The sequence below is a fragment of the Xenopus laevis genome, chromosome 2L (assembly GCF_017654675.1).
Source record: "Xenopus laevis strain J_2021 chromosome 2L, Xenopus_laevis_v10.1, whole genome shotgun sequence".
Taxonomy (NCBI): domain Eukaryota; kingdom Metazoa; phylum Chordata; class Amphibia; order Anura; family Pipidae; genus Xenopus; species Xenopus laevis.
The window spans coordinates 25918734-26062912 of record NC_054373.1 but is presented as its reverse complement, the minus strand read 5'-3'; the positions used below and the strand labels follow the sequence as shown (position 1 = coordinate 26062912).

Here is a 144179-nt window from a genome sequence, read left to right as displayed (position 1 = left end):
TGTTTGTCTTTTTTTATTCCATGCATCTTTTCAAACCCAGAGCCTTCTCCTGACAGACAGGACTGAAAGCAAGAAGTGATTGGGTCACCTCAAGGCACTCATGTCTGAAAGGCAAAGAGTCAAATTGATGTATCAAGTTTCAAAGCCCCATATGAAAAACAATCAATCAACACATTCCCCTGGTCCAACATATTCCATCTGAGCGTTAATATTTATAGTGTTCAACGGCCAAGTCAATAACAAGAGTTTGGAATGGAGTTTCTCTGTTATTTCACGTAGTAACTGGTGAGGCTGGTGTTGCAGTGGTAATCTGGGCATTGTAGATGGGAAGAGAATTCTTTATGCAGAGCAGTTGCTGCTGGAATCTGCAGTGCCCAGGCAATAATCTACAGATGGAGAAGACGCTATATAAAGTGAATGGAGCTGTAGGTTTGCTGAATTGTGCCAGATGCCTCAATCAAGGCTGTTCCTTAAGTGTTGCTCAAAGTGCTGCAATAATTGTACGTACAAGCGCTGTCCGTAGGGCACACTAAAACAATGAAGTACACATAAGGACAGTAGGCGACCTGATTCTTGGTTTATGGCTTCTTTTAAACTTCAGCTAATTGTAAAGGTGTCATTCAACTATCCACAGTGTTCTCTCTTCTGGCTTATTCTACTGCCCTCATATGAGCGAGGGTCCAACAGGGCCTGGCTTTGTTGTCTTCATGCACACGACTATAGGAGACTATGGGGTGCAGCTTGTTGAGAGATAGGGTTCCAGTATCAGTGCTAACTGTCCAACTTGTGTAGCCGCTACCTCTTCCCTCAAAGGCATCCATAGGCATGATGATCCCCCTTGGAGTTTTCCACAGATGAAGAATAAATACCCAAGGTCATCATCATGCTGATTCTGTGTCTCTCTTCTGAAAACAGCTCTCTGAACCTGATACTCCTTACTAGTAATGTGCTGGTTGACTTTGACCCCTTCTCTGACCTGTACCCAGCCCAACCCAACAAGCTTCCATTCTTTATATACCCAGCCCTGACGTATCTGTGAAGTTGTGTCCACTGTTTTAGATATTAAATACAAGTGATACTGGTATCTCGCAGAGACTCACTGGGGCTCATTTATAAACAGTGGGCAAATTTGCACCTGGGCAGTAACCCATAGCAACCATCCAGTGATTAACATTTTTCAGCCAGTTGCAGGTTGAGCACTGAAAGCAATGTTCTGATTGGTTACGGGACAGTGCACATTTGCCCATTGTTTATAAATGCACTTGTACTTTTTCTACAGGGGCCATAACAGCTTTCGATACCCAAGATCCATTGTTTTACATTGAAATTGAACTATTTCCTGCATCCAAAGTGAATGGACTCTGTATTTATTTGTTTCTCTTCGGACTGAAAATGCCGATGGAAAGTTCTGCGAGTTTTTCCCCATGAGTACTATTATGGCTAGGCAGGGGCACAGAGACACAGATAAAATTAGAAAAAATTCCAAATTCCTGGGCCCCTATAAATACCTGGACTGGGGCATAAGGATCAAACCTTTCTTCCCAAATTATGTCCTCTAATATTGGGTTATCTATAGTGCAATACACCATCTACTAAACCTGCCCCCTAATTACACAGCTGTGAGTGAGTTTCTGGACTTTGCCAATAAACAAATTTCCTACAAACTTGGCATTACCTTAACCCCTGTATACAGGCTTAGTCTACAAAAACATATTGTGTTTGGTTGATGACTTTATCCCCCTTTGAAAAATTTACATCTGAATCCTTTAAGTTCAGTATAAGAATGGTAGTCTTTTTTAAATGTTTAAATGATTTTTTGGTAGACTTAATGGATGAATATCCTAATTACAGAAACACTGGAAACCCTGGCCCTGATCATTCTGGATAACAGGTCTGTATATAAAACAGGAAACCAAATGAACATTCTCCCAATCTCTTAAATTGAGTAAGGCCAGTGTGGCATAATAGCCTCAGTGATAGTCTATCCATTCCTATATGTAAGACAGAGACACACACAGAATGTGATCAGGTGTACGCCACTGTGACATTGAGATGACATTATGAGAAATGTGAAAAATAATTCTGTGTTTCTATTCATATCTGCAAATGAGAGACAATCTATTCTTGGACTCTGGGCAATTATTCCAGATCCAAATGCTCTGACATATAGACTGATATTGCCTCTCTGGGCAAATGAAGGAAAAACTCATTTCCAACTTCTATCTGAAACCTCATTAGATATCCCACAAATCTGTCTCTGCAGTATAATAGATGATTTTAGGAACTGGGTCATTTACTTGTGTTTAGACTTTTTCCTGGGTTTCGTCTGGTGCCGCTGAATGGCTATAAAGAGATGTCACCGGCTTTCAGCATTCATGCCGAGACACAAATATGTCTGCCGCGTGATTTAGGAAGCCTCACTACACTGGATTAATCACAAAATAGATTTGCATAATTGCTTTCCTTGGCTGCCAGGAACGCCGTGCGAAGATTGTTCCGTGTAAGAGTGATTCTTGGAATTCCAGAAAACAAATGGATAGGCATGTGCCAATGTCCTCCTGGCATTATGGAGAGGAACTTTTTTAGAAAAAACATTGTTAAATAGGCATCTATTGTAGCGGAGAATAATAGTCGAGTTTGGAGAAATCTGTTCCGGTTCAGTCGTATGATTTGCAGCCGCTGATCAAACTAGAACCGGAGTCTGTTTTTATGGCTTGAGTCCTGCTTGGGTTAGTCAATGAATCAAGATCAGCAGGACACAAGCATACTACTCTCCTTGTTACTGCTTAGAATTTTAGAATTTAGAATTTTAGAATTGTGCATTGACACAGGGGGACCCTGGAGCCACTGTCACCTCCAGACTAGGCAGCAGATTCAGGGTTCCCTCAGGTCTGCGTCAATTGCAGCAGTTGAGTTGTGCCGAAAGAATACGGCTCATACCAATCACTAGAAATGATGCCATCCAACACCGGAAATAACGTCAGGCAGACTTTGAAAATGTTTGGCACAATTGCATCTGACTTGCAACTTAGTACCTGCAGCAGCAAGCACATCACCCTCTGAAGACTGAAATTCAGAGACAAACACTGGATTGTGGGAAAAAAACATGACAACTTCACTTGTCGATTTATACGTGTTCTAAGGATTTACAGATATTTTTCTTCATTCACATCAGGCCCTTCTCTAGACGAGCTTACAATGTAAGGTCCCCATCAAATTTACACAATGCACACATTTTCATTATAAATTCCTGAACATATTTCTGAGCCACTGAGGGGCAAACTTACTAAAGGGCGAAGTGACTAACGCTAGCGAAAATTCGCCAGTGTGACGTCATTTCGTTACTTCCCTGATTTACTGATGGGTGCTGGCGTAAATTCGCTAATGAAGTGGACCTACTCTAGCGCTACTTCACACTCTTACGCCAGGCGACGTTGCGCTATGGCGAAGGGACGTAACTATGCTAATTTCCAAACTTGTGCATTTTACTGAACGTTACTTCTTGTGCCAGACTTGCCTTCGCCACCTCAGACCAGGCGAAGTGCAATAGAGTAGATAGGGCTTGCTTCAAAAAACATCGCAAAAAACGCTGGTGTCTTTTACTTTTTTAAGGGTGATAGGCTGAAAAGGACTGTAACATTTTTTTGGGGTACCCTCCTTCCCCCCTACATTTCCTAACATATGGCACCTAAACTATACAATGGGCACATGTATAGGGCAAAATATCAACTCTATTTTATTTCATGAAGCTTTCCCAGGCTTGTGTAGTGTAATGTATTTGCTGCTACATATACGTCCATTGTACTTTAACTTGGCGCCATATACAAATTAGGCATCGCTAGTGTAACTTCGCTTTGCTTGATGAATTAACGCTAGCGCAACTTCGCTACCTTTTGCCTCCCTGAGCGCTACTTCGGATTTTAGTGAATTAGTAGCGCCCTGGTGAAATTTCGCCTGGCAAGGTCAACGCTGGCGCAACTTTGAAGGTAAGTAAATTTGCCCCTGACTGTGCCACTCTTACCTTTTAAACTTTTACATGGTCGGAAGCTAAAATGTACTGAGCCTGTTTATTTATTTAAATTGGAAGCCAAGTGATCTTATAAAAGGGAGACTATTGTGAAAAGTAAAATTTAATATAAGCTTCATCATATTGGAATAAGAAACTTTCTAAATATAAGCAATTAAAATGTCTGTACTGTCTTTAAAATAATCACGTTTATCTTAACTCTCCCACCTCTGAGCATCTTTTTCTCTCTTCATGCAGGAGTTGGGTGTCAGATTTTCAATGACAGTTAGATCCAATATGTCTTTTAGGGGGGAGCTTCCTTTCCTAGCAGATGCATTAGACTGAGCTCACTCAAATAACCGATTCTAGTACAAACAACATTTAAATAAACAACTGATTTTGGCACAAATTCTGCATTTAGAGAGACAGGATTTTTAGTAATTTTAATATAATGAGCTCTAATACATCTTCTACTCAAAAAGACCCCACTAAAACATATATTGGATCAAAATTAGACTTCTACTCCTATATGAAGAAAGAATGAAGAGAGACAGATGCTGAGAGTGGGAAAGTGAAGTCTAACTTAATTATTTCAGAAACTGGTGAGAATTTTTAATTGATTGTATGGTCTGGTATCAATCGGGAAGGTTTGATTTTCCTGTCCAGCAAGGACTAAATTGTCATTTTGATGTGGTCTCATGTGATAGGCCTGTGGGTCCATCCGTATGATTCAATTGTTGGCCCCCGTCAACCACAGTCAGCCCAGATCCACTTGTTTGCAACCAAGCCAAATAAACTGGCAGTTTAGACATGCAATATTGGTGGGAGGTTCACTTTTCTCTTCTGTTGTAATAACAATAAGCTTCTAAATAATGGCCCAAGGACCAGGATGATGGCTCCTTAACACTTGACAATATTTCTGCAATACATGATGACATTGTATTGCCTTGATCAATAGAAGTACAAGCTAAATATTCTTTCAAGAGATGTTTTCATTTAAGGTCTCATTTTAGTAATTTTTTTCTGTAATATTGTTATTGTTCCTTTGTTATGAGGTCAGCATGGTACATTATGTTTGATAGCGTTGTCATTAAACGTTGGAGGTTGCACTTGGAGGATTCCTTTTATCCAGCTCTATAATTGAACAAATGATGTCACCCAGCACTTCATTCAGTAATGACATGGGGCTATTCTGCAGAAAGTCAAGAAGGTCCATCTATTAGCACAGAGGGCATCAGCAGTCCTTCTTGAGTGTTGATTAATCTATTGTGAGATTTAGCAAAGCAGCACCAGATATAGACTTAAGCTCTTCTTTTTATCAACCTTGACATTGAATACATTGAGAACTCAATCACTGTTGCTTTCGTGTCCTTATTGTATAATCATTAAAGTCCATAAAAATGCTGAAAATATCATTTTAGCTCAGTTTGCTTTGAACAGGTATTGTTCAAGTATTTACTTTTCCGTTACTCATATACTGTAGGGTAGTTTCTGCTGGTTACAAAAGGCTATTGATTTTATCTTTTGCGCGTATTTGCAGTACTTTTGATCAGCTTGTAGGGGAATACCTATGCAGACAGAGGTTCTAATTCATTCCAGAATTTATTTAAGAATGCTGAGAAGAATTGCCCTTTGATAAACATGACCCCTGAACCCAATACTCTTCAAGGGTTGTATTTATGAAAGGGTGAAAACACAATCCACTTTAAGATTAGCTGGATGGAGCTCCGAACTCCTACTCAATATACCCGTGGTGTCTCTTCTGGCTAATTTTAAATGTTTTTGCCACAATTAATTCTAAATTGTGACCATATTGGCACATTATTATACTGGAATGCTGGGAATTTCTGCATTGCACTGTATTTTCCCCCGCCTCCCCTAGGGAGATGAAGATCTCTAGGGTTGCCACCCGGCCGGTATTTTACCGGCCTAGCCGGGAAAACACCTGCCAAGGCAGGGGCCGGTATTACAAATTTACAACTACATTGCAAATTTTTAATACCCTAAACAAAACCCCTTGGCCTGTCCCCAAATTTGAAATTGGAAATTGAACTTTTTCTCCTCCTTCTGGCCATTGCTGGTATGTGGCTCCACCCCCTTGGCATCATGGACCACTCCTTTTTCATCACGGTCCACCACTTTTGTTCCCGCCCCCACCACCAGCCGGTACAAATTTTATGAAAAGGTGGCAATCCTATCTCCACTATCAGTTATTTGGGCCCCCAATAAGACTTAGCCATATGTACTGGGCTCCTATACCTATCACATTAAATACTGCACATTCATTCGGATCCTGATTATAACCTTTGAGTACACCAAACAGAGTCAAAGTCTTCTCTTAATTGTCTTCTTTTTAAACTAGTCCTAGCTTTATGTAAAAGATTGCAGCAAAAATGACTTTTTTTCACATGACAATGGCTTGTGTGATTGATGGAACTAGAAATACACACCGCAAGGGACCTTTGGCCACTGTTGTCTGGTTTGTCATGTCCATTTCATTTAACGGAACATATGCACTTTCCTTGAAATCATATCTTCCAATGGTGAGCCTCAGACAGAGCAAAAGTGCAATTTGCAGGTGGCTCCTGACTTGACACTTGCTCAGGTCAAGCTTCGAGCTATTTTAGAATATTAGCGACCCAGGACATGAGTGACCCAGTGTTTGACAAGGATCTTGAGCAAAGGGTATCTCAAGTGATGATTGCTTTGGAAAAGTGCCCATAAATATTATTCTTCAGCTGCACTCGTTAAATGATGAATATATACATTGACATATTTGGCCCCTCCTTAATCTGCCTCATAGTAAATTATTGTGAAAAACCACTTCCATCAAGTTAAATCTCTTAACTCTGTTTTAACCTGCCTAACTGCTTGCCTCAATCTACAATAGCTAACCAATATATAATACCTTCACCATGCATTGGTAGACATGGTGCATCAGCAGAAGAAATTTAAAACCTGCCAAATCCCTAGACCAACAGACGCACAGATAATGTCATGGCCAGCTTTATTTAACTCACTTGTTTTTAGTCTTGCCACTTTGTGACCTGACATTGTGACCCGTCCGTTTGCAAAAATATCTGCTAATTAGTCTCAAAGGGTCAAGATCATTCATCTTCGTGGCTTCATGCTTTTTGACATGGATATTCTTAGAACAGAAGTTCTACTAAACACGGGGAAAAGCCAAGGCTGCTCTTATCTTCTCTAAACTGGTTTGACCAAAACCAAATTAATATCACACAATTGTAATATATAATCGCTCTATTAAGATTTAGGGACCTTTTTATTAAACCTGGATTTTTTCTGGGTGAATTCTTTTAGGGGGAAAACTCATATTAAAATTAAAAACTCAAATTTTTAGAGATTTATCATACCCCAAAGCTGCTAAAATCCGAATCTGAAAATACTCCAACACAAACCTGTCGAGGTCATGTAGAAGTCAATGAAGTTATTTCTTGACATCGTGTTCTGCACTGGATGATCCAATAAAGTCAGGGTTTTAGCAATTTGATAAAATCGAGCGTCAATCATACTTATGAATTGATGTTCGATTTTGTTACAATGTTTTGTCACTCTTTTTTTTCGAGAAAAATTATTGATAAATGAGTTCAATTCATGGAAGGGAGTTTGGCTGATTTTGCTTTCATAAAAAACTGAGATTAATTTGAGTTTAAGTAAATCAGCCGCTGAGTCTACTCAACAATCATTTACATAAACCCAATAATTTGGTCTCTAATTTTTATTATTACAGTGAAAAAGGAAATCATTTTAAAAAATTTGGATTATTTGGATAAAATGGAGTCTATGGAGTCTATGGAATTTTCTTCAAAACTCTCTAGTGAAAATCTGATAATTTATCAATGTGTGAATGCTACCCTTTCTGCTAAAGTGGATTTCGCCAGGTTCAGGCTGGCAAACTCCCATTATAAAGATAGAGCATCCGTTTTTAAATCACAATCAACATTGCCCTTTCCATGCCTTGTCTTCATGGCGAAAATTCTCTAGCGAAAATTCGTCAGAGAAAATTCTCTAAAGAATTTTCCCTATTACTATTGTATGCGGAAATATACTGGTGAATTTTCGCAGAGAATTTGCCAGGAGAACATTCTCCACGATTCTCTCGAAAAAGTGAAATTACGATTTTTAGTAAATATGGAGATATGTTGTGGCGAAGTGAGGGAACTGTGGTGAATTTAGGTGAAGAGAAAATTCACGCGGCTATGAGAGATGGTCATTCCATAATTCTTAGCTTTCTGGATAACGGGTTTCTGGATAATACACCCCGTACCTCTCTATCTATACCAATATTAAACTATTAAACCATCCAAACCAAAATATCTGCAATTCCAAGTTGTTAGTAATTTTTAAACCTCCATTGGTTTTCATACTTTAGTCTTTCTTTATAGTAGTTTTTTAATTCTCTAAAACTATAAAAATTCAAGATTTATTGAGTGTAAAAACCACGAAAACTCTAAAGCAAAAATGTAGCAAGTTAAAGGAGAAGGAAAGGTTAAAACTAAGTAAGCCTTATCAGAAAGATCCTATTCTAAACAAACAGAGAGTTTCTAGAGCTTTTTACTCAGGTATGGTAAAATATTCTACAGAATAAATATAGCATTCTAGCTTGCGCTATTGCAGCTAATCTATTGGCAATAAAATGCCTCCGTAGCTTTCCTTCTCCTTTAAACCAGTTGAGGTCCCATAGAAGTCAATGGGAGCTGCGTTGAGCCTATTGGACCTTTTTTTAGCCATTCAGGCTTTTAGAAGTTTTTGGATTTTTTTTCGCTAGTAATTGTCTGAAAAAGCAGTTTTCATATTTTTTTAGTGCATTGTTCAGCTTTTTTTGTTCGTGCTTTTCATATTTGGATCTTTTAATATATTACATAGCATTCATGGTTTTAGAGAAAATTAGCTTATTCATGGTTTCTAAAACCTCTAAAACCACTAACATGAAAATGTTGATAGAAGGCCTATTTATCAAAGTCAGAATTTAGAGGTTTTAGAGGTTTTTGAAACAATGACTAAACTCACAAACTCTAAAGTTATGAATGTCATAGAATTTATTAAAATATCCGAATAAAAAAAGTATGAATGGAAAATAATGGGCTAAAAATACCAATACCTCTAAAAATTCTAGTTTTTCTAAAAATTCTAGTTTTTCTGAAAATTCTGAGCGGGGAAAAAAATCTGAAAATATCTAACAGTCCAAATTGATTTAAAACGGTCCAATAGGATCAGCTCAGCCCCCAAATGGCACAGTTTTGCATTAGCTGTTTTCGTGGTTTTTACACTAATGGGTTTATTTACTAAATTTTGAATTTATATGCTCATGCTTTTTGAGGCTAACACGAAAATTTTGAGCGATTCGGGTGGAAAAGTCCTAAAAAATCAGGCATTTTGGATCTTCGCTCAATTTTATATGGTTTTAACCCGATCCGATTAATTTGAGTTTTTTAATTAATAAATTAGTTCAAATCCAGCATAGGAGTTTGGTCACGGTTTTTTAAATAAAATAACGAGGGGGTTTAGTAAATAAATAAATCTCACATTTTTAGATCTATTTAAAAAAAATGGGAAAACAACAAATTTTTTGAGATTTGTGGAAAAAAATCGAAGTAAATGGTCCTCTAACAGTCATATTTAACAAAAACTTAAAAGATAATAAAAACATGAAGGGGCAGATTTATCAAGGGTTGAATTGAAAATTCAACTTGTGTTTTCGGGTCGATTTAATTAATCAGATTAGATTTTCTAAATAAATTTAGATTGATCGAATTTTGAGTTTATGGAAGTTTTTTAAAACTCACATGAATTCGAAATTCGACCTTTGATAAATGGGCCTCCCCATATCACAGTGATATCACAAGGGTGTATGGAAATACACTTAGTGAAATTGAATCTAAGAGGACTATGGCCATTTGTCACACAAGGTTGTAACCTGGGATCTTCAAGTTCCTATAAACAGACATGGGTTATACTGCAGGAATAGATCTCTCCAGGCAAAATCAGTTTTGGCTCCAAAGTAACTATGTTAGCTATGCTACAGCAGTAATTCGAAGATAACATGGATACTAATACTAAAATAAAATATGCAGGACATTCTATGACTGTATATAAAGGGCAACATTAGCTAAATGTATCTTAAAACTACAGTGAAGAGTTGCTGAGTCCAAGCCTTGTGGGGCAAGAAGGACTAGGAGAGTGTCTTTATCTGGAGGTAATGATGTCTAAAGTAATGAAGATAATGAATGAATCACTACGATTTTGTGATATTATAGAGGTAAAACATCTGGTATGAATACAGCTTTCAGCTTGATCGTGACTATGATCTTTAAAAAAGCCTTATGCTGAAAGTACAGTCGGCGCTGCAAATAGTTTTTCTGTGGGGCAGGCAGATTGGGAGAGGGGGTGGAATTGAAATTCGATTTGATTTGATTTTTGAGATTTTTCATACTCTGACCATTTAAGAACTCAAATTCGACTATTTGTCACCTAAAACCTGCCAAATTTCTGTTTAAGTCAATGGGAGACGTCCAGGGATCAATTCTGAGTTTTTAGAATCAAATTCAAGTCGTGTTTACGGGTCGATTTAAGTCATTCGAATTGTCATCACAGTGATATCACAAGGGTGTATGGAAATACCCTTATCAAGGGTTGAATTTCGAAGTAATGGGAGTTTTTTGTTTTTTTAACTCCCATAACTTCAAAATTTGAATAAAAATAGACCAACCGAAATTTATTTTAAAAAAAAAAAATCTAATTTTTCCAGCTCGGATTATTTAAATCGACCCGAAAACACTAGTTGAATTTGCGGGTTAATAGGCTGTATTCGATCATTCGAATTGAAGTAAGATCAAATTCGATCAAATTTGATTCTAAGTATTTTCAAAAAATTGGTTCTAGGAGGTCCCCCATAGGCTAAAACAGCAATTCAGCAGGTTTTAGATGGTGAATGTGTGAAAAAAAGTGTGAAAAATTTCAAATTCGAATTCAAAAAGACCAACTAAAATTAAGTCGAAGTTTTTTTTTATCCGAATAGGTCCGTTTTCGATCAAATAGGTGCTTATTCGGGTGAATTCGAATCGAAGTAATAGCGCATTCGATCAAATTCGATTCAAAGTTTTTCCCAAACAAAATTAGATTTTTCAAAGTCCACCAAATGACTCCAATTAAGTTCTTGGAGGTCTCCCGTAGGCTAAAACAGCAATTCGGCAGGTTTTAGATGGCGAATGGTTGAAGTTGAATTTTTAAAGAGACAGTACATGATAAATTTCGAATTTTCTAATTTTTTTCAAATTCGAATCGAATTTGGACTATTCCTTAGTCGAGGTACACAAAAATAGCTCGAAATTTTAATTTTTTAATACAAAAATTCACCTCGACCTTTGATAAATCTGTCCCCAATGAAAGAATGTTAGGAAAATTCCATTAAACCACAAGTATATTAGTGAGGTTGGATATTGATGTTATGGATAAGGCATGAGGGGTCATTTACGACTGCAAGAGCAGTGAGTGCAATCGCCATGTTTTTTTCCCATAATGCAGTATTTGCCCCAGAATTCCAGCTTCGCTACAGTCACCAGGGCAACTGTGCTTGCAATTGTGCCGAAAGTTTTCTAAGTCTGGTTGGAGTAATTTCCAGTGTTCTATGCTAGAGTGGCGCATTTGCCCAATTCTTCAGACACAAGTGCACTACTCCTATTGACAAAGGGTGCTGAGGGAACCATGGCCCTACCACCTGGCCTGGAGGTGGCAGCTACAGGGTTCCTCTGTGTCAGTAGGTGCAACTGCCAGTAATTTGGAATGGGAGGCAGCAAGGACACGGTGGTGCAGAGCACAAAAATTGTGCAAAGAGCATATGTTGAGTACCTTTAAAGAATGAGTTTTTACAGGTAAATTACTGTAGGGAAATTTGCACAAATACAACTGAGCTTGCAGTCTTCATTCCAATTCATTCCATAGATGGTCAGCTGGGTTTGTTCAGGGCTCTGTGCAAGTTAAGCTCTTCTATGCCCATTTCAATGAATTTGAAAAAATTAATGTACTGTCTCCTTAAAAATTCGAAATTCTAAAACCTGCCGAATCGCTGTTTTTGCCTATGGGTCAATTGGTGAAAAATCTAAATTTTTTTGGGAAAAACTTTGATTCGAATTCGATCGAATGCGCTATTACTTTGATTCATACGATTCGAATTCGGTTGAATATGGACCTATTTGATCGAAAATGGACCTATTCGGCCAAAAAAAATTTAATTTTAGTTAACTTAAAAGACTTAATTTTAGTTGGTCTTTTTGAATTTCGAAGTTTATCCTAGGGGCAAATTTACCAAGGGTCAAATTTCGTGTTTATAGGAGTTTCTAAAAACTCCCATAAACTCGAAATTCCAAAAAAATTTATTAAAAATATTTTAAAAAATCTATTTTTTTAAAAACAGGTAAATAGGATCGAGCTGCAAATTCGAATCCAATTCGATTGGATTAGATTCGAGGTTTTTCACCCCCCAAAAAAAATCAAAAAAAGGGAAATCATTTTTAAAAAATTTGGATTATTTGGATAAAAGGGAGTCTGCCTTTCCGTAATTCAGAGCTTTCTGGATAACAGGTTTCCTGATAATGGATCCAACACCTGTATTCCTTATGGTGAAAAGATTTTTGTTTGCCTCTGATTGCCGATCAAAAACCACAGACTCTCAACTAATAGTTACGCTGACGTTGCTTCTGACAGTTTTGAACTTAGCGACGAGGGCTCCAACTGAGGACATGTCATTGTAGAAGGAGGCTCCAGACACTTTGGCTAAAAAATGTGTCTGGATGCCTTTGGCTATATATTGTATAACAGACATTTATAGGATCAAGCAAGAACACTGGTGTAGGCATACGAAAATATGATTGAATATATATCCCATGAATACATGTAAACACTTTCTCAAATAAATCTACTCTGTGTAAATATATGTTCCCATGCCAAACAGGACAATTAACCACTGCATCTTCTGATATTATGGAAGCAATACAAACAGAGGATCTGCTCATCAGGCCGATCATTCAGAAAGCCCTTCACAAGCCTACACTGAAAGGATATTTATAATGTTAAAGTGACACGATAAATATGACTTGAAAATAAGGTCATCGCACCTTGTGGAATTCTGCTTCCTCTGCATATGATATCTTTATTCTCTGCTCTCTACAGACTTGGCATCAGAAGGGAAATGCGGTTACAGTGAATTTGAAGGAATGACTTGAGCGTCTCCAAGAACGTACTGTACCAGCTGTTCGTGTTCCGGAGTAACTGGAATTAATGCAATTAAGGACGGAATAGCACTGGGAAGGCAAAAGCATAATAAATGATCATGAGAATACCTTCATCGTTATAAATATACTGTTATTTGGCAGTAAATAAAGCCGAGACAATTACTTTTGCTATTATTTTGGAAATGAAACCCTTAGGATCACTTGAAAGGGAAAGGTTTCTGAAAGTAACCACATTTTAACGTTATGTTTAATGGACAGCAGGGAAAGAATGGAAAGGTATGGGATCCGTTATCTGGAAACCCACTATCCAGCAAGCTATGAATTACAGCATTGGCCCCCAGCCAGGAGCTCGTGAGCAACATGTTTCTCACCAACCCATTGGATGTTGCTCCCAGTGGCCTCAAAGCAGGAGCTTATTTTTGAATTCCAGGCTTGTAGGCAAGTTTCAGTTGCATAAAAACCAGATGTACTGCCAAACAGAGTCTCTTGTAGACTGCCAGTCCATATAGAGGCTACTGAATAGTCAATCACAGCTCTTATTTTACATCCCCGTAGAATTTTTCATGCTTGTGTTGCTCTCCAAGTCTTTTTACATTTAAATGTGGCTCACAAGTAAAAAAGGTTGGGGACCACCTGAATTACAGTCTCCCATAGACTCCCTTTTAATCAAATAATTCCATTTTTTTAAAAAATCTTTTATTTTTTCTTTGTAATAATAAAACACTAATTAATACTTATTGGAGGCAAAACCAGTCTATTGGGTTTATTTAAGATCTAAATATTTTTTTTCACCGATTTAGGATCTAGATTTCCAGTCCACATAGGGACTACCACATTTTATGCAACTAAAACTTGTCTACAAGCCTGGAATTCAAAAATTAGCAACTGCTTTAAGGACACTGGGAGCAACAGACAAGGTGTTGGAGCATTAGGGTAGGGGCACACGGCGCGATTTCGCCGCGATTCTGCGCTGGGCGAGTTGTCGCTGCGTTTTTTAAGCCGAAATAGCTTTGCTAACTTTGGCGCTGGCGTCAATGCAAATCGCGGCGAAATCGCTGCGCTAATTCACACGCGGCGATTCTTTTTCTACTGTCGCCCGGAAACGCCCAGCGAGGCAACTTCGGGCGACAATAGAAAAAGAATCGCCGCGTGTGAATTAGCGCAGCGATTTCGCCGCGATTTGCATTGACGCCAGCGCCAAAGTTAACAAAGCTATTTCGGCTTAAAAAACGCTTAAAACCGCAGCGACAACTCGCGCAGCGCAGAATCGCGGCGAAATCGCGCCGTGTGTCCCTACCCTTATGTTGCCCACAAGCTACTGGTTGGGGATCACTAATGTAGAGTGTGCAATTGGTTTTCATTTTTTATTTTTTTATAGTTTTCCCGTTATTAGCTTTTTGTCCAGCAGCTCTCCAGATTGGGATTTCAGCAGCAATGTGGTTGCTAGGGTCTTTTTTAAGCAACTAGGTAGTGGTTTGAATAAGACATTAAAACGATTATAGGAGGGGGACTGAATAGGAAGATAAGTAATAAAAAGTAATAATAACAATAAAAGCTTTGCCTCACAGAGCATAGGAGGGACGGCCAAAAGTCAGGACAGCAGAGTTCATACAAGGTCAAAAACAGGCTGAGGTCAATACCAGGAGATCCAACAATCAGGAGTAACAAGGAGAAGAGAAGAAACAGAGCAGGGAAACAAGGCAGGAACAAGACAAGATTTACCAGATGATTTCAGGAACAGGATAACCGGATCAAGAACAAGATCAGGATATCATGGGGCTTGGAGTCAGCAGTAGGGCCAATAATCCAGCACAGGGTGTTGGGGAATCAGGCTTAAATAGCCCTGGATCGAGGACGTGTACTAAGAAAGGCTGACCTGGAGGAAGCAAAGCAACAGGCATCTTATCAGAGCCAGCCCACACCGCCTCCTGTGGCTCAAGCAGGATGAGCAGTGCCTGGAACATAACAGGTCCCTGGTTTGAAATCACAGGAATAAGGCATTCTAGAAGATACAAAAAGTTAATTCAAAGGTGAAACTCCCTTTAACGCATGGTCAAAGACAGGCTCAAAATACAATGCACAATTAGTTTTGTTGCACTGAGATACTAAATGATGCTAAATCCTAGGCAGCATGGCCCAAATATTTTCTTCTTTGTGTTATTCGGGTGCAAAATGATGCCATTTTTATCAGATTATATCTCTCGTGTTAAAAGCAGTAGTCATCATATGTAAAATAAAGGTGTAACAAGGTGGGATACAGCTAAACTGCACCCTTAATATTTTGTGGAACATCTGGCAAAATGTACCCTTTAATGTGTCTGGCATGACCCCATCTACATGCTTACAAAGGTGGTTTCTGATTAGAAACATAACACAAAGGAGCGTTAGTGAGTTCATACTAAACCAGTCTCCTGCTGGTAATGAGATAGAGCAATGCATCTGAATGTCAATAGCTTGCTGCAGGCTTGGGTAGCCCAGCTGAGCTTTCTGTCTGCCAGATCTATAGGAGGCATTCATTCTGACCTCAATGACCTTCCTAGGGATGTTCTGATCTAGTACGTGCAAGAAGAAATCAGTGTTCAGCTTCTTAAGTCTCTTTAGAGGTACAATACTAGGTTGGGAGCTGAGAACTGGAGATTGCAACATTTAAAGTTAATACATAAGGGTTATAGTTTCTGTTATAAAAAAGTTGATGATCTTAAGAATAGCTCTTATTGCCCAAAATGTGAGGCTGAGAATGTGGACATGTTTCATTACTTCTGGTCCTGCCCTTTAATCTCTCAATTATGGGAGAAATTGGAAAGGTTTCTCTCTCTTAACATAGAGAGAAAAATCAAACTATATCCAACTTTTGCTTTATTAGATTTAATTGAGGGTGATAGTTTTTTTCGACAACTCAGCCTTGAAATTAGAGAAGGAGATTTTGAATTTATCACACCGTTTCATGAATGCTACGAGGAAATTTAAATCTTTTTATTGGATACAGAAAAACAAGGAAGTTCTCGTTTCTCTAAGTCAGTTCTACTTGCGAGAAGCTTTTAGATATAATTTTGAAAGAGAAAAGTCCTCCTATTCTTTGTATTGTCTATGGTCCAGATATCGAGATTCATTTGACAAACCCAAGAAGGAATTGTTGACTAAATTGGGATTCGTAAGGTCATCTGAACAGGAGGATTCAAAGTCAAAATATTTCATGGAAATAACCAAATATTTGCCAATTTTATGTTCTAATGTAATTTTTATTTTGTTCAGATTTATTTTATGATTTAAGTTGGATCTTTATTGTTCATGAAGATCATTATTTGTTATTATATTTGTATACATCTACATTCAATATTTTGGAATTTTGTTTATGTACTGATCCATTATTGACTCGTTTATGAAAAATAAACACATTGTAAAAATGAAATGAAGAAGAAATAAGTGGTATGTTGGGCAATTAACTTATGAAGAAGACACTTTGTTTTTTTGTGTCATTGTAATAAAAGTGAGTTTATATCATTACCAACAGTGATTACAATTAATGGCAATAGCACAAGAGACACAATGATATTACATTACCATTTAGAGCTTGTTTCAGAAATGTAATTAGTGGTTGAGCAGAAATGTCCACTCAGTTCCCATTTAAGTGACTTAAGAGACCTGGATTGTACAGGTATGGGACCTGTTATCAGAATGCTTGGGACCTGGGGTTATCTGGATAACGAATAATAATAATAATTTGGATCTTCATGCCCTAAGTCTACTAGAAAATCATGAAAACATTAAGGGGCAGATTTATCAAGGGTCGAAGTGAAAATTAGAATTTTCGAATTAGAATTTTCGAGTTTTCTTAAGGCCAAAACTGTCAAATTCGAACTGTCAAATTCGAATTGTTAAAATTCAATTTGAGTTGTTTTTAAAATTCAAATTAGATTTTTAAAATGTATTATACACTGGCACTTTAAGAACTCAAATTTGACTATTCGCCACCTTTAACCTGCCAAATTGCACTTTTAGCCTATAGGGGACATCCTGGGATTAATTTGGAGTTGTTTGCTGCCTTCCTGAAAATCAAGTTTTTCTCGGAGAAAAAACAGATCAAATTCAATTTGAATCGAATTAGATTCTAATTTGATTCTATTCGAGTTTGTGGGGCGATCCTATTCACCCGAATACAAAAAAACAAATTTCTTTTAATAAATTGCAATTGGTTGAATTTTGAGTTCATGGGAGTTCATGGGTGTTTAAAATAACTCACATGAACTCAAAATTTGACCCTTGATAAATCTGCCCCTAAGGGGCAGATTTATTAAGGGTCGAATTGAAAATTCTAATTTCTAATTTTTTTTACGGTCAAAACTGTCAAATTTGACTGGGGAATTATTGAAACTCAATTAGAGTTTTTTTTTTGTTTTTTTTTAAATTGAGATTTATCATACTCTGGCACTTTAAGGATCCAAATTACTGCATAAGTTAATAGGGAAAGGTCAGGGATCATTCTTATAAAATACTATTCGAGTTTTCAGGACGTTTAAATTCGTCGACCCTTGATAAATGTACCTCTAAATAAACCCAATAGGCTGGTTTTGCTTCCAATAAGGATTAATTATATCTAAGTTGGGATCAAGTACAATATACTGTTTTATTATTACAGAGAAAAAGGAAATCATTTTTAAAAATTTGGATTATTTGGAGAAAATGAAGTCTATGGAAGACAACCTTTCTGTAATTTGGAAAGGCGTCCTTTTTTCCCCACAATTGCATTTTTTTCACAATTGCATATTTTAAAGAAAACCCAAATGGGTTAATTGCGATTATGCTTATTTGCGGGGAAAAGGTTGATTGCAAACTAAAATCTCATTGTTCCAATCATTTTCAATCAAAATTCTAAATCTCAACTTTTTTAGTAAACACGATTAAAAAATAAAGTTTCCTGAATGTTGCCAAAAAAGTATTATTTGAATTTTGGAGATTTTTGCATTTGATGAACATTCGAGTTTCAAAAATATATATGTCTGGGACATTGCGGTAAAATTGCTTTCCACGAATAATGCTTTTGGCAAAAACAAATTGGGCCCTCCTTCTGAGAGAGGTCACACGGGGTGGCACAATGCAGATGTGCACTAGTAGAGCTCGGACCCCGGTCTGAGTTAAAAGGATCTTGCAGAAAGCATTTTTGCACATGGCTTTAGTAACATACAGTATATATATAATTCTAAGGCAAGGAAGGTTAAATAAAGCCATAACTCAAAAAAATCAAATTCAGCCATTAGAACAACCAAGTACACAAAGGTCCAGAGGAAGAGAAAACAAAACCCCCCACCAGGTCATCTAATGAATCTGAGCCTCAATCATATAGGCCATAAAGAGTCAAGAAGAAATCAAATCTATAACAAGATATATAACACAAACCTTAGGGGGCAAATAAGGACAAGCTGCAGAATGTGTTAATGGACTTTATTTCAGCCATCTATTCATTGGCTTTCAACTCACCACTTACAATTCAACAGCCAACAAACTTAGATTGAGCTAGATAAAGCTACTTAAACTAGGTTTCTTGACCTATGGGTCAGGACCTACATATTTATGAAAAGTTGAGTTTGATACAAGAGGGGAAAACTGAGCACAGAACTCCTCATGACACAGGAGAACCATAAAGCTACTGCCAGGTTAGGCAACATTCAATATAAATAGAGAGAGATTCTGAAAGTGGAAGAAACGTTTTCATAACTAAATAGATTTTCCTACGATTGCCATAAAAATGAAAGAACAGAATATATTTTCATGCATTGTCTGCGTGGGGAAAAATGTTCAGAAATATTACTAAAGTGGCATCTGAAATAAGTAAAGGCTTCCAGGTAGGGATGAGGGGGCTAAATTAGTCTTGTAGTTATGTCACTAATCCAAGTGATGTGTTTAATGCTTGCTTCTCAGGAATATTTGAATGCAGAGACACTAGACAATGAGGTGCAAAAAAACTGGCTGCCTATGTCCTGCAGAACCTGCAAATGTCCATTCTTGTGCTAACAACTGTTTACATGGTTTAAGCTTTGCCTGAATATTCAATTACACTGCCTGACTCCTGCCCTGAACATTGGCCTGGACTCTTGATACGTAAATTTTGTCTTCTGTTAAGCTGGCCATAGACGCAAAGATCCGATCGTAAGAATCCTCGATTCGTACAATTTTCGGACCGTGTGTCGAGAGTCCCGACATTTTTCGTCCCACGGAGATCAGTCGTTTGGTCGATCGGACAGGTTAAAAGATTTCTGTCGGCTGTCAATAATTTCTCACCGATTTTCAGTGGGAGACTGTCACCAGCTTTGTCAGACATAACTATCGTACCATTGCTGTCAGGGGCAGAACATTGTCTGATCTGTTCTTTTACTACTTTATTTGATCGGAATGGTTAGTGGCAGGTCGGGAGATAGGGAAGTCCGATCGTAAAATCGGATCTTTGCATCTATGGCCAGATTTACGCTTATCTGGTGTCCCATGTGGGGTTAGAGGTGCTTCAACAGAATGCCCCATAAAGTTAATGGTAAACACCAGTGATGTTGAGTTGCAAAGTTGTATTACAGGAATACTGCACTGAGTGAAATCAACAAAGTCTTCACTGTTATACTTCTCAATTTGGATATTATTCTATTTCTTTTTCAAGTACCGTTGAACTGTCTGCCACAATATGAAGAAGAAGTGATTCTTTATCCTTTTTGTGCAGCTGTGTAAGTCCATAAGAAATTGTTGCGAGAAAGATAAAATATGCGTCCTTCTGTTCCGATGCTGATATACAGTATCTCCTTGGCTTTTTTGTATTTTCTTTGAAATCTTCCTATTGTACATTTTGTAATCTTTATTTCCAGATTTATGTAACTTACCTGAACCGGACCAATGACCAACATTTATTTACCCCTTTGTATAATAAGATTATGATGGAACTAAAAACGATATAAATTTGTTTTATATCTTTATATTCTCTATATAATACAGACCCATACAGGGAGAGATACATTTCTATTTCAGTCAAACTGCCCAGACATATCACTCTCACTACTTAGTAACTAACATGCTCAAGTAGGTTGTCTTAAATGGCATGGGGCAACAGAGTAGAATATAAGGCAATCCTTCAGCTGTAGATGCACCAAGATGCAATTTCCTTATCCATAATATATTATGGGTAGGTTGTAGACAATGATATCGAAAAAGTTTCAAGGCAGAGTGTTCCATAAGCAATATGGTCACAATAGTGATGTCATTAGGGGCATCAAGTTGATTCTTCATTATAATGATCTGCATGGGAATTCCCATTCTGGCATGTTATGCAAAAAAACAACATCTCTGCACAATTATTGCATTTTCTTTTTTTCTGTTATGCCCATTTGTAAACTTTATTCTGGTTCTACTACATTTTAATCAAATAATTCACATTTGTTTTTCCTTTTTTCTCTGTAATACAGGTATGGGACCTGTTATCCAGAATGCACAGTACCTGGGGTTTTCCCAATAAGGGGTCTTCCCTTAATTTTGGATGACCATGTGTTATGTCTACTAAAAAATCATTTAAACCTATAGGAGGTTATTTACTAAAATTCAAATGAAACTAATTTGTTTTATTAAAACAAAATCAAACAAACTCCCATCCACAAATCTAACTCTTTTATCAATAATTTTTAACGAAAAAGTTGGAGCGAAAAAAAGTTGCAGGAAATTTCTGCAACAGGTCGACTCGACTTTATATAATAGTCACAGTGAAAACTCGACTTTTTTTGATTATCCAGAGCAGATCACAATTTCAAGAAACAACTTCAGGGACATCTGCAATTGACTTCTACATGACCTTGGCAGGTTTGAGCCCAAAAAATTCTGATGTATAAGCTCAGTGATGAAGTATTTTCGGATTCAAATCTTACGCAGCTTTGAGGTAAAATAAATCTGTAAAAATTTGAGTTTTTTTCTTCCTCTAAAAATTAGAGGTTTCCCCTTTAAAAACTCGATCAGAGAAATTTGTGGTTTATTAAATGGGCCCCTAAATAAACTGAATAGGATTGTTTGCCTCCAATAAGGATTAATTATATCTTAGTTTGGATCAAGTAAGGCTACTGTTTTATTATTACTACAGAGAAAAAGGAAATCATTTTAAAAATTTGGAATTATTTGATAAAATGGAGTCTGCAGGAGATGGCCTTCTCCCACAGACTCCATTTTAATTAAACAATTCAAAGTTTTAAAAATGATTTCCTTTTTCTCTATAATGAAAAATATATTGTTAACAGACTTAAGAGAAATCACCCTAGCACCTCTTTCTCCTCATTAATTAGGGAGATGTAAATCAGAAATGATGGGGAATTTGGGTGAACAATGAGATGCTCAGATGTTAATTCCAGACCCCGTGGAAATTTGATAATAAGAGTGAAATGCTATCGTTAGGACCTTTTCATTGTATTGACTTTCATTTCTAATCCAGATCCTTAGGGGCAGATTTACTAACCGGCCAGCGTCCACTTTGCACCCAACACTTCGATCAGACTGAGCTAATTCACTAACATACAGAGTTTCGTCGTGGGCGCCAAACATTGGCGAATATTCCTCTACCATTTCTTTGGCAATGCGAGCATTTGATAGTAAAGATGCGCTAGTGTTCATTTCTGCCTAGTGAAACTTCGCTCAGGTCAATTTGCATAGGGTGGGAAATTTAAAGTTGTACGGACGCCTTTATTATAAATGTTGGTGCATATACTTACAAATTACACTTTTTAAAACACATGTCCAGGGAACCTTAAGAAAGACAATAGAGTTATTCTAATGCTCTACACATGAGCCCACTGTAAAATTAATGTTCCATATATTTTGCAAATATATGGAGAAAACAGGTTACCCAAAAAAGTTTAAGTTAAGTCTTTTGCAGCCAATCAGGCTGAAAAAAGGAAAAGACGTCAGCGTTTTTTTGACTTTGATGCATTTTCGGCTCACAGAATATAATGTAAGTGACAGAAGATTGAGGAAGATCTAGGTACTTTAATGCACTTTGCCAGGTCTGAGGTGGCGAAGGCAACTCTGGCGAAAGAGGTAACATTCAGTAAAATGTGCATTTTAGTGAATTTGCGGAGTGAGGTCCATTCTTGTCTGGCAAAAGAGTGCGAATAACCGCTAGCACCTGTCTCTTTCGATAGGGAATTGGCGTCTGCGCCCGTTAGTAAATTTCCCTGTGGGTTGAATTGACACTAGCTTTAGCCACTTTGCCCTTTCGTAAATGTGCCTCTTAGTACAGTAGAGTTCCCTATCCACAATTACCAGGATTATGGAAGTTATCTGGGGTAGCCAATTCATGAGCTTATTTAGAAGTAGAACCGCATCCTTGAAAAGTCACCAATGGCCCGTATGGACTGAATTTGTAGGCTTTGGACAAAGTTTTATCATTTAAACCATCAACTCCCCAACTAATATTTTGGATCAGGGCTCATTCAAATAGCACTAAATTTTCTCTTTGGCAAAAGATTGCATTGAGCCATAAATATGTTCTGGAGCAGATATGATAAAACCCCAAAGAGATGCCGTTGCTGATTCTAGAACCAAACATTGGGATCAGCCTCATGTGGTCCAACAGTTAGCTTGCCTCCTGGCCAGATGAGCAGATCTTTGATTCTATTTCTAGCTTTAGTTTGCATGGCATTTCTGCATCCGTATCTTGAACATCTTACTCAAGTCATGAATATTTATAGTCTAAAGCTCCATTCAATGTGACTCACTGGGGGGTTGTTGGTTTATGTAACAGATATATACAATGCCTGTCATCAGGAAGGAGATAATCCAGGGCAATAAAACTAGGACTTCATTAATACCAATATCTGGTATGTCACTCATAGGAATGATTTTTTATTTTTGTTACTGATCCTTTATGTCCAGATTTGGATTGTAACAGATCCCTGATAGAAGAAGTTGCACAACAGGCAAGAAGACCATATTAGCTTGAAATTCCGAGCAGGACGCTCTTCTTTAGTTGTTTGAGGAGATCTAAATCGTGAAATGCAAACTCTTTTCCAAATAGCCAGATTCCTTTTTGCTATGGTAAGTTTATTAATCAGCCCCGTATTATATTTACATCTGTGATGTAAATATAATTCAGACAGGCATCACTGGAAACCCAGTCTTTTTCTATTTTCTCTCCTAACAGAAGCGTACGAGAAAAGAGGTCAAATGGCAACGCATTTGTATTGTTCATGTATACATGCACTGACGGCTCCATTTCTAAAAACTGCCTGAGCGCATATTTCAGGGTTCGGTGTTCTGTTTCTTTCCGCCTTTGAAGATAAGGCCATCGATTTATGAATATTAAGATTAGTGTAAAACAACAGATGGTAAAGATTACTCAGGAAAAGTCCCCGTTGTTAAATTATGACAGCGTATTGAGCACTGTAGCTGCAGGAGCACCGTAGTCATCTCCACATAAATCTGCTGCTGACAATGCTATGTGCCATGGTTTATAATGCACTCAAACACTGCTCGGAGGCTTTTGGAAAAACAAAACAAAACAGAGATTCCACTGATTATGGAACTGTACCTGATTCTGTTATCGTTATTAGCAAAGGTATTGGCTAGTATAGATAAGCATAGTACAGGTATGGGACCTGTTATCTGGAATGCTCAGGGGTTTCCAGATACCAGATCTTCCTGTAATTTGGATCTTCATACTAGAAAATCATGTAAACATCAAGGGGCTGATTCACTAAGGGTCGAATATCGAGGGTTAATTAACCCTCGATATTCGACAGGGAATTGAAATCCTTCGACTTCGAATATCGAAGTCGAAGGATTTAGCGCAGATAGTTCGATCGAACGATCAAAGGATTATTCATTCGATCGAACGAATAAATCCTTCGAATCGAACGATTCGAAGGATTTAAATCCAACGATCGAAGGAATATCCTTCGATCAAAAAAAGTTAGGCAAGCCTATGGGGACCTTCCCCATAGGCTAACATTGACTTTGGTAGCTTTTAGATGGCGAACTAGGGGGTCGAAGTTTTTTTTAAAGAGACAGTACTTCGACTATCAAATGGTCGAATGGTCGAATAGTCGAACGATTTTTACTTCGAATCCTTTGATTCGAAGTCGAAGTAGCCCATTCGATGGTCGAAGTAGCCCAAAAAAAACTTCGAAATTCGAAGTTTTTTTACTTCGAATCCTTCACTTGAAGTTAGTGAATCGGCCCCCAAATAAACCCAATAGGCTGGTCTTGCTTACAATAAGGATTAATTACTGTTTTATTATTACAGAGAAAAACGGAAATCCTTTTTTAAAATTTGGATTATATGAATAAAATGAAATCCATTCCTTAATTTGGAGCTTTCCGGATAACGGATCCCATTACTTTAATGTCACTATACTACATCGCTATCTTAAGTAATAAGAAATATTTTGTCCATTTGTCCATGCGTACACAAACATAACAATTACTTTGAATGATTTCTCTTTCTGCCACCTTCATCTTCACGCAGTGTATTCAGTGTTAAAGGAACAGTAACATCAATTTAAAAAAAAAAAAAATAGACAAATTAAATGTTGAAATCACTAAGGGGCAAATTCACTCAGATGCGAAGTTTCGCCAGCGCTCCGCAAATTCACTAAAATCCGAAGTTTCGCTCAGGGGTAGCGTAAGGTTGCGAAGTTGCGCTAGCGTTGATTCGCTATGTAAAGCGAAGTTACGCTAGCGATGGCTAATTTGCATACGGCGCCAAATTCAAATTTCAATGGAGGAATATGTATCAGCACTACAAATGCCAAGAAAACCTTCAAATCATCAAATAAAAATGTTATTTTGCCCTACACATGTGCCCACTGTCTAGGTAAGTTGCCATGAGTCAGGAAATGTAGGGGGGAAGGAGGGGATCCCCAAAAGATTTTAGATATTTTTCAGCCTATCACCCATAATGTAGAAAACACGCCAGCGTTTTTTGGGACTTAGAAAAAATTTTGACTTTTTTTGAAACAATCCCTATCTACTCTATTGCGCTTCGCCAGGTCTGAGGTGGCGAAGGAAATCTAGCGTAAAAGGTAGTGTTCAGTACACTGCGCAAGTTAGTGAATTTGCGTAGTTACGTCGCTAGCGAAAATTCGCCTGGTGTAAGGGTGCGAAGTAACACTAGCAAAACTACGCCAGCGTTCATTAGTGATTTTGTGCAGTAACGAAAATGCCAAACGCTAGCGAATTAACGCTAGCGTTCGGCGCTTAGTGAATTTGCCCCTAGGTCTTTATTAAGAAAATAACTTACCGAAACTCTGCCGGTAAAACATCTGCCAAGGCCAGGGCTGGTAAAACAAATTTACCGACAATGTAGCTGCCAGTAATTTGTAATACACTTAAAAAAGCCCTTGGCCTGCCCCCAATTCGCTCAGAACTTTTTTTTCTGGCCTCTAGCCATCGCGCATGTTGCTCCATCCCCTTCTATGGCACTGTGCGTGGCTCTGCACCCTTTTGCATCATGGATTGCCCCCTTTTGTTCCCGCCCCTCCACCGCCCGTTTTTTTTTAGATAAGCTGGCAACCCTACTTATGCTCCTCTTCAGAAAAGGCGACACAGCGATGATCCATCGTGCTGCACTCGACTTCTCCTCCCTGGCTATCTCAGGAAGGAGAAATCAATCGCTGGACGATGGATCGCCAGATCACCTTTTCTGAAGAGAAGCGCAAGCGGAGTTTCAGTAAGTTATTTCTTAATAAAGACTTAGCGATTTCAAAGTTTAATTTATCTTTGTGTATTTTTTTCGTTGTATACTAACGGATTTTAAAAAAAATTATGTTACTGGTCCTTTAAAGGGATTGTTCACCTTATGGCATAGATATTGATATTCTGAGACAATCTTGCAGTTGGTTTTTCTTGTTACGGTTTTTCAGCTATTGAACTTTTTGTGCAGCAGCTCTCCAGTTTGGAATTTTAACAGCTGTCTGGTTGCTAGGGACTTCTTTACCCTGACTGAGAGACTGGAATATGAATAGGAGAGGGACTAAATAGAAAGAGAAGTAAAAAAATAAGTTACAATAATAATAAAATTGTAAGCTCACAGAGCAATCGTTTTTTTGGCTGCCGGGGTCAGTTACCCTTAATTGAAAGTTGGAAAGATATAGAAGAGAAAGGCAAATAATTAAAAAAAAAACTATAACATGATGAAGACTAATTTCAAAGCTGCTAGAATAAGACATCATATAACATATTAAAAGTTAACTTAAAGGGTAACTATTGTGAAAATGAAAATTTAATATAAGCTTCATCATACTGAAATAAGAGGTTTTCTAAATATAATCGAATTAAAAGTCTACATTGCTTCTGAAATATTCAAGTTACTCTTCACTATTCCCCTCTCAGCAATGAGTGAGCTCAAAAAATAAACATTATATTTTTAACTTTATTTTTGGCAGCCCTTGTGGAATTTCTTTTTTTTTTCCTTTCAATAATTTTTATTAGCATTTTACAAAACAAAGACACAGGTAGCCATGTGCAATCAGAAAAAAAGCAGTACAGTACAATGGAGCAAACATCATATGTACCAAAAAATTAGAGTGAGGCGAGCAAGTGACTGAAACAAGCATAGATCAACATAGGAAAAACAGAAATTAGAGACAGTCGGTACTGCTATCAGTCATATCCCATGCTATGACCAGTCCTGTGTAGTGTAAACCATATGTTAAACCAAATAAAACAATATAATAAAAAACACAAAAAGAAAATATATAGTAAAGAAAAAGACAACCTAAACTCTAGCCCCATCAAAACACACACTCAATTGTGTGAAAATTCCCAAACGACAATGCTTAAATGCTAAGTAATGCTGCATAACCATCTGTCCCATATCTGTATTCCAGCCATGGTGTCCATGCCAACACAAACTTACTATGTGAGTCTAAAAGAATACTAGTCAATTTCTCTTGTGACATTATCCAGTCTATTTTTTGTTTAGTTATGTCAATAGATATTTGTTTAGTCTTCCAAGCTCCCGCTATAGTTTTCTTAGCTGCAGTCATAATCGCAGTAAACAATTGAAATTGAACCTTTGAAAGTACCTCAGGTTGTTTACCTAAGAGAGCAGTTACTGGATGTTTCGGGATCACCACCTGGAATATAGAATGTAACATGGTGAAGATACGAATCCAAAATCGTCGGACGGATGGACACTCCCACCAGATGTGGACCATGGAGCCCACTTGCCCACAACCCCTAAAACAAGCAGGATCCGCTGCAGGAGCAAATTTGGCAATACGAGCTGGGACCAAATACCATCTAAGTAAAACTTTGTAATTGACCTCCAATAAAGAAACATTCCTGGAAGATTTCATAGTGTTGACCCAAATTGATTGCCAGTCTTCCTTATCTATTGGACACTGGAGGTCCTCCTGCCAGGAGCCAGTGTACACTAAGTGGGAAGGTTCAATATTGTCGTAGAAATTGGTATATAACAATGAGATTACTTTCTTGGCGTGGGGGTGCTTCAGACACCAATATTCAAAAAAGGTAGGTGACTTACTCGCCAACGGGCACTGGTCCCACTGGGAGTGAGCAAAGTGTAATAATTGCCTCATGCGAAAATGCTCTGCTAGCGGAACCGAATACTTATTTATAAGGTCCTGGGGGGTATAAGGTTTAGTTAGGGTATATAAGTGCCCCAAGTTATGTATATTGGCAAGAGACCACCATGCAAAGATTGAATTCTGTATTCCAGGGTCAAACAAAGGGTTACCCCATAATGGCATAGCAGGGGAATGAGGTGCTTGTAACTTAAATTTTTTACTAACAGAATCCCACAATTTCAACGTATGACGTAAACAGACACTCCCTGCCTGTGGGCGAAATTTGGGAGGACACCAAATCAAAGCGGCCGGGGAGTATGGAGCAGAATAAGCCTCTTCTAGAGACACCCAAAGAGGGGTATCGATTGTGGAATGAAGTGCTAGAATCTGGGAAACTTGGGCCGCTTTAAAATAAAATAACCAATTAGGAAGACCAAGTCCCCCTCGATTCCTGGGACACATCAGTATCGACTGGCGAACTCTGGATGGCTTCTGGGCCCAAACAAATCTGAGAATTTTAGCCGTAAAACGGGATAAATCATCTAAAGGGATTGGCACAGGAAGCGTCCGGAAAAAGTATAAAATTTTTGGTAAAATAGTCATCTTAATCGAATGGATTCTGCCTATCCACGAAATATGATGATGTTTCCATTTATTAAGTAGAGCGAACAGAGTTTTAAATAATGGGGGGTAATTATATTTATACAATGTATCATACGTAGCTGTCAATTTAACTCCTAAAATCGAAATAAAGTGTGGATGCCAGGTAAATTCAAAGTTAAGCTGCAATAATTTAACCGCTCCAGGGGATAGATTAACATTCAGTGCTTCAGTCTTATTATGGTTGATTTGGAGTCCCGATATGGCGCCAAAGACCTCTAACTGTCTAAACAGGTTTGGGAGGGAGGTAAGAGGGTTAGAGATCACTAAAGTTAAGTCGTCTGCAAATAAACTAACCTTGTGCTGAATACCAGCAACCTCTACACCTTTTATATCCGCATTAGCCCGAATCGCTGCTGCCAACGGCTCAATAGCCAAGTTGAACAAGATTGGGGATAGGGGGCATCCCTGGCGCGTTCCCCGGTAGATTGGGAAGACAGTTGATGGAAACCCCATAATATTGACTATCGCAGATGGATTGTGGTATAAGGACTTGACCCAAGTCATAAAATTCCCCCCGAAACCCCATCTCCCCAGTGAATAATACAAATAGTCCCAATGAAGGGAGTCAAAAGCCTTCCGAATATCCAATTTCAACAGCATCGTTTTAACTCCAGACAATTTAGCATGATGAGCCAACAAGATGAGGCGTCTAATTGCATCAGCTGCCTGACGACCCGGGACGAAGCCCACTTGATCCCTATGGACTATCTGGGGGAGAAAAGAGTTAATTCTAACTGCCAAAATTTTCCCCAAAAGTTTAACGTCTGTGTTTAAGACCGAAATGGGCCGGTAGTTTTTGCAATCGGACCAATCCGAGTCAGGCTTAGGGATAGCTGAAATTTTAGCTTTCAAAGTTTCTGCTTGAAATTCCCCTCCTACTTTAAGCTCATTCAACATGGTAGTTAAATGAGGACCTAACTCCTTGAGAAATTTTTTATAGTAAACATTGGGGAGGCCATCAAGTCCTGGAGCTTTACAAGTATCTAATTGTTTAACAGCCTGTTGGACTTCCTCTAACGTAATATCGTCCTCCATATACTGGACCTGAGCGGGAGTCAAAGATGGGATAGTAAATCCCCTAAAGAATTTGTCATATGTTGCCACAGACACCCGGCCAGGTTCAGAATACAATCTCCGGTAAAAATTTGCAAATTCGGTAGCTATCTTACTCGGATTTCCCGTCAGAGAACCCTGAGAGGACCTAATCCTATGAATCTGGGGAGGGGTATTACGCTCATTCAACTTACGGGCTAGCATCTTACCCGGTTTGTCAATACAACAATACATTTTATTTTTAGCCCATCTCAATTTTTTTTCTGCATTGGTTGTCATCAGTAAATCCAAATCGTTCTGGAGCTGTCTAATTTGCGTAGAGAAGTCTAACAAAGGGGAATCAGCCTGCTGGGAGATCAGATTATCTAAATCCCGTTGCAAAGATTTTAGTTTGGATTCTCTATCACGCTTTCGTCTAGACCCTAGCTGAATAAATTTTCCCCGGATGACTGGTTTATGAGCTTCCCATAACAGCACGCTTGAGGAGACTGAACGCTCATTCTCATCAAAAAATGCCTCTAAAGAGTCCCGGATGGTAGAGACTACGTCAGGAACACTCAACAAAGATTCGTTAAGTCTCCAAAACCGAGAACTTGGTCTCTCCATAATACTAGACAAAGTAACCAGAACCGGACAGTGATCAGACCACCCAATATTCAACATTTTGGCGGAACGGAGAGATGGAACCAGGGCGGAGGAGAGAAAAATGTGATCAATTCTGGTGGACACTTTGTGTGGAGCAGAATAGTGGGAAAATTGGAGAACCTCCGGGTTGCGTTCTCTCCATGCATCAATCAAATTATGGGCATTCAACAGGGATCTAAATGCTATTGGCTCTTTACGATACATAGAACCGTCCGACTTCTGAACTCTAATAATCTGTGAACGGTCCCGGGCTTGGTCCCAAATCAAGTTAGAATCTCCACATAAAATCAATTGCCCTTTCTGCAGTTTCTGACATTTATGAAATAAGTTGTCTAAGAAATCCAACTGGTGGGTGTTCGGAGCATAATAAGAGACAATAGTAAGCGGGAGTCAGCAATTAAGACCAAAGCAATTATATAGCGGCCCTCTGGGTCAACATAAGTTTTCTCAATAGTAACAGCTATGCTAGAGTGGAAAGCAATAGCGACACCCTTAGATTTCGTTTGACTGGTAGCCAGGAGCACCCTGGGGTAACGTTTATGGAAGTATTTAGGGTAGGAGGAGTGGGAAAAATGGGTCTCCTGCAAGCATAAAATATCCACATGCAATGAGGCGAAATATGTAAAGGCCTTGGTCCGTTTAACTGGCGAATTTAACCCCTGAGCATTAACACTAAGAATTTTAGTAGTCATGATGGGACATAAAAATGAGCATTAGGTGAATAACCATAAGGCTGGAAGACTCAGTGGGGACAGAAATCAGAGGGACTGTCACAGGTATAACATGCAGCATATAATCACATAGTAAAAAAGCATGCAGCGGGACCCAGAGTAGGCTGTCAATAACGTCAATACACATATAGAAAGAAATAAAACAACATTTGACAAAAAACCAAAAATTTCCATAATATAAGGAGGATAAGAGAAACCAAATCAGAAAGTCTCCTGGCCTGCCTGGGAAACTTCTCATGGTTCACTCCCAGTGTGGGGGAAGCAAAGGCCAGCCGGCACTTACTGGTATAATATACAAACAGTGCTCCAAAGTGCGGAAACACCGCAAAAAAACTCCGGGCACGGTGAATCAAGAAAAACTGCAAACTGTAGACATCTTGAAGTCGTGCAGGCATACATTTCAGGTTAAGACCTCACGACGAGCCCGCAATTCCTGAGATCTGGACTTCACTTTTTCCCAAAGAGGAGTCAGTTGAGACTGGGATCTCCGAGCAGGCGAAGAGACTGTAGAAGACGCTTCCACGAGGCCCAGTTTAAGAAGCAAGTTGTGACCCTCTTCTGGAGAGGAGATAGTATGTTGTTTATTACGGAAAGTAAATAGTAGGCGGAAAGGAAACAACCAGCGATAGGGAATCTTTTGTTGCGCCAGAACTTTCGTAGTAGGAGCCATGTTACGTCTTTTCTGAAGAGTTAAAGGGGAAAGATCAGCGAAGACCTGATATGGATGGGAACGGAACTCCAACTTACTTGCAGTACGGGCAGCCACAAGAGTGGCCACCTGTGTCTGATGAAAATGGAACCTCAGAATAATGTCCCTGGGGGGGTCTTCCGGACGCCGAGGGCGCAAAGCACGGTGGACCCTGTCCATTTCCAACCGATCCACTGGAGTGTCCGGCAATAGGGCCTGAATTAACTCCGTAATGGACTGCGGAAGATCAGTAATAGTCTCAGGTAGACCCCGGATCCGTACGTTATTGCGCCTTGATCTATTATCAGAGTCCTCAATCTTTTCCTGCATCTCTAGGACCTGCGATTGTAATGAAACGATATCCTGCTCGTGCGAGTCTACCACTGTGATTAGGTCATCCACCTTAGACTCAATATCAGAAGTACGCTGGCCTAATTCTGCTACCTGCTTTGTGAGGTCAGAGGTAATTTTAGCCGCAGTGGCATCAAGCTCCTGTTGTAATAAAAGCTTAAATTTGCCCAACAGTACCTCATCAGATGTCCGAGCAGTGTCCTCGCCCACCTGGGCTAATGGAGGTTGACTGTCAAATAGGCTGGATTGCGAAGCAATCGGGGAGGCCTGTTGAGCCATAGCAGCAGGAGTAGGCCGTAATAGGAAGTCCGACACCGGCCGTGACGCAGCAGGTGAAGATTGAGCTTTAGCCCCTTTGCGCCTGGATCGTCGGGACCTCTGACTTGCCATATAAGAGATCGACGTCAAGAGGTATAGAAGAGTCGTCGGAAGCTGTTGCGGCACTGGTATATCGCCACCGGATGCTGAAAAGTGCCGAGCTGGTGCGGAGCTGCCTCAAGGTGCGGCCATCTTGGACAGCGCGCGCATGCGCCCTCCGTGGAATTTCTTTTAATGCCCGAAACCCCCTTTTTTCATATGTTGCTGATTGACTGAACGACCAATCTACATGAAAAATGTTGGGACAATCCACACACGGTCCGAAAATCATACAAATTCGTTTGCGACTATGGCCAGCTTACGGCTAGTGCCACACTGTGCGGATCCACAGCCCGAGAATCTGCTCATCTGCTGCTGCTCTACCTGCACCCAAAAACATTGTCTTTGCTTGGGAGCAGGCGGACACAGTGGATCTCCTCTCCGGAATTTGAGGTTTTGCATTTTTAATCCCGAAATTCACTGAGTCTGTCTGCACCTGAGCGTAGGTAATGTTTCTCTGCAGGCACCAGGACTGTATTTAGGTCCGATGCTACCCTAGGCATTGGCTCTAAATATGCCCCCTACGCCGTAAATGTGACGTCAACGCGTCGTACATGTGATGTCACACAGACGTTGCCGAAGTGACAGTAGCGCGTAACGCATCGTCACTTCCGCAAACCAGCCCGGCTCCCTGCCGCTCAATGGAAATCTGCGGAAGAGACTGGGCGATTTTTTTTTTACATTTCAAAAAATAAATGTATATGCTTTAATATAAATACGGACCTGGCAGGCACATCAGAAAGAAGGGCAGCAACAGCAGAGGAGCGAATTTTGGCCTAAGTCTGTTTGTGTATGGGCACCTAAAATGTGCCAATCTTTGCCCTAGAAATAAAGTAAAAAGTCTCTTGCTAAGTTCAATGTTCTAAGAGCAAAGAATGTACGGATAGTGTTTTTTTTAACCATCACTATCTTTGTTTCAGACACCTGACAATAGGACAAGCAGACACGTCAATCTCTGGGCTGAACATACTCCAGAACACCCTGGCCATGCCCCATTATTCTTCCACCATGTCTATTATGCCTTGGCTCTGCCCCTACCTGGCATATAAATCTGTGTACATTTTCCTGAGACTTCTTTCTTAAAACAGCCTACGAGTTGTGAGCGTATTAATTACACAGACAGAAAGAATATTCTAGCCTAGCTGGTTTAACATGGGGTTAACTGAGGACACGGCACTAATCCTGCTGATCCTTGCCCCAGCAACTGTTCAATCCCATAATGGTTACATCATCACTTTTCTAACGTGTCATTTCAGAAGGGAAGGCGTTTTCTCTTGGATTCGTGGCCTGTATTTTAACGTAGGTAACAGGATAGAAACACAGTGGAACGAAGGGCAACTTACAACTGTAACTGAAACAATCTGATATTAGATTAGAAATACAATAAATCTGATTTCTCCTGCAAAGTGAATCAGTTCCAGTTCCACGCAGCACTCAGCGAAGCTTTTATTTGGTGCTCAGAGATACAAGTCATAAGGTTGTGCACTGATTCATAGTACAGGTATGGGACCTGTTATCCAGAATGCTCGGGACCTGGGGTTTTCCGGATAACGGATCTTTCCGTAATTTGGGTCTTCATTCCTTGAGTCTTCTATAAATTAATTTAAACATTAAATAAACCCAATAGGCTGGTTTTGCTTCAAATTAGAATTAATTATATCTTAGTTGGGATCAAGTACAAGCTACTATTTTATTATTACAGAGAAAAAGATAATCATTTTTAAAAATTTTGATTATTTGGATAAAATGGAGTCTATGGGAGACAGCCATTTCGTAATTCGGAGCTTTCTGGATATCGGGTTTCCGGATAAGAGATCCTATACCTGTACTTGTTTTGTGCTGCTGTCATTTAGCTGAGCTTAGGGACTGACTCAAAATACACTGTGGGGGTTATTTACTAAACCTCAAATTTATCTGGTCAGGCCTTTTGGGGCAAAAACTTGAATTTTTAGATCTGAAATTATCCAGATTTATTATACCTGTATAAGTCAGTGGGAGAGGCACCTATCTCAATTTGAAGTTGTCGTGGTTTGTGCTGGGTTTAGCCTGAAAATGTGACCGGGGTTTTCAGACAAAAGCTCTAAAAAATTTAGCAATTCGGTGAAAAAGCCCGAAAATTTAGAGCATTTCAGGGTTTCGCTCGATTTTATCAAGTTTTTCTGTGATCCCATTCTTTTGGGTTATTTTATTAATAAATAAGGTCAAATCGACCATGGGATTTTGGTCATGGTTTTTTTAAATAAAATATGATAAATTCATATTTTAGTAAATTACCCTTTTTCTCTGTATTAATATAACAGTAGCTTGTACTTGATCCCAACTAAGATATAATTACTCCTTATTGGAAGCAAAACCAACATTTTTGGTTCATTTTTATTTGAGGCTGAAAAATGTCCACCCTTAGAAAATCATGCACCTAAAATCCTAAACAAGGAAATTTCCTTCTGGTAAAATGTGGTGAACATTGTTTTCACCTGAGAAAGTGGATTGGTCCCCGAAAGCTTGTGCTTTAAATTTCTGCAAATAAAACGAAATAAAGGCTCTGCCAGAAAATCTGGTGTGCTTCTTCCCTACACAGTCTGGATGACACAATTGGCTTGGAAGCAGCTTGGGATATGAATGTACCCTGCAGTGATAAGTAAATAGTGTGCTGCAAGAAAAAGTTGTTGCTGAACTGCTTTCTTTTTACTCATTCTGATTCTGGATTTTTAAGGCCATTGTTCTCTTTTAAACTGAGCAACTTTAATTTTTACCCATTGATATATATATTTATGCCGCAAAGATCCTAAAAAAGTGGAAAAGCAGTGAAATGTTATTTTGGCAAACTATGGTGAACTCTGTTTTCTCTTTGATAAATATGCCCCATGTAGCTCTTCTATAGATTTATTCCAGCATCATCGCCTGTCTTCAAGGCACCTTAGCACTTCCTATTTTCCTCACCCGCCATATAACAGCCACCGGGTGCTTCTGTTGTGCGTCTTCTAAAATCCTCAGTAAGCAACAATAATATTGTGTCGTTTCCACCCAGCCCTGTACTACACAGGACATCCTGCAAACGTGTTTAAAAATGAAATATTATTTCAGAGACTGCTTTGTGGCCTCAATTTTCCATATTTTTTCTTATTTCTTTGCAGAACAGTGGAAAGAATAACTCCTGCACGGCCAAGAGTAACAAATAAATTGTGCCTTGCTTGGAGTAAATAAGTCTCCCGTAGCTTCCTGAGATTATTTCATAGGCAACTACGAGATCCAATATGAGCAAAAAAGGAAGGCTGAAATCACATACAGTTACTGGGATCCTGCAACAAAACTGAAGATAAAATAGTCCAAGGGCAAGTGCAAAAAAGCCAACTTTACAATAAACCATTTGCTTCCCTTTTACTCCCAAGTCAACGGAAGGATTGACCTATGAACCCTACGTACATTACAAAGACCACAGAAATCCTTCTGATAATAATGGATGACCCAACTCTTTTTCTATCCATCTGGAGGCTCTTTTGGAGCAATTCTATGAGTGCTACTGTGCCTAGAGAAAGCAGCAGTGATAATGTATTGGCAATTGCCAAGTATTGCTTCCCATCGGTTCCAATATGAAAAAGAACTTGTCTATGTCGATTTGGCTTATCGAAGTTGCCCGAAGTATGGGAGACTTCGGAAAGCTGAAGCAACACATATGTTTTAATAAAAGCAATTTATTTTATTGCTGGGGGAGGTGAGGGGTCACAAGGCACTTTGTGGCTGCAGTGACATCACACATGGAGGAAGTGACACCAATGCGTGTGTGTGACATCACTTACTCAAGCTGGGGTCACAGGTAGGACTAGGTAGACCTAAATACAGAGCAGGTGGTACAGGTATGGGAACTGTTATCCAGAATGTATGGTACCTGGGGTTTTCCAGTCTTTCTATACTTTAAGTTTAGTAAAAATCATGTTAACATTAAATAAACCCAATAGGCTGGTTTTGCTTCTGGATTAAGTACAAGGTACTGTTTTATTATTACAGAGAAAAAGGAAATCATTTTTAATAATAAATTGTTTGCTTAAAATGGAGTCTATGTCAAATGGCCTTCCCACAATCCAGAGCTTTCCAGATTTCCCAAATCTTTTAACTCCAATAGTAAATCCATACAAATACAATCACTAGTAAGAACACCACAGATTACAAAATACAATACAGCAATCAGTACATGCCACCTACGTATAATGGAACTATGTGATACCAGAAAGTGAATATGTTTGGGTAAATGAGATTATCCTGATGTTTTGGCACAAGCCTTTATTAAGGGTTCACTCTGCTGGGTACAGAGCTTGGCCTTTGCTCTGCAAATGAATATTAACCCGTATTAGTGGATAGTTTTAGTCAGCTACACGTAGAACAATGAATGGTTGCCATTTGCCCAATGTTGCCAATGAACTGGCACCCACAGGGGTATTCTGTTTTAATGTCCCTTAAAGGAGAAGGAAAGGCTTGGTGCACTTGGGATGACAAATGTTAAACACCCCCAAGTGATTTTATTGATTTACCTGATACCCCGGGCCGGTGCTCCTATCAGCAGAAAACTGCACCGGCCTCGGGTTATACCGGTGAGCACCACAGAGCGATCCTCTTCCGTCTTCTTCTGTCTTCTAATTTCCCGGGGCAAACGCATGCGCAGTTTAACGAAATAGCCGACTTTTTAGTCAAAGTTTGGGTTTTCATCCTACTGCGCATGCGCAGCCGCGAGAAGACAGAAGAGGTTTGCTCCGTGGTGCTCCCTGGTATAATCCCGGGCCGGTGTAGTTTTCTGCTGATAGGAGCACTGGCCGGGTGTCAGATAAGTAACTACAATCACTTAGGGGTGCCTCACATTTGGCACCCCCAAGTGCACCTTCTCCATAAGTACTGACAGTATAAGTAACTGTATATGTTTTGCCAATATACAGCTAATTCTGTTAAAATTTTAAAAATGTGCAGTTAAACAAAAGCAATACGGTACTATAGTCAGGTGCGGCCTCAGATGATATACGTTTTGTTCTCCTTACTATCCTTTGAAGGCTCATTGTGTTCGAGTTTGATGCTCCGGTAAGTAGAACAGGTCACTTTGACATTTTCCCATTGATTGTAATTAACAGCAGAGAGGTCATACTCATATGAAAAGTGGATGACAAGGCAAACCACAAACAATTAATACACCGTCCAGAGGATATGTTATGTGGGAACACCTGGAATTATTCACTGCTGAAAGGAAATCTTCATTGCGAGACTGAGGGGAATTTGTACAGGAATGGGACCTATAATCCACAATGCTCGGGAACCTGGGGTTTTCCCAATAAGGGATCTTTCTGTAATTTGGATCTGCCTATCTAAAAAAAAATTTAAACACCAACTAAACCCAATAGGATTGTTTTGCTTCCTATAAGGATTTATTATATCTTCCCAGAGAGAGAGAGTCCCAGAGTCATTGCAGCTTCATGCAGAATTGTGTCCGGCGCAATTGTGCACTATACAAGCCTGCTAATCAGGGTCGGACTGGGCCGCCAGGAAAAAAGCCAATGGGCCCTGGCTCTTGTGGGCCCCACCAGCCAAGACGATTTCTCTGTTACCGGCCCCGGTTGCATTAAAACTAGATACATGTTTGCACGAGCGGGGGAAGTGGCGGTGACTATTGATCAGAGTCAGATTGGTGGGTGTGTCGGCGTTTATTGCAAGTACAGGTATGGGACCTGTTATCCAGAATGCTTGGGACCTGTGGTTTTCATGATAATGGATTTTTCTGTCATTTGAATCTTTATCCCTTAAGTCTACTAGAAAATCATGGAAACATTAAATAAACTCCAATAAAGATTCCAATAAAGATTTATTATATCTTAGTTGGGATCAAGTACAAGGTACTCCTTTATTATTACAGAGAAAAAGTTAATTTTCCATTTTCAAAATTTGGATAAAATTAAGTTTATGGAGGATGGCCTTTCTGCAATTCTGAGCTTTCTGGATAACGGGTTTCAGGATAACAGATCCCATACCTGTTCAAGGTGCATGTAAGTGATTAAGTACCTTTCATGGTGTTCTATGGACAAGCAGTCGAGAGTATTGTGAATAAACAGGCTGCTCGATGTTGTCTTGTTCCTGTGCCTTTTAAGGGGCAGGTGTATCAATAGGAGCAGCTGTACCCAGACAAGCAGCAATTTTATGTTCTGCATCGGTTTCCTTTCTTATTCCTGTTTCACTGTATTCACTGTTTATTCTCTGCTCAAAAATCCCTCTTGTCGACTGCTGTGTAATGATGATCCTCAGCAGCCTTTTATTATATTAAAGAGTGGCAGCACCTTCAAAATGGTTGGAAAAGTGTTCAATACAAATCAAATATATGAGGTCTCAGTTTCAGTTACCCTCTGCAGCCTGGAAAATGCTGGAGAACTCGTTTGAAAAGGCCTCCGATTCGTTTTTTTTGTATATTTTGATTTTCACATATATGTGTATGGGGTATGCCTATACATTAGTGATATAAACAGTTTTTTACACTATGGGGCTTATTTTCTAAAACTTGAATTAAAATCAGTTTTTTACAAAAACAAAGTTGACCAAACTCCCTTCCACGAATTAAACTCATGTATCAATAATTTTTCTCGACAAAATCAAAGCAACAAAACGTTGCAACAAAATCAGGCGTCAATTCGCATGGTACGATGGACACTCATAAAACCCGACTTTCCCGAATTTTCGATGTGAAAACTCGACTTTTTCGGATTATCGGACGGAAACCCAGACTTTTTTGGATTAACCAGCACAGATCACAATGTCAAGAAACAACTTCAAGGACATCTGACTTCGACTTGTACTTGACCTCGACAGGTTTGAGATGGAGTATTTTTGGATTCGGATTTTTAGCAGCGTTGGGGTATAAAAATCTCTAAAAATTCGAACTTTTCTTTTTCCACAGGGAGTTTTCCCCCTAAAAACCTCAACCTTAAAAGGGCTCCTTAGGAACAAATAAAAAGAAAGAAAAATGAAAGCTAGCTGACAGTGGCTTGACCACACTCAAACTAGTAGGCAGCTTACTGCTGAATGGAGCCAAAACATATTTGATTGTCGTTCAGATAGATATCTTTTGGAAACAATTGAATTTCATTCTCTCCAGTGGTCAATGAGGGGGTCTCTTGCAAAACGATCATTGGCTGAGGGACAAACAATCATATCATCTTGATATGGCCTACTACTTAGGTGCCTACCCAAGATGAAGAGCTGAACATCATTACATTAATAAGGCTCACAATTGGCATGAAACACAAAATCACAAATATGGAATTAAGAGACAAATAGATACTCCCCAATGGGACCACAATAATGCTGGAATGCTTTATGGCGAAGGGACGTAACTACGCTAATTCACTAACTTGCGCATTTTACTGAACGTTACCTCTTGCGCCAGACTTGCCTTCGCCACCTCAGACCAGGTGAAGTGCAATAGAGTAGATAGGGCTTGCTTCAAAAAAAGTCCCAAAAAAAGCTGGTGTCTTTTCCTTTTTTAAGGGTGATATGCTAAAAAATATCGTAAATTTTTTTGGGGTACCCTCCTTCCCCTCTACATTTCCTAACATATGGCACCTAAACTTTACAATGGGCACATGTATAGGGCAAAATAACAACTCTATTTTATTTTATAAAGCTTTCCCAGGCTTGTGTAGTGTAATGTATTTGCAGCTACATATACGTCCATTGTATGTTAACTTGGCACCGTATGCAAATTAGGCATCGCTAGCGTATTAACCCTTGACGAATTAACGCTAGCGCAACTTTTGCTACCATTCGCCTTCCGGATCGCATCTTTGCATTCTAGTGAATTTGCGTAGCGCTGGCATAAGAACGCCTGGCGAATAGCGGCGAAGCTGTCGCTGGCGCAACTTCGGATCATAGTGAATTTGCCCCAATGTGCTCCATGTGGGAAATCTAAGAGATCTGAGTATCTGTGCTAGTTTAATGAGGAAAGATGCAAAGTGCACATAAAAACACTTTGGGGCAGATTTACTAACCGGCGAAAAGCTGCCAGTTCCTCTTCGCACCCATCGCTACACTTCATCAGACTAAAATTCCTCAGATAATTTTAATCACTCAAATGCAGAGTTCGTGATCACCCAACGAATTGAATGAATTGTCACCAGTGTATACCACTTTCCCTTTAATAAATCTGCCCCTTTTTATTCTGCCCTTTCATAATAAATGAGTCTGATATAGCCTAAAGGGCTTTATGAAATAGGGAATGATAACATGATTTTCTAATAAATCCAAGACGTCTAATGAAACAAAGTGGCATTTTATGTTAAGCAGCGCTGAATATCCCAGGCTGTATTTAAGTGGGAGTTATCAAACTGTCAGCTCTGTTCCTTCTGTGTCTGCCCATAGAGTTGGAACATGTTGGAAGAATTTCATAGCAGCCTTACCAGATCAGCCAGGCAGGAGGAGTGTCATTATGTGCAGAGGGAAATAGATGTCAATCCACTTTGAAAAGGAAATGAAAGTAGAAATTTCCATGTTTATTGTTGACTGCTATCAGCAGTTCCCATGGCAACACTTGCTGTCCTATGCAATATGACACATTGGATATCACAGTAGCCATTGTGCTCTGCCATTCAGGCATATTCTCAGCTCATATCGTTGAAGAAGGGTGGAGCTCGCAGAAAACAAAGTAAAAGGCACAGAAATTAAATTAATTACCCATTCATTTCTTTAATTCCGTGTCCTTGCACAAAATCACACATTCCCCCCAAAACTTGTATGAGATTTCTTACACACACTGGCAATTGTTAACCTTAACATGTTTCTGAGCACGCACAATCAATCCTTCTTCAGGTCGAATCACAAAGAAATGAACCCGCCCTAAAACTATTTACATACTCACGAGTATTCACTCCTACTCCCTCTGTAGGTCAGGTACAGTAATTACATACTGCCAACATGTCAGTGGAAAAAGAAACAGATGCAGACATTGGAAGGATTATTTACTAAACCACAATTTTTTCTGGTCGGGGTTTTGTTGGGCAAAAACTCAAATTATTCGTCGATAAAAAAAACTTGAATTTTTCAAAATTGTATCATAACTTGAATCCAGTTGAAGTCATGTATAAGTCAATGGGAGATGTCCCTTTTACAATTCGAAGATATTGTGATCTGCGCTGAGTTTTGTCCGATAATCTGAAAAATTCAGGGTTTTTAGGAGATAACCTGAAAAAATTGAGAGATTCAGGGCGTCAAATCGGAAAAATTCATAAGATTCGTGTTTTCAATCGATTTTATTGAGTTTTTTTCCGACCCAACTTTTTCGAGTTATTTTATGATTAATAAGATAAATTGCAGATGGGAGATTGGTCAAGCTTGGTTTAACAAAAATATGAGGTAAATTTGAGATTTAGTAAATAACCCCCTTGGGGGCATTTACATTGCTCAGTGCGCGATGCGTCGAATTGGGCGCGTTCAAATTTGTTGCCGATCCCTCCCCGACCCCTGCCGACCCCTGCCCCAGACAGACCCCGTCCCCCGCCAACCCTACCCACGACCCCTCCAACCACATCCCTGACCCAACTCCTGACCCCACCCCCAAGCCTCGAAAAAAAACTATTTTGGCACCAGCCCCCGGTCCAAAAAAGGTTGTGGACCCCTGATTTACATAACCCCTTAGTGCTCATGTAGGAATTAGTTGTGCCCTGGGATCTACTGCTTTCTGTAATCAGTGACATAATAAAAAGGACAAGGAAAGTTAAACTAAAGAAGTAAGTAGAAATGTTGTACATTATGTTTTGGGCTTCTGTACCAGCCCAAGGCAACCACAGCCCTTTAGCAGTAAAGATCTGTGTCTCCAAAGATGCCCCAGTAGCTCCCCATCTTCTTTTCTGCTGATTCACTGCACATGCTCTGTGCTGCTGTCACTTACTGAGCTTAGGGACCCACTCACAATATACAGTACACATAGAATAGAAATGTCACAATATAAGGCTGATTAGTAATTAATACAGATAATTACTACATGGCAGCACAGAAACCAGTGCAATTAGCATCAGAATTTAATAATCATCCCTGTAGCATCAGCTTATATTACAGACCAACCTCATTTTCTGCTGGATAATTAGTGACGAGCCCTAAGCTTAGCTTCTCAACAGCCAATCAGAGCCCACTGAGCATGTGAGTGTCACAGACACTTTCCAAGATGGTGACCCCCTGTGCAGGGTCGGACTGGGGGGCCTGGGGCCCACCGGGACTGCTGTCCAGGGCCCCCCAGTCCCCCAGCCCCCGCCTCCCCTTGCTGCAGGGCCCCTGCCTCCCCTTGCTGCGGCACCAGCGCCGCGCTCCCCTTTGCCGTTGTCCCATGCCGGCGCGCATGCGCAGACGGCACCCGTGCCGACGAGAATGCGCAGACAGCGCATCGCGCGGCTACGTTTTTTTTTTTTTTTAACTATTACGATTGGGGGTCTGGCCCGGCGGGGCCCCTTGAAGGTCGGGGCCCACCGGGTATTTTCCCGGTGTCCCGCCGGGCCAGTCCGACACTGCCCCTGTGACAAGTTTGAAGTCCTGGATCATTGCTGCTATTGACAAGCTGAAACTTTAGGCTGGTGCAATAAGTTCAGTATATAAAACACGGCAGTTTTAGCCATACTAGTTTTTTGGTTCTCCTTTAAGTCCTCATTGGGCCCTCTACACTCCTGTGCCCCCTTAGGAGTGTATTATATGGTCACATGACAATATAATAAAGTTTCCTGTGTTAGACCCTTTATGTGATACATCATGAGATTAGTAGGTGGTAAAACGCTACAATGAATGGGGGGTTTGCAAGTTAGCACCCCCCAATGTTTTCTTTATACATGGAATCCACAAAGTGTATGGACACAAGGGAACACTGAAATTAACATCTGCCTTGAGATATTATCAGAAGGTTCCCTTAACTGATTGCGCCTAAACTCACAAATGACTTGCGCCCATTGACTAACGCTTGAATGGCTTTATTGACACCCCTGACACTATTCCCACTAAGAAAAACACGCACCGCAACTTGAATGGGATATACCAAAGCAGATGTTAATATGCGTCCAAACTGGTGAATCTCACTTTAGTTTAGTGAGGATCAGCAAAACCCTGACAGTTGGAATCCTTGTCTGCCCTTTGCACTTGTGTTCATAAGTGAGTCCTTCTGACAGTTTTGCATTCTGCCTTCCGTGTGTGTTTGGGTTGTTTTCTTCCTCCCTTTGTCGTATCACAACTGAGGTTATTGGCCTCCCCATCTGTTTGGAATCAAAGTCTTCAAGTTCATCAGGGTTCATCCAAGTCAATGGGGATGTCCACTGTAAGTTTTTAAACTTTTAAACTTTTTTTTGTGTGAATGTAAATACTATTGAAAGCAGTATCTGTTCTTACTGTTTCTTCCACAGCTTTTGTTTGACTACTTACTCTCTATTCAGCCTGTGGATCCTCGCGTTTAAAAGAGAAGTCAATTGTACAAACTGAAGGCTAGAAAAGCTGTACTTTATTTCCTAAATATACTGTACAGATATAACAGATTTCTGTTATCCAGAAAGCTCTGAATTATGGGAAGGCCATTTTCCATGGACTCCATTTTTTTGTAACTTGAATTACCTTATTTGTACCATATTGTCATTTATGGTATAGACTCTATTTTAATTAAATAATTCACATTTTGAAAAGTATTTCCTTTTTCTCTGTAATACAGGTATTGGAGCTGTTATAAAGAATGCTCGGGAACTGGGGTTTTCTGGCTAAGGGAACTTTGGATCTCCATACTTTGGGGGGCCCATTCATTAAGTACGAGTGAAGGAATAGAAGAAAAAAAACTTCGAATTTCGAAGTGTTTTTTTGGCTACTTCGACCATCGAATGGGCTACTTCGACCTTCGACTACGACTTTGAATCAAAGGATTCAAACTAATAATCGTTCGACTATTCGACCATTCGATAGTCGAAGTACTGTCTCTTTAAAAAAAAACTTCGACCCCCTAGTTCGCCACCTAAAAGCTACCGAACTCAATGTTAGCCTATGGGGAAGGTCCCCATAGGCTTGCCTAACTTTTTTTGGTCGAAGGATAATCCTTCGATCGTTGGATTAAAATCCTTTGAAGTATTTGCGCAAAATCCTTCGACTTCGATATTCGAAGTCGAAGGATTTTCATTCCCCAGTCGAATATCGAGGGTTAATTAACCCTCGATATTCGACCCTTGATGAATTTGCCCCTAAGTCTGCTAAAAAATCATTTGAATATTATATACACCCAATAGGATTGTTTGGCCTCCGATAAGAATTTATTATATATTGGTTGGGATCAGGTACAACGTCCTGTTTTATTACTACAGAGAAAAGTAGATTATTTAAAAATATATATATATATATTTGATTGTAATGGAGTCACCAATTCCGATCAGAAGAAAAGAGGTTCCGTCTAAATATTCGGAAGGGGTTTGTTACAGTGAGAGATGTGAAGATGTGGAATGCTCTCCCTGAATAAGTCGTACAGGCTGATACATTAAGGGGCAGATTTACTAAGGGTCGAAGTGAATTCGAGGGAATTTTCAAAGTAAAAACATTCGAAGTAATTTTTTGGATACTTAGACCATCGAATAGGATACTATGACTTTGAATTTACCGTGACTTCGATTCGAAGTTAAAAAACATTAGAATATTCGACCATTCGATAATCGAAGTTAAAAAACCGTCGACTTCAATACTTCGCCAAATTAAACCTGCCGAAGTTAGCCTATGGGGACCTTCTACAACATTTTAAAAGTCTGTACAAATCGAATAAAAATCCTTCGATCAATCGTTAAAATCGTTCGAATCGTTCGATTTTTATTCGACCGCAGTATTGCCAAATTTGTTGAAAAAACTTTGAATTTGAAGTTTTTAAATTCAATGGTCGAATGTCGAAGTTTTTTGTACTTCGAAATGCGACCCTTGATAAAAAATAGCTTTAAGAAGGGGTTGTATGGTGTTTAGCAAGTAGGGTTGGCACCTTCTCTGGAAAATAAAATACCGGCCTTCTTATATATTTATCTTTTTTCCCTATTAATAACATTGGGATCAGTCATCATTTTTACCGGCCAGGCTGGTAAAATACCAGCCAGGTGGCAACCTTATTAGTAAGTGAGGGAATACAGGGTTATGGAAGATAGCTCATAGTACAGGTATGGGACCCGTTATCCGGAGGCAAATTGGAGAGGCTTCAAATGGGTTTTTTGCCCTCCTCTGGATCAACTGGCAGTTAGGCAGGTTAAAATAGAAGGGTAAAAGGTTGAACTTGATGGACGTGTGCCTTTTTTCAACCTAACTTATTATGTTACTATGCTACTATGTATGGGAGATGCCCTTCCTGTAATTTGTAGCATTTTCTGGATAACAGGTTTCCAGATAACAGATTCCACACTTTCAATGCAATTCCATCCAACGCAATGCATTCCCCCTTGCAACTGCAACAGTGCTGGAATTCCGGGAACAAAAACTCTGCATTATGGGGGAAAAAACATTGTTTCATAAATTACTCCTAAATAATAGTTTTGCCCAAAGTCTTGAATGAAATATTAGTGAGTATTAGTGTAGCTCAGACAAAGATCAATAACATGTTTGTTGCAATTTAATAACTTTCCGTTTTTGTGCTTTAAGGTCAGCCAAACTTTTGTTTTGTCCAAAGCAATGTAAGTCTCCCAAATTCCAGGCCAGAGTCATTTTAATCAACATCAGGCGGACAAGTGTTCTACGATATTATCAACAAAGGGCAAATCTTGCAGATTTCCGTTCATTTTATCTTCAATGAGCGCTTTAAAGAGAGGTTAATATCCTTTGGCGGAGTTGGATAAACACAACCACAAAGGATGAAACGCGAGGTCAAATGAACTTTTCATGTTTTTTTCTTTGCAAAGTCTCAGCATTGTCCCGATTTAGTAACAAACAGAATGTGGAGCGGCCGTTCCTTTACATCCCATTGTCAGTAAGAGGGAATGCAGAATTCCTGTATTTAGAATATTGTTCCGAGGAGGAATTCAGAGTTGCAGTAAGAGATCAATTGCCAGCACTACCAACTGGCTCTTCTATGCGATGTTAGCATTAAATTAAATGGAATATCTGGGTTACATTCAAGTACAGGTATGTGATCTGTTATCCAGAAACCCATTATCCGGAAAGCTTCATATTACGAAAAGGCCGTCTCTTGTAGACTCCCTTTTATCCATATTTTTTAAAAGTATTTTCTTTTTCTCTGTAATCATAAAACAATTCCTTGTACTTGGTCTATGCTGAGATATAATTAACCATGCCTATTGGGTTTATTTAGGAGGTTATTTATTAAACCTCAGATTTTTACTGGTCAGGCTTTTGGGGCAAAACTCAAATTTTCAGAGGAAAAATTTTTTTTTTGAAATTTTAGTATATTCTTTATAGCTATTATATTCTTATGGATTTATTATTATTATCTGACCTTTTCTGGGTTTTCGGGCAAAAACTCAAAAAAAATCAATCAATTCTGGGAAGAAGTCCGAAAAATTTATACGATTCAGGATTTCTCTCGAATTTAAGTTTTTTCGTAATCCAATGAAATCAAGTTTTTTTTGTAATAAATAAACTAAAATCGGGCATGGGAGTTTGGTCTAGCCTTTTTTATCACTATTATGAAATAAATTCGGATATTAGTAAATAACCCCTTAAATGTTTAAATGATTTTTAGTAGACTTAAGGTACGAAGATCCAAATTACGGAAAGATCCATTATCTGGAAAACCCCAGCCCCCGTGCATTCTGGATAACAGGTCCAATACCCAAACGAGCAGAATACTATAGTGGCTATTTATGACTTGCAAGTGCAGTGTGCAAAGTGAATTTTTGGACAAAATTGGCACTTTATTTTCCCCACAATGCAGCTAGGGTTGCCACCCGGCTGGTAAAATACCTGCCAAGGCCGGGGCCGGTATTACAAATTTACCGGCAATGTAACTGCCGGTAAATTTGTAATACGAAGAAAAGGAGCCCTCGGCCTGCCCCCAATCGCCCCCAATCCCCTGCAACTTACCTTTTCTTTTGCCTCTTCTAGCGTCCGTGGGGTGACCCCGCCCCCTTTGACGTCATGTCACACCCCTTTTGACGTCACGTCCCGCCCATTTGAGGCCCCGCCCCCAGCAGCCGGTAAATTTTTTTTATAAAAGGTATAAAAAACCCTAAATGCAGCTTTCCGTCCCCCTACATTCAAGAGTAATGGCCGACCCCTGTTATAACCCCTGTGTCAATAGAAGCTTTGTGCTCAGTTCAGAACAGGAGGCAGGACGCACCAATTCTGCAGAAGCGCAATTTGTGCTTTTTAATGGGATGAATATAGGATATTTGTGCAACTGCAACCAGGGCCGTATTTACCATATAGGTACAGGTATGGGACCTGTTCTCCAGAAACCTATTATCCAGAAAACTCTGTATTATGGGAAGGCAAATCTCAAGATGGACTATGACACCCAGGTGTTTGGTCGTCTGGGCAATATTCTGCCAGTTGCACAGTTGCAATCAGCACTGTATTTTGGTTTGGTTCTTCTAGCACTGGACCTCTGTATTTCCCTTACCCTCTCACCCCCTCCGCCACAGCCAGGTTTAGCCAGGGAACATCTGGCGGTGGTGGGGAAATTTTTATTTTTAGGGGTGAACATTTTTATTTACCATATAGGCACCTGAGGGCTGCCCCCAAAGCTGCTGCCCTAGGCACAGGCCCTCAAGTACAGGTATGGGACCTTTTATCTGGAATGCTCGGGACCTGTGGTTTTCCAGATAATGGATCTCTCCATAATTTGGATCTTAGTACCTTAAGTCTACTAGAAAATCATGTAAACATTAAATAAACATGGTTTTGCTTCCAATAAGGATTAATTATATCTTAGTTTGTTACAGTACAAGCCACTGATTTATTATTACAGAGAAAAAGGAAATTATTCTAAAATATTTGGATTATTTGCATAAAATAGAATCTATGAGATAGCCTTCCCGTAATTTGGAGCTTTCTGGATTACAGGTGTCCGAAATCCTATATCTGTATATGAATTAAGTCATGTGTTTTTTTTAAATCAACACAGAAGGAATAAAGTATTGAATTATAGCACTCTCGTTGTTTAAAGCAGCAATATATTGACAATAACGAGGAGGAGGCACAATAGTGAGTAGGAGGCATACAAATGATCCATGGGATGTGGAATGGCAGTTGCATGATACAGCCGTGGTTTAATGTAAATAACACAGGATGATTGTGTGCAAGCCCTAGCCAGAGAACTTTACCCAAGGAGGGGATGTTAATGAGTAATGAAACAAAGAGTTCTATTACACAGATTAAACGCTGTTGTGTCTAAGTACAAAGGTCATGTTGCAAAGTGCAGCTGCTAGGCAGCTCCTAACCCTGCCGCAACCTTGGATTCCCCGGTTCAATGTCTGCCTTCCTCCCTTCCTGTTACTAAACTGACTAGGGCAAGGTCTGGCCAAGGTTCAAAGTGCCCCAGCCGCCTTCATTCCCTCTTGTTTTTCTTGCCTTTCTTTTTTTTAAAGGAACAGTTCAGTTTAAAAATAAAAACTGGGTAAATAGAATAAATAAATAAATAGCTGTGCAAAATAAAAAATGTTTCTAATATAGTTAGTTAGGCAAAAATGTAATGTATAAAGGTTGGAGTGACTGGAGATCTAACATAATAGCCAGAACACTACTTCCTGCTTTTCAGCTCTCTTGGTTTCCACTGATTGGTTACCAGGCAGTAACCAATCAGTGACTTGAGGGGGGCCACATGGGTCATAACTGTTGCTTTTGAATCTGAGCTGAATGCTGAGGATCAATTGCAAACTCACTGAAAGTCGCTGACTAACTCAGAGTTAGAGAGCTGAAAAGCAGTTTTTATTTTGACACTGAACAATTCCTTTAACATGAAACCATCAGAAAATAGAATTTGGAGGCACGGGAAATGTTCTTTCTCAATCTAGATAACGTTAATGGTTGTCAGAAAAGAAATGCAGATCAGTCGGTGGCTTATACGAGTATTTTAGCAGAGAGAAATAAAGGAAAAATAAATAAAAAGTAACATTTTGCAGCAGAGCTGGATATCAGCACCACATCGCCATCCGGCAGTAAATAGAATGCAGAAATGTATGATGGGTCGGGATCTTGTGCTTATTGTCTGTAATATTTGCCTTTACTTACCAGAAACACATGCACAATGATTAAACATATACCAAAGTGCTCCATATTTACATACATATTTATATATTTTATACATATATGCGTTGAAATATACAGGGAAAAACCCGGTGGGCCCCGCCGGCCCAGACCCAAACCCTCAGGGTTGCTGGCGGGGTCCCCTGGAGTGGCAGCCCCAGTGGGCCCTGCTCCCACCAGTCCGACCCTGAAAATATATATTTTGTTTACTTTTTTTGCAGCACGTGCGTCTAACTAGAACATGTATCAATTAAAAGAAAAATCTAAATTCTGATTAACCGTGCCGTTCATTTTTTTCATCCTTGTATTTACAGGAAACTGGAAACTATATTTATTTAACGTATATTGTGGCCTCAGCCCTTTGGGATGATATTATGTATGGTCAGGTTAGAGTTATTTGGGATTTACGCTGCAAGGGCCACTGATACTTCGGATACCTGCACTATTGTGGGGGGCTATAACAAGTTCAATGGGGAGCAGGAGTGTGTGTGATTGAAAGGTTCTTTAAATTCTGTATCATAGCAATCCCCACATCATTTTGCATATGAGAACAAATATATAATATATAGTGGTATATCTCTCCCAGAATGCTCTATAAGGGGGATAAACAAGGGCTGTGTATTGTGAGGCTTTAAAAACCATTACAGGTATAGGATCCAGGCCCGGACTGGCAATCTGTGGGTGCCAGAGGGACTGCTATAAGGTGCCATAGAAAGTCAGTATTTAGTGGGCTGGTGGGGGCTGTTTGGGCCTCTGTGTACCTGAAATGCCCGGGGCTATTTTAATTCTCAGTCCGGACCTGATATGATCTATTATGCGGAAACCCAATAGCCATAAAGTGCCGAATTACAGTGATTCGTTTTCTTGAAGTAAGCTTTATGGAATTAAAAGATCCTTGTTCTGTGAAGAGGAGCGTTTTTGAGGGAGAAGCCACCTAGCGGGCAACCGCTAGTACGTAGAGTAATTGCGCTCTCACACTAGAAAAGCCAAATTTAAAAGCCAAATTTCTATCTTTAAACTCTCCTCATTGGAGCAGCGCCCTGTCTGTAAAACATACTGCTGTGAATAAAACGCAGGCACAGACCTACTTGAAGTTACACTGGGGGGCAGATGTATGAAGGGTTGAATATTGAGGGTTAATTAACCCTCGATATTCGACTAGGAACTAAAATCCTTCGACTTCGAATATCGAAGTCGAAGGATTTAGCGCAAATCCTACGATCGAACGATCGAAGGATTATTCGTTCGATCGAACGATTAAATCCTTCGAATCAAACGATTCGAAGGATTTTAATCCAACGATTGAAGGAATATCCTTCGATCAAAAAAACTTAGGCAAGCCTATGGGGACCTTCCCCATAGGCTAACATTGACTTCGGTAGCTTTTAGCTGCCGAACTAGGGGGTCGAAGTTTTTTTTAAAGAGACAGTACTTCGACTATCGAATGGTCGAATAGTCGAACGATTTTTAGTTCGAATCGTTCGATTCGTAGTCGTAGTCGAAGGTCGAAGTAGCCCATTCGATGGTCGAAGTAGCCCAAAAAACACTTCGAAATTCGAAGTTTTTTTAATTCGAATCCTTCACTCGAGCTTCATGAATCGGCCCCTGGGTGTTGCTGCCTCTTCATTTAGAAACGGTATAGCCACTTCTGCCACATGAGCAAAAATATACAAATGAAAGCTATTGCAGATTGAGTCTATTAAGTCAGGGTTGGAAGACAGAAGATTCTTGTGAGCTTGACATACCATAAGAAAGTCTACAATAGTGCCCTGCAGACACCGGCCAGGAATATTGCCTTACTGTTTAGGGAATATGAAGGCACTGAGGTCAATTGCTGGCGTGTAGGCAGAGCTGCATATAAAACCAGTAAGTGATATAAAATACTGTACTAGTCAGCAGTGCATTCTACTGGATTTATTTTGTATTCTATAGTGCCCTTGTGGCGGCCAGCCTATTCTCCTGGCTCTTTGACCATTCCCAGCAGCCAAGTTTCACTCACAATGACAACGGCATCTGTCTTTCCACCAAACCCAATGTTGTCCATCAGAAAGGTCCTTTTTTGTTTAAAGTAACAGTAACACAAATAAATAAAAGCTTTTCAACGTAAATAAAATATAATATACTGTTGCTATGCACTGGTAAAAGTCATGTATTTGCTTTAGTTTATGTAAATAGGCTACGACTGGAGTGCTAGAAACACTACTATAGTTTATATAAACAAGCTGCTGTGTAGCCATGGGGGCAGCCATTCAAGCTAAAAAAGGAGAAAAAGCACAGGCTACTTAATAGATAACAGATACACACTGTTATAGAGTACTATGAGATTCTACAGAGTGCATCTGGTATCTGCTATGTAACTTGTGCTTGAATGGCTGCCCCCATGGCTACACAGCAGTTTTTTTTTATATAAACTATAGTAGTGTTTCTAGCACTCCAGTTGTACCAGTGCAGAGAAACAGTACATTACATTTTATTTTTGAGGTCTGCAATTTGGGACTGTCCCATCTAAATCAGGACCAATAGCAAGTAAGCAGACTTATTATAACACTTATATTGAGAAATATTGTTTGTAATGAGACATCTCCAACTGTGGCCTCAGGAAAACATCTGTGAAATAAGGGTTTGGCTAGAGGATATTCATGGATTTATTGTAATATATTGAAATATTGATGGCTATACAGTGTATGGCAGGACTGAGCACATACAAGTTGTACAGAACATATACTACCGTACCACTAAACTGAGAGAAAGCGCACATGAATAAGCAAAGTTCAAATGCTCAGCACCCGTCCTCCACAACTGCAGAGTTCATCTTTTCCCACGCTGGGGCTGCATGCAGCCAAAGAACATTGCGAGCAGACGATAAGGTCAGCAGATGTGATTGCTGAGGCTGTTACAAGGGATTGCTTTTGGACATTCGCCACAAATAAAACATTTTGAAATAAGAAACAAAGGTGGCTAATATCGTACCGCCACATCTTGGCCATCACTGCAACGTTCCAGATGTTGGACCGGTCTGAATTTTTCCCTGTTATCTCTTTAGCAGATTTGTAAAACTTGGCAAAACATCCAAAGACAGATACATGAGTACCAGACAGAAGGCCTATTTATCTAAAGAACTATTTATCTAATCCGTTCCGTAATTTTAGCTGTTTGTAATCCTTAGACCAATGCCACATGGCATAGTTAGAGTTGCACATTATAAACAGTTGCTAATGCAATTCATGATGGGCCTTCTTGTCACTTCTGTGGCAAGCCTCCATCTTTCACCTATCAGCCATGTTTCCCTCCCCCCCAAGGGCGCTATCTTCTTTACACTTCTTTACACTTCTTCACAGTTTTAATACCTGTACTGTCACAAACCATAACATTTACCGCTTTATTTTCTCCACCAACAGCTGAGCCACTAAATACTTTTGCACATTTCCAAAAACATATTCCCTTAAAGTAGAAGGAAAGGCTAAAATTAAGTAAGCTTTATTAGAAAGGTCTATATAAATACACCAATAAACCATCAAAGTAATGCTGCTCTGAGTCCTCTGTCACAAGAAACATTTCATTTCTTTCCTTCTATTGTGTACTCATGGGCTTCTGTATCAGACTTCCTGTTTTCATTATAAACCTCCAGAGCTACGGCTTGAGCATGCTCAGTTTGCTACTCTCTCCCTCCTCCCCTCCCTTTCCCCCTCCCTCCTCCCTTCCCTGCTGTAATCTGAGCCCAGAGCTATGAGTGAGCAGGGAGAGACTCAGCCAGGAAGTGATGTCAGAGCAAGCTAATATGGCAGCTGTTTCCTAAACAAACAGAAAGTTTCTAGAGCTGTTTACTCAGGTATGGTAAAGCATTCTGCAGAATAAATATAGTCTTATAGCTTGCACTATTGGCAATGAACTGCTTCGGTAGCTTTCCTTCTCCTTTAATGAGTTTGATTTCATTCCTCCAAGAAGCATGTGGAGCTTTTCAACGCCTGGACCATTAGATAGAAGGAATCATTTACAAAGTGTAGGGCAAGCAGCAGTGGAACCCGTCATGTTTTTTGCACACTTGTGAATTTGTTTTCAGCTCACGCAATGTTTTGATGGCACTTCACTCTTTATCAAGAATTTTTGCACACTTGCATCCTGCCCTGCATTTTTCTGAATTACCTCCGGACTCCAAAAAAGGAGCTCAGAGATCGTCTGGTGCCCCATGATTAAAATGCTGCTTGCGTTTAACAGCAATGTATTGATTATGGCTGGGCTGCGGATAGCAGGGCGATGCAGGTAGGCATCTACTCAGTGGTGTTACTAGATATTTCTGGGCCTCACAGCAAGTTAATTTTCAGGCCCCTTATAATGTCTAGAGGTTGACCTGTTTTACCAATATTTATTGAAATTGTATATTAATTAGGGCTTTGTGGGGCTACTTTACCTCCTGGGACCCCCTGCAGCCCCTGCATCTACTCCCACCCCCAAACTGTACCAATCTGAATGCCATGGAAGAGAGCCGTGCAAGGAGCAAGTTCACAGGGGCAATTGCTTTTTTAAAATACGTCTCTTACGGTGGAATGTAATAAAAATCGCTAACGGAAAAACGATTCGCAATGCGAAAAATTATGCCTTTGCGCGAACAAATTTTGCTTTGCGTGAATTTAATATAGCTTTTGCGAGCCCGGTAACTGTTTAGCCACCACTTCCGACAGTGAAAGACCGTTTGCGAATTTTATAGTTTGCGCCAATGCGCAGTAAATGTAATAAAACTTCTTACTGAAAAAGTCGTCATGTTTGCTCCAAAAGATTACGACACCTTCAAGCACTTCTTATGAGTGCGCAATTAAAATTCGCAATGTGCAATTAAAAATCGCAATGCAATAACAGTTTAAGGAACAATATTACATTGCGAGATGTGGATTTTTAGTGTTATTGGTGCGAATTGTTTTGCTCCTTGCGACTTTTATTACATTCCCCTGTAAGTGCTTTAGCACTTGCATCCGGTGTGTCACAGTAAATGAGCCCTCTATTCTCCAAAAATGAAACCCCAGACTCTGACTCACAGCTCAGTTATACTCAACCCTCTAGCACAGGTCCTCCCTTTCTAAGGACACAGAAGCAACAGCATTTTCGAGTACAACTATATTACACTAGCCCTTTGTGTCACTCGCATTGTTACACCACCGAATATATTTTATTTCTACCGACTATTTCCATGGATACAGTAGAGTTCCTTTTAGTTAACATTGTCAGAGTTATTGAACCAAGACCTGACATTTTCTAAATGAAATAAAAAAAAAAAAAATACATGATTGTCTATGGGCATTGGTTTGTGTGCTTATGAAATGCAAGGATAAGCTATATGTATTTCACTCTGTTTGTGTTAGCTTAAGTGCAACGGAAGGTTATTTGGATTATTGGATCCAACCTTTCTATCTCTCATCTTTATGCTTCCAGACGCAAACAAAAGGGTGGCAGAGCCTTTCATTCCTGTTTGTGATTTAGACTACAGGATCCTCACCATCATTTATTTACATAGTGCCAGCAAACTATCCAGAATTTATATTATACTATGCATATTATAACAAACAGGGTTCTTGAGCTAACAAATAAGGGTGTAGCAGGAGGATTATAGGGCCCTGCTTGTAAGAGATAGGGAGCCACATATGGTTGTTGAAAAGAATTGGTAATGGTTCTTTAGGTTTAGGTTGACTTCTTTGACCACCATAGTTACATAGTTAAATTGGGTTGAAAAAAGACAAAGTCCATCAAGTTCAACCCCTCCAAATGAAAACCCAGCATCCATACACACACCCCTCCATACCTTCACATAAATTCTATATACCCATATCTATACTAACTATAGAGTTTAGTATCACAATAGCCTTTGATATTATGTCTGTCCAAGAAATCATCCAAGCCATTCTTAAAGGCATTAACTGAATCAGCATCACAACATCACCCGGCAGTGCATTCCCCAACCTCACTGTCCTGACTGTGAAGAACCCCCTACGTTTCTTCAAATGAAAGTTCTTTTCTTCTAGTCTGAAGGGGTGGCCTCTGGTACGGTGATCCAGTTACTTCTGTTTTTCTGCCGAACCTTCTTTTAATGATGCACTCATGCCAGGGCCAGATGATGGCAGGATCGGCTCCCCCGCTTCCGCACTCCTGGTCTGTGGCACCCGGAAGCAATGTTTCTGCTCGGCTGCAGGCAGATGTGGTGGATTTCGACATTAAAACACGAAATTTTGCATTTTATTCTGAAATATACCCCTACTGAAAAGGCAATGGGGCAGCAGGACATTTTCTGGCTCTAGCCGTAAAGGGTGGTTCAGTTTTAAAGGGGAACTCCACACAGACATAACTTAAGCTTTTTGAAAAGTAAACATAATTTTAAGCAACTTTGCAATATACATCAATTAAAATATATACAGGCTTTTTTAATGGTTTCTGACAGTTCCCTAAGCCTAGCCCCCTGCTCTCCTGCTGATCTGTCTGACCACTTTGCTAAGCTGACTGACTACTGTTACTTTGTATCAACAGCCAGATGTCCTCAGCCTGCATCCTCCAAACCCCACAATGTGATTTCGATAAGAAAAGGAACATCACAGTGCAATGCATTGTGGGTTATGTAGTTCCTGCATGCTGTCTGTAAGTAGTGATGGACGAATTTATTCGCCAGGCGTGCATTCGCTGCAAATTCCCGCAATTTGCTGGTGGCGAATAAATTCACGAAACCGCCGTGAAAATTCACCAGCAAAAAAAAACGGCGAAAAAAAAAATCGGATGCTGGCGTCCGTTTCAAAAACAAGACGCCGGCACCATTTCTCTAATTTTTTGCCGTTTCACTAATTTCGCGGGAAATTCGCCCATCACTGTCTGTAAGCTGTGGAGAAGTTGTTACAATGTGTAACATCAGTGTTTAGTCCCTCCTTTCCTGCCAGGATTTCAAATGATGCAGAAACAGATCTGTTAAACAGCTGGATTTCAGCATAGAAATTAGAAATTTATTCATACTTTTTGAAGAAACAGGTAACTGTGATGAGTATATTAGGGGTTTCTGTGTTATGTGGGCCTCTATCAATTTTAGTTTGGAAGCCGGAGTTCCACTTTTAATACGTTATAGAATGGCTAACCCCTATCAACTTATTAGTCATCATTATTTATATTTTATACTTTTTCAATTGTTTGCCTTCTTTCCAACTTTCAAATAGGGGTCGCTGACCCCATCTAAAGAACAGACCTTTTGCAAGATTTATTGTTATTGCAGCTTTTAAATACTCATCTTTCTATTCAGCCCCTCTTGTATTCCTATTCCAGTCTCTTATTCACATCAATGCAAGGTTTCAATGGTCATTTGGACCCTAGCCACCAGATTGTTGAAATTGAGAACCGGAGAGCTGCTGAATAAAAAGCTAAATAACTCAAAAGCCACAAATAATAAAAAATGAAAAGTTAGTCGCTCAGCTCTCAAGGGGTAGGATTCAGTATCCAGAGTATAGCGCTGTACATAAACATGTTAGGTTTTTATATTGAATTATGTGGCCAACATCCCATAAGCTTCTAAAAAGAAGTTGAAGGTTGAAGGAAGTTCACCTGAGGTGTATAATTTGGCAAGGTTTTGTTTTCTACCTAGGTAGGGCCAAATAAAAAGACAAAGCACAATAAACCTGGTACCTTGTATCATTGAGCAATGATTTCAGTCAAGTCATCCTGGAGAACAATAAAGATGACCTCAGATGGAATGAAATAACTATGTTCAGGTGGTTGTGTTTTATTTCTGTATCCCTTTCAAAACTGACATCCTTAAATGTTTTGGCTGGGGATCTTAGGTTCTCTCAGCCGTCTGATGGCCTTCCTAAACCCCTGCGGTTATTTGGTTATTCCAAATCTTCTAAATTATCAAGGAAGGCTGCACAAGCAGCACCAAGAACATCAATGTGTTTTTATTATCCTTAGAGGCTTTCTTTTTTTTAAATAAAAGGTGAAACAAAGCTCTACCAGATGTCAGACTGCTCGCAATGGAGTCAGTCGAGTGTAACTTAAGGACCTAAGGAAAGAGAAAAATTCTTAGGGAACACTAAGTGGCTAGATGTTTTTCTGGTATATTACAATATTTATGATTTTATATATTTTTAGCTTTCATCTTTTTGTTAAAGGACTGTATTTTCGACAGGTTCATGGAATATTCAGGTAAAGTAGACAGAGATTCAGGGCAAGGCCAGACGTGGGGTTTTTACGTTGCGTTTTTAAAAAAGCTCAGTCGAGAGTAAATACGCATAAACTGCACTACCACTGAAATGAATGGAAACACACTATGGCGATTCTCACAGGACGCTTGCGAGCCAAAATCCGCCACGGGAAACCAGTATTGGCGTTTTTCAGCAGAAACGCCAATTCGTCAAGAAACTACCAAGTCAATAGACTCTATGGGATCTATTGAAACCACACCTTACATAAATATGCAGCTTATTTTAAATGCGGCGTCCAAATTCTTGCGATATAAATGGAGCATATATGTTTTTACTGCGTATTAGGCCAGTGACGTACTTATGTTGTGTATTGACAATCATTCCTGCTCCATTTTGCATGTAAATAGCTTTTATATTTTTAGCCAGCGGAATTATGGAGAACAAGAACAATGAGAAGTGGATGTTGGGAAAAGAAACCTACGTGCTGAAAAACGCATGTTGATAGTCGCATGTAGTTTCGCTCAACCAAGCTTTTTTAAAAACGTAAGGTAAAAACGCCACGTCTGGCCTTGCACGTAGAAGTGATTGGGTTTTTGTTTGAGCTGGTTGAGGCTGTTAACTATGAAAATAAAGGGGTCGTTTACAAATACCTGTTGACACTGTGCTTGGGGGGGCGCTCTTCTCTGTTTTATAATGGTAAGGGAGATGATTTTGTGATGTATATGTTGAAGAACATTTTCAGGGCCAAAAAGTTTGATTAGTATTAGTGCAGTGAGGCAGTGTGTACAATTAGTGATAGGCGAATTTGGCCTGTTACGCTTTGTCCAAAAATTCACAAATTTTCCATGAAATTTGCAAAACGACGAAAAATTCCCAAAAATCGAATTTTGAAGCCTGTGTCAATGTTGACTCCGGCATTAAAGTCAGTGGGCGTCATAATAATGTTGACGCGTGACGGTTTTGACGCTAGCAATTTTTTCAAAGCGCGTCCAAATATTTTTGACGTTTATTATACCTCTGTGCATAAAGGTGTCACTCACCTCTACAGTTATGTACTGCTGGGTGCAGGTCATATGATTATAGGGTGATATGAGGCATCTGTTGACTACACCTAAGAAAGGAACCCAGAGTCAGGTAGAAAGTCAACCCGGCTGTGTTGACTTTCTACCCGGCTCTTGGTTCTTATCTTAGGTGTATTCAAGGTTCCTTTGTCAACCAGCTTTGATGGTTCCCTTGTCTTTGATGCCAGAGGAAAGGCTAGTTCAACTGGACATAAAACAGAATCGTTTTTCAGAAATGTGACCCAGTTAACAGCAGAGACCATAGGTGTTATTTACAATTGAAAAAGCAGTATGTGGAGTGCAAAAAAAAAATGGTGCAAGCCTTGACTGGTCACAAGCACCTGTGGATACAAGGGCCTCAGATTTGTGATGAATACAAGCACAGGCAGTGTTGGAATAATGAGGAGTGAACTGGGTTTGAAAAATATCTTTTTTTGGGGGGGAGGGGCAGTAACCAACAATAAATCTCCCTCCAGCTGTACCAGTCTTATCTCATATGTTCAGTAATAATGTTTTTTTGTTCACTGTTATAGACTCACTATGCTTGTAAAGGCTGTTGGGAGTCAAAATGCCCCTTGCATAGTTTATATTCACATACACAGGCTCAGCATGTACTAAACTGAGATGTTGCATCAGTCCAGCAATATACACTGAATGGTACAGAAACCAGATGTACATAATCTATTCCTTCTGGACCTTGATGTGGTAGAAATAACATTTGACTTCATCGCCTTTTCTGTGCATGATCCTTCTCACGTGTTGCAGAGACATTTCTATGGAGCATACACATATTGTTTGAACGGAAGACTAGTTATAATAACCTGGTACAACAATACTTTGTCGAGTCATTCTGATAAATGACCTCAATATTTTTTATTTATTACAATTCAAACAGTTCTTTCAGCGCTGGCAGAGTGAAAAAAAAATCACTTTATATATAATGCCTGCCAGTCGTAAAATCACCTGGGAACTCCATGACCAGAGACCATTGTGTTATAGAGTATTAACACCTTGGGCACATTGACCTGTAGCTGCCACCTGCTGCATTTCCTGGGACTGATACCCAGAGATTGATGCCTAGAGACTGACTCCCTCGGACAGATACCCTAAAATTGATGCCTCAAGACTGACTCCCTGATACTGACACCCTGAGACTGATGCATCATGACTGACTCCCTGGGACTGACACCCTGAGACTGATGCCTTCAGACTGACCATCTGAGTTGATGCCTCAAGTCTGACCCCCTCAGACTGATACCCTGATGCTGATACCCTGTGACTGACACCCTAAAACTGATTCCTCGAGACTGCCTCCTTGATACTGACACCCTGAGACTGATGCTTCGAGACTGCCTCCCTGAGACTGACCCTCTAAGATGTATACCTCAAGTCTGACTCCCTGAGACTGACCCCCCGAAACTGATACCCTTTCACTAATACCCACGGACTGACCCCCTGAGACTGATGCCTCAAGACTGAGCCCATGAAAATGACCCCCAGATACTGATGACTCAAGTTTGACTGCCTTGAACTGACCTCCTGAGATTGATGCAGTTGGGGACTAAAAGTGGCACAGGCTAATTGTAAATGGCTGTTATAGGGGTGATCCAAAATCCCCTGAAAATTGCCCCTATAACAACAATAATCACATTATATATAAACGTATTACAAATGCATCCTGCACAAAGTTATGCGGTTGGAAGTCTACCGTAGTGTCTATCAATTTCCCTAAAATAGAAACAATACACCATGTAGGGCTATGTGTCCTTTTATGCCTTTAACTTCTTAAGTTTGTGGTTTGTTACCTATAAAACCCCTGTACTAGTTATATTTTATAAACATAAAGGGGTAAGTCTCTAGCCTTTTAACAGATACATCCAGCATAGCTGCATAGAAATCAGTGCCTCCTGCATCACACACCTTAATATTCTCAATCTCAACCTTATATTAGACAAACATGGTAGCCGGCCCCTGTATGAAACAAACATTGCGCTGGTGTTTGTTGAAATATATGCAGCCGTACATTAAAGGGTTATTTATTAAACCTTGAATTTTCCTATCGTGGTCTTTGGTGTGTTTAGCCCGAAAATCTGACCTTTTTGGGGGGTTTGGGGCAAAAAATTCGGGATTCAGGAAAAAAGTCAGAAAAATTTGTACGATTTGGGTTTTTGCTTGATTTTATTGATTATCAAGTTTTTTTATTAATAAATAAGCTAATATCAGGCATGGGAGTTTGGTCAAGCTTTTTTTATTAATACTATGATTTTAGTAAATAACCTCCTTATTCTCCCTCTTGCACTGCTCTTAATCATATAAACAGTAAGGGGGTTATTTACTAAAATCCAAATTGATCTTATATCTTATTTTAAAAAACCACGACCAAACTCCCATGCCTTATTTTAGTTAGGATTGTGGAAAAAACGAATCGCTCAAAATTTTCTGACTTTTTCCCAAACTGCTCTAACTTTTTTGGCTTTTTTTTCCTGAATTACTCGAATTTTTTGAGTTTTTGCCAAAAAAAACTCCAAAACCTTAGGATTTTCAGGCTAAACCCAGCGCAGACCACAAAAACTTGAAATAGGTGCCTCTCGCATTGACTTTTACAGGACCTCGACAGGTCTGAAATGGCGGATTTTTGGATTCAGGCTTTTTGCAGAATCGGGCATAATAAATCGTTTTTGAGATTTTAACTTTCGGATTTTAATAAACAAACCCCAAAATAAACCCAATAGGGCCAATTTTGTTTTCAATAAGGATTAATTATATCTTATTTGGGATCAAGTACAAGCTACTGTTTTATTATTACAGAGAAAAAGGAAATTGTTTGTTACAAATGTTCATTATTTGATCAAAATTGAATTTATTTGACATGGCTATCCTGTAATTTGGAGCATTCTGGTTATTGAGTTTCCAGATAATGGATCGCTTTTATTTCCTTGAATTGTGTGTGTATGTTTATGTGCCCCAGTAAATATTATACCAGCTATAAAATCCCAAAGGCATACAATCTAGTTTACAATGATGCTATTAGGAGACGGGGTGGTGTTTCTGAGGACACCAAGAGAATCCCTCTCTGGAAGGTAATTCACAGCTTTCAGGTTGTTGCTTGTGTATTTAATAATGTCATAAAACAGGATTGTCTTTTTGCTATTTTAATTTTACATAAAGTGCCTTGAGAATTGCCGGTCATTCTCCAGATAGGGAACATAACCATAGTTCATAAATTGCAAGCCGCGAATTAGAGAGAGAAAAAAACCCAGGTCAGAGTTTGGGTCCTAGATCAATGCACACGGGGTTTTACTGTCAGTCTCCCCTTATTCAAAGCATGGCTGGTGTAAATTTGACTATATGCTCTGTTTAATCACAGCAACATCCAGACACCTTGTGGGGATTCAGTGATAAACCTGAAGGAAAATTAAAGTGACGATTTGTTATTCACAATTTGATTTCTTTCTTGCTGAAATCCCATGCACGACCTGCAAAACAATTCTCTAGGGCTCCACCGAGCAGAATATCTGACAATGTATAATTAGCCCTTACAACTGGGAAAAAAAGATAATATTATTGGCTGTTTAACCCTTTACATTGCTTAGATCACAGAATCTATGGCAGGAGCCTAAAAGTACCATCTTTTTGATAGCATTGATTCTATGTTCCTTACTTTGGTGGCAAGATCAAAGGGTAGTGCCACTAAAACAATACAGATTCCATTCAGGAAATCAGGACTGGAGGAGATGGAGGTGGCCTCTGACAATGCAGGAATGCTGGGGCCTAAACTGTGGGGAGTAGGAAATCAAGAATGTCCAATCTGCAGTCCTCCCGATGTAATTGCACTTAAAACTTCAGCCTTAAATAGGTTGGTTTTGCCTCCAATAAGGATTAATTATATTTCAGTTTGGATCAAGTACAAGTTATTGTTTTATTATTACGGAGGAAAAGGAAATCATTTTTAAAAATTTGGATTATTTGGATAAAATGGAGTGTAGGGGAGGTGACCTTTTCGTAATTCAGCGCTTTCTGGATAACAGGTTTCCGGATAATGGATCCCATACGTGTGTGTGTGTGTGTGTGTACTGCTAATTTGATCCAAATTACTGTGGTTTTCACATAATGCAGTGTTTTACCCAGTGTCGGACTGGGACACCAGGGGCCCACCAAAAAACCTTAGACTAGGGTCCCACAGTACTGATATTCTTCTTCTCCTCACTCAACCTCTATTCTCCTAGTCTTTATTCTTTACACACTATAATCTATTATTCCCTCTATTTAGTCTCTCTGGGGCCAGTCCAACACTGGTTTTCCCCCAGAATTTCAGAGTTGTTGTGGTTGCAGGGGACATTGTCCCTGATGCCATTGTGGTCGATGGCACACACTGGTGCTCTTGCTTTACCGTAATTAATGCAATTGCACTCTGGAGGTGGTGGTAGCTCCAGGGTTCAACTGCGCTCGATTTAGAAGAGGAGGCAGGAAGGACTGAACATGTCTTTATAACATATGCTGCTGTGATGGGACACTATCTACCCTGTGCACTCCAGTGATACATGCAAGATTCTATAGCAATCCACCTTCAGGTCACTGACCATCAAGTGCTGGAATCATATTGCTATAGGGTTTTTTAGCATTAAGCTATTAACCTTAAGCTGTCCAGAACTGGCCATACATGGCAAGATTTGATTGTATGACCTGGCTTGCAAAGTAGTAAATCTTTTGCCATTTTGGCCTATGTAGCACGGTGATGTGCTACTGACTGACCAGCTGGGTCTGATTAACCTCGGGTGGCTAATCAGCACTCCTTAAAGCCCAGGCTGGTCAATCTCTCAAGGAGGTCTAAACAACTCGACTAGGAGAGACCCGGGGAGAGAGTTGTGGATCCTGATACATAAGATTCCATGTGGCTGTGCACACAGTCAGCCATACAGAAGGTCTGTCACTGCTGCCGTAAGCTATTTCTGTTGTTTTGGAAAGAAACCTGCCTATATTTTTACCTGTTTGCTGCCGGCTGGAAATAAAAGCCATTTAAGAGACTTTTGCTGTCCTGACGCTTACTCTGTGGGAACCTGTCATAGCCTACCAAGTGGTGGGACACATTGAACTGCTCCCTTGTCTCTAGAATATGATCCAATAGAGAAGCACTGCACACCTACTGATCATGAGCCACATCCCTGGCCTAACGCAATCCTCAGCTAACAGAATTTTAGTCAATATCTGGCCAAATCTCATTCAGATGTTGACTGGATTGGTGATCATTTTGGAGCCATAGGTGAGCATAAAGGCTGCAAACACATTCATTAGTGGCCAAAAATATGCCCATGTATTGGCATTTTAAGAAGGTTATTCATAAATGATCGGGTTTGTGTTTTCCACGATACTTTGAGTTTTCAAGGTGGGTTTTTTTTGTCAAAAATCACATTTTCGGGTTGAAAAAAAAACCTCAAATTATAAAAGATTTATAACCGATCTTGGAAATAGCTCAAAACTGAAAATACACCATCTAAAACCTGTTGAGCTAATGTAGGAGTCAATGGTCCCTTGAACCATTTGTTAATAGCCATGATTTTTTCCTGAGAGTTTTGCCCGAAAACTCGAACAATCTGCCGAAAATTAGAATAATTTGAGTTTTTTGTTGTTAACCCCAAACTCGCTGAATCAAATTTTTTCCGTTCTAGTTTTTTCTTAAAGGAGAATTCAACCCGTCATAAAAAAGACCCGTAATTTTCGGTAATTTTCGTGCTTTCGGAATCGGAATTTTCGGTAATGTGCCGAATGTCACGGAAATTACCAAAAATTCAGGTTTCACGCATGCACAAGCACTGAACGTCACGAAAATTAATGAAAATTCAGATTTAGGAACTTTCGGTAATTTCCGTGACTTTCGGAGCATGCGCAGTTGTTCGGGACCGGAAACATACTCCAACTGTGCATGCGCCGAAAATGCAGTCAATAAACGAAGATTACCGGATAAGAAGAAGATGGCTGCCGTGAATTCCAATCCAAAATCTGCACGGAGGGGTGAGTAAAAAATTAGGGGCATTTGCCCTTGAAGGGAGGTAGGCTGGGGGGAGGAGGGAGTGGGGTCTACCCAGGGTAGGGGGAGAGGGTTTATTTTATTAAGAGTTGAATTCTCCTTTAGATTAGAAACCATTCGAGTTCAAGGTATAAAGAAACTCTAAAATTCGACCTTTGACAAATAACCCCCCAAATGTCCATGAAAACCCTCAGACTTTTGACTCCTTAATATATATCAGAATGTATTACAAATCTGTTAAATGTGAAATCACTGCATAGAATAAAGATAATAAATAGACTGGTTATGATAGGCAGCACCGACTGCGGTTAAACCACATAGACAAATACAAGAGATCCTCTGTACCCATTATCAATATATTAAGGACATTGAGACATTTTGTGCCTTAAGCTACTAAAAAATGCCTCACCCTTTAAACCCTAGTCCATACATTGCAATATATTTAAGATGGCCAAGTACATCAAACCAACACAGCCCAACTTCATTTCTCAGCCTTTGGTTAAACCAAAAAATGAAGCTGAGCTGTGTTGGTACGACATTAATAAATGAGCCTGTACAAGCAAAAGCAACAAAATTGAAGACATGCCTGCTTGGTTTCAGACAAAAGGCCGTTTCTAAATAATCTATTGAAGAACCTGCTTAAGACCAATTCATCAATATTCTTGTGTCTGTTATAATGATGTCCGGGTCAATGAGACCTCGCTGATCTGTTCGTTTACCCCGGTCATGCCATCAGAACCACTTATGGTCAGCCAGTTCTTGCATTCACGTGTTTATCAAAGCAAATTAGAAATGAACTTGCACAACGGAACAATGGTGCCACATTAGGAAATTCAGAATTATATTTTTTAACAAAGGGAACGATTTCCGGCTTTATATGCAGATACACAAGCGTGGTTATACCATTATGCTTTACGGTATTAAAACAAACACCACACTTCCCATTGACTTGAATGAGTATTTTATTGCGTGAGAACTGCCTGTACTTGTCCCTGTACCTGCCCCAGGTGCCAAACAGCTCAATATTAATAGAATGGGTTAGGCTTTTGGCACATAGGGAAGTAACCGGTGCCTGATTTAGACAGTGGGTTTCTAACATAATCACTGTGGTGTGACTCTTTCATTTCTAACACCGTTAGAATCTAATCTATCAAGAGTGACAGCGATATTGACTCGGGGAAAAAGGAAAAGTTTATTAAACTTTCCAATGCAACCACAAAAGTGACTACAGGTATGGGACCTCTTATCCAGAACGTTTGGCACCTGGTAGTTTTCCGGATAATGGATATCTCCGTAATTTAAATCTTCAAACCTTAAGTCTGCTAGAAAACCATTTAAATATTAAATAAACCCAATAGGCTGGTTTTGCTTTCAATAAGAATTCATTATATCTTAGTTTGGATCAAGCTCTATTTTATTATAACAGAGAAAAAGGAAATCATTTTTAAACATTTAAATTATTTGGATAAAATTGAGTCTATGGGAAATGGCCTTCCCATAACTCTGAGCTTTCTGGATCCAGATAACAGATCCCATACCTGTATAACTTTTTAAAATACAGCGTTTCCCAAACTGGTCATCCAGGGGAACCTGTAGCTCTGGCAGGGGGGCTCAGCCTGATAATTAATTAGACTAACATTTGGAAAGAATGGCTTTTTGAAATGAGGGAGATTTATATTTGTGGAATGATTGGTCATTCATATAAAAATATGGCTTTGAATGATGGGAATTGACTTGTGCGTCCAGAGGTCTTTGATTGGCTAATTCCTATACAAAATACATTGAAGCACTGGTTACTGAAATCAGATACAGGTATAGGACCTGTTATCCAGAATGCTCGGGACCTGGGTTTTTTCAGATAACGGATCTTTCCATAATTTGGATCTTCCTACCTTAAGTCTACTAAAAAATCATGTAAATATTTAATAAACCCAATAGGCTGGTTTTGCTTCCAATAAGGATTAATTATATCTTAGTTTGGATCAAGTACAATATACTGTTTTATTATTACAGTGAAAAAGGAAATCATTTATTCAAATTTGGATTATTTGGATAAAATGGAGATGGCCCTTCTGTAACTTGGAGCTTTCTGTATAAATATTTCCAATAATATCGGTTTTCATTCCCTTTAGTTCATTTCTTCTTCATGACAAATGACCAATTCATTCATAGGACACCACAACATGTTTATATATTTCATCTTAGGTGTCTGACTGGATTATATTACCTTGGACTGATGGGTTTCTGCCAAGACCTACGTACATGGCTCATATTACATAAATAGAAAGCCCTAAAATGATACACGTGGTGCCCGTCATGGACTGAACCACTGATTTAAGAACAGGTGACTGTCATTACTTTGGGAAGTGCGAACCCTCCGGAAAAATAATATGTGTAACACGGCGAATTCAAATGACCATTTAAGTCTGAAAATCCTTAACAGGTGGGCACCCTAAATAATCCTCATAAAAATATTTAGCACAATCTAGCGGGTGCTCTATTTGTGGATCATTTCAAACTATGTTGTAATGGCTGGGAACTTCCATGGATACTATTACACTAATTTCCAAAAGGGTTTGTTCATTTTCTTTTTCGGTATGCATAACCTCTGATTTGTGTAATTTTTTTTAATAGAACTGAAGTAACTGTACTTACATTGAAGACCCATTCTTGTCTCAGTGCACTGTACCTGTTTTATGAACATGTGGGTGCTTATTTGGCATGCTTGGGTGCTGTCCACTCCCTGCATGTCTGGTGATGTCAGCAGTAGGAAGTTGGACTAGGTCCCGAATATGAAGCGGAAATAGACAACCTTGGAAACATGAATGTTCTCAATGAGAGGTCATCTGCACTTTCAGGCTGAAACAACTGTCTAATCCAGAAAGGTGTATTTTTTCCAGCCTCTTCAGACTTTATTTGCACCTGAGAATTATTAATTGACCCTATTAATATGTGATAAGTGGCCTTTCAACTGTATTATGGTTTACTTAATAACATGGTATGTTTTTCTCCATTTACCAAAATAAAGAGGCACTCAGCAGACTCTTTTGGAGGACAAGGATGAGAGTTTTGGTCTTCGATCCAGCTCCCAAAAGAGCGTTAGCTGGAAGGAAGTAATCATTTATATAAGCTTAAGAATTTATGTTGCAGAAAAATATCAATCCCATTCAAGTGGACAACTCCCTAGAGAAAAAGAGGTACTGTGGACCTTTTGCCAGAGGTCAATTTAATAAAGTATGAATTCTCTTCAACCTAACTTCACCAAAGTTCGCTTCACTTCGCCAGGTGTATGTTCACAACACATCTCTATATTTACTTTAAATCATGAGTTAACTTTTTTCAAGAGAAATTTGGTGAATACTCTTCTGGCGTAAATTCTCTGTAAAAATTCACCAGTATATTTCCCCCGTAGCAGTTTGCCAGAGAATTTTAACCATGGAGAAAAGTAGCATGGAAATGGCAATGTACAGTAGATTGTGATTTAAAAGTTGCTGCTCTATCTTTATAATGGGAGTTTGTCAGCCTGAATCTGGTGAAGTACACTTTAGCAAAAAGGATACCGTTCGCACTTTGCTAAATTACCGGATTTTCGCGAAAGAGTTTTCGCTGGAGAACCTTTGCTAGAATTAGGAATGAGCGAATTTTTTTTGCCACGTTTTGCCATGGAGATAGGGTCCATAGACTTCAATGGGAAAAAAAATAACACGCATAAAAAGACGCGTCAAAAATAGTTTGTCGTGAATGGACTTTAATGCATTTCGGCTAATCTTTGCCAACGGTAATTTTTGGCGAAGCAAAACGGGTCAAATTCACCCATCCCTACTAGAGATTTGTCGCTGGTGAAACGTTGTGAAACTTCTCCAGCGCTGAGCTTTTCACTAGCGAATTGTCCTCTTAGTAAATTTTAGTAAATTGGCGAATTCACTGGGAATTGTCATTTTGGTGAATTTTTGCCAAAAAAAAACACAATTCGCCCTTTAGTATTTGTGCCCCCATGTGTTCTGGTAAAGGAGTAGTTGAAGAACTCAAGGTAGCCTTACTGGGACTATACATCCTACCATACCCACAATCAGCTACATATTTAGCCCCCCACTCTTGTTAAATCCTGTTTTGGGATTGTCCTCCAACTATAAGGATATATTATATGGAGAAAAGTTAAAAAAAAAAAAGGATTACCCACATTTTGTTTTTGTTTTATTGTTTTCAAATACTCATAATCCATCATTATAAAGTACTTCCATCTACCACTTTGTTATTGGTATTTGTATGTACAGTGCCCATCCATTTTGCATGTAAGCAGTCGTTCCAAAGACATTCACTTCCCTGCTTTGGTTACAGCTTTGTGCGTGTGTCTCTAGCGAGGGCAATAAACGAGTGGACAAAATAAGATAAACCATGATCTCAGAGCAAAAGGCCAGGGAGAGGCTAGCCAGAATTCCAATATTCTGCAGGGAGGAGCTGTATAGCACAAACACTGAGAGCTGCAGAGTGAAAGAACGTCTCCCAGAAAGGCTTGCCAAGTGAATTATGAAGTGGAGATTGGTTAAGTAAGACAATGCTGCAATGTTTTCTACAGATTACCGTATAGACTGAAAGAAGCCAGCAGCTGGCTGACTAATTAATTAAGCGATAATATTGAAATGAGGTGAGCTGAGGTGAAGTACTAAACTTAGCGACAGAAAGCAGACTAGAGGCATACATGGTTTTTTCTATTATTTTATATATGCAGTCTGCATTGAATTTGTTAACCTCTTCTGAGACCAAATCCTGCCAAAGTCCAAAGATGGTAGAGCAGGGATACCCAACTTTTTTTTTTTTACCTGTGAGTAATATTCAAATGTATAAAAAAAAGTTGGAGAGCGACAGAAGCATGTGATTAGCTCCTGGGGTGCCAATTATGGGCTGTGATTGACTAGTGGTAGCTCATATGTGGACTGGCAGCCTACAGGATTTGGCAGTGCATCTGGTTTTTGTGCAACAAAAACTGGCCCCCAAGCCAGGAATGAAAAAATAAGCAGCTGCTTTGAGACCACTGGGAGCAACATCCAAGTGGTTGGAGAGTAACATGTAGCTCACAAGCCACTGGTTGGAGATCACTGCTTTTGAGTGTAAGTAGAGGCCACCAACCTAGACACAGGTTTATGTTTTTTGTGAAGGGGCCATAGGGAGGTGGAGGAGCTATCCTTGCACAGGGAATCATCCTTCCCTAGAAGTGAGTCTTCCTGTTTTGTATTTGGGATGGAAAGTTTTAGAGGCTGGGCAGGATCCTCTGGTTGGAGGATGTAGGAAGAGTGAATATACGTTTGTACAGTACACAGTGAAATGAAAACGTTCCTCTCGGACCATGGTGCTACACACAACATAGATGTACCGGACAACAGACAAAAAGTGCAAGTGCAAAAATATGCAACTCCTGCAAGAGAGGACAGCATAGTGTAGAGACAGGACAAGACAGTGCACACTCAGCAGGTGTAATATGTTAAGTAAATAATAATAAACGTCAGACATGATGGGTGTATCATTGTGATATGATAAAGAACATGATAAAGTGCAGATGTGCACATAGAGAACAATTGTATCCAATGGCTATTAATTTATACAATGGCGTGTTGTGGTGTATAGTAAGGTCAGATGGAGTGTGAGTGTGAGAGAGATCTGTCGGGTCCCTGAGTATTCAGGAGCCTTATGGCTTGAGGGAAGAAACTGTTACACAGTCTGATAGTGAGGGCCCTAATATGTCTGTACCTTTTTCCAGATGGCAGGAGTGTGAACAGTGAGTGTGACACACGCGGCGATCTTTTCTCTACTGTCGCTCGAAATTGCCTCGCTAGGCGATTTCGAGCGACAATAGAAAAAAGATCGCCGCGTGTGTTTTTACGCTGGCGATTTTTCGCGATTCCCCATAGACGCCAGCGCAAAAGTTTCCACAGCGATTGCGGCTTAAAAGTCGCGGCGAAAAGTCGCCGCGAGTCAAATCGCGGCGCTATCGCCTAGTGTGGCCTTAGCCTAAAGGAGCCACCTGTCTGATATTTTACTGGTCTATATTGATCTTTTTTTATGATACAGAGGCTGGAGAACTCCAAAGAAGTCATCAACCCTATGTCAGGCAAACCAGCTGCAACTGTGGGATTCTGTGTTTATGAAGGCAAGAAGGTGTCAGTAAGAATTTATATCACGACTGCCCCACTTTTCAGGCTCAGGCAGCTGAAGGGTGTTGGGTATGCTGGGAGTTCTAGCTCAGCAACAGCTGGATAGCTGCAGGTCGGATTACGAATAATGGGACCCCAGAGAGGTTATTTTTACTCCAGGCCCTTCTATCGATAAGGACAGCCATCAAAATCCTACTGGGGTTTATCAGACTATAGAATGTCTGTCTCCATCATTTGCAGATATTTAATCTAGATTGATTTTGCAGGGTGAAAGATTAAACGATTTCAGTAAAAATAATAATGTTGGTGAGTGTGCTGGTGTTAGTTGACCTAAGTCACAATGTTCACATGCAGTCCATCTATGTTGCACTGGAGAATGCCCAGGTATGCATGTTCTATAGATCCATACACGAGGCTGTTGGAATGCACAAAGGAATGCCTAACCAAACACAGGCCGGCAATTCAATTAGACAAATTAGCCAAAAATATAAACCATTTCTGCTTTGGGGTTGTATCCACACTGGACACTTTAATGATAGTCTGAAGGAATAATTCTGCATCTGTGTCAAGCCTTTTTAACCAATGTGTATTTAAGGGAAAATAAATATACAAAATAGAGTCCATTTTACTTTTCATGCATAAACTGAACACAAATCACAGGGATAGAACACAAGTGGATCCGTAAATGCACTTCACAAACAAGCAGCTGAAATATTTCTTTAGGAAGGTTTGCTGTGGAACTGGTGTTCAGCATAAGATATTTCTATCAAACAACAGGAGTTAAAGGGGATCTAAACCTACAAAATGAATTCTAAACGTGCCCAGAGCACTTTTGTAATGTACATTCATTTTCTATTTGTATTTGTTTCTAAGCTAACTGTGAACACCAGGCTTTTTGGATCAAGTCAGCAACCTGAGCAGGAAGTGCATAGAGTGCATAGTAAGGTAGGGTCGCTGATACTCTGACCTCCAAGAGAGCTGTTGGGCTGAAAGCCTGATATGAGCAATGGCAAACTGTATAAAACTGCTAATGTAATAATAATAACCACTTAAAACAAAAACGGCTCCGATTATAAATTTATATCAACTAGACCCTGACATCCAAAAGTGAAGTCAATAAAATATGAAAAGGACAAGTCTGGCAGCACAAATCCAAGGTCAGGAAGCAAAAAAGTTTCAGGAATAGCCAAGGAAGAGGCCCAAACAGCAATGGCGCATATCAAAGGGGGTCCTATATATGGGGCACATGAGGTCAGATTGGGAAGTCATATAAAGTTCAACATGGTGGAAAACACCTTAGGATGGGATTACAGTCTGGCCATCTGCCATTGTGCTATTACTGTTGTGTAGCATTTGCAAGATGCAGATGCAGTGACATCATTATTGGACTAATATATTGGACTATTATAACATGGGACTATATATATATATATATATATATATATATATATATATATATATATATATATATATATATATATATATATATATAGATATATAGATATATATATATATATGAGTCGGATGCCTCTTATGTATACATTATCATAATATCATGCTATGACGGAAGAAAGATTTATCGCATATTTAACATTTTAGGCCACACTGTTGATCCACCTGGCTTAAAACATCCCTTCTAAGCTTGGGTAGAGGAAAACAATGGCTCATCAGTTATTGTACATAGTTACATACTGTAGTTACATAGTTACATCGGGTTAAATCGGGTTGAAAAAAGACAAAGTCCATCAAGTTCAACCCCTCCAAATGAAAACCCAGCATCCATACACACACCCCTCGATACTTTCACATAAATTATATATACCCATATCTATACTAACTATAGAGTTTAGTATCACAATAGCCTTTGATATTATGTCTGTCCAAGAAATCATCCAAGCCATTCTTAAAGGCATTAACTGAATCAGCATCACAACATCACCCGGCAGTGCATTCCACAACCTCACTGTCCTGACTGTGAAGAACCCCCTACGTTGCTTCAAATTAAATTTCTTTTCTTATAGTCTAAAGGAGTGGCCTCTGGTACGGTGATCCTCTTTATGGGTAAAAAGGTCCCCTGCTATTGTCTATAATGTCCTCTAATGTACTTGTAAAGTGTAATCATGTCCCCTCGCAAGTGCCTTTTTTCCAGAGAAAACAACCCCAACATTGACAGTCAGACCCTCATGATTTAAGTTTTCAATAACTCTAACCAGTTTAGTTAAACATCTCTGCACTCCCTCCAGCTCGTTTATATCCCTCTTAAAGACTGGAGTCCAAAACTGCACTGCATACTCCAGATGAGGCCTTACCAGGGACCTATAAAGAGGCATAATTATGTTTTCATCCCTTGAGTTAATGCCCTTTTTATGCAAGACAGAACTTTATTTGCTTTAGTAGCCACAGAATGACACTGCCCAGAATTAGACAACGTGTTATCTACAAAGACCCCTAGATCCTTCTCATTTAAAGAAAACTCCCAACACACTGCCATTTAGTGTATAATTTGCATTTATATTATTTTTGCCAAAGTGCATAACCTGCATTTATTAAAACTGAACCTCATTTTCCAGTTTGCTGCCCAGTTTCCCAACTTAGACAAATCACTCTGCAAAGTGGCAGCATCCTGCATGGAACCTATAGTTCTGCACAATTTAGTATCATCTGCAAAAATAGAAACAGTACTTTCAATGCCCACCTCCAGGTCATTAATAAACAAGTTGAAAAGCAAGGGACCTAGTACAGAGCCCTGCAGTACTCCACTAACAACACTGGTCCAATTAGAAAATGTTCCATTTACCACCACTCTTTGTAGTCTATCTTTCAGCCAGTTCTCTATCCAGGTACAACATTTCTTAATTTAACCAGTAATCTTCTGTGTGGCACTGTATCAAATGCTTTAGCAAAGTCTAAAGGTGGCCAAACACGGGCCGATAAAACCTACCGACAGACCGTGTCGGCAGCTTATTGGCCCATGTATGGGGCCCCCCGACGGGCTTCACCGATCGAGATCTGGCCGAAAGGCATCGTTAGGATCCGATCGTTGGGCCCTAGCAGCACCACATTAGCAATTTGCCAGTCTCTCGGCACTATGCCAGACCTCAATGAATCCTGAAAAATGAAGTAAAGAGGTTTGGCAATCACAGAGCTAAGCTTGTTTAGTACCCTGGGATGAATACCATCTGGCCCCGGACCTTTGTTTATCTTAACATGTTCTAGTCTCTTTTGAATTTCCTCATGTGTGAACCATGCATCATTAGTTGTATTACTAGAATTGGTTCCTCATTTGTGTAGACAGACGAAAAATATGAGTTCAGAATCTGCACTTTTTTTTGTTTTCATCAACCAGCTGACCCCCCCCCCCCTCTGATTTTAAAAGTCCCACCCCTTCCTGCTTAATTTTTTTACTATTAACATATTAAAAAAAATATTTTGGATACTGCTTGCTGCAATATCCTTTTCCATATCAATTTAAGCTTGCCTTAAAGGTTTTTTTTTTGCATGATTTATTGGCCTCCCTGTACCTTATAAATGATTCAGCTGTCCCAGCTAACTTGAAAGCCTTAAAAGCACGTCTTTTCTTACCCACCTCAACACCAACACTTCTATTGAACCAAAAAGGTTTTGCTTTGCAACGACGTTCCTTGCTTACAAGAGGAATATACTGACATGTATATTTATTAAGCAGCATTTTAAAGACTTCCCGTTTTTGTTCTGTCTTCAACCCTGTGAAAAGCATTTCCCACTTAATATGTTGCAGAGATGCCCTTATACTGTCAAAGTTTGCACGTCTAAAATTTAGTGTTTTAGTTACTCCCTTATAGAATTGCCTCTGCAACAGAATCTCAAAGGAGACCGTGTTATGATCACTATTCCCTAAATGCTCACCCACAAAAATGCTAGAGATGAGTTCAGTATTGTTAGTTATTACAAGGTCCAAAAGAGAGTTATCAGAGAATATCTTGGGCAGAATATAAGTGTTCAAGATGGATATGAAATCTAGAGGAACTGAGTCATTTTAAAAAACTTTTAAAAAAAGACCAGCAAAACTAAATGTATTTTAATTCCATTTTCTGCCTGGTAAAATGTAATTTGGGGTTTTTGCTTTGTGCAGTTTGTCTGCATTCTCAATTCTGTATCTTGCTTGATGGTAAAGATATGGAGACAAGTGGGTTGTGGATCTTCAGTGTCATCAGGCTGCTGTGTTATTGGACTAGTACAGTAAGTTCAATACATAAAGTCCATTATTGCTAGCCTTATACTTTTTCAGATTGTATTTGATCTGAAGGCTGCAAGTCCAGGATCTCTGGGCTCAGCAGAAGATCGGAAGCATTTCTCACATTTTGCTATAAGTATTAGAGCAGGAATTTCCAATATGATCATTAACATAAGTGACAGAAGTAGCCAAGTGTTAAGTCTTGTTATTTCTTGGTTAGTCTCTGTTGGTATGTTTATCTTTGAGTTAATTTCTTGTTCCACCTTAATATATGCTGAGCGCAAATACTCCCCCTACACAGCCCACCGTCGTGCTTATGGCTCTGCTTACTCTGCAACATCAACTGCAAACAGGGTCAGATCTAAAGCCATCTGAGGACACCCACTGTGATGGGGGCTTGCAGACCTTGGAGCAAATAATGATTACTATTTCTGCTAAGGCTTGTGGCACAAAGGGAAATGAATAGGTTGGCTATTACCCACCCCAGAAGGTTATGACCAAGGTTGACCTACAGTTGGGGAATATCTCAAGGATATTGATTTCCAAGTGCAGATAGTCATGACCACACTGTACATTATAATGTTGTTGAGGGGGGTACACAGCCTACATATTTTTAGAGAAACAGGTCCAGCCAGTAGGAGATCTTGTTTGAGTCAGTGGCGGAACTCCTCTCGGGGCCAGCCGGCAGTTTGCGCATCCATCGTAAAAAATTGCTTTTGAAGGGGAATGGCGGACCTGGCTCCACGGCCTGCACCCGGGCCACCCGGGGGGTAGTTACATTACTGGTTTGAGTATCTATGAATTATGCAATTATCCAGAATGTGCGAGACCTGTGGTTTTCCGGATAAGGGATCTTTCTGTAATTTGGATCTTTAAACCCAATAGGCTGGTTCTGCTTCCAGCAAGGATTAATAACAGTTGGGATCAAGTACAATGTATTGTTTGATTATTATTATTATTGAGAAAAGGGAAATCATTTTTAAAATTTTGGATTATTTGGATAAAAGGGAGTCTATGGAGGATGGCCTTTCGGTAATCTGGAGCTTTTTGGATAATGGGTTTCCAGATAATGGATCCCATACCTATACACACTTGCTCTTTATAATTTCAATCTTTCATTGGTGTTTAATAGTGCCTTTAAAGTCCTTTGGAGACTTTCTGATGTGCTGGGCAAGCTCAGCCTAAACCAGTGATCCTTACTAACATCACCAGAGAAGACATGGGTGCCAGGCCTGGACTGGGATTCAAAATAGGCCCTGGAATTCTGAATACACAGAGACCCAAATAGCCCCCCTCCCCTCCACAAGCCCACTAAATAGTGACATGATGGCGATTGTTGCCCTGTATTGCTGGACATCCTATAAATGCATGAAAACCAGGATTGACTGAATTGTTTTGGGAGTTAGTCAATAACAGTGATCCTTACTAACACCACTCCATGCAACCCGCAATTCAGGGCTGACCAAACCATCCAATGGAGTCACTACTGTTGTATTAGCAAAACGGCTTTTATTGAACACACTATGTGATAAACATTGGCAGTGGGTGAGTAGTTAAACAACGCGTTTCGTGCCAACAATACTGGCACTTCCTCCTTCATTACTAACACCAATGAAGTTATGGGTGCTCACTGCCCGTCCCCTGCAGATATAGAGGGTTACTCTGACTTATAAATGATGGGCCATTTACCAGACAGAAGGAGGTAGATTAAACAGCTCCATTGTTATAGGCATCTCTTTCTCTCAGTAAGATACAGCAGTTTCACATGCAAATAAAACACTGATTTTGGGGAAAATTCTCTTTTAAAGGTAGAGCCACGCAAAGAACCTGAAAGAGAATAAGAACGTAGAATTCTGTCAATGTGTATTTCTTCTCCGCATGGTGAAAATGAAATAACCCTGATTCATGTTTGAACTCCTGAACTGAAAAACAAAACAAAAAACGGAAATGTGTGATGTATCCCAAGATGAGTTTCTGTTAGTCTGTGCTACTGCATGCTTCAGAGCAACTCATCACACTCAGAGGCTGCCGCATTCCCTGCAGTTAGTTATTAAGGGCTGGGCATATAAAGGACATGCACTCACATCAAACACACATGAACTAAATAGGAGCTTATATCCTCACTGTATAGTTGGGGAATAGCTGGGGAATGGTATCCAGACATAGGAACTGGGATCCCTGAGTTGGATTATTGATTTTAAATTATATATTTATAACATATATTTAATTCATATAACATATACTTGGCTTTCCTGTGGCCTCCCAGCATGCAGACTGCACATACGGCATATCTGCCCCTGCAACTATTGCAGGCATCTACGTAAATGCAAAAACGGTATGATAAAAGTATGGCACCTTTTATTCACATTTGATAAAACTGAGCTCATTTTAAAGTCTCCTTAACTGGGTTTGGGCACTTCTCCAACCTATTCCTGCCGAGTAAAGCAAGGCATATTGATAATCCGACAACAGGCCTGATCCATTCCTGTCCAATTAGCCCATATATATATATATATATATATATATATATATATAGGGAACTCATTAAAGATTTTTCATTTAAGGCCTATTTAAACAAATAAGGGGACTTTGGGCATCAACTGTGAAATTATAAGAGGGCTGGGCATTGCTATGTGCGGGAGTGATACTTAATTTGATCCCCTCCTCCCTGCTGCAGTGGTAGGGGTTAATGCATGACCCTCTGGCTACTGACCCCTACACTCCAATAAGGGTTAGAGGTTACTGGTATCCCTCACCTTTCATCATTTGCCCCTAACCCTCTAAGAAGGGCAGGAGGCTGCTGAGTCACTCACTTTCCAACCCCCTGCACAGGATGGGGGGGGAATACTGGGTCTCTAGGGCTTATAATAAATCAGCCTGTAATAATTACTGTTCCCCAACCAACTAAGCAAATGGTAGTGACATGAATTAAAGGGCACAGTGGCTGGGGTCTCTGGTTAAAACCAATTACCAACAAGACATATGACCAGCAAGGGGCTTTAAGGGGTTGTTCACCGTTAAATTAACTTTTAGTATGATGTAGAGAGTGAGATTCTGAGACAATTTGCAATTGGTTTTCATTTTTTATTATTTGTGTTATTTAGCAGCTCTCTAGTTTAGGCAATCTGGTTGCTAGGGTCCACATTACCCCAGCAACCATTCACTGATTTGAATAAGAGACTGGAATATGAATGGAAAGATGAGTAATTAGAAGTAGCAATACATGTTTAGCTTTACAGAGGATTCGTTTTTATATGGTGTCAGCGACTCCCATTTAAAAGCTAGAAAGAGTCAGAAGAAGGCGGCAAATCGTTTAGAAACTATATTAAAATAAAATGAAGGCCAGTTGAAAAGTTGCTTAGAATTAGTCATTCTAAAATAGGTGGGATCTGGGTGATTAAGATGACTTCACTCCCCAAATTGTTATATATTTTTTTTAGAACATTCCCAACTCCAATTAACAGAACAGATTTAAGAAAATCTAAAACTAAACCGGTTTCCTTTGATTGGGGAGCTGGTGGTCGTAGGGTTAGCTAAACCATTTTATATAGATCCAGAGATTCAGGAGGATTAGGCTTCCCATATCTTTATACAATACTTATTATCAGGCAGCTCAACTATTAACTATCCTCCCTCTTCACACGGAAGCTACTGTTCCCTTATGGGCCCACCTGGAAAATGCTTTTACCCCACCCTATTCAGCTGACTGGATATATAAATCCCAGAGGCCTAATGTGGGGAGTTACTTTCTACAACACTCTCTATCTATGTGAGACTTGGTTGTGAAGAAATATCCCCATATTAAGAAATTAAAAACTCAATAAAAACTTTATTACAGAAGAATGTCATTCTATAACATACTAAGGGCAGAGACACACAGTCAGATTCAGGGGGGTTAGTCGCCCGTTGACAAATCTCCTCTTGACGCTGCGTCTGCATCCGACAGTCGTGATCAACTCTGAGACTTCACCCGACATGTCTATCTCTTACCTTATTTCCGTCGCATGTGATTTGTCGCAGTGAGTCGGATCGCGCTGAAAACGTCTGTGTAGTCCTGTCCTAAATGATTCTCTAGTAGACTTAAAAGGAGAATTCATTCGTAAATTAAAAAAAAGTAGGGATGCACCGAATCCAGGATTCAGTTCGGGATTCAACCGAATCCTTCTGGCCATCTGAACCGAATCCTAATTTGCATATGCAAATTAGGGTTGGGAAAGGAAATCACAAACAAGGAAGTAAAAAAAGTTTCCCACCTCTAATTTGTATATTTTGGTAATCTTCGGAATGGCGTATCAGCATTTTCCCATACTTTCGGCGCATGCGGAAGATCAGGGCAAGGAGGGAACGATTGTGACTTTTTGTCATAAAAACAAGGAAGTGAACCATTTTCCCCCTTCCTACCCCTAATTTGAACATGCAAATTAGGATTCGGTTCGGTATTTGGCCGAATCGTTCGCAAGTAATTCAGGTTTCCGGCCGAATCCAAAATTCTCCTTGAAGGTATAATGATCCAAATTACGGAAAGATCGGTTATCTAGAAATTGTCAGGTCCCTTGGATTGTGGATAAGAGATCCCACAGCTGTACGTGATTTAAAACGCTGTAGACTCCAGGCTGGGGGTTAATGTGGGGGGAAGCTCAGTGATCCCCAAGTACAAGATAACACTTATATATATATATATACATAAACTATGGAATTCTGTGTATTTCCGTGCATGAGACCCTGTGGTGGGCGGCGCTTAGTTCCTATAGCACGTGTAGACTCGGAGGAATCTCTATCCCAGCCTCCAGCACAAGGAGCTCTAATCAGCCCTGCCCCGCACCATCATTCCCCAGCAGCAGTGAGAGCACAAGCAGCACAGACACGCACAGCTCGAGACCCCGCACTGTGTGACAGGACACGGCTCTAGTGGGAGGCCGAGTGAGTGACAGGCGTGTGGGCGGGGCCAGGAGAGTAGCGGCTGAGGAGGAGGAGGCGGGACTCAGTGCTGCGGGGAGGCTGTGACAGTCAGACATTGCAGCGGAGCCCAGAACCAGAGAGAGAGGGAAGGAGGGAGGCGGATCATCAGCAGGAGAATACGGTGCAGCTTTCCCAGCTTTCAGTGCTTGTGCCGCCCTGGTGGAGAGGCTGTGCGAGGAGCTGCTGGATACCTGATACGTGTGTGATGCGCAGCAAAGGGTAAGTGTGTTACTGCTGCTTCTCTGGCATTGCTGGAAGTCTGTCTGTCAGGGGATGTCGGGAGCTGTAGTTCGGGCAGCGTTAGTGACTCATGTACTGGGGGCTCCAGCGCTTCAGTCTCAGCCCCGTGTGTGACTCAGCCAGGCTGGGAACGAGTGGGAGGGGGAGATTGGATGATCATTTACCAGGAAGCACAACACATGATTGATAAGAGCCAGCGGCTGTGCATTCAGTGCCCGGGGAGGCGCCACTCATAGCGCTCAAGTTTGCGCTCCGGGGAGAGACTGACACCGGGGAGAGACACCGGGGAGATGTAGTGGCGCTGCCCCGGCAGGAGGATGTGTCTGGGATTCTGCAGGGAGACCCGCGCCTGTGGCTCTCATGGAAATGAGGTAATGCGGCTGCTGCTGATACTGCTGGGGATGTGGCACTAAATATATATATTTATATAGAGGTGACAGGGACGTGTAGGGCGAGGGACACTCAGAGAATGAGCAGTGTCAGGGGCCGAGGGCTGAAGGGTTGTCTGGCAGCGACAATGGCTGAGACCTGAGCTCTCAGCCCCGGGGATAAGGTAGCATTGGGGGGGATATAGTAGCACTGGGTTGATATCGTAGCACTGGGTTGATATCGTAGCACTGGGGGGATATAGTAGCACTGGGGGGATATAGTAGGACTGGGGGAAATAGTAGGACTGGGGGGATGTAGTAGCACTGGGGGGATGTAATAGGACTCGGGGATGTAGTAGGACTGGGGGGATATAGTAGGACTGGGGATATATAGTAGGACTGGGGGGATGTAGTAGGACTGGGGGATGTAGTAGCACTGGGGGATGTAGTAGGACGGGGGGATATAGTAGCACTGGGGGGATGTAGTAGGACTGGGGGATGTAGTAGCACTGGGGGGATGTAGTAGCACTGGGGGACGTGGTAGCACTGGGGGACGTGGTAGCACTGGGGGGACGTGGTAGGACTGGGGGGACGTGGTAGCACTGGGGGGACGTGGTAGCACTGGGGGGACGTGGTAGGACTGGGGGGACGTGGTAGGACTGGGGGGACGTGGTAGGACTGGGGGACGTGGTAGGACTGGGGGACGTGGTAGGACTGGGGGGACGTAGTAGCACTGGGGGGATGTAGTAGGACTGAGGGGGATATAGTAGGACTGGGGGGGATATAGTAGGACTAGGGGGATATAGTAGCACTGGGGGGATATAGTAGCACTGGGGGGATGTAGTAGGACTGGGGGATGAGGGGAAGCAGGAAACGGGGGAGATAAACACATTGTCTCAGGTGACAGGGAGACTGCTGGGGGTACAATAACAATATATATATATATTACTAGCAATCTCCTCCTCTTGATACTCAGTCATGTGTATGTTTGCTACTTTGTTTTTGTACATACCTCTGCTGAGGCGCTGGCTTGGTCTCCTCCAAAACCCTATGGCTAAACTGTCAGATACTGTATATGGAGGGCCCCCCGCCCTAGTAACTATGTCCCTCCATCTGTTGTGAAACTACCCCCCCTCACTCCCTTCCTCACTGATATACTGGGATTTGTAGTTCTACTAACAGCTGCTCCCACAGCTTGCACGTTCCAGTGCTACACTCCCAGAGTACTGGCAGAAAATGGCCAGGCTGCTGGGAGTTGTAGTGTGACTACTTCCGAGGCTGCCGGTTGGACACAGAGGGGTTAATGAACCACCTAGAAATCCCAGAGTAATGAGTTGAGGATGGGAATGGACTGATTGTGCTTCAGTGAGTCACACTGACTGGCCACTAACTGGCACCGTGCCCGGGTTACGGCTGTGAGCAAGACAGCTGCATTGTGATTCACCCACAGGGCTGCTCCTGATTCTACACATAATTCATTCCCTCATGCGTTTGCACACAACTCTGCCCTCTTACTCTCCACGACCCCATCTATTTTATCGGAAAGCCCTCCCTGAGGAATATTGCCTTTCATTCCCCTGATGCTGCAGTAACTGACAGTTTTGCACCATAGCACCCGGCCATTGCTGTGTCACAGACTAGAAGCATGTGTAGCACCATTGCATCATGTTCTGCTGCTGATATTACATTGTATGGGGGGGATTTTCCCAGTCGCGCTCCTTGTACCCCAGCATTGCCCCCTCAGTATTATTTACATTGGTCTCCATGTTCTGTTCGGATAGAAACAGTGAGTTTTTAAAGACACAGGATTTGTTTTTTTTCTGATGTGACTTCCATAAGGTTTTGCTCACTGACCCCATTCTCTGAAGTCATTTGGGAGTTGTAGTTCAAGTTCATCAGTGAGCTGCAGTGTTCCGAACAGTGGCCTAAGTGCTGACTGGAGTTCTGTTAAACAACTGGAAGTATTTTGTAAGACAGCAGTTCCATCATGCTTTATGGCTGGGATATTGTCTGGCTCTGCACAGCAGATATTTGTCACGAGTCACAAACCTATTTGTTTTGCATCACTGCTGGAGGCCCTTAGTTTTTCGGCACACGGGTCAGGCCACATTGTTTAAAGGACAAATGAAATGCAGTTCATGGAGTGGTGGGGGGGGAGCAACTGATTGGCTCCCCCAATGCATTGCATGTTACTTGCCCTTTAAGTCAATGTAGAGGAACCAACACTATAGCATCAAAGCAGGACATCAAATAAGACGTGGAACATACGTTTTTAATAAGGAAGTATTGAAATACAAGATATTATGGGATGGCAGTAGATCCCTGGTACAGTATGGATCTTTCTACTAGTCTCCGCTCACAGATTGTAACCTAATGGTTAATTGCACCCTTGGTGTGCTGGATCCGGCATTGCCTTCACAGGCGGCACATGAAGTTTAGTGAGATTTTCTTTATTCCGTACGTCTCTCCCGGAGGTCGATGGCCTGCGAGATGGGAGATTAGATAAAACCCTGAGATTTTAGAGATTATAGTCCCTTATCTGGTCAGCGTGCCTGTGAGACATGTATTTAAACGTATCCTCTTGTCTTTGGGTTAGATAGTGATCTCATCCCAGTCCAGTCTCAAAACAGGGACCAACTGCATGGTGGGCGGACGGGGGATTGTTTTTGTATTGCAGCGAAGTCTCTAAAGTAATTACGTTCCTTGGCTTCTGTGATCTTTTACATGCGCCTCCCAAGCTGCCGCTGAACTGCCATGGGAAATGCTGAGAGTTGTAGTTCACCTGCTGGCTACAAGTCTCTTTCTATGCAATATACATGAGGCCATGGAAGCAGATTAATGCTGATGTGACTGTTACTTTTTGGGCAACCTTTAACCAACCTTTTGTCTATCCAAGTACTCCTTATCTCTCGGAGAGGAAAGGAAAAACATCACAGCTATTTATTTAAATTACATGTTAATTGGTTTCTGAGTCACCCCTGCCCTTGTGCAGGATACCAACGGTTTGTATAATAACCCCTGCCCTTGTGTAGGATACCAATGGGGAGTATAATAACCCCTGCCCTTGTGTAGGATACAACGGGTTGTATAATAACCCCTGCCCTTATGTAGGATACAACGGGTTATGTAATAATCCCTGCCCTTGTGCAGGATACCAACGGGTTGTATAATACCCCCTGTCCTTGTGTAGGATACAGTAGGTTGTATAATAACCCCTGCCCTTGTGTAGGATACCAATGGGGAGTATAATAACCCCTGCCCTTGTGTAGGATACCAACGGGTTGTATAATAACCCATGGCCTTGTGTAGGATACCAACGGGGAGTATAATAACCCCTGCCCTTGTGTAGGATACCAATGGGGAGTATAATAACCCCTGCCCTTGTGTAGGATACCAATGGGGAGTATGATAACCCCTGCCCTTGTGTAGGATACAACGGGTTATATAATAATCCCTGCCCTTGTGCAGGATACCAACGGGTTGTATAATAACCCCTGTCCTTGTGTAGGATACCAATGGGGAGTATAATAACCCCTGCCCTTGTGTAGGATGCCAACGGGGAGTATAATAATTGGGGGGTATAGTAACTGGGAAGTATAATAATTGGGGAGTATAATAAGCCCAGCAGAATACAACAAGGGTGGTGCCCTTTCAGGAGATCATCAGGAACTCTTGGATACTTGTTATTTTTATAATGATACTTTTTAGATTTCTTTACAGTGATAAGCAGTGATGCTCAAATTTATTTGCCAGTCATGGATTCACAGGGAATTTCCGCATTTGCCAAAAAAGTCACTCGTGTAAAAATTGTCGCTCGTCAAAATAATTTTGACGTCCATTGACTTCAATGCATTTTGGAATTTTTTGCGTTGCGCACATTTTCTGAGCTTCGCAAATTTTTCAGTGTAACGGGTATTATCACTAGTGATAATACATCCGTCCCTGCCCCCCAGTGGATCTTACAATCTAAAGTCCTTATCACAATGGCACACCCATGGTCTGTAGGTTTTTGGAATGTGAGAGCAAACCAGAGTTCCTGCTTGGAAGAAGACAACCTTGGCCTACAACCCCAATCCTGCTTCGCTGGAGTGAGGCTTCTGGGAGTTATAGTTGCAGAAATGAATGGGGGACACTGCAAGGTTCCATAGCCAGGGTCTGGATTTTACCAACCCATTAACTAGTGCACATAAAAAAGAAGGGCATAACTATTGGATATGTGCGTGTGGATTCCTAATGATCCTATTTGTGCCCATGACTAACTGGTTTTGTTTGTCATTGCTCCTTGTCTCCATCATCTGAAATACGTTGGCAGTTGGTGCAACGTGAGAAGCATGGAACCAGTGGCTGGCAGCTGGGGTAACTGCCAGTTCTTGACTCTGTGCATTTTCTCTAGCTCCTGTTAGATTTTGCTTGGCACTAGTTGCATAAATGAATAGGAAGTATTATTTAATCCCCCCCCCCCAAAAAAAAAAAACACTTAACATTTGCTTCAAGGAGGAAGCTCCAAAGTTCATTATTTGTTTGGTTTTCATTGACATGTGTCATGTTCCCTTTGTTAGTTTTGTGTTAGAAAATGCACACGTCCAGCATGTCTCTCTAGTGCAGCAGGAGGCACGAAATGCGTTGGGGTTTCTCATACAGGAAGTCAGGGACGCGGGTTGTAAACACCGGGACAGAGCAAACACTAGTGATGTGCATAGGAAGAGGCACTCCAGGAAAGACTAGGGGAGGGGGTGAAACTGATGTAGATAATGGTTCTGTCTGGGATAATGTGATATTGACATTTGGGTTTTTATTTCAGCTGTTACACTTTGACAGCGCCTTGCACTGGTGGGGGGGGGGTGGGGTGGTGTCCAGCCAGGTTACTGAATGGTGTTTGGGGGATATTATTTGTGACACTGTACATAGAGCTGACAGTTTACATGGCACAGTTACAGGGAGATGCATAATTATCCCCATCTGTCTGTACCAGTGGAGCTTACCATTTATGGTCCCAAAAATAACGCAATACACAGGCCAGTTACGCTGATTGTGTGTTTTTGGGGGTGTGTGTGGTGTTATTGGACTGTAGGGGTCATTTCTCATGTCAAGGGCGCAAGTACTAGATCATTAAGGGGGCATCTGTATGTATGGAGCCCTTTTATTAAATTATGAATGTGGTGCAGAGTGCAAAGCACAGCACTGTAAGGAACAAGAGGGCCCTGTATATACAGCTTGTGCAAGCTAGGGGGTGCTCTAAGGAACACCAGTGTGCCATCAGCCTATCACAACTCTTTGCCTTACATTCTAAGAGCACACATAGTTGCACCTCTGGGTGCAAAGTACAGAGTTCAAAAGCTGCCTGTTTTTTGCTGTTGGTAAGCAATTTTGCACTGCTGAACTAAGACCTTTTGCTCAGCCGCTCTCTCAACCCCTCTCTCAAAATGCTCAAAATTAATATATATATATAATTACTACATTGCAGAAGTGCTCAGTAGAGCACCGGGCAAGTTTTCCAATTGACTTTAAATCTGTGGTTTTCCGGCTGTTGCCGAACAACACAGTCATAGCGGCTTTTGAGGTGCTCCCAAGTTGCAGTTCAGCAAGAGCTGGTCTATGTAGTAATACGTATAAGACCTATGTATATAAGCATAATGGCTTTGCTTCTACCATCGAACCTCTTTTCCATAGAGTAGCACTAAACACATATTTCATTGCATACATACTGCAGTACAGAAACATGCATGAAATGCGTAAAGACATACTTATGGGCTTGTGTGGAATGAAAAGTTTCATTGGCCGTTGCGTTTGTACATGGGGCTGCACTGCCTTAATGTTTGTTACTGGAACACCAGAGCTGGGAGCAGACTGTATGTACAGAAATGATTCAGCAGTGTAACTGTGAATCAAACCGTGAAACGCACAAGCCACAACCTGTTTCTGCTCATGCCGCTAGAACTTGTTGTAAAATGACAGATCACACTTTGTGACCTCAGGTTAAATAAAGTCATTCTGGGAGCTGTTTACATGAGGCTCCTTATAGAGAGAGGGGCAGGATTGAGAGTGTATACAGTTAAAATACCGATTAAAGGTTCCTCCTGTGCAATTACATATCATTAGGCACCTTTGCTCTGGCATTGCTTTACTACTATGCGGTTGTTAAATGAAGGTTCTTGCGTACTATACATTTATAACCATGGGGCAGGGTCTTAAAGTTAAACTATACCCCTCAAACAATGTAGGTCTCTATAAAAATATATTGCATAAAATGGCTCATATGTGAGACCCTGCTTCATGTTAATAAAACATTTTCATAATAATATACTTTTTAAGTAGTATGTGCCATTGGGTAATCATAAATAGAAATTTGCCATTTTAAAAAAATAAGGGCCGCCCCCTGGGATCGTAGTATTCACGGTGCACACAAACAAACCATACATGTTAGGTCACATGAGCCAATTAACAGACAGAGTTCTGTATTTTGCTTCCACACTTCTTCCTGTTACAGTTAGAGTTGTAGTATTTCTGGTCAGCTGATCTCTGAGGCAGCACACAGACCATCACAAAATGGGGGTTCAAGGCAAGAGATGCAAAAGGACAATATTTACTTAAATATATATTACAGTTCGGTTAGATTCTTTAATATGTCGCCAGCGGGGCAGATTGCAATCATCCAGTGGGGCAAAGCTCTTATTGCATACGCTGGTTGACATTTACTATACGTGCGTGCAATCTCTGTGTCTGATTTAGCTGTGAGATTTGCAGCAATGAGAAACCTGGTAAAGGCAGTCCAAACAAAACTACTGTATATTGCATGAAATCAGTACAGGAATAGGATCGGTTATACGGAAACGCATTATCCAGAAAGCTCAGAATTACCCGTCGACTCCATTTAATCCAAATAATCCGAATTTTTTTAAAATGATTTCCTTTTTCTCTGTAATAATAAAACAGTAGCTTGTACTTGATGCCAACTGAGATATAATTAATCCTTATTGGAATCAAAACCAGACTATTGGGTTTATTTAATGTTTACATGATTTTCTGGTAGACTTGAGGTATGAAGATCCAAATTACGGAATGATCTGTTATTCTGAGCATTCTGTATAGCAGGTCCCATACCAGTATATGAAATCTAGCACTATAGATGTCTGCATAATTCAGTGGTGCTATGGATGTCAATAGGTGATGAGGTTATCCCTTTAATGGAAACCTGGAGCTGCATCCCTATCACATGCATTCGCTTGGTTGTTGGTTTTCTTATCCTTATTTGCATTTCTTTATATAGAAAGTTTGCTGATCTGTTGAAATGCACGAGCTTTCCATCGGTCCACCGACCCTTAGTGCTATCAGGAGAGACAAGTTTCCAAACCTTTTATTTTAATAAGAGGATTCTAAAAATTGGAATTACTTGTTTGAAAAACATTTCTGCTTCTTTACCCCCTTGCCGGAACATTGGCTTGCCTTCCCCTTTAGGAAGCGCTAGCTATTCCATTGTCTTTGTCACTCACTTGCCTGTAATGAAGCGGATGCCACAAAGTCAGTCTGCGAGTGGTTTATTATTAGTCCTTGAAGCTTTATTTCCCTGGTTCCGAGTTACTAGATCTAAGGAAGTATTTGCTGCCAGAAACTGGCAGTTGCTGTTGTTATGGTACTGGGGTACCTCTAGGTTTCTGTTTCAATGTCAATCTACGATTGTCAGTCTGAAATTGCTTTATATTTAGCCTTTGAAGCCGCTTTATTTCCCTGGTTCCGAGTTACTAGATCTAAGGAAGTATTTGCTGCCAGAAACTGGCAGTTGCTGTTGTTATGGTTACTGAGGTACCTCTAGGTTTTATACATTTTCTGAGTGTCCCCAGAGCACACTATAGTACTGTTGGCACAGGGTACATTTGGTTAATGGATCAAGCATGATCACGAGGTACCCTGGGCTGGTGTGATTTTTTTTTTCTTTGGAAGGCACCCACTGGCCCAAACCTCAGTCGGGGTGGCCACTGTATTGGACTCTTCGGGGTATTCACCTTTGGTTCTCCTTTAACATGGCCATCACTTGCTGCATTTCATGAATATTAACAGAAAATCAATAAATGCGCCTCACATTATTTAATTTGCATTTTCGGCCTGTCTGAGTGCTTTCTTGGCTGGGGTTACAATATTGTAAAATCCTATGGGAACAAGCGTTTGATCCCCAGAAGCCTTAAAGGTTCCAACGTCCTGGCGGTGGAGTAAACAGAAGAAGTGAATGCTGGGCCCCCGAGTGTATGCTGAGGTCACAGCGTGTTAGTTATATATAGGGCTCAACCACAAAGCTCCTGTCCTTTTAAGGGGGGCACAAAAAATAATTTGGACAGGAGTAAGACCAGCTTCTAACAACTGTAAGCTCACGTGTGATGATTTTCTAGATGTGTCATGCCCCTTTAAAACTCCTCTCCTTAAGTAACGGCACCGCTCACTATTGCTGTTGACATTGCATCAGTCAAATACTGTGTTTCCAGGGCTGGAGTCTTGAATGGAAAGTTGCCATACCGCCGATCTCGGTCACATGACGGCCATGGTGACAGCTGGAAGAGGGAACTGCTGGACATGACACTGAAATAGGAGGAAAGCCTTTATTAATCACAGATGAGCTTGTTCAGAGGTGTCAGTCACTTTGCTCAGGAGATTCACTGATGCCAGAGAAGAAAGTGGCATTAAAAAAGGCAACAATGTCCCCCATGTGTAATTTATAAGGATATTGGTCAAGGAGGAGCTGCATAATTAGAGGAAGGTACAGAATATTAGGCCAAGTGCTGCCAACCCTGAAAACCAACCAAAAAGTTCCCACAGATACTAACCCTTCCTACTGTTTTTACTAATCCACGATATTCGATCACTATAAGTGATATACCAATCACTGATAGTGATGCTGCCGTGTAGCACTGTGGTTCTGAGTTTGATTCCAGCCAGGGCATTATATGCGGAGAGTGTGTATGTTCTCCCTGTGTCTCTATGCGTTTCCTCCCACACTCCCAAAACCTATAGGCAGGGGCCTGTAGCCTTCAGCGTTAAAATAAAATTGTTTTGCCACCAAGATAGAGTTATGGTAGGTTAGTTAATATGAAGTACGAGGCACTGTCTCGTTACAGAGAAAAATCAGTTATATATATATATATATATATATATATATATCCGCCCATAATGGCAGCTGTTCTCTGGTGTGACGTCTTTTATTAATATACATTACACACGCCCAACATACTTGTACTTACAATTGTGGCCTATGGGGGACCTTCCTTTTTCAGGTGGCCACATTGAGTCACACAGTGCAAGCCAGAGGCAAGAGGTATTTCAGCTCTGTATCGGTGAATGGGAGATGGATCTCTCAATAATGAAGTTCCGGCAGCCCCATAGACATCAGAGAATTGAGCTCTCTTCAAGCACTTACTGGACATTCATTCATTCATTGGCGTCGATCCTGATTTCAAGGATACGTTTAACAGGAGCATGTTCTTGGAACACAGCCTCTAGATTTCCTATGGGCCCTTCTGCCTTGGAGGATGCTGGGAAATGTATTACAGCAAGTGCAGGACTCCAAGGCTGACATGCTTGTGCATCTAATATAGGGTGCCTTATATTATACACAAGGGATGTTGCACATGTTATTTTGTCTCTGAGGATTCTGGGAACTGTAGTTTGGAAACACCTGCTGGAAAGGGTCTGAATAGAAAGAAGAGTAATAAAAAAGTAGCAATAACAATACATTTGTAGCCTTACAGACCATTTGTTTTTAGATGGGGTCGGTGATCCCCATTTGAAAGCTTGAAATAATGAAGTCCAATTGAAAAGTTGCTTAGAATTGGTCATCCTATAACATAGTTAAAGTTAACTGAAAGGTGAACCACCCCTTTAATAGGGCAGAAAGATAAACTCCAACATGGCCGGTGGCAACCCTGTATTCTTTACTACGGATAGGGAGTTTATTGGTTCTTAAAGGAAAACTATGCCCCCGAACAATGTAGGTCTCTATAAAAAGATATTCATAAAACAGCTCAGGTGTAAAACCCTGCTTCATGTAAATAAACCATTTTCATAATAATATACTTTTTTAGTGGTATGTGCCATTGGATAATACTAAATAGATAACTGCCATTTTAAAAAATAATGGCCGCCCCTGGGATCATAGGATTCACAGTGCACACAAATAAACCGAACAATCATACATGTTAGGTCACATGAACCAATTAAAAGACAGAGTTCTGTCTTTTGCTTCCACACTTCTTCCTGTTACAGTTAGAGTTGTAGTATTTCTGGTCAGGTGATTTCTGGCTCAAGGCAAGAGATGTTTAAGGGCAATATTTACTTATAAATATATACTAGTTTGGTAAGATTTCTTTAATATGTCACTTAATATGATATAAACTATCTGTTGCTTAAATATTCATTTTGGGGGTAAAGTTTTCCTTTAAAGGGGTGGTTCACCTTTAAGTTGACTTGTAGTATGTTGCAGAATGGCTAATTCTAAGCAGATTTTCAGTTGGCCTTCATTATTTATTTTTTAATTATTTGCCTTCTTCCTATGACTAAATAGGAGTCACTGACCCCATCTAAAAAAACATTTGCTCTGTAAGGCTACGAATGTATTGTTATTGCCACTTCTTTCTATTCAGATCCTCTCCTATTCTTATTCTAGTCTTATACAAATCAGTGCAGGGTTGGTAGGGCATACCTCCCAACTGTCCCATTTTTGGAGGGACACACCCTCTTTTGAGAGCTCAACCCGCAGTCCCTCATTTGTACTGGAAAATCCCTATTTTCTCTGCACTGAACAGCCAGAAAAAGAAACAAAGTTTCTAACTTAATTGGATTTAAGCAGAGAGCCCAGAACAGGTAACAGGTCCAAATAAGATACTTTGTAACAGTTTTGAGACACAAAAAAACAGTTTAGATAAGGAGAATTATTTTCAAACTTTCATAACCTGCCAAGTTTTGTAAAATGAACATCGTAATTAGGGATTGTGGCCACAGAAAGGGGGGAAAAAAAATGTTGTTCCTCTTTTTACTACCAAAATGTTGGGAGGTGTGTGTAGGGTAATTTGGACCCTAGCTACCAGATTGCTGAAGCTGCAAACTGGAGAGCTGCTGGATAAAAAGCTAAATAAGCTCAAATACCACAAATAATAAAAACTGAAAAATCACATGCAAATTGTCTCAGAATATCACTCTCTACATCATACTAAAAGTTATTGTAAAGGTGAACAAACCCTTTAACAGACACCTGTAGCCTCAGGTAGAACATTGGGCAGACATGTTGCCCCAGGGCAGGAAAGAAGGAGCACTTGGCTAAGTCTAAACTAAAACTAAAAAGGGCACCTATCACACCTCTTCTATCCCATTTATCCCCTTATAAATAAGATTAGCATCCGGTATCCTTTTCCCTGGCTGAGCTGTTACAATAGCCTTTGTGCACAGGGAAGCTGTGAGACAAAGACATGATGCATTTTCTTTTGCAGACAGGTTTGCTAGTAAACCCTGACCCAGATGAGAGAGCAAACAACACATATTCATGCTCTCTTCTCCCCAGCGGAAGCGCGTCGCATTCCCCAGCCATGTTTATTTTTCCTAAGCATTTGAACTTTTGCTTCACAGGTTTAATATTACAGAACAAAAGGTGATAATGTGAAAATGTTGCCTTAATTAGGGGAGAGTCTTCGCTTTGTGACAGCTCTGTGCCTTTCTTTTGTCATTGTGACTTTGGTTTTACTTGGCCTTTTTGTTTTGCTGAATGACTTGCAAAGGGGAGTAAACCTGCACGTGCTGCGCATTTCTCAGCCAGTCCTACAGATTCAGTTGAGTATAACCGATGGGTTGTGTTCATTTTAGCTAGAAATGCCTAAGGCTTGACTGCATACCATTTGTACCATGAGCCAGTATATGTCCCTGACAGTGATGTTACGTGCTGCACGCACTCCAAAAACATACAGGCAGGTTAAAGGTGGTGGTTCACCTTTAAGTTAATTTTATGTTCTAGAATAGCTATTTTAAGTTGGCCTTCAATTATTCTTGTTTTAAAATATTTCAATTGATAGGGAGTACGGGTATGGGTCCTGTTATCCAGAATGCTCTGGACCTGGGGTTTTCTGCATAACAGATCTTTCCATACCTTAAGTCTACTAGAATGTAAACATTAAATAAACCCAATAGGCTGCTTTTGCTTCCAATAAGGATTAAATATATCTTAGTTGGGATCACGTACGAGGTACTGTTTTATTACAGAGAAAAAGGAAATCATTTTAAAAAATTTGAATTATTTGGATAAAATGGGAGACGGCCTTTCCATAATTTGGAGCTGTCTTGATTATTGGGTTCAAGATTCCATACCTGTATATTGTGGCTTAAAAGGGTGGTTTTCCTTTAAGTTAACCTTAAGTATGTTACAGAATTCTAAACAGCTTGTTAATTGGCCTTCATTTTTATTTTTCTAATTATTTGCCGTTTTCTTCTTACCAGCTTTCAAATAAAGATCACTGACCTTATCTAAAAAAACAAATGTTCTGTAAGGCTACAAATGTATTGTTATTGCTAATTTTTTTCACTCATTTATTCAAATCAATGCATGGTTGCTGATGATTTGGACGCTAGCAACAGGACTGCTGAATAAAAAGCTAAATAACTCAAAAGCCACAAATAATAAAAAACGAAAGTCAATTGCATATTGTCTCAGAATAGCACTCTCTACATCATACGAAAAGGTGAACAACCCCTTTAATTGGCTCCTGATAAGACTGAGTACAGTGTGTGCTTTAGATTGTAAGCTCCACTGGGACAGGGACTGATATGAATGATGTATAACCTCTATAAAGCATTGCGGAATATCTCAGATAAAGCATAATATATATGCAGGTATAGGATCCATTACCCAGAAAGCTCAGAATTACAAGAAGGCCATAGACTCTTATAATCGAATAATTCAAACTTTGTAAAATTATTTCCTTTCTGTAATAATAACACAGTACCTTTTACTTGATCCCAACTATATAATTAATCCTTATTGCGCATGCGCGATATGGTGTTCGCACATGCGCAGAGGCGCATTTTCGTTAAAGTTACACTAGGCAGTCTGGGAGAGACGGGACCGGACACGGGGTAGGCGACAGAGCAGGTACGTGCCTGGCGCCCCCCAGCTTTGCGCCCTAGGCACGTGCCTACTCTGCCTACCCCTAGTTCCGGCCCTGGGGTCAGGTTTTCTTATCTTGTGTTATACTGTCTATATTTTACTCCTTTTAAAAGTTTATAAAACGTGTTTCGGTCCTCACCCACTTTTGATGATTTCATTTCCGGGTTACAGCAACATTACTTCCTGTTTAATAGTGGTCGGCGAGTTGCGGATCAGGTTGTGGATAAGACAGTTGCAGGACAGGTAGCGGATTAAAGTGGGTAAATATGCGAGTTGCATATTAAGACCCGGGATCGGATCCCGGTCTTATAAATTGGTTCGACGCAGGACTCTACCATAGACTTTGGCTTAACACTCTAATAAACTGGCCAGATGTGCTGCAGGGCATGCGTTAGGTGGAGAGCCGGAGCAGATTCCTTGAAGCAAGAAGCATTGTTACAGCTTCAGGTGTCAGACTTCTAAACATCCACTTCCATTCAAGTTCCGACTGCAGTCCTGGCAGACCGGATTCCTTCTGTATAGAGAGACATGTTTATGTCACAGCGTGTGACTTTGAGAGGTCAAAGCCGGAGCTGGATGGCAGGTAATGTGATACTATTAATAAAATGTTGATGAGAGCATAAGTTGTTGGGGATAATGTTTGGAGTTCCTTTACAGTTCAAGGTTGTTGTCCTGTTTAATGACAAGTGGAGGTCAGGCTGCGTTGTCTAATATTAACACAGCCTCAAGGACTTGTGATTGACTTGGCACCCGGTGGGAAAGAGAATGTTGACTGTGAGCGGACGGCTTGTAGAGCAGAGATTGGCACGCCTCTTGGGAAAACACACGGCCAGTACCGGGACCAGCCTTGTACCCATTGCCCTATGCCTCTCGCTGGGTGTGTTACACAACTTATATCCACACTTGTTGGTAAAAATACCTGCTTCCTCCTTTTAAAGGGAAAGTAGCACTGGAATAAAGACGGCCTTAAAGCATATTTTATTTGTGGGAATCGTGGATTGATATGCACATTGTTTACATTTTATTTTTGTTCAGCCTGTAGGTCTTCAGATATTGAAGAACTGCAACTCGCAGAATCGGGTACTGGGATTTGTAGTCCATCAAGTTCAGGGTGTTAGAGTGAGCCAGCGAGTGAGCGGTGGTGTTTGTGCGCATGAGGCTATGAATGGAGCCTCAGGTGCAAATAATACTTGGCCTGACTCTGATATATTCAGGCTTTAGAGTCCCATATCTCATTATGTCATGACATTACATTCATTGGCTCCTTTAGGTGTGATGCAATGGGCCTGTACCAGCATTACTGAGCTTGAAATTCAATTATGGTGCTATTTGTTCTCCTAAATACCCCAATTAAATTGGGAGTGAAAGCCTATTTGCTATCGTAGATATGTGGCTGAATGGCTGCTAGACCAATTTTTTTTGTACCCTTGTTATGAGCTAAGGGAGGCCCAGCAGCAACTGAAATAATGGGTGCCCTTTCCATTTGCTTGTGCACTTGTGATGTCATTTTTGAGTTGGTGACAGGGTCATTGTGATTGCCACTAAGTGCAGCTGTTTGTGTCTATTGCTTTGGAGAGTGCAGATCTTGCATTGTGGAACATAATCTGCATTGTCAAGAGTATTACGGTGTGCAAATAAATATGCAATGGTACTGGAAATGCAACTAAGGTTGGCTATACACGGGCAGATTAATGCTTGGTTCTTTAGAGCGTTTCCGACGCGTATTCCTGACCGATATCAGGCAAAATATCGACCTGATATCGATTGGGCAGTTTTGATTTTTCCTGCGATCGAGGACTGCATCAGCTATTTGATGTGGTCCAACTACTCGTTGGAGCCCATTTCCTTTGTTATAATCCAAACTTTGGCTGGCATATTGGGTTAAGATCTGCTCGTTTGGCAACCATGTGTTTTTCGTGTTATAGTTATAGCTTAAGGTGTATGATCTTTAGCTGTTGTTATTGAGGGGTTCTAGGGTGCCTTCTAATCACTTGGTACTTGCGAGTGAGATAAGCAACACCTCGAAGGTGCTGGTACTTTCCTACGCTGAATTCCGTCATCTGTGATAAAGGGAAACCACATTTCCACTAGCAAACTGACAGTTTAGGGCTGCACAAAGTTGACTCCAGTGCAAGGTGGCTCTTAATAAATGAGTCTGTGGCAGCTGCAGGCATCGTGCTCCGCTTCATTCCATACATGTTTTCAAGTGCAGACAAGCAGAACCGTCCTGTTTGCACCCTGACAACGTGCGCTCCGAGGTCAGTGCTTTGAGCCCCGACCAGGATTTAGAGGGCCAGTCACTGGCGAGTGAAAAGCAAAGCAGATGGAGGGAATGTGTATAGGTACAACTTTGCACCAGTGCTGTAACCTGTAGCACCCTAAACTTTGCAGACTTCACAACTCGGTTATAAATAAAGGAATTTGCTGACCTTGACCACGGACAGCTTTAACAACAACCTTGGGTGCGCTGGGTGCACAAGTCTCACGTTCAGCGAGTGCAGGTGCTGTTGAGCTGCAGGGTCAAAGTTTATAAACCACTAACTCCTGGGGCATGTGTTCTGTTAGTCTAGTAAATACACAGTTACTAATATGTTGTAAAGGTTCCATAACAGTGCAACCGTAACCAGCAATATTTATGTTAAAGGTAGATGAATATAATTTCTGAATAGGGAGTGACCTATGGGGAATGGAAGGCATTTTGGCTCCCTCGGTTGGCTTGGCTGGAAAACCCAGTTTTATTGTTGCTCTTCCTATCCGTGTGATGATCGTTTTAGAAGCAAATACATTTAGGATGAGGTCTAGTGGTCCTGCCGTGTGACTGTGCTAACCACCAGACTGTGGCAAAATTGAAACAGGTTCGGGACTTGCAGTTTTCTGGATAATAGATCTTTCATAGATTAAAGCTGGCCATAGACACAAAGATTTGATCGTACAAATCTCCATTTCGTACGATTTTCGGGCGCCGTCTGTGGAGTGTCCCAACATTTTACGTGGCATGTTCTGGGTATTATTTTAGGCAAAAATCACCAATGAAGTTTATATTGTATGCAAGAACAGCTCTTTAATTGAGACTTTCAATGTATTTTCATAAATGTTCTTATTTCTTTCACTCTGGAATCCTTTACTGGCATGGAACGTGGGGGGGGTATGATGTAAGTTCAACAGCTCAGCAGTTTATTGGAGCCACAGTGATGCCCATGAGGTTCAGTAGCGTGTGGCTTAGAATGCCATTGTGGATAATTATATACTTTTTTTGTTTGTGGTCACGTCTCTGCTCCTGCCGCTGTGGTGCCCCCCATACCTCTCACATCCAGCGTCTGTCGGCATTCTAGCAGCATAGCTTGATCAGCAGCCAGCAACGTATGCTTTATAAAGGAGAACTAAAGCGTAACTAAATAAGTAGCGGGTTTCTGTACCAGCCCAAGGCAACCACAGCCCTTTAGCAGTAAAGATCTGTGTCTCCAAAGATGCCCCAGTAGCTCCCCATCTTCTTTTCTGCTGATTCACTGCACATGCTCTGTGCTGCTGTCACTTACTGAGCTTAGGGACCCACTCACAATATACAGTACACATAGAATAGAAATGTCACAATATAAGGCTGATTAGTAATTAATACAGATAATTACTACATGGCAGCACAGAAACCAGTGCAATTAGCATCAGAATGTAATAATCCGTCCTGTAGCATCCGCTTATATTACAGACAACCTCATTTTCATCTTAATAATTAGTGACAACCCCTAAGCTTAGCTTCTCAACAGCTGCTCAGAGCCCACTGAGCATGTGAGTGTCACAGACACTTTCCAAGATGGTGACCCCCTGTGACAAGTTTGAAGTCCTGGATCATTGCTGCTATTGACAAGCTGAAACTTTAGGCTGGTGCAATAAGTTCAGTATATAAAATATGGCATTTTTAGACATGTTTATTTTTAGGGTTTAGTTCTCCTTTAAAAATGCTGGTGAAAGCCTGTAAGGCGAATGTGCTCGGTGCAACCACTTTCCTGTCTTCCTTTCTTAATCCCTACATTTCCCATCACTGTTTCATTCACATTACGAGTGCACGGGGCGCATTGTCCTGGGGGTACGTTCTACTGATCTGACACATTCGAGCTTCCTTGCAGAATCTTCCTCTCTCTACTCCTCTGTAACCTTTGCTCTGATTAATTTACACCAGAGGCTGCACAAGGATTATTTTCACTGCAAGGCAACACTGAGCTGACTCGGCCTGCTTTTATTTCCATGCTACTGATGTGCAAGATGAATACGCAGAGCATATTTCTGCTTCGTTGTTTGCGTAGACTTTCAGAGACTCGGATGAAAGGGTAAAAGAATGAAATGACTAAATAAATAAAAAAGACACGGTTTAGTTGCCAGTAATTGTAGCGAGGCAAGTTTGACTAGGGAACTGCTGCTACCTGTTATCCAGAGTCTGACCATCTTTTGAGTTGTCCTAAAGACCATACATTGACAATATTTAACCAACCCGCTGGCCAAGATGTGGCCTGTATATTTGGGTGAGTGACTCCAGCGGCTCCACCTGTAGCCCTTCAGGGTATCCAAGCAGCCTGCTCTTTTTTTTTTTTTTTGGCAACAGATTTGGGAAAAGGCGGTTTCAGCTTGTGGATTATTCATTCTCAAAAGCTGCTGATTGTGAAGGGCCGAGTGAAGGTTAATTGAAGTTTGTTTGCTGGTTTGTATCCTTTCTCTTCTCAAGGTTGTGGGAGATTGAGGGTGGTGGGAGTTTCCTGACCCGTGAGCTGCTGACCCATTCCATTGCTGCCTCGGCCTTTATAAGCTTTCTTTCATATTCATGCTACATAAAATCAGTGCATGTCTTCCTTTCTGGGTGAATTAGCTTATACAGTTATGGGACCTGTTATCCAGAATCCCGGATACGGGATCTTTCCGTAATTTGCATCTTTACGGGATCTTTCCGTAATTTGCATCTTCATACCTTAAATCTACTAGAAAATCATGGAAACATTAATTAAACCCAATAGGCTGGTTTTGCTTCCAATAAGGATCAATTATATCTTCGTTGGGATCAAGTACAAGATACTGTTTTATTATTACAGAGAAAAACGAATCATTTTTTTTTTTTTAAATTTGAATTATTTGACAATAATTTGATAAAATGTAGTCTGTGGGAGGCAGCCTGTCCGTAATTCGGATCTTACTGGATAACTGGTTCAGGCAACCGCTTTCCAAATGAGAATTGACTGCATTCGGGTTTTTCTTAAGCGATCTATAAAACTAAAATGTAACGTTGCCTAATAAAATTTTTAAAAAAAAATTACATTTTAAGCAACTTTCCAATAAACATTCATCTGTTCAGTGCTTTTAAAGTTATTTGCAGATTTACCTGCAGTCTGTCCCTTTCTGCACTGCTGGTTTTGTCTCATTGAACCATTGAAAAGTTCTAATTAAGGGGGTCATTCATCTTTAACTTTTAGTATGAAATAGAGAGTGTAATTCTGAGAGCTTTTATTTTTATTTGCGGTTTTTGAATTATTTTGCTTTTTATTCAGCACCTCTCCAATTTACAGTTTCAACAATTTAGTTGCTAGGGTCCAAATTACCCTAGCAACATGTAATTGCGTTGAATAAGGGACTGGAATATGAATAGGAGAGGGCCTGAATACAAAGATGAGGAATAAAAAGTAGCAATAACCTTACAGAGCATTTGTATTTTAGATGGGGTCAGTGATCCCCATTTGAAAGCTGGAAAGTGTCAGAAGAATGCAAGTAATTAAAAAACTATTAAAAAGAAAATGAAGACCAATTAAAAGAGTAAAAAGAAAAAAATGAAGACCAATTGAAAGATTAAAAAGAAAAAATGAAGGCCAGTTGAAAAGTTGCTTAGAATTAAAGTTAACTTAAAGGTGAACCACCCCTTTAACGTATATTGTTTATAAGTTGCTTAGAATTGCAGTTTCTTTAGTTGAAGTTCTCAGACTTGTTTTATTTGTCTCTACCTAGTAGAGCGGTTATTGCCAGTATTGAATCTATCTGTAAGGTATAAACCCAGCTCTAAATTTTGATTCCTTGAGTCGGGTCAGTGCAACATTTGGCACTAGGGGGCTGGGTAATGAGTTCTGCTCAGTAATTTGTATGATACAGTTGTATGTTAGTTTTGTAGAGCCGAATAATGTCACTGCTGAAGCTTCTTCAATGACTGTAAAGAATAAGAAGAATAAGAGGACGTAGGTGATGAGGTGTGAAGGTTAGAGGTGTCACGTTGGGCCAGGGAGGCATATTATAGCCTAAAAGAATTTGATGAAGACCTTGAATTCCTCTCCGAATAATGTTCCATCCAGAGCACTGGATATGTTTTGTCAACCTTGCCAGCAGCGTATTGTTCTACAACCTCCATCAAAAAGAAAAAATACAAAAGAAGGTTATCTCTAAAGCTAGCCATAGACGCAAAAATGCAGTCGTACGAAATGCAGATTTGTACGATTTTTGGATTGTGTGTGGTGTGTTGTGTCCCGAAATTTTCCATACAATGGCAATCGGTCATTCAGTCTATCGTACAGGTTAAAGATTTATATCGGCTACCGATCAGATATCTGCATGTATTGACTATATCAGTGGGAGATTGTCACTTTTGTTTGTCGGATATAACTTTCGTAGGATTGCTGTCTGTCAATTCATGGCCAGAACATCGTCTAATTTTTTTTTTTTTTTTGCTTCTCTATTTAATCTGAATGGTTAGTGGTAGGTTGAACGATGAGTGTTTGTCAATCAAAGAAGAAAATCTGCACGTCTATGGGCAGCTTAAGATTTTGGCTTGCAATGTCTGACCTGGAGTTATTAATTGGTAATATAACCCTGGTGCATTGCAGTACTTGCTTACAGACAACTGTAGTTGGGAAATTCTATGTCTCTTGCAATGATACCACCAAGGATGCTGGGACTTTAGATGGATGCTAAACAGTTTGATATATCCTATAATTTACAACCAGGCACTTGCAACCAGGGCCTTTTTTCCGCCAACTAAGATTAAAATCTTGCAAGACCATTTAGGTCTAAATTCAGATCTAGGTCAATGACTGTAACAATTGTGTTCTTGCATTGTTCTCCCTGCTCTTGAACAGTATTTCCTTACCGGCCATGTATTTTTAGCATGGATCCCATAGCCAAAAAGTCCTCTACTGTACAGAGCAATTGAGACGTTTCCTTTGTTGAGCATCAATGTGATCTCTGTAGTAGAACTTGCTAAGCGAACGTCCAAATATGTGTTACTGCTCTTGTGCAGACGTATTATCTTTTGTTACAACAACTACAACAACTGGTAAGAGTGGAATAATGTCCATTGCTTTTTATTGCTATTTATTTAGGAAAGCATGTCCAAGATAGCCTTACACGTTTCAGACCCTAAGTACTTCATAGGCCAATGGCACGAAATGCATAAGGCTATCTTGGATATGGGTATGTATCTAAGCTGTTGTACATGGTGATCTGCTCTCTCAAGCTGAAGTTTCAAGTCATGGCAACTGTACCCCACAAGTTTACAGGTGACTGTCCTTACCAGAAATGTCTTCCTGTACTGTATGTATGTGATGGGACATGTTTTCTAAAGGTATAAATAAGTAACAAAGTACGCAGTGTGTCTCTTAACTGCTCAGCAAAACACCTTGCCCTGCCGTTAATAAAACAATGATATTGTATTTGGGCTTGTGCTAAATGAATAATGAGACTCAATTACTCTTCAGGAGGAAGCGTGATCATTAAGTATTCAGTAAAAGCTGTTGATCTGCGGCAGATGGAACAGTTACCGGTCCCCCTTTCTTCTTTTTTTTGCAGAGGAGCCGGTTAATAAATTACTTATTGCACGTCTGACCCTTTCCTGACAGGCAATAAGGAGTTGGCTTGTGTGTGTGTGTGTGTGTGTGTGTATAAAATGACAGTGCAGTTATACAATTCATGTATTATAAAAAATAAAAAGTGTAGGGTGGATGGTGGTGGAAGAAAAACATTTCACTGCCAGAAAACATAGTTAGTATGGAACTATGTAAAATAAAATCTATTTACTCTTGAAATACATAAGAGCTACAGACATCCTGTAAAATATATCCTTAAAAACTGGGTGCTTAGTTGTTTTTGTCACCTGGATCATAAAAAAATAATGTACCCAATATGAGGGTATTAGGAGTCACCTTGGAGTTCTGTGACCTTCAGTCTGCGACCTTGTTTGTGCCTTTATACAGTATGGCCTTGAAACTCCGCTGTGACTGCTAATATCTTATAATTTGCAACAGGGGTACATTTACTCCTGGTATAAAAAAAAACTTGTGATTTGGTGGTCTTGCTCTGAAAATTGTTTGGGGCCAGAAAGGCAACTGGACATTTACTTACAGAAGCTTCTTCATGTTTCTGTTCAATTTCCATTGCAAGTGCCACCTTTACTGGCAAAAACTAATAAATTAATAATAAATATTAGTGATGAGCAAAATTTTTCGCCAAGTTTTGCCTTGAAAATGATGCCCGTAGACTTTAATGGGTGAAAAAAATTGTCGTGCATCAAAAATTTGTTGCGTAATTTGAATTTTTGGAGAAGCAAAATGGGTCAGATTTGCCCATCGCTACTAAACATATTTGCAATATCTCAAATTACCCTATAAGTCCAGTACACTAGTTAACTGCCACCTATCACTACATAACAAAGTCATGTGATCTCGGCAAAGCGCAGTCAGTCCATTCAGGTGCCTCCCTTCACTGGTTTAAGGGTGTCCTAGAATGGTTCCCTGCAGTCTTAAGTCCAAACAAAGACATTTAGCCATCACATTTTTGACCATACATCCTTTACACATAAACCACAGATAACCACAACAGAAATTAAAGTTGTGGGTGATTCAAATGTTTAACGGACATTCAAAAATGGAAGGTTACATAGGTTATAATGAGGAGAGTTATAAGAAAAGGAAGGCTCTCTAGATATTATTGATACATTCTTAATTTTTGCGACCACCTAATACAGGGGACCCCAACCTTTTTAGCCCATCGATCAATTGTAAAAAGTTGGGGAGAAACACAAGCATGAAAAAAGTTCCTCGGGTGATAAGTAAGGGCTGTGATTGGTTATTTGGTAGCCTCTGTGTGGACTGGCAGTCTAAAGGAGGCAGTACACCTGGTTTTTGTGCAACCTAAACTTGCCTGGTATTCATAAAAAAGCACCTGCTTTGAGGTCACTGGGAGCCTCATAAAAGGGGTTTCTTAGCTACATGTTGCTCACGAGCCAATGGTTGTGGATCTCTGATCTAGTATATGGGTACAAAGGATGGTCACTTCTGTGAGCTGTTTTTGTTTAGAAGACCAATATTCCATTGTATAGAAGTTTTTGAGGACCCAACCGTCATGTCTTTTGTTTTGAGAAAATGCTTTTGGGTGAATGCGCTTGCACGTGCTTGTTTTTGAGTTTATTATTTCCAGAGAAGGAAAGTACAGTGCCCTTAGTGAATGAACTATGTAGAGCTGTCAAGCCCTTTTTATTGTATCCTTCTCTCTCTTATGACCTTGCAGTCATTGACTTCAGGCTTGAACAATGTTATGAGTCATATAAATAAATGTAATTAAGGCATTTCTTATCCAAGGTGTCTGCTGTTGTTTCCCCCCCAAGGGGACTTAGGCTTGTGGTGGCAGGATTAAGGTCACCTACCCTTCCGGCAAGGAAAGGCAAGATTTCCCAAGCATTTCCCGTAGAACCACGTGAGCAAAATAAAAAAAAAAAGTCTCATACAGAGCCACAATAAGCAAACAAATATGCATTTTTAAATAGAATCACAGGGGCATTTAATAGTAAACAAAAGCTTTTCTCATATGTATGATTATCTGAAACATACAACAGGTATGTGTCCAAAGGGAAACCAGACAGAGGCATCATTTTTTTCTATATATATATTTTTTTGTATTCATCCTATAACATTTAGAGATTTTTTTTTTGACTTGTAAATGTAATGTTCGTATTTGGAGATTCGTTATGCATGCATAGACGCATAGCCAATCAGAAGCCTGATTGCATGGTGATGTGGCATCTGCTGCCAGACTGGGCCTTCAAGTCTCTGTACTCATTGGTTTAGGCCTTTGTGTTGTAGACCTCCCAACATTCCTGTTTCAAACGGCTGTTCAGACACTTGATCAGACTGGTTCCTGCATAATTTAAACCATGTACATTTTTTTACCCTACACCCCTGTTTTGCTGTTTATTCATGGGATATGAGTCATAGATAGCTCTTGGAAGGCCACATCCATCCTATGAGTTTCCATTTGGAGAGTCTTGCTATTATGTATAAAATAGGGCAAATAAACAGAATTCCTGATATTTTAAGTTTAAGAATCTCCATTGTTGCTATTGCCAAATGTCTCCAAAACATTGTGCAGCTATATACACATTTAAGACAGCCCCCTACTAATGCAAAAGACTTTCACTTGTCAATGGCAAGTCATGGCATATGTCATAGTGTTACTGAGTAGGGAAGAGTTGTGATAGGTACCCTCACTATCACCAGATCTAGGGCTGAGTCTTGTGCTAAGTAGAACAATTTTTGGCAAGAGTAATGACCTAGTTTGTAATATTTTAAGCAACTGATATCTTGTAAATGTATCCTATATAATGTTCTTCCTACAAATACAAGAAGGTCCTTTTGGAAATATTTTTATTTTGCCCAGTCCTTGTAAATTGCAGTTTCCCTGGGATAAAAAGATAAAATCACTGACCTTATTACTATTTTTGTTGAGCTGGCTGCTGCCAGAGATGTGTTATATTTGTCTCTGAAATCATCACTGTGCCAGGAAAACAATAGACTTGAGCAGTTCATAGACAACGTGAATCTCGGAGCTTAAAAATTAAAATGTGCTTTCTGTGAGGGACGTGCACAAGGTTAGTAAGACTCGCTGAGCTGCTATTTCCTCTGCTGTTCATTTAGGTTTAAATTCATTAATATTGTACTTTAGGAACTACTTTAAGCTTCCATGATGTAAAGCTACAAATGGAATTTGGAGGCCACCTTTGGTTGGTTTGCAAGCAGAGAATGCTTATTTCTGGATTGCATCTAGCTGTGCCCCTGGTTTTGGAAAACCTAACCTGGTAGAACTTCCCCCAACTCAAACCATACGTTCTTAATCGATTGCTCTAGCCATTGCTCAGCCATCCCCGTTGTACTCGTGCTACACCTTCATAAACATAGATTATTTTCTTCCTGGGCCATAATGAATGTCTCTAGAGGACTCAAGGACAGAAGCCACCTCAGATATTGCTTGACTTAAACTTTATTATGTATTATATATACATGTTTTTTTCTCCCCTCAATTAAGATTCTCTTTTGTAACTGTATAACCTCCCCCAAGGACATTTCTTGTGTAGCTTGTCAACCAGTTGCTTAGATCTATCTTACCATTGCATCTCATTTCATACAAAAGACCGTAAACACTAAATAATAAGGCCAACAGAACAAAAAAAAGGTCACCCTTTGGCACAGATTCTTGCTATAAGTGTGGACCTCTTGAGCGAGTGTTACTTTAGACATTTTGTGTTCATTAGTCAAGTACACTTTTGTCCAGAACCAAACGAGTTGTCCCCGGCATTGGATAATGCCTTGTCTTTCTGAGTTTAGTGGTTAATTAAGAGCCCGAGCGAGAACATATCCTCATTATGATTTGCACAGAAATGGAATGTTGCGTTCGCTTAATAAAAGCTGGAAACAGTGGGCAGTTTCGTGGTTACGATTCCAGTTTTCTGGTAAATGGAATTCTTCAGATAATTCTCTTTATTTTATTATGAATTTTTGCAGAACAGAACGACTGGTCAAACTGACCTCCTTATCTGTTTGTTTTATTTTCCTCTGCTTCACTTGCAATTGTTTATATAAAACAATCGCACGGGAAAGAAATAATATGCCCTGAGCATCTTAGTGGAACCCAGGCGTGTATGATTTTGTGCAAAAAAAAAAAAAATAGCTGCTCTTTTGAAATTTGCAGAAAATGATACATTTGTCAAATCACTGATAAATTAAGGCAATATCACTGTACCCTGTGAACATAAGATCCATAGTTGCTTTTTACGTTCAGCAATAGGGCTTGGGCTGAACATACCTTTTGTCTATTGTTTAAATTTCATTAGTTACATTGGACAAACAGGTAACATGACACTACCCCATGTTTGGACCTTGGATCATTAGATTGCCAGTATGTAACCCTCCTCCCTATTTTGTTGCTATTAGTAGAAGTCTGTTATGCAGGCGAATTTACTGAGCACTGGTATCTACCTAGAAAAATATGGAGTAGCCTCGGTTTCCATGTCTACCCAAGAAATATCAAAATCCATTGAATTATAAAACATGCAAAATGTCTTAGAATATCAATCTCTACATCATACTAACATTCAATCTTTCAGGGGCAGTTTCCTAACCAGAGCTAAAGTAAGGACTTCTATCCATTTTGTATACTCTTTATGTAGCGTGTGCCCTTGTGTTTTAATCCTGGAATCATTTGTAGAGAACAAGGAAGTGCACTTGCCCCCCTTTTTGCACCAATATCTTTGATCAAAGAGCGATGTTATCTCATTCGGGTAAATCATTAATGTCGCAATTTAACTGCTATGTAAAATATTCAGCATAATATGATTTTTATGATTTGGCTTTGTTAATATGAAAATATAAATTAACTCCAGTTGGGATTATTTAACTGCTGCTTGGAATATATTTAAATGGGTGCCGGAGACAAGAACAGGTGCAGTGTTACCAAACCACTAGATATTGCCTGGGAAAAGGAATTCCCCCCTTGTGTTTATTCACCCTGAGCCACCTAACTTCCAGTAACACCGGCGCTGCTTATTTTCCTAGAGCGGAATTCTCAGATCTAGCTTGGCAGAGCAACAACTAGATTATTGGCTCCTTATTAAGCCTGGTTGTAGGGAAGGACTGAGAGAGAGGAAGGAGAGAGTCCCCTTAGCCAGAAAATTTTACTAGTGACATATTATTTGATTGTGCAACAAGTGTTTGAGCCTTAGGGAATATAACTGGCCATACATGGAAAGATCTGCTTGGTTGATGAGGTGCAGGCCAAACATTACAGTTTAATAGAGGCCTATGCAGACCCATCAAGACAGGACCGTAGCAGAGGCCCAATGTAGTCCTTGCCTGATGACATTTTCAGACCTTCAAGGGGACAGGCTTGACCTCTCAGCAGCTAAAATCTTCCCACTTATGACTAGCTTAAAGGAGAAGGAAAGCTAATGAAGCAGTTTATTGCCAATAGATTAGCCACAATAGTGCAAGATATAACACTATATTTATTCTGCAGAATGCTTTGCCATACCTGAGTAAACCGCTCTAGAAGCTCTCTCTGTTTATTTAGGATACCAGCTGCCATATTAGCTTGGTGCGACTTCACTTCCTGTCTGAGTCTCTCCCTGCTCATTTATAGCTCTGGGCTCAGATTACAGCAGGGAGGCGGAAAAGTAAGAGTGAGAGAGGAGCAAACTGAGCATGCTCAAGCCCTAGCCCTGAAGATTTATGCTGAAAACAGTCTGATACAGAAGTGCAGTGTTTCTTTTGACAGAGGACTCAGAGCAGCATTAATTTGAGGATTTGCTGGTGTATTTATATAGACCTTTCTGATAAAGCTTACTTAATTTTAACCTTTCAAGCCCCTAGCAGATTTTTCCTAAATGACCAGAAGACATGTCAAAAAACAGTAACAGGTCTGTCTCCCCCTGTCTGTAATTTGCACCTGAAACCTAACCTACCTGCTCCATTGAGTCCATCACCCAAAGTCCTGAAAGTATCCGAAGCAGCGGAGCAGGTTGTGGGACCACAGATGTGACCAAGATGCCCCCTGATCACTTTAAATCCAGGCCAGGAACTGGTGCAACCATTGCCACTTTTATTATAGAACCCTTTAAGTTGGTGATGCCAACAAGAGTCTTACATATTGTTCAACACACCCTTTAGTGTTGCTTCCAGCTATGTGAAATTGGGTGCTTATTTTTAATTTCTAAATTTAGAGACCAGTTTTAAAGGCTTGGTTTACTGCCAATCAAAGCCCATATTTGGCATCTCTCAGGAATATATTTCATACATAGAATTAGGCTTACAGTTAAAAAAGGCTGGGGACCTGCTCAAGTATTTAAGTTCAGAATGCCAGAGCTGTCCTGCTGTTCTTTAGCTACACTTACCAACAGCATAGTTCTCCTATGCCCTAATTCCCAGACTTTATTTGCCCTTTAAATGAACAAAACTGTAAAAGGATAAGGTCCCTTTCTAAGATTATGGTATATTAATAATAATATTCCTCACCTCTCTTACTAGGGTTACAGTTCTTTCAAGCAAGCAGACAAAGAATCCACACCAATAAGTGTATATTATTTATATTGTATAGGAAATCTTTGGATTATTAGACATAAATGATTACAGTTAAACTAGCACAGTATTTACAATATTTACAGTTCCAGATGTTTTATATGGTCTATGTTTAGCAGTAGTGAGGCCCCTTTTTCAGTAACTTCCCATTTTGTTACTCTTTTTTAGGCATATGGTACATTACTTATGGGAGCTCCGGGGTATTTCTATCCCCTTAAATACTGAGATCTTTTTGATATTAAAAGTGGACCCCAAGAGTTGGTATGGTCAAATTAATTTTCTACATGGTTACCACCAGGCCCATCCTAGTTTCTTTCTGGTCATCTGGTGGCTCCTGCTCCCATCTTTCCACCGGTTTGTCCCAGTCTGCTTCTGTCTTTATCTCTTCCCCAGGCTGCTGTCCAGTGTTCTTTTATCTTGGTTTGTGATACTTGCCCCACACCTTCCAACTGATCAGATGCGGAAATAAAAGCCCCAACTTGCCCACATCCAGTTGAGCAAGTTTCTCTCATAGAAATTAATTATATGGCTCCAGTAGCAACTTCCATCCCCCTGTGATATGTATAATTTGGGTATGGGTGTTACTTGGAATGTAAGCTTCCCGGACAACTGGTTCCTTATTAAGGGTACATTACCATATACTGTGGGTAAAACACAATTGCCATGACCACATGAATAGTTACAAGAAAATATCAAAACCAAGATGGCAATTTCTTACACTTTTATTGCAGAAGACTTTCATATTTGTATGTTCGTATTTAACTGAGCATGCTGGGAATCAAAGTTCTACAGTTGCCTCAATGGAAGGTGCACTCCCCCTAACCTATGGCATATGAAATCAGTGATAAAAATAATACATGTTGCTGAGGTTATGAAGTTGTTTAGGCACAACAGGCATGTGGATTCCTCAGCTCGCTGACCTCTGGTGGAAAACAGCCCTCCGACCTTAAACAAAGCACGTTATGCATTCTGGCCTGTGCTGACGGGAAGGCCGAGTAATGTATCAAGGCACATGGATTATCCCATACATGCCGCTGACATGACACCGTGAAAATCAGAGACAACGCAGCGGCTGATAAGTAGGTCAGAGTTTCAGTCAAAACACAGTGTACGGAAATGCTGTTTCTCTGTTAGAATTTACAGTGTTTCCTTCCTACTCATCCTAGTGTATTAAGTATGTCGTTCCAGTAACAGAACATAATGTAGACCCGCTAGAGGGATTATGAAGGCACACTTTCATCATAAAAATAAAGTTTCATCTAAATACTTTGAGTAATACCTAGACTTGGCATGCTTTATGGCTGAGATACTCGTACCCTAATATTGTATTGATATAACCATGCCAGTCCTGAACTGTGACTCGGAGAGGGCTCTATAATCGTTTGTTTATTATTCTAGCCCTGAGCACGTAGTATGGTTAGGGTTGCTACTTGGCCACTATTTCACCAGCCTAGCGTGTAAAGTACTAGCCAGGGCCAATATTGCAAATTACTATATGTCAGTAAAGTTATAAATCCCAGTGGTTCCACCTCCAGCCTGCCCCTGTTGCACCTAAAATTTCCATTCCCGGCTTAAACTCTATCCCCACACTGCTCTATTTACCAGTCAAATCCTCCACCCAACCTGCCTCTTTACATTATCACCATGTATTTCGCATTTCCTGTCCACTTACCATTTGGCCAGAATTTTTATTCAAAAAAGTGGCAATCCTAAAGCTGGCCATACATTTAAAGATTTGCTCGTTTGACAAAGTCACCGAATGAGGAGATCTTTCCCTGGTATGCCCATCTGGAGGTGGGCGATATCGCGCTGATCCGAATGTTTAGCCCTGATTCTATTGCTTTCCCCCTGCATAGTTGATTACCCCTGAAAGTGCCCCTAACACAGTTCTCACGTATCAGTGCAGAGAAAGCACAGTGAAGTTCATGGGCACCATCTTCCAGCTCTTCAGTATTCTTTGGGTCCTCTTCCTTCCCTTCCCAATTTCCGGCACTTTTGGTGCATGAGCAGTTGCTACAAACTGGAAGACTGCTCCAGCTGCGTATGCACCAATACGTGAGTACTGTGTTAGGGGCACTTTCAGGGGTAATCAACTATGGGGGGGGGGAGCAAGGAGGGGGGACTATCTAAGGTAGTAGGTAGAGGCTTTTTTTTATTGGGGGGTTTAGCTCTCCTTTAACAAGCATGCCACAATGGAATTTTTTAAATATCCCCAAACAATATTTGCCTGATTTTCTCCAGATATTGGTCCAGGTGGACCTTTGGATTGCCCCGTACATGGGCAAAAAAGCTGCCGACTCAGTGTGGAAGGACTGGATTAGAAACCTTTTCCGGCTTGTGTATGGCCTAGACCTCAAATCTAGTAAATAATTGGCCCACTCTATGGAAACCATTGGACGGCACTGTTTTTCATCAGTGAAGCATTGGAGCCCACAGTTGATTACGCATTCACAAAACCCAGTGAGGCTCATTTATCAAAACTGGGCAAATTTGCCCATGGGCAGTTACCCATAGCAACCAATCAATGAATAGCTTTTTAAAGGAATTGTTCAGTATAAAAATAAAAGCTGGGTAAATAGATTTATTTCATTGCAAGTAGTTCCCAATTAGAACAGGTAAGATGCACGAGAAGGAATATGGGCATTTAGCCAGTGAAGCTTTTTATTCTTTAATACATTTTTCCTAAGTTACTGCTAATGTTGGTTCTGGTTGTTGTTTCCTATAGAAGAAGGACTGGCTCAGCAAATCATGATGAAATCAGATCTATTATGAGAGAGAGGAAGAGTTCTAACGATTTTAGACTGTAAAGGAGATGGAGTGTGTCCCGGGTATCTGGGATAATCTGGATCCTGCTGTATCATGCTATGAATTTCAGAACAGATTCAGCTCCCCGGGGGAGTTTCCAGTGTGTATGTACTGTCTGTACTTCATTAGTATTCAGGGAAACAACAGTGTGTCATTTGGGAACAACGTGTTTCTGTTCCATGTTGTGTCATATGGATTTGGAACACGCTTGGCTTCCAATTGCCCATTGTATTAAGCTTATCCTTATTACACACTTCTCCCTCAATTTTTGCCCATGATCTTTAATTGTAATGACCTTATTTTGGGAAATATGTGAAATTGCATGTGTAATTGGGAACGTATAAAGATTTACTAAAGGGCGAAGTGACTAACAATGGCGAAGATTCGCCAGCGTTACCATTTTCAGGGACTCCGCCAATTTACTAACGGGCCAGGCATCACTTCGCTATCAAAGGAGATAGACGCTACCGGTGATTCGTGCTCTTATCACCAGGCAAATTTTCGATCTGGCAAATGGACATTACTCTGCATATTCACTAAGATGCGGATTTTACTGAATATCTCTTTCACCACACTTTACATCGCCATCGCAGATCGGGGCGAAGTGCACTGTAGTGCATAGATCTTCCTCATTCTTCTGTTACTTACATCATATTTTTTAATGGAAAAAGTCCAAAAAAATGCTGGCGTATTTTCCTTTTTTAGCCTGCAAAAGTAACTAAAAACGAACATATGGAACATGAACTATACAGTGGGCTCATGTGTAGGACAATATAACAACTCTATATTCTTTATTAACGGTTCCCTGGACTTGTGTAATGTAATGTATTTGCTGCAACATATATGTCCATTCATCTTCAAATTTCCCACCGTATGCAAAGTAGCCTGAGCGAAGACTTGCGCTTGGCAGAATCTTCGCTTTGATTTGCTCGCATTGCAAGTAACGCTAGCGAAAAATTGCCAGTGTTCGGCACCCTGGACACAACTTTGCATTTTAGTAAATTTGTGTTGCGATGGCTGCAAAGCCTCCGCTGTAAAATTTTCGCTGCTTAGTAAATTTACCCCAATATGTTAATTGTATAGCAGAGTCGTAGTCTGAAACTAAAATATTAATGGAGTTTCTCATACAACGGTTTAACACAGAAGGATATGCTATATTTAACACTAACTCCTTCTAAAGAGATACCAAATTCCTGTTTCCTATATTCAAAGTGAAGCTGACTTTGCAGTTCATGTAGGACTGTATTTGTATGCCGGACAGTTCCTGCAGTTGCAGATTCTGAATTGGACAATGCATATGTATAAGCCTCCCTATGTGGGAAAACAAAATTAAATTTGTAATTTGTTTGGGGGCATAGTCATTTATCCAGTGGATACTGCTAAATCTTATACAGGAATGGGGCCTGTTATGCAGAATGCTCGGAACCTGGGGTTTTCCATATAAGGGGTCTTTACTAGGGTTGCCACCTTTTCTGCCAGTGGAGACCGGGCAGGGGGCGGAGATGTGACGTGGTGGCGCAGACCGTAAAGGTGGCCATAGACGTAAAGATCCGCTCGTTTGGCGATATCACCAAACGAGCGGATCTATCCCCGATATGCCATTAACGAGCATGGCTATATCGAGGGTAATCTGAACGTTCGGCCGTATGGCCGAACGATCTGATTACGATGCGCAATGGGCTCCGGCGGGATTGGTCGGGTCAAAATCAAACCTGTCTGATCAACCAAACAACCGATCTCCGCCGGACAAAAGATGTTGGCACTTTCCACACACAATCCGAAAATCGTACGAATCCTCGATTCTTACGATAGGACCTGTGTGTCTATGGCCATCATAACTGTGACGTGGCCATTGGCCGATCGCCGTGTCAATCACGGGGAATCCTGCCCAGTTTTCCTAATTTGAAAGCTGGGCAGGATGTTTTGACCCGGGCATCCCTTCAACCCAGTACCGGTGGCAACCCTAATCTTTACGTTATTTGGATCTACCTACCTTAAAGTGATCCTGACACTAAAACTTATATTTTCAAAATGTACATTAAAAGTTACCTATAGGTCATGTTGAATGTTTTTTGTTACTTGAAGGTATTACAGAGAAAAAGGAAATCATTTTTAAAAATGTGAATTATTTGGAGAAAATGGGGTCTATGGGAGATGGACCTTCCCTAATTAGGAACTTTCTGGATAATGAGTTTCCCGATAAAGTCTAAGAATAGCTTCAGTTGGCACTACATTTAGAAGTCTACATGCTGAAAGTGAGGGTGTTTGGTAGAGAAGCCAGAGGCCTTATTGGACAGTAATGACTAATTGGACAGTAATGACTGGTCAATACCTCAGCTATTGATAAATACTTAGTACAATGTATATTTGTAATTATGCATCAAGCACGAGTTGCAGATAACAGTAGTGTCAGCAGAATAATATTCTTGGTATAGAAGAAGATAGAACTTTTTTTTAAAACCTAATGTTCCAGAAAGGGCCAGGGCACACAGGCAGATTCGGGGAGATTAGTCGCCTCCTCTTCTTCGGGGCGACTAATCTCCCCGAACTGCCTCCCCACCGGCTAAAATGTAAATCGAAGTATCCTCGTGAGACGATTTCGGGCGACTTCGGAAAACGAATCGCTCCAAGTGCCATCCCACCGGCCATTTACATTTTAGCCAGCGGGAAGGCAGTTCGGGAGATTAGTCGCCCCGAAGAAGAGGAGATTTGTCGCTGGGCGACTAATCTCCCCGAATCTGCCTGTGTGCCCTGACCCTAATGCAGAACTGTATAAATGAAAGGAAAATAATTGTCTTTTGAACCCACTGACAGGGATGAGATGTAATCTGGTTTCTCCCTCTCTGGAATTCCCCAGCACTTATGCTTTTGCTTGTGTTTGTTTTTGTGGAAGGTCAGAGATTTAAAGGTGAAGTCTCAAGGTGGGGGTCACTTCAGCGCAGAGCTTTGGCTGGATGGGGAAGGGTAGGAATTGTTTCCGTTCTGTTCCATGCTCCTCACATCTTAGGAACTCGCTGTGCTGAAAACATAATTAGTACCTAGTAGGCGGCAAACCCATAACATCCGTGAAAGTAAGGCATTAAAAAAACACAGGCAGAAAAGAGGGGTTTTAGCTGTTAATGATGTACACCATGTTACTGGGTTTATATTTTGGGAAAAATACCAACAAGTGGAGCCAACTAACCAGGCATCTCTTATATTCACTTAAATCTCATTTACTACATTTTTATCATACTGTGCCTTTTACGGGCTGGTGTGAACTACAACTGCCAGACGCATCCTCTTGAATCCTGGGAGTTCTAGTTCATTTCGGGCTGAGGATCAGACATTGTTTGCTGCTGCTCAAAATACTACTCTTGTAAAATATAAGGACATTAAAAGTTACAGAATGCTTTTATACAGGTCATGGAACTCCGAGGTGACATCTAATATCCTCATATTTTGCAACAGGGGGTACTTTATTTATTATAATACACAAGTTTCAGTGAGTCGTGTGACAGAAATGACATCACGTAGCTCCGATTATAACCGATGACATCAATAAGCGCCATTTATAAGTATGTAATTTACAGGATATTCATGACTCTTGTTTATTAAAATGTTCTTAAAGGAGAACTGAAGTTTAACTAAAGAAGTACCGGTAGCAAGAAATGTTGTACATTATGTGTTTGGCTTCTCTACCAGCCCAAGGCAACCACAGCCCTTTAGCAGTAAAGATCTGTGTCTCCAAAGATGCCCCAGTAGCTCCCCATCTTCTTTTCTGCTGATTCACTGCACATGCTCTGTGCTGCTGTCACTTACTGAACTTAGGGACCCACTCACAATATACAGTACACATAGAATAGAAATGTCACAATATAAGGCTGATTAGTAATTAATATAGATAATTAGTACATGGCAGCACAGATACCAGTGCAATTAGCATCAGAATTTAATAATCAGCCCTGTAGCATCAGCTTATATTACAGACAAACCTCATTTTCTGCTTGATAATTAGTGACGACCCCTAAGCTTAACTTCTCAACAGCTGCTCAGAGCCCACTGAGCATGTGAGTGTCACAGACACTTTCCAAGATGGTGACCCCCCTGTGACAAGTTTGAAGTCCTGGATCATTGCTGCTATTGACAAGCTGAAACTTTAGGCTGGTGCAATAAGTTCAGTATATAAAATATGACATTTTTAACCATATTAATTATTAGGGTTTAGTTCTGCTTTAAATGGTAGGTGCCCCGGCTGACACCCTCGGAGGGGCGTGTTTTGTCTACCGCTGACCATTTCTGTTTGAATCCATTTGCCAAATGCTTGGATTGGCCTCCAACGTGGAACGGGCTGAGGTGCAAGGTACAGTGGGTGTCTTGGATTGATTTTGTAGCATGCTAGCTCTTAAATAATCCCAGATCTAAAACCCATGTGTTTGTGCCTAGCACTGGTGCGTAAATGTCCCCATGTTTATTTACAAGAGGCATTCCTGTCGGCACACAAGGGGTTACGAGAAGACAACATCCCTGTCAAAGACCTTGTTTTTCATTGTGCCTTTCATACTGGCATAGATCCGGCTAAGAGCAGCCCAGATTAGTTCAGAAAACCTTTGAAGAGATTTAAGATGTCCTTCAGCCAGTTGGAAGGTTTTTGTCTTGCAAATCCAGTACAAGGGCGCCTGCAGGCATCTCGACCCTCGCTGTGTTGCTGATGCAGCTCAAGGTCATTCCAACCCGCCCTGTGACATTCACCGCACAAAAATTATGCAGCGAAACTGCTTCAGCATCCAGCCAACCAAAACTTCCACGTTCATCATTAAACAAGGTGATTTTTTTTTTTTCCTCCCTTCGTTTTTTGCTTTTTTTACTCTGTGGATTTTTATTTGCTGTAAGAAATAATCCAGGATTTCTGCGCCATGTGACGACAAGGTCATTCCTTACTTAATTAGAACACATGTAAAGAACAAAGCTTAAATTGCTTCAAAACAGCTTTGTAGTTGATGGAGAGGATTTCAATTATTTAAAGCGTCGTCCATAAAGATCGGAGTGAGAATCAGAAACACTTTTTTTTTTTTTAAATTCTCGCAGCGCTGTGGATTTGCCTTAATTTACAATTCTACATACTTTTCCTTCATTGCCATTCAAATATATATATTTATAACTATCTTTAATGAACTTTCATGCACACACTTTCTGTAGGGGTATTTGTGGGTGAGCATGTGTATAGCAAAAAAGTATACGCCCCTACTTTAAAGTACAGGTACAGGTATGGGGCCTGTTATCCAGAATCCTTGGGACCTGCGGTTTTCCGGATAACAGATCTTTCTGTAATTTGGATCGGCATACCTTAAGTCTACTAGAAAATCAATTAAACATTAAATAAACCCAATAGGCTGGTTTTGCTTCCGATAAGGATTAATTATATCTTAGTTGGGATCAAGTACAAGCTACTGTTTTATTATTACATTGAAAAACAAAATAATTTTTAAAAATTTGGACTATTTGAATAAAATGGAGCCTATGGGAGATGGCCTTTCTGTAATTCTGAGCCGGATTACGGATCCCATACCTGTAGAGGATCTGCTATCCAGAAAACCGTTATCCAGAAAGCTCAGAATTACAGAAAGGCCATCTCCCATAGGCTCCATTTTATCCAAATAATCCAAATTTTTTTTTAAAAAAAAGTTTTACGACAAGGGGGTACATCTTTACATCCTTTAAACAAATATAAAATATGCTTATGTGGTCATGGAACATCAGGGACTTCTCGTATATCTGGAGCAGAATTAGCAAAGCCTCTGCAACTTTCTAAATCATTTGCAAGGAAGCCTTGTATTTACCACCACCAACAACAACAACAACGGTGTTCTAAGAAGTTCCAGATGTACTTTCTGCGTTCTGTAATATGATATCTTAAACAAAAACCCTAAAGCCAGAGGGACAAAGGGTAAGGTCTCCTAAGCTGAAGTTAAAAGCAACAAATCCCCCCCATGTGCCATCACCCTAAAGGCTATTGACCTAGGGTCATCAACTTAGGGACAGATTGAAAATTCGAAACTCAAATTTTCAATTTTTTTTACGGTCAAATTTGACTAGGGAGTTATTTAAATTAGATCCAAGTTTTTTAAGAAATATTCAAATTAGATTTTTTTAGATTTATACTCTGGCCCTTTAAGAACTCGAATTCGACTGTTTGCCACCTAAAACCTGCTGAATTGCTGTTTAAGACAACGGGAGAGGTCCAGGGATCAATTTGGAGTTCTTTGAAGCCTTCCAGACAGGTGGCCACCGGCTGTGAAGTTCAGGTTTAACATGAAGTCCATGGGTGGTATTTTTATTAAGTCACACAAACCCTTTTGTTGTTGCAGGAGTGTTTGTCTGAATGTAGAAAATAACCACAACTAAACTGTTTGTGTTCTTTTGGTCTATTAGAGGGACCTAAGTGCTGGAAATGGGAACTAACATCCCATAATACAACAACAGGTGCCCAACATGTGCTGCTCTAATGATCTGCTGGGGACTCGGCCATGTCCTTAGGTTCAACCGATTCCTGGAAATGGCTTCACTTGCGTGTATTGGAATGCTTGGCAAAGATAACTTTATACTGCAGGATTACTGGTGGAACCCCTAGTGTGTATTTTCAAGAACCCTTCTTATGTGCTGCTATGGAGCTTGTCTAGTAACATGAGCAAAGGTTTCCCAGGGGTTGTTCATTTTTGAGCTAACGTTTAGTATGATATAGAGAGAGATATCCGAAGACAATTTGCAATTGGTTTTCATTTTGTATTATTTGGGCTTTTTTATTCAGCAGCTCTCCAGTTTGCAATTTCAGCAATCTGGTTGTTAGGGTCCAAATGACCCTAGCAATCATGCATTGATTGGAAGAAAAGACTGTCGTATGAATAGGAGAGGGCCAAATAGAAAGATGAGCAATAAAAAGTAGTAATAACTATACATTTGTAGCCTTACAGAGCATTTGTTTATTAGATGGGGTCAGTGACCCTCATTTGAAAGCTGGAAAGAGACGAAAAAGGCAATTCAGAAACTATAAAAAATAATGAAGACCAATTGAAATGTTGCTTAGAACTGGCCATTCTAAAACATGCTAAAAGATAACTTAAAGGTGAACCACCCCTTTAATCATAACATTTTTCAAATTGGGTCAAACCAATGACAGTCTGCTGCTTATTATTAATAGGGATGCACGAATCCAGGATTCGGTTCGGGATTCTGCCAGGATTCAGCCTTTTTCAACAGAATCCTTCTGCCCGGCAGAATTAAAACATGACTTTATTTACAATCCCCAGTATTATATCTGCACTAAAGGTAACACTGATACAGGGATTTAGGATTATTTGCCTACTAGAGATTCTGGTGATGTTTATGGAACCAATGACTCCCCTTCTTTTCTATAACACTCATGTTTCCGTCCAGGTAGAAATCTGATTATAGAAAAATAAAATCTGTAAAGAATTAAGGTCAAGTCCCAGGGCACTGGCTTCCAATGCATTAGAAGTTAAATGTCCTACTTTCCAGTTCCTTGCCATGCATGCACGGCTGTAGATATCTGGTAACCCAAAGCATGCTAAAAATATGTAAATTCTTCATGCTTTATCTTCATCAGACCTCGGAATGTTAAAAATGTGTTCTGCTGACAAACTTTTTCCTTTCCAAGAAATGTGAAAACTTTTTTTTTAAACCAACTTATGCTAAGGGGCAGGAATGGCAAAAATAAGTATTATAAATATTACCCCTGTTACTCAGTGACGCTACAGTAGTTGTGGGCCATTCTGTCTAAAGCTGGCCATACATGAAGAGATCCACGCGTCTGACGAAATCGCCAAACGAGCGGATCTTTCCACGATATGCCCACCAAGGTTAGGGCTATATTGGGGTAATCCGAACATTCGGCCCTAGTGCTGAACTATCGTATTACAACGAGGAGCAATTAAAAAATTAAACCTTCCCGATCTATATCGTGGCCAGATATCGATCGGGAAGACCCCATACACGTGCAGATCAATTTCCAAATTAGTCTAAAGGACCGATATCGGCAGCTTTATCTGCCTGTGTATGGCCACCTTAACTGGCCATATAATCTTAAATCCATTTGTTTGGTGAGGCCATTTTTTGTCTCGTTGGCCAAAGATTGGGTCGCATGGAAGACTTGTGCATGTGAACCTCTCCTGGCATTTCTGCACAACTCAATGCAATTCTTCCTAAAGGTACAGGCATAGGACCTTTTATCCAGAATGCTTGGGACCTGGGGTTTTATGGATGACGGATCTTTCCATAATTTGGATCTTCATACCTTAACACTACTAAAATAGCATTAAACATTAAATAAACCCAATAGGCTGGTTTTGCCTCCAATAAGGATTAATTATATCTGAGTTTGGATCAAGTACAATGTACTGTTTTATTATTACAGAGAAAAATTAAATAATTTAAAAAGAAAATTAGATTATTTGAATAAATAGAGTCTATGGGAGATGGCCTTTCCGTAATTCAGGGATTTCTGGATAACGGATCCCATACCTGTAGTATGTGGCCAGCCTAGCAGGATGAGATCAGATGTTGGTTAGACAAGCCAGTAAGGTTCTACCTTGGTGAAGAGTAGCCAAGTCAGCAAGTAAGGATTCACCAAATCCTCAGTTTTGAAATTCGGATGAATCCCGAACAAAATGAGATCCATAATTACGGCAAGGAAGGGTTAAAAAGAACTTTGCCCACAGCTTGGGGGGGGGAGAGAAACGTGACCCTGTTCAAGTCGCAAAAAGTCTTCAGGCACTTGAATTTGGTCAAATCTGCATGTAGAGACACGGAGCACCACAGGATGGAGGAGAGAATTTTATAATAAAAGTTAAAAATGTATTTATCCATTAAAATCGGCACCGAATAGTTGGAACATCAGAGAACCATAGGCTAAGTTATTAGTCAAATCCAAAATCTGCTGAAAAGGCAGAATCTCGAATTGAATCCTGGATTTGGTGCATCCCTCTTAGCAAACAACAATGGCTTGTGTATGACTTATGCTAGTGTAAAACAATATTCAATACAGTTTTGGACCTGTTATCCAGAATGCTCGGGACCTGGGGTTTTGCAGAAACAGGATCTTTATGTAATTTCGATCTCCATACCTTTATTCTACTAAAAAATCATTTAATAAACCCAATTGGATTTGTTTTGCCTCCAATAAGGATTAATTATATCTTAGTTGGGATCAAGTGCAAGGTACTGTTTTATTATTACAGAGAAAAATGCTTATATTTTTTTTTTAAAAAAATTATGTGATGAAAATGGAGTCCGTGGAAGAGAGAAGCGTTCCCATAATTCTGAGCTTTCTAAATGACATGTTTCCGGATAACGGATCCCATACCTGCACTTGATTGCTCTATCACTAGATGCAGAAGGATTACGACGCATAATCACTGATTTTAAGGAATACCATAAATATATTTCAATCTACATTTACTTATTGTGGGTTATTACTTATGCTGATGCAATAAAATATATTGGTTAAAAAAATGTTTAAACATATCACCGCTGACTAGCTGATTATGTTGGAAAAGTTAGGCTGGATTAATGGTTCTTGCCTGATTGTGGTCAGTTTGGATAACAAGACTGTATTGACCTAGAAGGTTTTGCCTGCCTTAGAGTGTGGGTCAATTCCCTCAGACATTCCACTTCAATTAGCAGAATGAATGGGCTGCACCATCCTACAGAGCCATTAGTGCTGTGAGGAGAGCAGGGATTTGCAAGGGCAAGAAAGCAGAGTCATTTTTTACCCTAATTATCCTTTTCTTGTGCATGTATTGATGGGTTTTTAGAAGGAAGAGCCCGGGAGAGCTTTATGTGGATGGTTTTGAGAAAGTCCAGAGACAATCGCATCCTAATTTTGTTGATACCATTAGCCTCCTAATCCTCCTAGCCTCGCAGCTTAGGTTTGTCAAACATGTTTGTGAAGATTCTCATTCATCCAGGTCATGGTCATCTGTTTAATAAAGTCAGATCAACTGGACTTGCTGTATTTTTTCTTGAAGGCCTTTAAAGGAGAATTCAACCCGTAGTTTAAAAAACCCCTACCTGCCCCTAATTTTTTACTCAGCAGATTCTGGCCTCTGAGTTCACAGCAGCCATCTTCTTCTTCACCAGTAATATTTCGTGTATTGACTGCATTTTCGGCGCATGCACAGTTGGAGTAAATTTCCGGTCCCAAACAACTGTGCATGCGCCGAAAGTCACAAAGTTTTTCGGAAATTTTAGTAACTTTCGGCGCATGCGCAGTGGTTCGGGACCGGAAATGTACTCCAACTACACATGCGCGGAAACTTCAGAAAAAGACAGAAGATGGCACCCGTGAACTCCTGTGGCCAGAATCTGCACGGAGGGGTGAGTAAAAAATTAGAGGCATTTGCCCGGGGGGCATGTAGGCTGGAGGGAGGAGTGAGGTGGGGTCTACCCAGGGTGGGGGGAAGGGGTATTTTAAACTACGGGTTGAATTCTCCTTTAACCAGTCATCCAACTGGCTTTGTCAATTCAGAATGACTTGTATGTAAGCTCTTTTTGCAGATTGCAGGGTATTCATTCCCGAAAGATCTTATTCCATTTTAGCTTGTGTGTTCAAAGTGTTATTCTTTATTTGACTGGTTTTTGTCTCTTCTCTAGTTTCCATAAAGCTTTGATTTAACATTAATTTGGGTAAAACTCCGTTGTGGTTGAAATAAAATTTTGTGCTGAAGTTGACTATGGAGGAACATCTTATTACCGTTGTGATTTCTTTAGAGACGTTACAAGGATATTATTGTCTACCGTGTAAAAGCAATGAGAATTGTGTCCAGGTTGCGTCCAAATTCTTTAATAGGACAATGTATAAAGAGAGGAGCAAAGTCACAGAGCCAGGCCTTTTAGTTCAATGTAGGGGATCGCTTGGTTAGCATAAGAAATGATATAATAACATGATACAGTGCCGCCATTAAGCACCATTTGTAAGCTTATACTCTAGAAGTGGTTTTATTGTTTATATAGATGTTATCAGATCTCCTTGTGAATTTTCTTCAGCATTGGCTAATGGAAAAATAAATCACTGATGAGTTGCACTTTGGGTGACCTGATGAAGGTACATTGGCTATCATTCAGCACCGGGATGCGATGGTTGCGTTGCAGTTTAGTTTGTGATAAGCCACCACCTTGCTCCTCGGCTTTAGCTCTCAGGAACGTTTCTTTTGGCCTTTAGTACAGTGAGTGCTCTTATCATGTGTGTAACTTTTTCTGGTCCTACCAGTTTAGCAGTTTTGCTTTCTTGCAACAGAAAATGATCAAGGCCAGACTAGTCTCATTTATTTGGTGTCAGACGGTTTATATAAACTGATCTCTTTTATGCTGGTTTGCCAAGTAGAAACCCTTTTGTGAACTTTTGTATTAACCCTAAACAAACATATTTCTTAAACAGTATAATTGTTGTGTAGGCTTCTTTTACAAAGCAGTACTGATGACACAACCCTGATTTAAAGGAGAACTTTGAAATGAATTTGGGTAAAAACGCCACATTTTATATACTGAACTTATTGCACCAGCCTAAAGTTTCAGCTTGTCAATAGCAGCAATGATCCAGGACTTCAAACTTGTCACAGGGGGTCACCATCTTGGAAAGTGTCTGTGACACTCACATGCTCAGTGGGCTCTGAGCAGCTGTTGAGAAGCTAAGCTTAGGGGTCGTCACAAATTATCAAGCAGAAAATGAGGTTGGCCTGTAATAAACTGATGCTACAGGGCTGATTATTAAATTCTGATGCTAGTTGCACTGGTTTATGTGATGCCATCTAATAATTATCCGTATTAATTACTAATCAGCCTTATGTTGTGACATTTATATTCTATGTGTACTGTATATTGTGAGTGGGTCCCTAAGCTCAGTAAGTGACAGCAGCACAGAGCATGTGCAGTGAATCAGCAGAAAAGAAGATGGGGAGCTACTGGGGCATCTTTGGAGACACAGATCTTTACTGCTAAAGGGCTATGGATGCTTTGGGCTGCTACAGAAACCCAAAACATAATGTACAACATTTCTAGCTACTTCTTTAGTTAGGCTTTAAGATGGTCAAGGAATGAACAATATGGTTGGCCTGATATGGTTGTAACCCCGACTTGCCAATCATTGTGTGAGGCTCTTTCTTCTGAGAAGCTATTGAGCTATTTAATGAGATTAAACGAAGTCACTCCTGCCAGAATAACCTTTTGGCCTGTGAGTGTTTATTGGAGTGCATCAACTATCAGGGAAAACCAATGGCATCATTTATTTCAAATTCCCACATATAATCAGGCAGACTTATCCGTCTGCTTGTGCGAGTTTGTTCAGGACTAGGTGAGCGTGTTGTTACTAAAGCAAACAAGTGCCTGAGCTATTTGTGTTAATGAGCACATTACTGATTGGCTTCCTCAGAACTGACCAATATTCCATGTAAGGAACCTCACTGATTACGTGTGACATTATACGTAGCATTCACGCACAGATAGAGAACGTACGAGAATAAATTCCAGCCTTTGAAAAGGACACATCTGCTGCCTTGGTGCATAGGCGTCCTATCTTTTAAGAAAATAAAACGGCTCTTGGCTGTACTACAAGGAAAGCGATACCCAGTGTAATAAATGTGGCCAAATGACTCCGAGCCGTGATGCAGCAAAGAGGAGTGTTGTCATTATTGCCAATTGCTTGCTTTGCTCTCCGCAGAGTTCGCCAACTAGGGTATCGGATACGTTGCTTGTTTTCAACTGACTGATGAGATATAAATCCATTGACCTATTTACTCCAGCTATGACGTGCTATGATTACCAACGTTGCCTCCTTCTCCTCATCTCATTAGTCTTTAAATAAACAAACTGACGCAAGTTGAGGGGAAAATATGACTCCAGATTATCCAGAATTATGGAAAGGCTGTCTCCCATAGACTGAAAAATTCAAATTTTATATTTTTCTCGGCAATAATAAAACCGCACCTTGAACTTGATCCAAACTAAGATATTACTAATCTATAAAATAATCTGTTTTTGGAAGCAAAACCATCCTACTGGGTCAAATTTCGAATTAATGTGAATTTTTATTAAAATTTGAATATACTCACAATTCGACTGGGAGGTTATTTAAGAAAAAATGTGAATGTCTAATATTCGATCGAATGATGGTACAAATCAAGCATCTCCAAATGGCTCAACGGACCCCTTCCATTGACTTGTGCATGAACTCAGCAGCTGGCGAATACTCAAATTAGGACCGTTTCCAAGGTTAAGGTGTGATAAATCTCACATTTGAATTTGCAATCAAATTAAAATTTGAATGTGTGAATTTACCATTCGACCCTTGATAAATCTGCCCCTGAATGTATGGAGATTCACATTATGGAAAGCCTCATTATCCGAAAAACCCCAGGTCCCGGCGATTCTGGAGAGCAGGTCTTCTAACGTAGGGTAACCCTGCAGTCTACCAAGTCGTTTTTGGACATTGGTTTTCTAGGAAATTGATGCGATTCCTTATGACCTGAATGTTTGGCAGGGTATCAACCATTAAGAATACTAATTCAAATCCACGGATAGTGGCCACATTTTAGTGTTTGGGAGGAAGATCCCTTTATTAGGATCATGAAGATCTCCACATCAAGAAATATATTGAGGACATGTCTTGTGGCTGCTCTCCATGGGGCAAATTCACTAACCTCCAAAAATGCGCCAGTGATGGCTTCGCTCACATTGCAACACTTCGCCAGGCGTAGATTCGCCAGGACAACGCTGATTCACTTAAATTGAAGTTGTGTCCAGGGCGCCGAATGCTGGCAAATTAGGGCTAGCGTTACTGCGCCAAGCGAATTTGACCTAGCGTTGGCTAATTTGCATACGGCAGGAAGATAAAGTTGGACGTATATGTTGCAGCAAATATATTGCACTACACAAGCCCAGGGAACCTTAATAAAATAAAAGTTATATAATGCCCTACAAATGAGCCCAATGTTTAGTTTATATGCCATATGTTAGGAAATGTAGGGGGGAAGCCGGGTACCCCGGAAAAAATTTACGATCTTTTGCAGCCTATCACCCTGAAGAATGAAAAGTCGCCAGCGTTTTTTGGGACCTTGGGTAAGGCCACACGAGGAGATTCGGGTAGATTTTGTCGCCTGGCGACTAATCACCTCGTCTTTTGAGCGACTATCTCCCCGAACTGCCTCAGCGTTTTTCCCCATAGGCTAGAATGAAAAGTCACCTGCGCTAATGCACACGCGGCGATGAGTTGCCTCACTGAATCTCCTCATGTGGACTAGCCCTTAGAAAAATTTTCAACTATTTATTGAGGAACTCCTATCTACTCTATTGCGTAGTTACGTTCATTCGTCAGAGCACAACTTCACCAGGCGTAAGGGAGCAAATTACCGATAGAGTCTATCTCCTTCGCTAGCGAAGTTATGCCAGCAATCGTTAGTAAATGGGCGAAGTAACGGAATGACGTAAATTTTCACTAACATTAGTCACTTCGCCCTTTAGTAAATCTGCCCCCATGGCTTTACCTGCATGGGTTAAACAGGCTAACATAATTGTGTGTGTGTCTGACTGGCTTATCTACAAACAATACCGCAGTGAACCCTGCAGGAACAGGCCCGTTTATAGCTGCCAGTGTTTTGATGTGCAATATGCAAGGAATGGTATGTGAAAAAAATGCAGTTTCAAATCATTTCCAAAAATAAAAAAAAGCATGTCTTTATCTGAGTAGGTTTGCTGGTGCGTGAAATCACATTAACGTCATCTGACTTCCAAACAAGACGAGCATTACCATACTGCAAGACATCAGGCCTTAAAAAAAAAAAAAAATCCCACACAACATAAAATCTGTCTCTTTCTGAATAAGAGCATTTACTTAAAATTCACTCCATAACAATTTTTTATTATGAAATATAGTCAGATTTTTTTGCAGATGAAAAGTGGCTCTTTAGTTCTCCATTGCTTCTAACAAGAATTATTGTTACTTCTGGACCTTATAAAATACTTCCATTGTTTTTGGCTTAGAGTGCTGCAGAGGGTCAAGTACACGCAGGTTAAGGTGGCCATACACGGGTAGATTAAAGGAGAAGGAAAGTCATCTTGCACTTGGGGGTGCCAAATGTTAGACACCCCCAAGTGAATGTATTGACTTACCTGAAACCCCGGGCCTGTGCTCCTATCAGCCGCAAACTGCACCGGCCCGGGGTTATTCCAGTGAGCACCATGGAGAGATCCTCTTCCGACTTCTTCTTGCTTCAAATTTCCCGGGGCAAACGCATGCAAAGTAGAATGCAATAGTTGACTTTTTGCACCCCCAAGTGCAAGATGACTTTCCTTCTCCTTTAAAGCTGCCGTTATCGGTCCTTTAGACCGATTCTGCAGCTTAATTGCCCATGTGTGGGGACTTCCGACGGGTCTCCCGATAAATATCAGGCCAAAAATCTACCGGATATCGATCAGGCAGGTTTGATTTTTTCCTGCGATCAAGTACCACATCGTCTAATTGATGTGGTCCTACAACCCATCATCCCACATTTCCTTCGTTATAATCCGATCGTTTGGCCCTAGGGCTGAACAATCAGATTAATCCGATATCGCCCTGCCTTTGGTGGGCATATTGGGTTAAGATCTGCTCGTTTGGCAACCTCGTCAAATGAGCAGATCTTATCGTGTAATGCCACCTTTACCTGCAAAAAAGTTGGTCACCTACAGGTTGCGGGTAAGTTTCAGATGTGGGCATAGGTGTGTTGACGTGTTGGCTGTGGGTCTTATCAATAGCAAGTTTTATACTTTACACGTTTTTCTGTACGCTTTGCAAATAAACAGCACCAGACCAATGGAAATTTTCTTAAAAAGCCTTTATTTGAAGGGCTTTATTCAGACGCAATACAGCAACGTTTCAGGTTTACATTAGCCTTTCCTCAAGCTGATGTAAGCCTGAAACGTTGCTGTATTGCGTCTAAATAAAGCCCTTCAAATTTCAGCTGCAAGTGGCTGCCTGGGACGTGCACCTAATAAGACTATTCATGGATGGTGAGTGCTGACTTTTTATCCTGTGTACAACGTTTTTCTGTCCTGCCCACTTCTAATGATGTCACATCAGGTTGCAGCAAGTAGTCAGCGGATCAGGTTGCAGATAACAGTTGCATGTCCGGATTGTGGATCCGGGTCTGGTCCAAGTTTCAAAAATTGGCCCTGAGCAGGACTCTAGCTTGGCTTGTTTTATGCCACCTAGAGCCCAGGAATGGAATAGCCAGGCACAAAGGTAAAGCGTCTTTACCTTTGGGCCAGTTGCGCATATCAAACAGACATTATTTACTTTAATTTTTGTGAAAACGGTGTTAAAAACAAAGGCAAGCTTGGAAATGCCTGCACCTTATGGCAGGTTTTCAGGGCTCCGTTGTGTCCAGGTGTCCTGCGCTTTGCACTTTCATCTATTTTATCAAAGCAGGCTGAAAATCTGTCAGTTGTAAGGAACCTACAGTATATAGGGGCAAACTACTTTTCAGAATTGCGCTCCAAGAGTGCACAGTTTTGCTTTTGTCGCAGTGAATCTATCATTTATAAATTCCGACGAATACCCAACCAAATCCATACTCTAATTTTCTTATGTCATTTTGATAAAAAATACTTTGTTTAGAAATATAAAACGACGTGACTTTTTAGGGTTCAGGTTCAACTAAAAGTTCTCTAAATCCTGCACAAAGTGCTAATCTGCTTCTCTAATTAAAACGATGACAATTTCTTGTGCATTTGGTTGATTGTGTGGATGGTATTGGCACTTTAACCCCATGGGTTTGCTGTCAACCCAAGTCCACCAGCCGGGCCAGACATACTGATACAAGACATGGATTCTGGTGGCTTCAGATCTAATTACTGTCACTGTTAATTGGAAGCCTTTATCAGGACACGCCACATTGAAGAAAGGAAAATACTTGACTACAAATTGCCCTGGTATCCAGCATTCTTAATCTCACACGGCAGTCGGTAAATGTGCAGAAATGCCTTATCTCCCTAGGCCGGGTGCTAGTGAAACAGGTGTTTAGTCCCACAAAGGTCAGTGATAGCCCCAGCAGCAGGAGCCGCACATATATATATACGATTATTGTACCTTTGCTCTGTATGAATGATCTTTATTGCAACTAGGATTATTCTCATTCTTATTCTCATCGTGGGTTTTGATTTATAATTTAAAAAAAAGGGATTAAAAGTGAAAATGTCACGTCCTTCCTCGGTAACCTGGAGTTAATGGAACATGAAGAGCCCTTCTCCTTTTAATTATTGTTCCATGGTGTCTGTGCACGTTCCGGCGCCTAAAGGGTGGAAAGGTTGCTGTAATTGGCACCCACAGCTGCTCTTTCTTTTGACAGGGGATAATTTTGCATCCAATGCTTTGTGTGACAGCTGCCTAATTGGGCATTCTCTTCTTGTAGCCAGCCTGCTTCCTTCAGCCTCCCCGCTGACAAATGGTGGTGGATTATAGATGAGGACACGCTGACCCGTTCGACCTTGCTGAGACAGCAGGGAGGAGCCTCCTGCATGGTGCGGGGGAGACATGGGGTCACGCAGAGGACAAGGTCATGAGCCAGGTGGAGGGGAATGACTGACTGTCACATGACCGCCGTCCCAATGTCGCCATGTCAAGGGCAATTGCTGCATTATTGATCCCGGTCGTTTTCATGATGGCTCATTGCAGCTGCACACATAGATGTCACCGGCTAAACCAGTGGCGCATTGGGGCAGGCAGGAGAAATTAAATGATTACGGCTCCTCAGCGATGTTGCTCCCCCTTTCACTTTCTACCTCATCACAGGCTCCAGGCCGGTCCACTCGGCCATCTCAAGATGGGGCATCATTTTACTACTTATGTTGGCCCCTGTTATTTAATTTGCAGCTATGTGGTTTATGGCAATGCTCATAAATAGCCGTCATTGTGATATAACAGCTGAATGTCTCTGCTCCCCCACGATGCCTCCAGCTCACACACGTTGTTTTTGTGGATCACATGGCAATTGTTCATTTGCATTAGCGGAGAGACCAGATACCAAGTTTTTTTAACCTCTCGCGTGCCGGCATGGCTTGCAGACTGATCTAGTGCCTAGATTCATGAACAATATTGGTTTCTGATAGAGTTCACAACATGTGGTTTATTTATGTAACTGGCAGTGAAAGAGTTAAAAAATAGTGTGCCTATTTAAGTGTCCTCCCCATTCTCAGGGACAAATCAATTCACAACAAAGGGTTAATGCTGCTGTACTGGTGCCCGTTGAGCCCATGACATAGTTAATATTTTGTGGTTTCATATCATATCCCTTATATCTAACTTTCCTCACATTATCACACTGATAAAAAGTTACACAATTTGGTCTACCTTAGTTGTCTCCCAGCATGACTGTGTGAGATAAAGGGTTAATGCTTCCTTTTCAGGGAAGGTATATTGCTGCCTAGCCCTTGCTGAGTCCATAGGACTGCAGCTGCTACTGCGGTAGTTAAAAGGTAACATATCTAACGTCTTTACCATTATCAGATTTTACCGGCTAGAGAGTTTTAACCCTTTATGTGTACCACAGATGTGCCCCAGCAGCTACTGCCTAGATCTGTTGCCTTCTATAGGTCTGTTGCGGCTTTCTTCGGATTTGTAATAGACCTGCACATACATTTGCAATCCTGGATACAAACTCTTTATATGCCATATATAATGTTGCCCTATAGTAAGGACATAATGAAGTATTAGGATTATTCATATAACTGACACAGCAAGAGTTAAAGTCTGGGCACAAAGTTTTAACTGCTGTTGTACTGCTGATTAGAGTCTTGCGTGGGTCCATTTTTTGGGACCCGAACCCAACCCGCATTCTTACCCGCTTGGACCCGCTACCCGACCCACAAGTACCTTATCCGCAACCCAGACCCGCGACCCACTCAAGAATCAGGAAGTGCTGTCATTTTAAACCGGAAGTGATGTCATCGAAAGTAAACGTGACCTGAAAAAAGGAGTAAATATCGATATTGAGAAGACCCGCGGCCCAACCCGCAGAACCTATACCCGAGCCTGGAACTTCTACACGCAACCCGCAGGTTTTTGTGGGTACCCGACCCGCTGCAGGACTCTACTGCTGCTATCTGCCAAAAGCCTATAAAACTTTACTATGATGAGTTAGAGCACGCTAAAGGGTTAAAATTTCTTAAAGGAAACTATACCCCCAAAATGAATACTTAAGCAACAGATGGGGTTCGAACGATCGAACATCTTGCGGTTTTTCGGCCGACATCTGTCAGAAAATTGATCGGCCAGGTTAAAAAATCTTTATCGGTCCCAGTGCAATCTATCTATGTTTGCAGGGCCAAGCAGGCAGCTACCCTCAGTTTTGCCACCAATATCGCCTGAAATGGTCTATGGACACATCGTGCATTTAAACGATCATTTCCAGATAATCGTGGTCTCACGATAACGCCCTTATTTTAAAATAGCAGTTTTCTATTTATGATTACCCAATGGCACATACTACTAGAAAAGTATATTATTATGAAAATGGTTTATTTACATGAAGCAGGGTTTTACATTTGAGCTGTTTTATGCAATATCTTTTTTTTGGGGGGTATAGTTTTCCTTTAAAGTATTGGTGAATGGCTGCCTAAGTGCCTTTTTAAGAGATAAAAGCTTAGCATATCTAAATTCCCATCCCCATGAACTCTCACATTCTTTGCCCTGAAGTTTAGCACGGGGTACCCCTAGTACCCCGGCCCAGACATTCCTAGATGATACGGTGTCGTAGAGTTTAATATCAGGGCATTTTGATACATTGAATGAGATTTAAAGGGCAAGTGCGTCTTGTTGGAATACTAAGCTAGTACACAAATATTGTTGACAGGGAGGGTGCTGAGGTTTTATTATTGGGGGGGGGGAGAGATACAAACAGCCATTTGCCTTTTGTCTCTACCTTTATCAGAACACTAAGATGACATTTCCATTCCCAGAGGTGACAGTCGTTCGCTGGTACAGAGGGATGAATCGGTTCATTCAAGTAGACATGTCCGCCCGTTGAGCCGCGCGCGTGTGTGTTAAATACTGACCTTGTTTTGCATACGCTTAGCTGTGCTGAATGGCCAGTTCAAGCTTGCTTGAGGTTAATCCCCTTGCTTGCATTCCCTTGATTAGTACGGCTCCTTGATTGTAGGAGACATTGTGCTCCCCTTCATATTGGCCAGGACCTGGGCATTGGGGAGTCGAGGTGAATGCGAGCGGAGGATGTGTTCTATTAGTATTCTATGAAAGCCGTACTGTCTGCAGAACAAATTGATTGCCACAATGTACCTGAGCTTGGCACTACTGCTGACAGAGGAAGGTATGCTTGGAATCTCTTTTTTTCTTTTTGGTGCCACTCAAGAGTATTTTTAACCACTGCCGTGGCTATGGGGTGTAAGGAATATGTTGCCTTGGTCAGCGTTGCCCGTAACTAGATATGCTTTTCTCTGCAATCTATTATTTTTAGCCAGGATTTCTAGTAAACACTTGGGCAAAACCTCTTAGCTCTGCTGGCAGGCGATGCTGGGAGTTGTAGGCTCATACCTTCAAGTACCATATGCTGTCTACTTTTTTTTTTTTTTTTAATTTCTATTTTTATTGTGCAAACAGGAAAATGTAAAGTAAGATTGTTTTTTTTTTTATTTTTTAATGGATTGTACTGGCACAGAAACATTTAGGGTATCAGCGGTGTATGAGTATATTAGTTGGCCAGATGGAACTGAAGCTGTTGTTTTTGTACATAAATGTCAGGTGGTTCCTGTTCTGTTTGCGTTATAATGTTGTCACTGATATGAAGCCGGCAGTTTGGCTGATTTGGACAATGCTACCTAACTGTGCAGGCATGTATGTCAGATCTGGGGGTTGGTTTTTAACGACCCTAATGCGTTTCTATCAGATGGCAGTTGACCTGTACAAACTAATAATTTCACCAGATGATGGCGCATTCCTAGAGCACGGCCAGTGAGATGAGGCATCATTACGTTTCAGTTCCCTTTCTAATTGGCTGGGCTGCGAGGCCATTAATAGAAATGTGTTTGTACATAGACAATCCCTGCTTATGGCAGTTGGACAGTATCCGTCTGTTCATTCTGCTGGCTGATTGGTTGGGTTTGTGGAAAGGTTGGCCAGCAGTGTTGGACTGGGACATCAGGGGCCCACCCAAAAAGCTTAGACCAGGGGCCCACTCTCAGTATTATTATTCTTCCTCTCCTCACTCAACCTCTATTCTCCTAGTCTCTTGTTACTCAGTCTATTTAGTCGCTTTGTTCTCATAGAAATAGGGAATGACCATGAAATAGGCCAAATGTTTCGAAGCAGGAGGGCCCGCTGACACCTGGGCCCACCGGGAGTTTTCCTGGTATCCCTGTGGGCCAGTCCGACACTGTTGGCCAGTCTGTTAGAGATATTAGATTTTGCTTGATAGCTCCTAGTATTATCTAAATACCTTACAGAAAGTACAGTAGAAACCAGATTTTACGTCTCCCATGGGACGGCAGCGAATTGGTGTAAAATTAGGGGGTGGGGGGGGGGTAGCTGTGTGCTACAAAAATGTCTGGCTATTATAATTATTTTTGTGATTTATTTTAATTCCCGGGTTTCCGGATAACCAATCCCATACCTGTACAAAGACATTAATGGAGCAAAAAAAAAAGTCTGATTTTAAAATCTAGAAATCATCTTTGTAAGCCAGAGCGACCAGCCAACCAATAATATGTACTAGTCTAGTGTTTGATAGATGGATATCTGTTGCCTTTGTTAATTGACCCTTCACATGCCAAGCCACATTGATGTGGTCACGCCATGCATTGCCTGTGAACATGCGCCGTGACATAGATTCATACCTCCCAACTGTCCCGTTTTCAGAGAGACAGTCCCTCTTTTGACCGCTCAACCCGCAGTCCCTCGTTTGTATTAGAATTTCACAAAGAAACAATGTTTCTAACTTAATTGGCTTAATTTGGCAGAGAGCCCAGAACAGCCACAACTGCAGATAAGATACTTTTGTAACAATTTTGAGATAAGCAAATGAGTAATTGTAACACTATAAGATAACTGGTCCCTTGGGAGTAGTTAGATTTACAGATTAAGGGTTAGTTCACACGAGGAGATTCGGGGAGATTTTGTCGCCTGGCGACTAATTGCATCGTCTTCTGGGCGTCAAATCTCCCCGAACTGCTAAAGCACACGCGGCGCTGCGTTTTCCTGAAGTCGCCTGAAGTTTCCGAGGCGTTTCTTGTGTTGTCTGTGTTTTTCAGTGGATAATGTGCTTTGCTGTGTGGTCTTCTAGTGTTGTGGCCACAGCAACTGAGCTGGCCATGGCATTAGAATTTCTGGGCAGGTGGCAAGTTTTAAATCTGACTGTGAGCTTATCTTTCAGCCTGACTGGGAAAGGTAACACAGTTAGAGGTCCCCTAAGGTCCTTATACGCCAGTAATCGCCCAGGATTTTAACTCTCTGATAACCTGCAGCGAATCAGTACAGGGAAACTTTGGGGAGCCTTTAATAGCATTGATTCCATAGCAAAATATGATAACGGCCCCCCGTGCTTATTTTCATACTTTTAGAGGGTTATTTATTAAAGGTCGACTATTAGAGCTTTGTGAGCTTTTTTAGACCTTGAATTCGCAACTCGAATGGTTTCTAATTAAAAGGAACAGTAACATCAAAAATGAAAGTGTTTTAAAGTAAAACAAAAATAATGCAGTGTTGCCCTGTACTGGTGAAACTGCTGTGTTTGCTTCAGAAACACTACTATTGTTTATATAAATAAGCTGCTGTGTAGCAATGGGGCAGCCATTCAAAGGAGAAAAGGCTCAAGTAGCACAGAAAAGCTCTGTAGAACATAATGGTGTTATCTGTTATCCACTATTTAACCTGTGCCATTTAGCCTTTTTTCAATTTCCACCATTGCTACACAGCAGCTTGTTTATATGAACTATAGTTCTATAGTATCAGTTTTACCAGTGCAGGGCAACAGTACATGATATTTTAATTATTTTAAAACAATCTTATTTTTTTGGATACTGTTCTTTTAAGAAAAAACTCAAATCCGTGTAGTCAGGATATGACCTCGACAGGTTTTAGATGATGTCTTTTACGATTCAAGCCATTTCCAGCTTTGGGGTTTAATAAATCTCAAAAAAGTTGATTTTTTATTTATTTTTTTTAAACTCAAATTTTTCAATTTTTTTTTTAACCTGAAAATTCGAGTTTTGACTGAAAAATCTAATTTATTGTATAAAAACAACTCGACCTTTGATAAATAACCCCCTTGTTGTAAATTGATTCAGAGAACCATGCTTTGTTGCCATTTTGACCAAAATGTTATGATATGTTGTTGAATATTTGTAAGGAATAGTAAAAGGTCTTTAAAAATGGTCTTAAAAGTGATGCTGTAAATTCACAGAATACACAGGTATAGGATCCGTGTCCATGAACTAAAAAGACCATTTCACGCGATATTGGCAGCAAAACTGAGGGTAGCTGCCTGCTTGGCCCTGCAAACATAGATAGATTGCACTGGGGCCGATAACATTTTTTTAACCTGGCCGATCAATTTTCTGACAGATGTGGGAGGAAAAATCGTAAGATACACAATCGTTCGATTCCCACTAACCTCACGTTAATTTGAAGGATTGGTCGGCTTGCACTGAAATCGATCGTTCACCAACTAAAAATCTTTGCGTCTATGGGGACCTTAAGCAGACGTTTGGGACAGTTCATGGCTCTTAATATAAGCAAATTTTACAGCTTTTTTGTGTTTTTTTTTGTTGCTTTCCCTGGTTGAATGAGACACTTCTGGTTTGTGGCCACATCTCTCCCGGTTTCATGGTGGGTAGCTGATAGGGAGTCAGGTTGAAGATAAGGCTGTTGTATAGGGGAGCGGCAGATATTTGCAGTTTATCTGCTCATAGTAAGTCAGACAAGAGGCTGGGCTGTGAGTCGCGACCCATACCTGCACCAAAGCACGGATAGCACCTCTCGGCCAAAGTCAACAATGGAGATTCTTCCAGCAACCTACACAGCCTGAGACTGAATGTACTGTTCCCAGCCCATTGTAAACTAGCACTTGCACAATCGTTTATCATTATTTATACACATGCCTTGTCTGCTGTATAAGATGCATAATGCAGATGAGCATCATATAACGGTTATTCTTTAGAAATGGCCAGAGTTCTGACAAATGCATCCCTGTAGTTGGTTTCCCTTTTACCCATTATCTCCTAAAGTTCAAAGTAATCATAATCAGGCGAACCTGAAATACAGGTGAACGAAATACAGTTGAAGTTGTGTTTCATGAGTCAGTATTGACCTTTATGAGTTTTACCGCAACAAGGAAAGCTCTGCCAATAAACTGTGCTCTTTGCAGCTCTCACCCTTCTTTTCTTTGGCTCTGAAATGAATAATTTTGTGAGTGGCTCAGCTCTATACCCCAGTCGGACACTGATAAAATGTTTATCTTGTCCCCCTGCATGGTTACTGTATGTTCCAATTGGAACTGAGCACTGTACTCGGCTTGTACATCTACAGCTTCTTTGATTGAATTTTATATCTTGGAGCATTCGAGGAGAAGGAAAGCTACGGAGGCATTTTATTGCCAATAGATTAGCTGCAATAGTGCAAGCTAGAATGCTATATTTATTCTGTAAAATGTTTTACCATAACTGAGTAAAAAGCTCTTGAAGCTCTCTGTTTGTTTAGGATAGCAGCTGCCATATTAACTTGGTGTGACATCACTTCCTGCCTGAGTCTCTCCCTGCTCACTTATAGCTCTGAGCTCAGATTACAGCAGAGGGGGAGGAGCAAACTGAGCATGCTCAAGCCCTAGCCCTGGAGGTTTCAGCTGAAAACAGGAAGTCTGATACAGAAACCCATGTGTACACAATAGAAGGAAAGAAATGTGGTGCTTCTTTTGACAGAGGATTCAGAGCAGCACTACTTTGAGGGTTTACTACTATATTTAGGTGGCCTTTCTGATAAGGCTTACTTATGCCCCTTACTGTCGGTATATCTGTAATGCTGGTCAGAACAAAGCACTGGAACCTCAAAAACTTTTAGAACTTTTCCACGTTGACCCTTTTTCATTAGCCGTCTGTTCTTCTTTTACTGTACTAGGACCTTTTTTTGTTGATGAGTTCCGCAGCAGCTTCAGTCCTAAAGATTCTATGTCGGTGCCTTCCAACAAACCTGTCCAGCTCCTATGCAAAACCAGGAGGCATATAACAAGGTGCTGAAGAGAGATCTATCCCCACCAACCCACCTAAATTATTGCTACAGTTATTCGTTCAGTAGAATTCATTACAAGCAGTTGACACGTTAATAATAATTGTCCTGAAACATTGTTTTCTTCTTATTCTTTATTTATGTAGTGTTTTAAAGAAATTATCCATCATTGCCTGCCCCCGTGGAGCCTATAATGTGTTTCCCATCACCTTCACACCACACACACCGTAGGGTCAGTTTCATTAACCTGTCTGTGTGGTTGGTGTCGGGATTGGATTGTGGGAGGAATCCTACAAAGACATGGAAACCATAAAAACGTCTTGCAAATTGTGCCCTGGCCGACATCAAACTCAAGCCCCCAGCACTGCAAGGCAGTAGTGCCACCGAACTACCAGTTTATAAGTTTATAAGGATCCGTTATCCAGAAACCCATTATCCAGAAAGCTCAGAATAATGGCAAGGCCACCTGCCATATACACCATTTTATCTAAATAATCCAATTATTTAAAAAGTGTTTAGTTTTTCTCTGTAATATAAAAACAGAACCTTGTACTTGATCCCAACTAAGATATAATTAATCCTTATTGGAAGCAAAGCCTATTGTGTTTCTTCAATGTCTATATGATCCGTTACACGGGAAACCCCAGGTCCCGAACATTTTGCATAACTGGTCCCATACCTGTATTGTATCAATTCCATTTCTGTACCCATCAATCCCACTATTCTGTATTAAAGGGGGTGTATTGTCTAAAATTCCTTTTTGCCTTTGGGGAATGGATTTAAGCCTTTTTCTAATTGCCATCCATTATTTTTTTTTATCAGCCGGTTTTCATTGCGCTTCAGGCCGTCTCTGCTGTTCGACCCGCCCATCTCTTCTGCTGTTCCCGTCTGCCTACCAATGTCTGCAAACAAGACCCACCTACCCGTTTTTCATTGGTAGGCGGGCGGGAACAACAGAAGAGATGGGCAGGTCGAACAGTGGAGACGCCCATGAAGGGTTTGCTCACAACTGAAAGAGCAGGTATGTGGGGGAACGGATTGCGCTCAACTTTAAACTGAAGCGCAAAAAATAATGGATTGCAATTAGAAAAAGGCTTATATCTGTTCCCCAAAGGGAAAGGGGATTTTAATTTTAGACAATACATCCCCTTTAATACACATCTATCTATCTATATATATATATATATATATATATATATATATATATATATATATATACTGTGTGTGTATATATATATATATATATATATATATATATATATATATATATATATATATATATATATATAATTGCAACCAATGTGACAATTCCAAAGGCATCTGTATAAATACAAATATGTACTTGTCAGCTGGAAGCCTTACAATTAATATGGCATATTTTTCCTTTAAAATCCCATATTGTAATGTATAAAAGGTGTGGGATATTTAATGGCCTACTCCACTGAGAGTCTGATCACTGCTTATGAATGTCACGTAAGGCTACATAGTTCTTTTATTCCTCAGCTTGCTAAACATTTGAATCACAATGTACAGTATGCCTGCATAGTGTATGTGCAAGTTAAGTGTCTTTAAAACCCCAGGAGCTGGTAATCCAATGCCAGCTGTCCGTTTTGCTTTTACTCTTGCTCAGTAGTGCATGACCTTGTGTGATTTTTTTGTTTGGGATACGTATGAACAATACTTGGTTTATTTTGTCATTGCCGTTTGGTAACATTTTCTTTTTTTTATGTTTCTCTTAAGGTTTCTCAAGTTTCATTCCTGGATATGAAATAAAAATGGAATTGCTTCTTGCTTCAAACAACTGATCCTTAATCAGAACTATGAATTTCATCATGTTTCATCAGTAATTCAACTGGACTTGCACACTTTTGGATATGATCCTTGGACCAGCATATGTTTGGAACACCCCACTGACTTAGATCATACATTTCTGCATATTGAAAAGTGGCCGAACTTTCTCTGGTCCTTAAATCCTGAAACTAGGTAGCCACATAGCTTCTTCGCATACGTTTGTTGAACATGACTTATGGAGAAGAGCTTAGCTCTGAGATGCAACAAGATTCCGTTGTTTTAACCTATCTGGAAGGATTACTAATGCATCAAACAGCTGGCGGCCCGGGAACTGCAGTTGACAAGCTCTCTGTTAGCTGTGCAAAATCCGATGAGAATTTTAAGAATTCTGGAAATATATTTTCCAATTGTGAGAGTAATGCCCCACTTCGCAACAACAGTAGCCCTTGTCAAGGATCCGGAATGTTGCATCTCAAAAAGGCAAGGCTGTTGCAGTCTTCAGAGGACTGGAATGCTGCAAAGAGACGACGACTGTCGGATTCTGTTCCCGGCACAAATGGCAAAAATGAAACATTCTTGGCTGGAATGGTTGCAAATGCACCCAAAGGCAAGCAGGATAGTACATTATTGGCATCTCTCCTTCAGTCTTTCAGCTCTAGACTTCAGGGTGTGGCTCTGTCAAAACAACTTAAAGAGAGTCTCAAGGAGCAAGGCTTTTCTTTTAGCCAGGAGACTGTGCATGAGGAGAAAAATAACCAGTGTATGGGCATTGCATCCAGTCACCTTAAGACTTTGTTAAACAAAAGCAGATCAAAAGAGAAAATAACAAATGGTAATAAGACTGCTAAAGCTTCTATTCAAGAAAAATATACAGAGTCTTCACCTTCTGGTCAAAGCAGCACTAAAGGAGTAGCTGCTGAGCCAATTTCATGTGCTGCCAGACTTCAGGCTGTTGCAAGTATGGTAGAGAAGAGGTCAAGCCCCACTGTCTCACCTAAACCAAGTGTTGCATGTAGCCAGTTGGCATTGCTGCTTTCTAGCGAAGCTCACTTGCAACAATACTCCAGAGAGCATGCTGTAAAAGCGCAAACTGCTAGTCAGTTAGCAAGCGAAAGGCTAGCCGCAATGGCACGGTTAAAAGAGACCTCAGAGAAAGACCTTGGTCATTTTCCTTTGTCAACAAGTTTGCCCACAACCCTCAACAGCCCCTCAAGAACAACTATTTCCAATGGTATAGGTAATATCGGTAACATTTCTCCTTTTTCAAGTCCATTAAGTGTCCCTCATTCTCCTCATAAGTCAGTAGGGTATAAGAATCATTCAGAAAAGAATCATCTGAAGCCTTCTCCGAATAACAGCTTGCTGCTACATCTACTTAAAAGCCAAAATGCTGCAAATATGAACAAATGCAACCTTCACAGTGACAAGATTCCTGCATTTGATGAAAGTGCAACACCAACAACTACTGATGACTTTTCTGACAACAATCCCAGCTTTACGGAAGATGAAACCAGCGATGATGAAAGTAGTCACTCTAACTGTGCTCCTATTGACTTGTCATTTAAAAACAGAGTCGATAAGCCAGAGGTGTTAAATACGGCCTCCATAGACAACTTAACAGAGTCCTTGCTTAAAAACTGGGATCCAAAAGTTGAAGGACTTAACATCAACAAAGATAATAACCGAGCGCCTTCTTTGGATTCCACGTTAAAACCACATCAGAAGGTAACCCTTTTACAATTACTTCTTGGGCATAAGGCTGATGAAAATCCAGAAAAGATGGAAGATCCTCAGGGTCCACAGAGGCGTGCTGATCTGACAAAGTTCAGCTTGCCAATACAAAGACATGTATCTGAAAACACTCATAATTCTGCTTCTTTAAATGCATTACCTTTAAACAATTGTTCGAAATCAGATTCCCCCGTTAACCTGACCCAGCCTTTAGCACCAAAAAATACTTTCACATCTTACATAAGTAGCATTCAGTCTGAAAGACACGTGAATGTTGCCTCAAAACACTTGATAGAGCTTACAAGGAAAAAAACATTTCATAATCCCATCCCATTAATAAAGGAGAGTGCACCAAATAATGGTGCTTTTAGTGCGAGTAAACTTCTGCAAAATCTAGCTCAATGCGGGAAGCAAACCACTGCACCTGATGAGCAAATAGCGCAAAAACCAGTAAGTGCACCCAACGGCAAAACTCTAGGGCTGATAGACAGACTGAGTAGCCCCCTGATTACCAATCAAACTCAAACCTTCGAGGAGGACAAACCTTTTAGTAGCCCACCTAATCCAGCAGACTCCAGATTTCCTGGCTCAGAGATTGAAAACCTTTTAGAAAGACGTACTGTTCTACAGCTTCTTCTCGGAACACCAAATAAGGGGAAACTTGAAAAGAATCCAAAAATCACAATCAAAGATGAAACTCAACATCACAGGGTAGAAAAAAATGCAAGTGAGCAAATAGTATCTTTTAAAATTAAAACTGAGCCTGAGGACTCGTACAGCACACAGCATTTAAGAGACACTGGAATTCCAAGTCCATTGGCCATGTCTTTTCACAGTTTATCCAGATCGCCTTCAGAGGGCATGACATCTCCAAATCTCACTCCACAGGACTTTTCAGTTTCTAGAAATGGGCTACTAAGCCGCCTGCTTACACAAAACCACGATGGATACGAAATGAGTGACCCGGATCTAACCAACAGAAACTGTGAACTGCGACAAACAGAAACGAAAATCCCCTACACTGTTCCAAAAAAGAGAAAAATGCACCAAAACGAGCATTTAGAAAGTCAAGTCAAATTTGCAAAACTCAGCCCTTCTCAAAGTGGGCAATATTGTTCTTCACAGTCATTAAGTGGGCCAATGTTTCTTCAGGATGAAATGCATAGTAACAGAAGTGATGTGGACCCTAGGTGCAATGTAAGCCAGAACTCCTTTAATGAAGGTAAACATTTGGGTTGGTCAAGAGAAAGTAAAGGTTTTAATGTGCTAAAACAACTGTTGCTTTCAGAAAATTGTGTCAGAGATTTGTCTCAGCATAGGAATAATGTATCCGTGGATGATATGGTAAAGGGGAACAGAAGCCACCTAGCTGGCAGTTCTGACTTTGTAACACCCTCATTAAATATGCACATGGGCAAAATGTCCAACCACACAAACAGTTTAGGTCAAATGACGTTTCAGTGTCCATCTTCTTTAAAGAATTCCCCACGCCCACCTTCAGACAGCTTGATACATAAATCATCTCGGACTGAATTTGGACAAGTCAATATGTGCCCTTTTCCTACTGACAAAGGCCCAGTTAAATGGGTTATCACAGGTATGGAAAAGAATGATGTTGCACAGGATTCCCCAAGGTTGACCAAAACCAACCCAATATTGTACTACATGCTGCAGAAAGGAGCACATTCTGCCGGCAGCCAGGAGCTACGCGATCGAGGCAGTTGGACTGAATCCTTACTAGGGAATGCAACAGAAGTGACATTTAAACGAGAAATGGTCAGTTGTAGAGGAACCACCCCAAACGGCAGTGGTGTGACAAAAACAACCACTCCTGTTGTAAATAAGACATTGCGTAATTCCAATGGTAACAAGTATGGACTTTTCGATATACTGACAATTAAGAAAGAGCCTGAATAATACAGCAGATTGCACCAGGTTGTTAGTAAAACTAATGTAAAAGAATGCATCATTTCTAGAGTATCAGGCATGAAGACAAGAGATACAAAGCATGATCTTCTTGACATGTTTTTCATCTCATATATTTTGGTTGGTTAAATTGCTTGTGGCTATAGTTTATTTGAAAACTGTACAGATTTTGCTATTATGGTTTCTACTTTTTTTTTTCATTCTGTGATGATTTTTTCCCTTAAGGGAATTTTATTCCCTTTACTTGGTAAAAAAAAAAAAATGATGTTATAAATTATAAAAGACAAATGTGCTGTTGATGGCTGGTTTCCAATATTTGCCTTACGTGCTGGTCTCTTAATAGTTACAAGATAACTTATCCTATTGGAGACAATGAATTACCATGGAGATTTGAAACCCACTGTATCCCAGCTGTACAGATACAAAAATCTGAGTATCCATTACTTGCCTTTGGCTAATCTGCGGGGCTGGGATTCGTAGTTCCTAAAAAAACGCTGTGCATTTGATAGCCCTGCTTTAGAAGACAATTTATAGCCCAAAAAGGTTACACTAGGTAAGCCAGGAAATTTGTTCAGCTTAATGTGCAAAAGATTGTGGTTGTTCCTTTACTGCTAAAGCTGTATCAGCACAGTACAGAGCTTTGTAAAATGTGTATTTTTCCATGGAATAACATTTATTTCTACATAATTCATTTCACGTTTTATTCAACTTTTCTTTTTTGCTTTGGTGATTATTTTATGGGAAGTGTAGTTCCCATGATGTTTACAATAAACCGGACAGCGATGGCATTATGCAGCTTGGTCGTATCTACTTTTTATTTTTCAAGTGGTTTTCAGATAATGCAGTTAAAGTCATGTTTTGAGAGACGCAAATTGTCAGTGATGTTTCCAGGTATTTGGTGTTTTGCACCAAAGAATAATGCCCAGTTAAACCCATCCAGACTTTTGTCCATAGGCACAATATAAAATACTGTATAATAGACCTCATTCTATATGGAATTTGTTGATCCAACTTTTTAAGGTACGGGCACATTTAAGTTGCCCTTTCATGGGCTTGCCCAACAAAAATCAGGCAGTTATCGATTGGATATTGAAATTTAAGAATCCCGTTGAGGCAAGGACACACGTCAGCTTGTTGATTCTGTCCCTGCCCCAATGGCCTGCAGTCCTGTCGCTCAGGCCAAACGATTGGATCAGTCCTGAGGGTGAAACATTTGCTTGTTTGGCAACCTCACCAAACAAGCAGATCTTTCAATATATGGCCATCTTTACAGTCAAGTTTTGACATGTATCTGCTCTCTTCAACCTGTTGTTGACCTGCAGTTCTGAAAGTCTTGGAGAAGCCTTCAGATGATGGTCATAGTTGACCATAGATCCTATAATTTCTTGCTGCAAATGGATGGCTAAACATTAGGGGGCAGATTTATCAAGGGTCAAAGTGAAAATTTGAATTTTGAAGTAATTTTTGTGTACTTCGACTAGGCAATAGTCCAAATTCGAGTTGAATTTGAAAAAAATTAGAATATCAAAGTTGATCATGTACTAAAAATTCAACCGACTATTTGCCATCTAAAACCTGGCGAATTGCTGTTTTAGCCTATGGGGTACCTCCTAGAACCTATTTTGAGTTGGTGGACATTGAAAAATCAAAGTTGTTTTTGAAAAATACTTTGTTCGATTAGAATTCGGATCGTATTCGTTTGAATTTTGAATCTAAGCATTTTCCAAAAACAACTTTGATTTGAATACAGCCTATTCACCCAAATTTAAAAAAAATAGATGTTTTTAAATAAATTTCGGTTAGTCTTTTTTTATTAAAATTTCGAGGTAATGGGAGTTTAAAAAAAATACCCTTCTCCTGGAAATTCAACCCTTGATAAATCTGCCCCTAAGGATCGAATCTGCAAATTGATGGCTAAACATTAAGAATCAGATACCCATGTTAATCTTTTTTTTTTTTTTTTTGAGGGAGGGAGGCTTTTTTTTTTTTAAATTATAATGAAATCATTCTTGTCAGCACTTAACCTCTTATAAGTTCAAGGAAGCATCCAAGCCAAAAAAATGTGGCTGCAAGTTAGCTTGAACCTGTACTTGGACGTCTTTTCCAAGATATAATTCTTTGAGTAATAATATTTTACATTTGTATCCATCATTTTTTCTTGGCAGTGTTTCCCTAATGCAAAAATCAATACCACAAGTAGAGAAAGCTCTGACTAGTTACCGCAAGGTCAGCTTGGTGTAACCTAGTGGTAAGCTAAGCACTGAATGTTTTTCTTTTTGTTTCCCTTGATAGCACTTACTATAGCCACACAGTTCTCGGTTTTTTTCCCTGTACTGCATGACATAATGCTGCAAATAAACTTGAGTCCCCCTAGCACCGCTCACTGGTTTGCCTCTGAGAATGTTATTATTTGGAAGTTTAAATAAATCTAATATAATTTACCTTTTCTTTAAAAATATGTTAATGATTT

At 40.4% G+C, this 144179-nt stretch overlaps 1 protein-coding gene across 2 annotated transcripts; it reads left to right on the top strand.

The window, feature by feature from the left end:
* Nucleotides 1–79906: 79906 nt before the first annotated feature.
* On the top strand, nt 79907–142500 carry nrip1.L (nuclear receptor interacting protein 1 L homeolog). Of its 2 annotated transcripts, none has more exons than XM_018245998.2 (2): nt 79907–80326; nt 138002–142500. In XM_018245998.2, the coding sequence occupies exon 2, from the start codon at nt 138281–138283 to the stop codon at nt 141698–141700; it is 3420 nt and encodes a 1139-aa protein (XP_018101487.1). In that variant the 5' UTR covers nt 79907–80326; nt 138002–138280; the 3' UTR covers nt 141701–142500. The 2 variants fall into 2 exon arrangements, with proteins under 2 accessions (XP_018101487.1, XP_018101488.1); XM_018245999.2 differs by lacking the exon at nt 79907–80326 and adding an exon at nt 80338–80718.
* The last annotated feature ends 1679 nt before the right edge of the window (nt 142501–144179 follow it).

Coding starts and splice junctions, on each gene's coding strand:
- nrip1.L (XM_018245998.2), top strand. CDS start 138,281: ATGACTTATGGAGAAGAGCTTAGCTCTGAGATGCAACAAGATTCCGTT.